The 144,179-nt window shown below is 38.9% G+C and overlaps 1 protein-coding gene and 2 pseudogenes across 1 annotated transcript; all 3 read right to left on the reverse strand.

Annotated features, from left to right (window-relative positions):
• Window positions 1-8,038: 8,038 nt before the first annotated feature.
• LOC116593634 (ankyrin repeat domain-containing protein 26-like) lies at window positions 8,039-103,189 on the reverse strand (the record flags this gene model as incomplete). The annotated part of the gene is made up of 19 exons (XM_032347901.1): window positions 102,742-103,189; window positions 94,820-94,934; window positions 94,495-94,668; window positions 91,824-91,930; window positions 90,002-90,139; window positions 87,842-87,909; window positions 75,291-75,324; window positions 69,481-69,556; window positions 65,880-65,937; window positions 65,575-65,768; window positions 59,942-60,065; window positions 59,575-59,633; window positions 55,975-56,068; window positions 50,798-50,923; window positions 47,226-47,308; window positions 19,165-19,317; window positions 10,210-10,479; window positions 9,344-9,558; window positions 8,039-8,096 (listed from the first exon to the last, which is right to left on the reverse strand). Coding segments are annotated over exons 1-19 (2,391 nt in total), but the record flags the coding sequence as incomplete, so codon positions are not given.
• LOC116592428 lies at window positions 73,955-75,236 on the reverse strand (annotated as a pseudogene).
• Window positions 103,190-137,157: 33,968 nt separating the features above from the next.
• LOC116594397 overlaps window positions 137,158-144,179 on the reverse strand; it is a 1,026,621-nt pseudogene continuing 1,019,599 nt past the window's right edge.

The following is a 144,179-nucleotide window of genomic DNA, read 5'->3' on the forward strand; positions in this document are numbered from 1 at the left end:
ATACCTCAATATCATAAAGCCATCTACAAAAAGCCCACAGCGAGTATCATTTTTCAATGGGGAAAAACTGAGAGCTTCACTCCTAAGGTCAGGAACACGGCAGGGATGGCTACTCTCACCACTGTTGTTCAGCATAGTACTGGAAGCCCTAGCCTCAGCAATCAGACAACAAAAAGAAATAAAGGCATCTGGATCAGCAAGAAGTCAAACTCTCACTCTTCGCAGATGATGTGATACTCTATGTGGAAAACCCCAAAGACTACACCCTAAAATTGTTAGAAGTCCTACAGGAATTCAGCAAAGTGGCAGGATATAAAATTAATGCACAGAAATCAGTTATATTTCTATACACCAACAATGAGATAGAAGAAAGAGAAATTAAGGAGTCAAAGCCATTTACAATTGCACCAAAAACCATTAAGATACCTAGGAATAAACCCAACCAAAGAGGCAAGGGATCGGTACTTGCCTCTTCGATAAACTATCAAACACTCACGAAAGAAACCGAGGAAGACACAAAGAAATGGAAAAACCTTCCATGCTCATGGATTGGAAGAACAAATACTGTTAAAATGTCTATGCTTCCCAGAGCAATCTATACGTTCAACACAATCCCTATCAGAATACCATCAGCATTTTTTTCAGAGCTGGTACAAATTATCCTAAGATTTGTATGGAACCAGGAAACACGTCAAATAGCCAAAGGAATGTCAAAAAAGGAAACCAAAGCTGGTGGCATCACAATTCCGGACTTCAAGCTCTATGACAAAGCTGTCATCATCAAGACAGTATGGTACAGGCACAAAAACAGACACACAGGTCAATGGAACAGAATAGAGAGCCCAGAAATGGACCCTCAACTCTATGGTCAACTAATCTGTGACAAAGCAGGAAAGAATGTCCAATGGAACAAAAGACAGTCATTCCAACAAATGGTGTTGGGAAAACTGGACAGTCACAAGCAGAAGAATGAAACTGGACCATCTTCTTATACCACACACAAAAATAAGATTCAAAATGAATGTAAGACCTACATGTGAGACAGGAGTTGGGGTAAATTGGAAGGGGAGGTGAATCATGAGAGACTATGGACTCTGAAAAACAATCTGAGGGGTTTGAAGTGGCGGGGGTGTGGGAGGTTGGGGTACCAGGTGTTGGGTATTATAGAGGGCACGGATTGCATGGAGCACTGGGTGTGGTGAAAAAATAATGAATACTGTTTTTCTGAAAATAAATAAATTGAAAAAATTAAAAATAAATCCTAAAAGAGAACACAGGTTGTATTCTCTCTGACTCTGGCCAAAGCAACTTCTTGCTACAAACATCTCCAAAGGCAAGGGAAACAAAGACTTCATCAAGATAAAAAGGTTTTGCATAGCAAAGGAAGCACCTGACAACACAAAAAGATGACATACAGAATGGAAAATGATATTTGCAATTGAACATATCAGATAAGGGGCTAGTATCCAAAATCTATAAAGAACTTATCAAACTCAACACCCAAAAAACAAACAATCCAGTCAAGAAATGGGTAGAAGAAATGAACAGACATTTCTCCAAAGAAGACACAGAAATGGGCAACAGACATGAAAAAAAATGCTCAACATCACTTGGCATCAGGGAAATTAATACAAATCAAAAGCACAATGAGATATCATCTCACACCTGTCAGAATGGCTAAAATGAACAAGTCAGGAAACAACAGATGTTGTCAGGCATGCAGAGAAAGCAGAAACTGCTTACACTGTTGGTGGGAATATAAGCTGTTACAGCCACTCTGGAAAACAGTATGGTGGTTCCTCAAAGAGCTGAAAATAGAGATACCCAACGACACAGCAACTGCAGAACTATGGATTGACCTCAAAGATATAAATATATTGATCCAAAGGGGCACCTGAACACCAATGTTTATGCCAGCAATTTTATTTATTTATTTATTTATTTATTTATTTATTTGAGACAAAATGAGAGATAGAGAGCATGAGTGGGGGAAGAGGCAGAGGGGGAGGAAGTAGCAGACTCCCCACTTAGCAGACAGCCTGAAGTGGGGCTCTATCCCAGGACCGAGGAATCATGAGCTAAGCTGAAAGCAGTCACTTAACCAACTAAGCCACCCAGGCACCACTTGGTACCCTACATTAGACCCCATTTTGGGCATTCAGTGAGAGGATACCTTTCATGAGTAAGAAAATTCTAAATGGGAATACTTATAATATACAGCTGACCCTTGTCCAACATGGGTTTGAATGGTGCAGGTCTACTTACACATGGACTTTTTTTGATACTGTATTTTAGTGTATTTTCTCTTGTGTTTTTCTCATTAACATTTTTTCTCTAGCTTTATTATGAGAATATAGTATATAATATATGTAATGTACAAAACCTGTGTTGATGAACTATTTATGTTATAAGTAAGGCTTCCAGTCACCAGTAGGCTATTAGTAGTTTAGTTTTTTAGATTCCATGCAGATGCGAAATCATATGGTATAGGCCTTTCTCTGCATTATTTCACTTAGCATAATACGAGGTCTATCAATGTTGTCACAAATGGCAAGATCCCATTCTTTTTTATAGCTGAATATATATATATATATATATATATATATCTCACATCTTTATTCATCTATTGATGGACACTGAGGTTGCTTCCATAATTTGGTTATTGTAAATAATGTTTCAAAAAACATAGGGGTACATATAACTCTTCAAATTAGTGTTTTCATTTTCTTTGGGTAAATACCCAGTAGTGGAATTACTGAATTGTACTGCATTTCTATTTTTCTTTTTTTTGAGAAATCATAACATTTTTTGAGAATACCATTCTATTACCATTCTCTTCAGGGCTTATAAAATTAATAATCTGACAATATTACTAGACAGCCTTTTAAAACTAATAACTCAATACCACTTGATGGGAAAAACTTTTATTGAAGCAATTTTATAATACCATTAATAAATACTATGTAAAATATAAAATATTTTTATATGACACGACTTAAGGAATTACCAATGTAATGTTACTATCTTTTCCCCCATAATTTCCTAAATATTTACTTCTGTGACCTTTATTTCCAGGAGAGAACTGTGTTTAGATGTAGAAATAGCTTGAAGTCCACTAATAAGGAGAACGCATTTGCAATTTTATTTATACTTTTCCATTTATCAAAAAATTAGGAGGGTAAGAAAATTATACACAGTAAAACAATGTTCAATGTATCAGCAAATTTTAATTCAAAGAATTATTAACTAGAAGGATTTTCTCATAACTGTTAGTTTTCAAACTATGGCTCATAGAAATCTAAGGGTCCAATGGGACATAGCAGGATTGAGGGACAAGGAAGTCTATAGGTGTAGTCTCCTTTTTTCTTTAGCTAAACAGCTCTACTTGTCTCTGTTTTATATAATAAAGTTTAATGCAAAATGGTTCACCTCCCCTTCCAATTTCCCTCAACTCCCTTCTCCTCTCCATCTCCCCTTGTCCTCCATGCTATTTGTTATGCTCCACAACTAAGTGAAACCATATGACAATTGACTCTCTCTGCTTGACTTATTTCACTCAGCATAATCTCTTCCAGTCCCGTCCATGTTGCTACAAAAGTTGGGTATTCATCCTTCTGATGGAGGCATAATACTCCATAGTGTATATGGACCATGTCTTCCTTATCCATTCGTCCATTGAAGGGCATCTTGGTTCTTTCCACAGTTTGGCGACCGTGGCCATTGCTGCTATAAACATTGGGGTGCAGATGGCCCTTCTTTTCACTATATCTGTATCTTTAAGGTAAATACCCAGACTATGGACTCTGAAAATCAATCTGATGGTTCTGAAGGGGCGGGGAGTAGGAGGTTGGGGGAACCAGGTGGTGGGTATTAATTAGAGAGGGCACAGATTTCGTGGAGCACTGGGTGTGGTGCAAAAACAATACTGTTATGCTGAAAGGAAATAAAAAAATTAAAAAAAAAGCTAAGTTCTATTCTTTGAAAAAAAAATTTTCCCCAGGGCACCTGGGTTGCTCAGTGGTTTAAGCCACTGCCTTCGGCTCAGGTCATGATCTCGGGGTCCTGGGATTGAGTTCCGCATTGGGCTCTCTGCTCAGCAGGGGGCATGATCTTCTTCCTCTCTCTCTGCCTGCCTCTCTGCCTACTTGTGATCTCTCTCTGTCAAATAAATAAATAAAATCTTTAAAAAAAAATTTTTCCCCCCAGAGGTATAAAAGTCACTAACTTAGTCAAAGTCCCTAATTTTACATAAGAGACAAAAAGGCTTCAGAAAGATTGTAGTTTGCCTGAGGTCAAAAAACCACCTCATTGCAAGCCAGGCATGTGTTTTAGGTCTTACTGAGCCTAGTGTTTTATGAGAGTTACTTCCTCATATTCAGGAAAAATACATGCATTTTTAACTAGAACTCAAAGAAAATGAATACATAAACCTTTGTCATGTGGATCAATAAAGTTAAGGCATTAGGCAGAAAACAGCTTTCTAACTATAAATTTTACAGTCATGAACAGAAATAAAGGAAGGAAGTTATCTTAACTCCTATTAGTAACAGTCAATATATTCAATTTATAAGCATAAATTTTTTTAAAGATTTTTATTTATTTGACACACAAAGAGAGAAATCACAAGTAGGCAGAGAGGCAGGCAGAGAGAGAGGAGGAAGCAGGCTCCCTGCTGAGCAGCGAGCCCAATGTGGGACTCGATCCCAGGACCCGGGATCATGACCTGAGTCGAAGGCAGAGGATTAACCCACTGAGACACCCAGGTGCCCTATAAGCACAAATTTTTTTAACTTGAAGGGACAGAGAACTTGAAGAAGAAAATTTTTAATTGAACCAAAGAACCTGAAACTGAGGAAATTCTTCCTTGAAAGAGTTATTCATTTCCTTCAAATAAAACTTGGTTTATCAAAATCAATCAACAAATGAGTTACCTATGTTGTGAGTTATTTATAGCAAAATTTAAAACACTGAACAGATTTCTCTTTGCCATCTAGCTTCTCCATTAGTTCATATGTACAAAAGACACGATTAACTTTAATTATAAATTAAATCCACTCAGAAATTATAGGTAAACCTTCATTTCCATGTGAGAACATTTCTCTACCTTCTTCATGACAGGAAAGGAGATTTACCTAGTGGGTGAATTTGGGAGAAGGCACTAAGCAGTGCCTATGTGCTTCCAAATCTCTGTTTTGTAAAACTATGCCTGCCATAGTAACATGAATTGAGGTCTGCTTTCATCTTTGTGGGATGGGCATCAAACATCTGTTCCTTCCGTTTACAACTCTGTGTGGAAGTGCCTAATTTGAAATAAAGTATTAGGAAGTTCACTGTGGCTACATACCTAAGCCACATCCTCCAAGTTGTTAGTATGTATTCATGTCACTAAGCTTATCTCCAGCTGCCTGACTCCTGTGTTCTCAACTCAGAAAAAGAAGAGCAATGTCATCTGCCACCTACTCCACCATAGTTCCAACAAGAAAAATGATCAGACAATACTTAGAAATGGTTTCTTCTTCCTTGACTTTATACCTAACATTCATTATTCAAAGCAACATACTTTAAAGAGGGAAAAAAGCTGAAAAGAACAATTTCAGAAATAAACACAGAAAGTCAGACAAAATGAGGAGATAGAGGAATATGTTCCAAATGAAAGAACAATACAATGCTTCAGAAAAATAGCTAATGAAACAGATATAACTAATCTCCCTGATAAAGAGTTCAAAGAAATGGTCACAAAAATGCTCAGCAAACTTGGGATAAGAACGGATGGATTCAGTGAGAACTTCAACAAAGAGAAAATATAATGAAGAACCAATCAGAGCTGAAAAATACAATAACTGAAAAGAAAAATACACCAGAGGGAATCAACAGCAGATTAAAAGCTTCAGATGAACAGATCAGTGATCTACGGGACAGGGCAGCAGAAGTCATCCAAGCCAAAAAACAAAAAGACAAAAAAATTTAAAATGAGGACAGGTTAAGGGACCTCCTAGGATCAAGCCCCACACCAGGCCCCATGCTCAGGGAGTCTGCTTCTCCCTCTTTCTGTGGCCCTCCCCTCCCATCTGTGTTCTCTCTTGCTTGCTCTCAAAAATAGATTAAAAGAAAGAAAGAAGAAAGACAAGGCCATACCTAGAAATAAGAAAATTATGAAAGAAAGAGTTTTATTAGTAAAAGCAAACATACAATAAAAGTAATAGATCAGTTTTATAAAGTCAGTATGAATGTTAAAAGACAAAAGTAGTAACAACAATTGTATCTACAGTAATTAGTTCAGAGATACACAAAATAAAAAGATGTAAACTAAGACATCAAATACATAAAACAAGGTGGGGTGGAAAAATGTAGTGTTTTTAAAATGTGTTTGAACTTAAGTAACCATGAACTTAAAATAGACTTCTATATGCATGAGATGTTATATATGAACTTCATTGTGATCACAAAAATCTATAATATACAAAAAAGAAAAACAAAGGCAACCAAGCATAACACTAAAGAAAGTCCTCAAATTAGGAGGGAAGAGAGCAAATGAAAGGAAAGGAAAGCAAAGGAAACCAAATGAAAGAACAAGATTGAGGCCTCACTTACCATGAGCCTATGCTACTTTTGTCTACATTAGTAAGACCATGAATATACTTTCAAAACCATAAACCTATGTACATTGATTGAAATGGATATTTTAATAACAATGATACACAATGGAAACCAGCTGCTACTTAAAGACTCCCTATTATTCCCATCTTAGTCATCAATCATTCAAGTGATGGCAAGGTAGATATATGTGAACTTCATTTTAAAAATTCCAGTTGTGGGGCACCTGGGTGGCTCAGTCAGTTAAGGATCTGATCTTGACTTTGGTTCAGGTCATGATCTCGGGATTGTTGAGACTGAGCCCTGCATCAGGCTCTGCACTGAGTATGTAGCCTGCTTACCCTCTGCACCTCACCCCCCACTGCCAGCTTGCACATACGCTCTCTCACCCTCTCACTCTCTCTAAAAAAAAAAAAAGAAGAAGAAGAAGAATCCTGTATCTGTTTGATTTGATTTAGCAATTTAGAAAATGCTCTACCAATTGCTCAGCAGGACATTTTGTAAAAATTGAAATAGAAGTGTTATAAGTTTTAAAAAATGCTCCAAGTAACACAACAATTAAGGATGTACTCTCAGGTGAGAAAATGACAGCAATTACAACTGAAAAAGTAAAATTAATCTCTTTAGAATTACAAGTTTATTTAATTCATAAAAAGGACTTATCATAGGCTCTTTTAAATAATAAATATCCATATGTGATTAGTGTTTGGATTCTTATTGTTCACTTATACATAGGGGTGGGAAAAATGGGTAATAGCGAACTTTAAAATTGTTATGAACCATTGCCAACCAGGAAATTAGTCAAAGCATCTAAGTATACATTTCATTAGTGAGCAATTATAGTTACTTTCTAAAATCGAATTTAGATGTAGGTTTTTAAGAAATTTAAAATGTGTCCATTTTGGGGTGCCTGGGTAACTTTGTCAAGTGTCTGACTCTTGTTTTTGGCTCAGGTTATGATCTTAGGATTGTGAGACTGGGCCCCATGTAGGGTTCCACACTCAGCAGGAAGTCTGCTTGAGAATCTCACACTCTCTCCCCCTCTTGTACACTCTCTCTCTAAAATAAATAAAATCTTGAAAAAATAATAAAATATGTCAGTTTAGTTATATTTATTGATAAAGGTTATAATAGGTATCTCTTGAAAGTAAGAGTTCCAGGATCTAAGAAAAAAAATCAAAATTTCTGTCTCATTTCTTTATTAGCACAAATAATTATGACTTTTACTTAGTGTGTATTAGTTAGCTAAACAACTCAGAATTTTACCAAATTAAAAACAAAAATTATATCAGGAATCTGAAACCCAAGGAAAAAAAGGAAAAATAATATAACTAACCTTGGTGATGTAAGTATCGATGTCATTACTTGAACGCCTTGAGTTTGAGGTACGAATCACCATGTTTTCTCTTTGAGCATCATTTCCATTGAATAGTGAACTATTATTATTGACATTTCTACCATAAGGCAGATCTGGGGATGGCCTCATATTGGCAGCACTAGTCCTGTTCAGATAACAAAACACAATGCTTAGTATTTCATTTCTCCCCAAATCAGTCCTAAATTACTTGCATTTTTTAAGTTTCCATAATAGTAAACAGAATGTGCCATTAAATAGTGTTTTAACATGGTAAATGTGACAGAGAAGACCCACTATGTATAATTATAGGTTTAAAACTGTTCTAAAGAAGTACATATATTTCTAGGGTTCCTAACTAACAAGTAATTCAAATTAAGGAGGGAGAGAAATGGCTATCAGTGATGTCCATGGCCTAACAGGTTATACTTGCTGCCTTCTGGAATGGTTGTACTTAAAAGATTCTTGGGGATGCCATTATACATACTTATATTTAGTAAACCAGTTTAGAGCTGCAAAAATAAACCATCCTGGGGGTCTGGGTGGCTCGGTCAGTTAACCATCTGCCTTCAACTCAGGTCAGGACCCCACAGTCCTGGAACTGAACCCCACACTGGGCTCCCTGCTTGAGGGAAGCCTGCTTCTCCCTCACCCTCTGCCTGTTGCTCCCCTCTGCTTGTGCTCACTTGCTCTCTCTCTCTCTCACTTTGTGTCAAATAAATATGTAAAATCTTTAACGGAAAATAAAAATTTTAAAAATCCCTCAAAGACATTTTTCAAGCATTGGCTTTCACCACTCTTGTACGTTTCACACATTACCTCAGAGAGATTGAGCATTTGGCACTGAGGAAAAATTTAGAGGAACAATTGGTAGAGGACAAGTAGATGGCAGAGTTGTGATCAGAAAGAACTGAAACAGCTCCAGAGGCAATTAGGTTATAACACAGATACCAGGGTACTGGGGGTGGAATCTACCACTTCCATCTTGACATTTTGGGTTAAAGATGTACTCTTCCAAAAATAAACTAACATTAATAAATAAATATTAATAAACTCATTTCTATTTAGGGTAATTCTGACAATTTTATAATAATATGCTGTCTAAATTATAAACCTTCCAACAATTAATTTAAAGACTAGGAGATCAGATTAACTGAAAATATGCAAGGGAAAAAAATAAAATCATTTAAAACAACAACAACAAAAAAAGAGAAATGCAAACTGACTTGGACTAGCATTTTGACAATAAGTTCATTTACAAACATCATTTTTCAAAATTATACTATCTAGTTGGCTTTCACTTACTACTGATCTCATGAACGTGGCTCCATAAAAAATATGGGTTAGAGGCAAATTAATAAGCTAACTCTACTTTCTATGATTGTTTTAACTTACTTGTTCAGTTCATTTGTCAATGACATTCGATGTGTTACTTCTTCTAGGTAGAGGTGCTTGTATCTGTCCAATTCTGTTTTAGTAACATCTTGAGTTTTTTTCATTTTAGATAATTCAAATTCCAGCTCTTTAATTCTGAGTTCCATTTGACTTCTTACTGAAGCATAATTCTTTTCTTTTACCTGTGCTAAGCTGTCTTGAAATGCTACTTGCATCTAAAGCAAATCAAAAGCATAGTTTTAAAATTGTTACAACCTGGGTAATTACAGTATATTTCTTTCTTAAGAATAATTGAGGTACCTGGAGTGCCTGGCTGACTCAGTCATCTGAGTGCCTGACTCTTGGTTTCTGCTCAGATAGTGTTCTCAGGGTGCTGGGATAAAGCCCTGTGTCCTACTCAGCATGAAGTATGCCTAGAATTTTCTCTCTACCTGTCCATCCCCCACTCGTGCTTTCCAAATAAATAAATAAGATATTTAATATTAAAAAAAGGAATAATCCAAGTATGGTACCATTTCTTTTATGTAGGAATGCCCAGAATGGAGCCCAAACAAGCAACTGACTGAGCCACCCATGTACCCCATGATCAAAATTTTTAAAGCACAGTTTTTTCTTTTCCTCTCAATAGCCTTGTTTTATACTAACTGGTCTTAAAAAATAAAATGACTTTCTACTGTGAATCATTCTGAAAGATCAACTAGTGTGAATAATAATGAAAACTGAAATTTTTAAAGGGAAGGAACAAATGCTTCCAGAAATTTACCAAATTGCTATAAAGGAAGTAGAGGAAAACTCTACACTGCATATAACCAAAATGTAATTTGCAGTGAAATGAATTAAAACATTTTATAGACAAATAAATTAACCTCTAAAAATAGATCAACTTCTTTTAATTTTTCTGCTACGTTCAATCTTGTAGTTTCTTCAAAATCCCGTTTATATTGTTCCATTTTACTATATTCTAACATGTTGACTTCTACAGAACTTCTGAGCTTTACTACTTGTTGTTCCAACTTCTTTTTATTCTTCTCTAGCTTTTCACATTTTCTTTGTATTTCTTTCATAGATGATAATTCCTCAATAAGAACCTGGTTTCTTGAAGACACAGTTTCCAGTTTTGCTGTAAGGTCATCAACCTGCATGAATAAAATAATACAGCTTGGAAGTAAAGTGAAAAGAGTCTAATGCAAAACTAAGACCCCAAATTTTTTTCAAAGATTTTAAATCTCTGCACCAAATATGGGGCTTGAACTCACACCCCCAAGATCAAGAGTCACATACATTACTGACTGCTCCGGGCAGGTGCTCAAATCTTAAAATAAGTTCATTTTCAACAAAACGTTATCTATATTGTAGTACAGTCTTGGAATGCAGAACCTCAAATAACTCAGAAAATGAAGAACAAAATTCAAACCACTAAGAGTTGCTAAAATTGATCTCTGCTGTCATCCTCTTTGCCACATATTTGTATTTAATTTTTATACTTTTATTTTTCTGATTGTTTCAGATTTTTCCTCCATAAGATAACTGTAAGTCACGACTTAGTAGAAAGACTCTTAACCCTTCCTCATCTTAACACTCCATAATATTTTTAAAAATTTTATTTCTGTATTTGAGAGGGAGAGAGAGCAAGAGAGCAAGAGCACAAGAGCAGGGAGAGGGAGAAGCAGACTCCCCACTGATCAGGAAGCCAAGCATGGGGCTCAATCCCAGCATCCCAGGATCATGACCTAAGCCAAAGGCACTTAACTGAGCCACCCAGGTGCCCATGTACTCCATAATTTTTAAAGAAGTTTTAGGAATACCATATTGACTTATGTAGGTCTGAGCCAATAAATGCTTACCAAAATAAGACATTGAAAATAAGACTCTAATTAATGAATCTATAAATGCTGATTCTATTACCATAAGCCTTTTTCTGAATTACAAATGTCTTATGCTAATTTGAATTGCAGTCTGAGGAGAAATGATTCACAAGATTAAGAAATCACATCTCTCAGTAAAAAAGAAAAATAGTAGTGGGGAAAAATTTAGTGAGATGATTCATATATTTTTGGATAAAAAAATAATTTAACTCGACAGTGTTACAATCCTTTGTTACTTCCCACAAAATAAGAGAATATACTAAGCAATGAAAACAACCAAAAAACTTGCTGGAGTTTCAGTGATGCTGAGTTGGGAAGAACTCCTTTCGTTTAAATATGACTGGAAAGACAAGTGGATGTGGTGGGTTTATAAACTGACACTTCTCCCATGACAATCCCTCCCCTTCATATGTGCTGGCCTTAGTAACTGGTTCCTAGTGAACAGAATATGGCAGAGCTGCTGTGTGATTTTTAAGGTGAGGTTAGAAAATGTGATATAACTTCCATCTGACTTTCTTCTTCTAGGAAACCTCACCCTTAGAATCCAGCTGTTGTGGGAAAGCCCAGGGTACCTAGAGAGTCTTCATGCAAATATTCCAGCTGAGACTGCCCTAGCTAACATCCTAGCCAAAAGCCAGCCTCAACAGCCAAACATGTGCATGAACAAGGTTTTAGATGATTCTAGTTTCCATCTTCCAGTCATCCCAGGTGATGCCAAATGAAGAAGAAATGAGTTGGTCTTACTCAGCCTTGTCCAAAGATTTGTGAACAAGATAAATGCTGTTTTGAGCCACTAGGTTTTGAGATGGTTTATTATATGGCAATAAATAACTGGCACAGCTACTGACATTAAAATGGGGTGCTGCCATTAAAAAAGAAAACCAAAAAACTGAAACTAAACCTTCTTTGAACCAGGAGGTGGGTGGAACCTAAAAGAAGAGTAAGAGTGAGAAGTAGAGAAGAGTAAGAATGAAAACCAAAAGGGCTTCCAAGAGACTGTGAGTGGAAACCTGATGGCCCTTGAAGGGGCTTACAGCAAAGGCTTCTATACAAGTGAAGAAAATGACAGTAGAGGGAAAAGGAACTCGTGCCACAAACCACATGAAAGTAAAACTGGTAGGAGAGATAAGCTAAAGAAAGACTATTCAATATGAAGGAACCAGGACTTACTGGGTTCATCTATCTGTTCCTCATTTATAGCCTCTCCACATGCTGTATTCTCAAATAATGCTAAAATAAAGAAATGGCTTCTGGGTTAAAAGCAAATCCAGGTAGACATGGCCTATGGATGAAACCAAAACTATAAACCCTTTATTAAGACTTGAGAAGGACTTAAGGTGTGCCTCAAATTTCTTTAAGGATCTTAAGAGTGTGAGAATTTGAAAGGCATTGTCAAATGAGAGCTGCACAGGAAACCTGAGGTGAAAGCTTATTTCAAAAGACCCAGGAGAATGGCTTTTCCAATGGCATGAAATCAAACCGTATTCATGGAAAACTCAAAAACTAAGAGAATTATCATAGCAAAAACACTGTTTGCGAGCTTGGACTAAAAGAGACCAAGATAGTACAAACTAAAAATAGGCCTTTGAGTCTTAGAATTCCCACCAGGAGGAAGCAGGCTGAAAAAGCAGCTACAAATACAGGTCATTCCTTATGAAAAGGACAGAACCAAGAGCTCAAAAAGTAAAGCAAACAACATGGAGAAGCATTCCCATGGTTAGGACTAAGTCCTCACTGAAGAACTGACAGCATGCTTCAGGGTGTGTTTCAAAACTGCTATGGACTAGTGTGCCTCCCATTTTCTTTCAATGGGAGAGTCCTTAGCAGGTTACCAGAGTGTTCCATTTTGAGTGGTAGAGAACTGTCTTCCTTAATTCCCAAGTGTTCAGATGGAGAGGACTTGCACTCAAGGGACTATACTTCAGGCACCTTATCCCTGCTGTACCTGATTAAGATGGTAAGATCTTGGACTCAAGCCCAAACCCAATGGAGAACTGAGATTTGTGGGAGGTATGGGAAGGGGGAGGCGAGTGTATTTTTCATGTGGGAGGAATACAAAAAATTGTGGCCAGTGGGTAAATCATGCTGCTTTTAAAATGTATCCATAGGTTTTTAAATATTCATCCCCTTAAAAAAAAAAAAAAGACCATGGGCCTACCTTTGTGACTTTCTCCTAACAGAATATGGTGAATGTGATGCTCTGTATATTCCAAGGCTAGGTTACAAAAGACAATAGAGCTTCTGCCTTGCTCTGCAGCTCAGGCAGCTTTTTTGGATTGGAATTTAGCCCCCCATCTTGTAAGAAAATTCAGGCCACAAAGTGTCTAGGTGTGCCCGTGTAAGTGTTTTGGCTGCCTGCCCCAACTATAGTCCTAGACAATAGCCAGCATCAACACCACAAGATGTGAGTGAACAAATCTTCAAACAGTTCCAGCCCCAAGCCTTTCAGCTGCCCCACCTGAAGCTAGGGGAAGAAAACAAGCTGTCCTAGCCACACTTTTCCTAACAGTAGATTTGTGAACAAAATAAATGTTATTTATTTAAGCCACTAAACTTTGGGGAGTTTGTTAAGAAAAAACAAACAGATATCAAAATGGATGACAAAAAGAGTTAATAAGATACATAATTTATATATTAGAAATTGGTCTCCATTTATGTGGGAAGTAAAAAAGGTTAAGATTAATTTTTTTAAATTTTAAAATATTTATTCATTTGGGAGAGATACAGAGAGACAGAGAACAAGCAGGGGGAGTGGCAGAGGAGAGGGAGAAGCAGACTCCCTGCTGAGCTGGGAGCCTGAAATGGGACTCGATCCCAGGACCTGGAGATCATGACCTGAGCCGAAGGCAGACACTTAACCATCTTAGTCACCCAGGTGCCCCTAAGATTAATTTAATAATGACAAACAGTGCTAATGAGAAGAAGCCCATAACTAGAAGCAAGACCTAAGAAGTTTTTCTTTCCGTTTTCCCCCATTTAGGATGGCATTACCCGTGCATTTTTTATATATGACCTTTATTATGTTGAAGTATATTCCTTCTAAACCTACTTTTTGAAGGTTTTTTTTAATTAATTTATTTATTTTCAGAAAAACAGTATTCATTATTTTTTCACCACACCCAGTGCTCCATGCAATACGTGCCCTCTATAATACCCACCACCTGGTACCCCAACCTCCTACCCCCCCCACCACTTCAAACCCCTCAGATTCCTTTTCTGTTTTTTGGAATAGTTTGAGAATAGGTACTAACTCTTCCTTTAAAATGCTCAGTAGAATTTGCCTCTGGTCCTGGACTTGTGTTTGTTCATAGTTTTTGGATTAATGATTCCATTTCTTTGCTGGTTGTCAGTCTGTTCAAATTTTCTATTCTTGTTTCAGTTCTGGTAATTTATATGTTTCTAGGAATTTATCCATTTCTTCTACATCATCCAAATTGTTGGCATATAGTCATTCATAATATTCTTTCATAATTGTTTGCATTTCTGTGGTGTTGATTGTTATTTCTCCTCTCTCATCTGTGATTTTACTGGGGTCCTTTTTCTCTTCTTTCTGATAACTCTGGCTAAAGCCTTATCGGTTTTATTAATTTTTTCAAGGAACCAGCTCCTCGTTTCATTGATCTCTCCTATTTTTGTCTTTTTAAGGTTTCTATAGTGTTTACTTCTGCTCTAGTTTTAAAAAAAATGTATTTGAGAGAGAGAGAAAGCGGGGAGAGGGTCAAATGGAGAGGGAGTGATAGAATCCTCAAGTAGACTCCCTGCTGAGCACAGAGCCAAAAGCAGGGTTCAATTCCAGGTCTCTGAGATCGTGACCTGAGCTGAAATCAAGAGTCTGCAGCTTAACCAACTGAGCTACCTACTACTACTACTGCTCTAATTTTTATTATCTCCTTCCTTCTGCTGCCTTTAGGCTTCATTTGTTGTTCTTTTTCTAGCTTCTTTAGGTGATGGTTAGGTTGTTGTAGATTTTTCTTATTTTTTGAGGTAGGCATGCATCGCTATCTATATACTTCCCTCTTAGAACCATATTTACTGTATCTCAAAAGTTTGGGCAATTGTGTTTTCATTTTCATTTGCTTCCATGTATTTTAAAAAATTTATTCTCTTATTTCCTCGTTGGTCCATTCATTGTTTAGTAGAATGTTACTTAACCAACATGTATTTGTGATCTTTCAGATTGTTTCCTATGGCTGACTTCTAATTTAAATAGTATTGTGATCAGAAAAGGTGCATGGTATGACTTCAGTCTTCTTGTATTTATTAAGACCAGTTTTGTGGGTATTATGGAGGGCACGTATTGCATGGAGCGCTGGGTGTGGTGCATAAACAATGAATTTGGGAACACTGAAAAAGAAATTAAATTAAAAAAAAAAAGACTTGTTTTGTTGCCTAACATGTGATCTATTCTACAGAATGTTCCAGAATGTGTATTCTGTTGTTTAAGGATGGAATATTTTGAATATATCTCCTTAGTCCATCTAGTCCAGTGCATCATATAAAGCCACTGTTTCTTTGTTGACTTTCTGATCTGTCCATTGATGTAAGTGGTGAGTTAAAGTACCCAACTATTGATTATTTCTATTCCTTCCTAAAATATCCGAATTGTACATTGTCTTCATGGATACTTTTGCAAGTGGGAATAAAAGAAATGAATTTCATTTAAAACATATATAATAAAATTAAAGGACCCTAGTATTATTGTATTATTATCAATTATGTTAGTCATTAATTGTTTTATGTACATGGGTGATCCCATGTTGGGTGCATAAATATTTACAATAGATAGTTCTTCTTCCTGTCAGATTGTCCTCTTCACTTATGATATAGTGCTCTTGTCTCTTACTGCAGTCGTTCTTTTAGACTCTATTTTGTCCAATGTAAGTATTACTATTCTGGCTTTCTTTTTATATCCATTTGCAGGATACATGTTTTTTTCCATCCCCTGACTTCCAATCTGCAGGTGTCCTTATGACAAAAATAAAACTCTAGCAAGTGGCTTATACCATGGGTCTTGTTTTTTTTTTTTCTTCTTCTTCTTCTTTTTTTTAATCCACTCTGACATCCTATGTAATTTGATTGGAGCACTTACCCCATTTATATCCAAAGTAATTATTGATAGATATGTATTTGTCATTTTACTACTTGCTTTGTGGTTGTTTCTGGAGATTTTCTCTGATCATTTTTGTGTCTTCGATGTTTTACTGGTTTTCTTTAGTGATATATTTGGATTTCTTTCTCCTCTTTGAGTGTTTATCAGTGTGGTTTTTGTTTTGTTTTGTTTTGTTTTGTTTTTTGAGAGGGCATGAGTGGAGTGGGGAGAGGGAAAGAGAATCTTAAGCAGACTCCATGGCCAGAATAGAGTGCAGTGCAGGATTCAATCTCACAATCCTGAGATTATGACCTGAGCGGAAATCAAGTCAGATGTTTAACCAATTAAGCCACACAGGCACCACTATTAGTGGGTTTTGATATATAATTTGTATATAACCTCTTCTGCATATAGCAGTCTATATTAAGCTGCTGGTCTTTAAGTTTGAGCCCATTCTTTTCTCTTCTTCTCCCCATGCTTTAGGTAAAGTATTACATTTTATATCCTTTTTTCCTGAGTTCCTAAACTTATTTTTTATATAAATGTTCATTTTTACTACTTTTGTGTTTCCTGCCTTTATAGTGTCACATTTGGTCTCTTCTTTCCACTCAAAGAGTCCCCTTTAATATTTCTTGTGGGGCTAGTTTAGTAGTCACAAACTCCTTTAGTTTTTATCTGGGAAACTCTATCTCTCCTATTCTGAGTAATAGGCTTGCTGGATAGAGTATTCTTGGCTACAGATTTTTCCCATTCACCACATTGAATAGATAATACCACTCTCTTCTGGCTTGCAAAGTTTCTGCTGAAAAAGTTCCTGCTAGCCTTAAGGGGTTTCCCCTGGAAGTTACTGACTTGCTTTCCTGCTTTTAAGATGTTTTCTTTATCAGTATATTTTGCAAATTCAATTACAATAGGTCTTGGTGTTAGCCCACTATTTTTGATTTTGATAGTTTTCTGTGTCTCCTGGATCTTGATGTCTGTTGCCTTCCCTAGATTAGGGACATTTTCAGCTATATTTCTAGAAACACGTTTTCTTACACCTTTTTTCTCTCTTCTTCTACTGGGACTCCTATAACATGAATGTTATTACATTTGATGGAGTCACTGAGTTCCCTAGGTCTGGTCTCATTTTGCATAATTTTTCTTTCTCCCCCTTCTTTGGCTTCATTGCTTTCCCTTACTTTGACTTCTTAGTTGTTAATTTGTTCCTCTGTTTTTTCCAGCCTGCTGTTCATTGCATTAGGTGTGTTTCTTAACTCATTTATTCCACTCTTCAACTATGATTCTTTTTTAACTCTTACATCTCTGTTGTAAGGGTCTCAATGATGTTGTTGTTCTTTTCTCAAGTCCAGTGAGTGTCCCTATGATCACTGCTTTAAATCCTCCATCAGCCATGATATTTACATCTGTCTCACTTCAATCTCTGGACCCGTGGCTTTATCCTGTTCTTTCATTTGAGATAAATTCCTCTGTTTTCTCATCTTATCTAAGTCTCTACCAGCTTCTCTGTGTTAGAAAAGCCAGTTATGTCATCTTCTCCCCCCCAAAAAAAAGGACTGAGAAATGGTGAAATCAACCCAATTAACTGAGAGGATAAAATGTGATGGCAGGAAAATAAAAAGATATGTCCAGACAATAACTAACGAACGTTCACAGCAGCATTATTAATGGCCAAAAAGTGGAAACAACCCAAAGGGGCATCAAATGATGAATGAACAAGGGTTTTGTCCCATAATGGAGTACCGTTTGATAATAAGGAATGAAGCACTGATATATGCTATGACACAGATGAACCCCAAAAACATTAAGCGAAGGAAGCTAGCCACAAAGGACCACACATTGTGTGATTCCTCATATATGAAATATTCAGAATGGGCAACTCTATAGAGGCAGAAAGTAGACTGGTGGTTGCCTGAGCCTGGGGGCAAGGATTAAGGGTTTCTTTTCAGGGTAATTAAAATGTTCTACTTGATGGCAGTAATGGTTGCCCAACTCTATCAATATACCCAAACATTGAACTACAAATATTAAATGGGTGAATTGTATGGAATGTGCATTCCATCTCAATACAGCTTTTAAAAAAATCCAATGGCAAGGCCAAGATAATTTTCTTAATTCTCTCTTTTGGGTATATATAGTATACATGATCTAAATATTTCTGTGCATTTATTATATATTGAAAAGGAAAAGAAAATGAAGGAAATGCCTAAGTTCAACTGGTTTGTGAAATCACTTTTCTGTACAAGTTATCCTGAAATCAGTACAGATTCTGTATCCATTCAAAAAAATGAAGATGAGAAATAAGACAAGTTTCTGAAACATTCTATTAAACATTATCTTCTGCTTTTACATGGCTTAGCTCATGATGGTAACAGAGAGATCATTAAAAAAACATTATTTAGCACACCTGGGTGGCTCAGTTGGTCAAGCATCCAACTCAGGATTTTATCTCAGGTCATGATCTTATGGGTCATGGAATCAAGCCAGCTTGGGGCTCTCTGCTGGGCAGGGGTCTGCTTGAAATTCTCTCCATCTCCCTCTGCCTCTCCAACCGCCCCCACCATAAATAAATAAATAAGTCTTTAAAAAATTATTTAGTAGGAAAAAAAGTCCCAATTTCTGTGAAGAATGATGTATAAGTTTCAACTTTCCTAAGGGTAACTACCATAAGAAAAAAATGTATAAAACAAATAACAGAATGAAAGTCAAAGTTTAAGAAATAAGTATATTGTGAAGATACTAAAATTATACTAAATTAATTATAATGAAAAAGAGAAGGAAGTGGTCCATGGAAATAAGCATCCTAAAACACTTCATATTATTTAACCAACTACAGATTAACTTGACATGTTACATTTCATACATACCTGATTCCTACTCTGAGCCAGTTTTTCCTTTAAGTCTTTTACCTCATCTTCTAAATTCGTACAACAACGTGATTTCACCTCCAGTGAAGCCTCTGACATAGATAGTGTTTTTAGGGTATTGGCCAGTTCTTCTTGAAGTTGTCTCACAGAAACCTAATAAGACATTTCTGTTACTGGTTTTATAAAATCATCTTACTATTAAGATATGTTAACAATATATAACTTTAACCTATGTACTTGGAAAATTTCACTACAAACATCGATTCATCTCCTTTTCCTAACATGTACACATTATGGCTGTTTAATGAATTTGGTTAAATACACAAAAAGATGTTATCTGCCTAGTCAGTATTATGTTACTTAGTTAATTAATTCAGCCCCACTATCCTTTCCTTGTGGGTGAATTTTCCGAAAGCTTCCCAATCGACTGAAGAGACTTCAAAAAGAAATGGGTATATAGGTGGGTATATAGGTGGGACTAACACTGGTAAATTCTACAGTATGAAATGTTTTCCTTCTTTTTTATTAGAGGCTTCAATTAATGTCAGAGTTCCTCACATGTTCAATCCTCTGCTCAAATCCTTTTAATAGATAACTATCTCAGAACATAAGTGAAGTCATTCTAATGGCCTTCAAGACCCTAGATGACCTGGCTTTCACCACTCTCCCTGACCTCCATTCCTGCTACACAAGAATCCTGCCACCCCTCATTAATCTGAAAATGGAGATCCAATGCCCAATTAATAAATTACAGAGATACAATTCTATTTCTGTTGGATAAACTTAGGCACAAATGATAGTAACTGAGATTTGAAATGAGCAAATTATTTGTAAAATTGCTTAAAAAATTATAAATAGCAGTGGGAAGATTAAATCAAATATAGTTTTGCTAAAGCTCATCATAATTGCCCCAAATTATGATTTAATGAAAAGGAAGGGCCTTCAAAGGATTAAAAGGCCATAAGGATACATGATTTCAGACTAAAAATTCAAATTTATATAAATAAGAATAAAATCATGCCAACCTAAAATGTATATAAAGGTACTATGTATAGTTTGCATAAATGTATACATATATAAAAGTATATATGTATATACATATATACATATATTTATACTTATAAATATATACTTGTATATATGTATAAAAAGTACTGATATACTGTACTTTTTATTCAGTTCACTTGGGAAATCTGGAGCTAACTGTCAAGTTAATCCACTTAATTGAATCTCAATTTCAAAATATGCATGCTTTAAAAATCCTCTATGCTTGCAGTGTTGGCTTTTAAAATATATATACATATATACATGGAGAAAATATAGATATACAAACACATATATATACATATATACATATATAATATATGTATGTATATAATATATATATACATATGAATATATACATGTATATACATATACATATATACATATATAAACACATATATATACATATATTTTATATATATGATATATATATTTTTATTTTATATTTTATAAATATATATAAAAAAAGTAAAAGCTTAAGAGAACTTAAAAAAATGTTCAAAAGAAGTAGCCTTTTTAAATACAAGGATTTTTATCCTACATGAATAACTCAAATTTTAATTTAAATGACAGCTAAATTTGTCATAGATATACAGGTAGATATAGTATGTGAAATAAAATTTCTTTACAAAACACTTAACTAATTCCATCATAGTCTCAAGGTGATTTAGCCTATATTTTAATATAAAAGATCCAAAACTGGGGTGCCTGGGTAGCTCAGTTGGTTAAGTGTCCTACTCTTGGGTTCAGCTCAGGTCATGATCTCAAGGTTTTAAGATCCAACCCTGAGTCAGGCTCTGCACCCAGAGTCTGCTTGAGATTCTTATCCCTCCTTTTCCCTCCCCTTCTACACATCCCCTACTCATGCTCTCTCTCTCTAAAAATAAATAAAATATTTTTTAAAAAATAGCCAACATGCATATTTATTTCAATTTGCCCTCCATCCCTTCATTCAGAAAATATACATAGGGTTTATATGAGAAGCCAAGAATTCCAATAAATTAATGATTTTAGCTATAAATATCATAGTTCCTATTAGTATAAAACTAAATTTTTTATCTATTTTATACCTAAGTAATATACATTAAATCAAAGGGATATTATAAATAATAGTGATGGAAATATGCAATTTTTATCAAAGACTTACCTGATTGAAATTATTTCTTAGAGTCCTCAATTCTATATCTAGTGCTCTAAGATTAAATTCAAGTTCTTGTTTCATTTCAACTTCTTTCTTATACTGCTCTTCTCTTTTTGTTAGCTTCCTCCTGAATCTTTCCATATAAGCTTTCAGCATTTATTCTTTTTTGTTTTTCTTGTTTTAGAGTAAATCTGCAAATAAATGTACTTATTTTAAAATTTGTTTTGTAAACAATAAAAAGCTCATGTTATGATCTGGTGCCACATATGCTGGTTTATTATCCAAATGAAATTTCTATGTTCCCAATTATTTTCCTTTCTAGGGCTCATGTTTGTAATTTCTCACTTCAATCTCTTCCAAAAGATATATATAGTTGAAAAGAAGCAATGAAAAAGGCATTATGCTGCTTAGTACTAGTATCTCTGGGAGACATCTCTGGGAGATACAGTAGGGAAAGGAATTTTGAAATTATTCAAGAAAGAATGGAAAATTATTGTTTTTTCCACATACTCGTAATTACTCCTCCATTAGAAAAGATAATTTAGTTAATATTTAAAAAGAGAAGTTCCTGTCTCGCACGGAGGTCTTTTATCCATTTTGAGTTTATCTTTGTGTATGGTGTAGGAGAATGGTCGAGTTTCATTCTTCTACATGGATAAAAGACCTCAATGTGAGACAGGACTCCATCAGAATACTAGAGGAGAACATAGGCAGTAATCTCTTCGATACAAGCCACAGCAAATTCTTTCAAGATATGTCTCCAAAGGCAAAGGAAACAAAAGTGAAAATGAACTTTTGGGACTTCATCAAAATCAAAAGCTTCTGCACAGCAAAGGAAACAGTCAGGAAAACAAAGAGGCAACCCACAGAATGGGAGAAGATATTTGCAAATGACAGTACAGACAAAAGGTTGATATCCAGGATCTATAAAGAACTCCTCATACTCAACACACACAAAAGAGACAATCATAACAAAAAATGGGCAGAAGATATGAACAGACACTTCTCCAATGAAGACAAACAAAAGGCTATCAGACACATGGAAAAATGTTCATCATCACTAGCCAACAGGGAGATTCAAATTAAAAGCACATTGAGATACCACCTTACACCAGCTAGAATGGCCAAAATTAGCAAGACAGGAAACAACATGTGTTGGAGGGGATGTGGAGAAAGGGGAACTCTCTTCCACTGTTGGTGGGAATGCAAGTTAGTGCAGCCACTTTGGAGAACAGTGTAGAGATTCCTCAAGAAATTAAAAATACAACTTCCCTATGACCCTGCAACTGCACTACTGGGTATTAACCCCAAAAATACAGATGTCGTGAAAAGAAGGGCCATCTGTACCCCAGTGTTTATAGCAGCAATGGCCACGGTCGCCAAACTGTGGAAAGAATCAAGATGCCCTTCAACGGACGAATGGATAAGGAAGATGTGGTCCATATACACTATGGAGTATTATGCCTCCATCAGAAAGGATGAATACCCAACTTTTGTAGCAACATGGACGGGACTAGAAGAGATTATGCTGAGTGAAATAAGTCAAGCAGAGAGAGTTAATTATCATATGGTTTCACTTATTTGTGGAGCATAACAAATAGCATGGAGGACAAGGGGTGTTAGAGAGGAGAAGGGAGTTGGAGTAAATTGGAAGGGGAGGTGCATCACGTGAGTCTATGGACTCTGAAAAATAATCTGAGGGGTTTGAAGGGGCGGGGTATGGGAGGTCAGTGTAGCAGGTGGTGGGTATTATAGAGGGCATGGGTTGCATGGAACACTGGGTGTGGTGCAAAAATAATGAATACTGTTATGCTGAAAATAAATAAAAAATAAATTAAAAAATATAAAAAATTAAAAAAAACAAATTAATTAAAAAAATGTATGTGAAAAGCCTTCTGTTGAAGATTATACATGCAAATTTGGACTGTAGCTCTATAACAGAAACATATGGATTATTTTGGAGAAAATGGTCTATAGCAAATTTTCAGTTTTAGATAACAGAATGCTCAAATATACAGCTTGCCAATTCTCATCACAGGTGACACTCAAATTACACATTTATACATCTTTTTTTTTCTTTTTTAATTTATTTTTTATTTATTTTCAGCATAACAGTATTCATTATTTTTGCACCACACCCAGTGCTCCATGCAATCTGTGCCCTCTATAATACCCACCACCAGGTACCCCGACCTCCCACCCCCCGCCCCTTCAAAACCCTCAGATTGTTTTTCAGAGTCCATAGTCTCCCATGGTTCACCTCCCCTTCCAATTTCCCCCAACTCCCTTCTCCTCTATATCTCCCCATGTCCTCCATGCTATTTGTTATGCTCCACAAATAAGTGAAGCCATATGATAACTGACTCTCTCTGCTTGACTTATTTCACTCAGCATAACATATAATGTATTATTGGTTTCCCCTATTATCCATTTAATAAATCATTTGAAAACTCTTTTTATAACAACACAGGGTCTATATTAAGTAAATAATAAAGAGTAATATGTGCTTGCAGCATAGACTTTTGAATTAATTTCATCAACATATAAGAGAGATGCTGAAAAACTTAGCAGTAATCATTTTGTATTTCACCTTTTAATCACGTATATGTTTAAAACTAGTTTTTAAAATTTTTTCTGTCTTGAGAAAAATGGCCATTTTCTACTCTGTTGATGGGCATATAAATTAATATAAAATTTCCTGAGAACAATTTAAAAATAGGATCAAAGATGTTCTTTAAAAATTTTTATACTTTAACAACACTACATTGAAGAATTTATTCTGAGTAACCAGAAATGTAGAAACAGATTTATATAAAAAACATTCCTTACAGCATTAATTAAAGTATAGAAAAATGGGGGTAAAAAACCCAAAATTCAATTTGGTAAATAATGAGGTTTCCACATGGTGGATTTCTATATGGTCATTAAAATTATGATTTGGAATATTCATTAAATTATTAAAAGTATTCACTGTTAAGAACTTGCTATATTATTTTGAAGAATCTCATACTTTCACAGTACTGAAGAAGTTTTCTTCCCTATAAAATCCAAGGTAAGTTAGCAATTTCAAAACATCTACCCATCTGTAGATAAAAGCAAATAATTCAAGGGGTGCCTCGTTGGCTCAACTGGTAGAGCATGTGACTCTTGATATCACTCTTGACTTCAAGCCCTACATATATTGGGTGTGGAGCCTATTAAAAAAAAATCACACACAAGGTAAATAGTACAAGTATTTCCTTAAAACCAAGATATCATACCTCAAACTGCAGAGTTCATCCTCCCATTTTATTTTTTGAAGCTCCAACTTAGATATCATTTCTTTTGTTTTTGATAGATTCTTTTGTAGTCCCTTAGCCATATTTTCCATTTCTTTATTTTTTCTTTTAAGTTGTTCACATTGATCTTTTTTAAGTTCTATTAGTCTTTCATATGAAAGAACCGCATTCTGGGTTTTCAATAATCTGGCAAAATCTACATCAGAGAAAAAACAAAAACAAATAAAATATATAGGGCACCTGGGTGGCTCAGCTGGTTAAGCATCTGACTCTTGGTTTCAGCTCAGGTCATACATAATCCCAGAGTCGTCAGATCGAGCCCTGCATTGGGCTCCACTCAGCACAGAGTCTGCTTGAGATTCTATCCACCCTTCATCCCTCCTGCTCTGTTCTTTCCCACACCCCCAGTCATGTTCGTTCTCAAATAAATTAATTAAATATAAAAAAAGAAAAAGAAATAAAATATATGAGTACTTTTTGCATATAAAAGACTGTATGCTTTCACATTCACTCATTCATACATTAAACAAATATATATTGAATGATTTCAATATCAAATATATTACTGGGATGCCTGGGTGTCTCAGTTGGTTAAGCATCTGCCTTCAACTCAGGTCATGATCCCAGGGTCCTGGGATCAAGCTCTACATTGGGCTCCCTACTCAGTGGAGAGTCTGCTTCTCCCCCTGTCCCTGCCCCTCCCCCTGTTTATGCACTCTGTCTCTTAAATAAATAAAATTTTTTAAAAAAGCAAAACATATTACACTAAGCTCTGCAGATCTCTGGCTTTTATTTAGCTTAAAGTCTAGGAAAGGAGAACACAATTATAAATTCAGATAGTTCCTCTAATAAAAGAGTTCTATGATCACATAACATAACTTGATCTATGGTAAGAAGGGAAGATTTCCCTGAGGAACTATTCTGAGAAATGAAGGAGGAGCAGGAAGCATGTGAGCAAACGAGGAAGGAGAGCATTAAAGACAGTCTACAGCATGTGCCAAAGTTCTATTGCAATCTGCTTCTGGCCAAGATGGAGTAACAGGTACTGATTTATCTTCCTACCTGAAAAAAGCCAAACAAAAACAGGTAAAATACACTTTACAATCATTTTCAAGGAAAAGGAATTCAGGCAATGAAGACAATGATCCCTGAAAACATAGGAAGTTAGCCTAACACATACCTGAGCTCACTGCCTTGGGACAATTTCCAGGCCATGACACAGGAGAAAAAACTGATAAACTCCACCAGACTCCCTGAGTTGAGGTGATGAAACTGAGTCTGGTGAAACCAAGACAGATGAGATCAGAGGTCAAAGCCCTGGTGAGGAGAAACCAAACCAAGAAAGAACCCTGGAGATCAGAAGAGTAATAACCAATGCATGGCCGTAAGGAAATCTCCTGCGACTGGGGGAAAGATCCATCTAGAAAGAGCAGAGGAAACCCTTCCTGGAGCTCACATGGCACCAGGGGCAGTATCTATCCCCATTAGCCATGCTGGAAAAACTCATAACCCGCAGCACAATGAATAGAGTTAAGTAGGTCGTGCCTCAGCAGTGGGGAATTATGAGCTCTAGGCTGAACACTACTCTGGATTCACCTAACAATTCATAAGAGCAGGATGGGAAAGGATCGAACTGTTTGTCATTAACTGAGATAGAACTCCAAAGAAAGCACAAAAAGGTAAGTGGAGGCGTAGAAGCTAATTTTTGAAAAACCAAATAGCACTTACAGAGATGTAAATTATGTCAGACATGAAAAACATACTGGATTGGAATAAACACATATTAGACAGCTCAAAATAAAAGACTAAAATTTGACATAGGAAAACTGTGAGAAAACTTCAAGTAACTAATATACAGTTCCCCAAAGAGGTAGAGGAAAGGAACAAGAAAAAATATTTGAAGAAAAAACGACGGAGGCATCTGAGTGGATTCGTCAGTGGGTTTCCACCTTCAGCTCAGGTCATGATCTCATGATCTCAGGGTCCTAGGATCAAGCCCGGTGTTAGACTCCCTGATTAGAGGGGAGTCTGATTCTCCCCCTCCTTCTGCCACTCCTCCCTGGCTCGTGCACTCTCTCTCTTTCTCCTTCTCTCTCTCAAAAAATGAATACAATATTTTTTTAAAAAGAAAAGAAAAAATGGCCCAAACCTTTCTAAACTTAATGAAAACTACAAACCCACAGATCCAGAAGGATCTGGCTAGGAGTGAAGAAAAGGAAGTAAACCTTTATAATTTTCTCAAACGACATATTATTTGTTATAACATTACTAGATGGAGGACTATGATACTTAGGTCATATACTTTAGGCTCTAATCACCAAAATAGCAAAACTACAGAGTTACAGCTAGTAAGAAAAATACATACATACACATACACACACACATAAATAAAACTAAATCATAAAAATTACTTGCTCAATCTGAAAGAAATCAGAAAAGAAGAGAATGGAATGAAGATCGGAAAGGACAAATTGAAGTCAAATAACATGATGACAGATTCAAATAGACTACATCAATAATCACATTAAATGAAAATGCTCTAAAAGCCTCAATGAAATGGCAGACATCAAAATGGATAAAAAAGGAAGACCCAGCTATCTGCCACCTATTAAAAAATGCATTTTAAATGTAAAAATTACAAATGTGTTAAGAGGCCAGAAACATGACAGACCACACTAACACTGGGCAAAAGAAAGCTGAGCCTGAGTGGTTACATTAATACCACACAAAATAGATTTCAAAACAAAAAACATTAGCAGCAGTAAATAAGTTCATTTAATAATGATAAAACAGTCAACTAAAGGAAGCATAATAAACCTAAATGTTTATGCATTTATTAACAGGTTCAAAATACATAAAGTAAAATTGACAGAACTTCAGAGGAACAAGCAAATTCACAATTATAGTCTGAGATCTCAGTAGGCAGAAAATCAGCAAGGACATAGTAGACTTGAACACCACTGTTCTTCTCAAGCATCCATGGAACACTTACCGAAAGAGACGATATTCTGGATCATAAAATAAATTATAATAGGAGGAGTAAGTCAAAAGAACTGAAGTCATAAGAGTGTGTTTTATGACCACAAAGAAATCAAATTAGAAATCAAGAATAAAAATATCTCTGGAGAATACTCAAATATTTGCAAACTAATTAACACACATCTAAATAAACCCTGGGTCAGGGCGCCTGGGTGGCTCAGTCAGTTAAGTGTCTGCCTTCAGCTCAGGTCATGATCTCAGGGTCCTGGGATCAAGCCCCACATTGGGCTCCCTGCTTAGAGAGGAGTCTTCTTCCCCCCTCTCAGCTCATGCTCTCCCTTTCTCTCTCTCTCTCTCTCAAATAAATAAAATTTTAAATAACCCCTGGGTCAAAGAAGTAAAGAAAAAAGAAATTAGAAAATATTCTGAACTGAATGGAAATGAACATATAACACATAAGAATTTCTGGAATCCTGCAGTAGCAGCACTCACATGAACATTTATAGCACTGAATGTATGTACTAAAAAAGAAAAAAAGCCTCAAACTGATGACCTTTGGCTCCACCTTAAGAAATTAGTAAAATAGTAGTTAAAGAAAAGTTTGATAAACACTAAAACTAATAAGTAAACTTACTAAGTTCAAGAATAAACCTGGACCCATACACTGTATCATAAATAAAAAAGAATTCAAAATGGGAGCACTTGCATGGCTCAGTCAGTTAAGTAGCTGCCTTCAGCTCAGGTCATGATTCACGGGTCCTGGGATCAAGCCCCATGTCCAGCCCTCTGCTCAGCTGGGAGACTGTTTCTCCATCTCCCTCAGCCTGCCATTCCCCCTGCTCATGCTCTCTTTCTCTGTCAAATAAATAAATAAACAAATAGAATCTAAAAAAAAAAGAATACAAACTAGATCTCATGGATCACAGATCGAAATGTAAGACCTAAAACTATAAAACTTTGTTATTCAACTGCAAAACTTCTAAAAGAAAGCAGAGAGAAAACCTCTGACCTTGTGCTAGGCAAAGATTTCTCATATAGGAACACCAAAAGCAAAAATTCATAAAAGAACAAAGTATAAACTGGACTTCATCAAAAAAGAAAAACTGTTCTTCAAAAGATATTGCTGAGAGAATGAAAAGTCACAGACTGGGAGAAAATCTTTGCAAAAAAAAATACAGGTGATAAAGGAACTATATCTAGAATATACAAAGAATTCTCAAAACTCAACAGGTAAGAAAACCCAATTTTTAAAATGACAAAGGATTTGGACAGTTCAAAGAAGATATACAAATGGCAAATAAGCCCACAAATATATGCTCAACATTATAAGTTCTTAGGGAAATGTATACTAAAACCATAATGATACATATACTACAGTCCCATCAGAACATCTGAGATTTAAAAAACTGACAATACTAAGTGTTCATGAATATACAGGGAGAAATCAGAACTCTCAGACATTGCTGGTGGGAACTGAAAATGGTGCAACTACTTTAGAAAACCATTCGGCAGTTTCATAATGAGGGATTACAGAGACACGAGACTTAAGGGTTATTTACCTGCCTGAATTACAGTTATGGTTTCATATGCATATACATATGTCAAAACTATCAAATTATACACTTTATAGATGTGCAGTTGTCCTAACTTAAGCTGTTGAGGGGAAAAAAGCTCTATTGTAAGGAAAAATATCTAAAACAGTGGCTGAGATATGGACAGAAGGATATGAAACAATCCAAGATGAGGCTGAGAACTGTGGTCTTTCATCCCAGAACGATGAGAAGTAATAGCTAAGCTTTAAGCGAGGGGGTCACGTGATGAAATATAAATTTTTAAAAAATATATGGTAACTATGGTTGCAGAGTAGACCAAGATTCTGGGAGGAGGCATGACAAGGAAAACAGTCCCGAGGTTGTTTCAGTATTCTAGGACAAATATAGTGGTAACCTGACCTTGGGTGAAGGCACAGAAGAGGAGAGTTAACACACATCAGGTGTGCCATTCCCATGATGAAAAGTATAGTGGAAATTATGGCTCTTTGCTAAGAGTATTCAACATTTCTCTATTTTCATATAAAATGTATTTCTGAGATGAGTAGCTCTATAACACATCAGTGTTGTATGGTACAGCACTAGACAAGAAGTGCACATATTACTATAGTAATGTACATACAAAGGCTTCATATTTACACAATTGTCTGACCTTTACAATACATACCATGCTGTTCAATTAGCAACATGCAAGCCATATGATGACAGTCAGGCATGTGGAAATCCTCCGAAATTCTTTCAGATGACAAAGCTAAGTCATTGAAGTCATCCATAGAATCAATTGTTTCTTTGACCTACAAATAAATAATACTACTTCAAAATGTTCCCTGAATATTGATAAAATATACTGAGTGTAGAGAGATGATAAATACACATATCTCTTTATAAGAGCAAAAAAAAGGTACTTTCAAAAGGACTGATTTTTATCAAAACGACCTTTATCAATAGCTAGTGTTTCTGAACAACTTTTTCAAAGTATATGTCTGTACAACAAAGGCAGATTTTCTCTTTTTTCACTATACCTTTCCTAAAGTAATTTTATATCATGGAATAATATTCCTGATAAACATTATTTATCAAAATAACATAATAAAATAAAAATTTAAAAATTAATAAATGAAAAAATTTTCTATATATGTATTTACCTCTTCCTTGTCACTAGATGTTTTCTTTGAAGATCTAAAAAAAAAACAGTTCTTTTCAGGCAAATATTAAATACTTAAAATATAAGGAATATCTAAATCATATCTAAACTATATTATTAATAATGTTAACAAAGCACTAAATTCAGATCAAACTGAGCAAAGGAAAATCATAACATTACTTGCATTATTTGATACGAAGAAATATACCACATTTTTTGTTGTCATTTTCAATAAATAAAGCTTTTACTGGTTCTAAAAACTATTTGGAAACTGCAAGTTAAGTTCTGATATGGAAGAAACCCTTTTTAAATAATCATGATATTAGTATTTTGAGGATCTATTGTGTAAATACTATGCATTTTTATGAAAACTTCATATGTTTTAAAGCTATTTTAAGCCTCACAACAATCTTACAAAACATAGGTAATTATATTAGGTATTTTACACAGGAAGAAAATGAGGCACAGAAAAAAGTAACTTCCCAAAGCTAGTACAGGTGGTCAGGAGTAGACCCAGAATTCAAATCCAGGAAATGTGCCTTCAAAACACGTGTTTTACAGCATATGGTGAAAGTAATATTTAAGTGTTTTTAAGTAATCGGATAGCAAATGAATCTATTAGTATTCCAATTTTAGCTATAATTGTAATAATAATTCATAAATCTTAACCATTTTTTTAAATAAAAAGACTACATATGTAGGCAATATTGAAAATCTACTTTCAAACAACTCAAGATTTGCTTCTTCTACAGAAGCTGATCAATGGGCATTCATTTATTCATTCAACTGTTTATTCCCAAACAGACACTTATTGAGTATACTATATATGTGTCAATGACACTGTTGGTACAGGAATCTTCAGCTTTTGTAATTTAGAACTTTATAAGCCAAAAGTAATAATCTATGATAGATTGATAAATAAAATCTTCCCCCAATCCCCCAGAATCTAAACAAATATTAAGTAAATATAACCAGATAATTCAAAGTCCCTAATAAATCCATAACCATTCATGATACTATCAAAGGCACTGAATATCTAAAATTATCAAGGAATGGGGGTGCCTGGGTGACTCAGTGGGTTAAAGCCTCTGCCTTCAGCTCAGGTCATGACCCCAGGGTCCTGGGATCAGGTCCTGCATTGGGCTCTCTGCTCAGCAGGGAGCCTGCTTCCCTTCCTCTCTCTCTGCCTACTTGTGATCTCTCTCTCTCTCTCTGTGTCAAATAAATAAATAAAATCTTTAAAAAAAACAAAAGCTAATGTTTTTGGGAGCCTGGGTGGCTCAGTTGGTTAAGCCACTGCCTTTGACTCAGTGGCCTTCTCCCCTCTTATGCTGTCTCTTACTCTCTATCCCTCTCTCTTAAATAAATGCTCGACATTTCTCTTATACCATACACAAAGATAAACTCGAAATGGATCAAAGACCTCAATGTGAGGCAGGAATCTATCAAAATCCTAGGGGAGAACATAGGCAGTAATCTCTTCGACATAGGCCACAGCAGCTTCTTTCAAGACATGTCTCCAAAGGCAAAGGAAACAAAAGTGAAAATGAACTTTTTGGGACCTCCTCAAGAAAAAAAAGTTTCAACAAATGAAACAATCAACAAAACAAAGATACAACCCATGGAATAGGAGAAAATATTTGCAAATGACACTACGGACAGAAGGCTGATATCCAAGATCTAATAAAGAACTCCTCAAACTTAACACACAAAAAACAGAAAATCACATCAAAAAATGGGCAGAGACATGAACAGACACTTCTTCAAAGAAGACATACAAATGGCTAATGGACACATGAAAAAATGGTCATCTTCACTAGCCATCAGGGAGATTCAAACCAAAACCACATTGAGATACAACCTTACACCAGTTAGAATGGCCAAAATCAACAAGACAGTAAACAACAAGTGTTGGAGAAGATGTGGAGAAAGGGGAACCCTCTTACACTATTGGTGGGAATGCAAGTTGGTACAGCCACTTTGGAGAACAGTGCAGAGATTCCTTAAGAAATTAAAAATAGAGCTTCCCTATGACCCTGTAATTGCACTACTGGGATTTACCCCAAAGATACAGATGTAGTGAAAAGAAGAGCCATCTGTACCCCAATGTTCATAGCAGCAATGGTCACAATCCCCAAACTGTGGAAAAAGCCAAGATGCCCTTCAACAGACAAATGGATAAAGAAGATATGGTCCATATATACAATGGAATATTATGCCTCCATCAGAAAGGGTGAATACCCAACTTTTGTATCAACATGGACGGGGCTGGATGAGATCATGCTGAGTGAACTAGGTCATGCAGAGAGAGTCAATTATCATATGGTTTCACTTATTTGTGGAGCAAGTAATAACATGGAGCACATTGGGAGATAGAGAGGAAAAGTGAGTTGGAGGGAATCGGAGGGGGAGACAAACCATGAGAGTGGTGGACTCTGAGAAACAAACTGAGGGTTTTGGAGGGGTTGGGGTGGGGGGTTGGTTGAGCCTGGTGGTGGGTATTAAGGAGGGCACAAATTGCATGGAGTGCTGGGTGTGGTCCATAATCAATAAATATTGGAGCACTGAGAAAAAATTAAATTTTAAAAAATCCTTTAAAATATTTTTAAAAGATTTAATAAACTGATGTTTTCTAATAATTTTACTGGTAAAGAATAAAAAACCAGTTTTTTGTAAAATTCTGCTAGCCATCTCAATTCATTTATTAGTTCACAGAACAGTTATGAAGTCCAACCATATATAAGCACATCCCTTGCTTCAAAGATTGATAAATATACAATTACAATACAATGTCTTTGTGGCAACAAAACAGCTGTGGACCTCTTTGTAGGAGCTGTGGAACCAAGCATCATAAACCAAGGGACCTAGGAAAACTCTTGCCTAGCCATGCATCAGATAACAGACACACTCACTAAAGTCCCAGCTATAGAGCCAGCAATAGCCCACAGACTGGCTCCAGCCCCTTCCTCTCAACCACATCTGGGAGCCCTTGGAACACACTTAGATAATCACCCATTGAAGAGAGAGCCTTTTTGGAAAACTAAATTTCTTACAGTAAAGTTCCAGCACACCACTAGAGCAAAAACAAAGCAAAACAGGTTTGGATACACTGGAAAGGTAGTCATTAAAGACTACTTCAAATGCAAAGACAGCAATGTAAAACTTCAAAGAATATAAAAAGTCAAGGAAATATGATACCACAAAATGATCACAATAATCTTCCAATAATTGATCTCAAACACATGAAGATCAGTAGTTTATCCAAGAAAGAATTCAAAATAGCAGTTTTAAGTAAACTCAGTGAGCTACAAGAAAACACAAAAAGCCAGTTCAGGAGTGCCTGGGTGGCTCAGTCTGTTAAGCGCCTGACCTTTGATTCTGTTTCAGGTCATGGTCGCAAGGTCATGAGATCCACCCCTGCATCGGACTTATGCTCAGTGCAGTCTGCATGTCCCTCTCCTTCTCCCACTCACCTGGCTCACACACATGCTCTCTCTAAAATAAATAAATAAACAAACAAATAAAATCTTAAAAAACAAAAAAAGCCAGTTCAATAAGATGAGAAAAATACTAGAAGAACAAAATGAGAAGTTTAATAAAGAGTTGGAAGGGCACCTGGGTGGCTCAGTCAGTTAGGTGTCTGACTCTTGGTTTTAGCTCAGGTCATGACCTCAGGATTGTGGGATTGAGCCCCAGGTCTGCTTGACATTCTCTCTCCCTCTCTCCGTCCCACCCCCAACCTGATCTCTTTCACTTTCTCTCTCAATAAATAAATAAAATATATATTTTTTAAAAGAGCTGGAAATAGTTAAAAAAATAACTAAAAAATTCTGGAGCTGAATAATATAGTGAATGAAATGGAAAAAAGCAATAGAAATCACTGACAAGGGGCGTCTGGGTAGCTCAGATGGTTAAGCGTCTGCCTTCAGCTCCCGTCATGATTTCAGGGTTCTTGTATCCAGCCTGGCATCAGGCTCCCTGCAGGGAGCCTGCTTCCCACTCTCTCTCTGCCTGCTTCTCTGCCTACTTGTGATCTTTCTTTCTCTGTCAAATAAATAAAAATAAAATGTTTTTAAAAAGAGAGAGAGAAAAAAAAATCACTGAGAGGAAAATGGATCAAAAAAAATCTTGTGAATTTAAAGTTTTCAAATTTTAGAACTTTCAAATTATCCAATCAGTGGAGAAGAAAGAAAAAAGAAAGAAAAGAATGAGAAAAGCCTATGTGATTGTGGGATACCACTAAAAGAAACAACATGTGAATTACTGCAGTTCCAGAAGGAGCAAAAGGGAGAAAAAGACATAAAGCTTAAAGAAGTCATGGGTGAGAACTCTCAAACCTGGGGAAACATTTGGAATCCAAGTTTATGAAGCTCAGTCATCAAAAAAACTAATTAAAGAGATTTTCTCCAAAACACATTATAATAAAACCATCGAAAATCAAAATCAAAGAGAGAATCATAAAAGCAGCAAGAGAAAAGAAGCTTGTCACCTACGAGTGAGCCCTCATAAGGCTATTAGCAGTTTCTCAGCAGAAACCTTATATGCCAGGAGAAGAATAGGATTGTATATTCAAAATGCAGAGAGAGGGGCGGGCGCCTGGGTGGCTCAATGGGCTGGGCCTCCGCCTTCAGCTCAGGTCATGATCTCTGGGTCCTGGGATTGAGCCCCATATCAGGCTGTCTGCTTGGGGGGAGCCTGCTTCCCCCTCTCTTCAGCCTGCTGTTCTGCCTACTTGTGATCCCTCTCTCTGTGTCAAATAAATAAAATCTTAAAAAAAATGCTGAGAGAAAAGAACTGCCAACCAAGAATACTTTACTGAGCAAAATTATCCTATAGAAATCAATCAAATCAAATCAGTAAGTTTGATACACATTAACAGAATGAAAAAAATTACATGATCATCTCAATATGTGCAGAAAAAGCATTTGACAAAATTCAACATCTTTTCATGATAAACTCTCTCAATAAACTGGGTACCAAAGTATCATACCTGAACATAATTAAGACCACATAGGAAAAACCCACAGCTAACATCATACTCAGTGGCAAAACACTGAAAGTTTTTCCTCTAAGTTCAAGAATAAGACAAAGGCACCCACCTTACCACTCGTATTCAACATCAGACTAGATAAAGAAATGAAAGGCATCCAGATCAGAAAAGAAGAAATCAAATTGTCTTTGTCTGCAGAGGATATGATCTTACATATAGAAAATCCTGAAGACACCACCAAAAAGCTGTTGGAACTAGCAAAGATGAAGGATGCAATATCCACATATACAAATCCATTACATTTCTATACATTAACCCAAAAAATCTGAAAAAGAAATTTAAAACTACCATTCACAAAAGCATCAAAAAGAACAAAATACTTAGGAATAAACTTAACCAACGAGGTGAAAGATATGTACACTAAAAACTGAGACTTTGATCAAAGAAACATCAGACACACAAATAGGAAGATAACTCATTATTTATAGCTTAGAAAAATCAACATTAAATATGCACATGACTCAAAGCCATCTGTAGATTCAAGGCAATCCTTGTCAAAATTCCAGGGACATTTTTCAGATAAATAGGTAAAAAGAATCCTTAAATTTATATAGAACAAAAAACACCCCAAATAAGCAAATAATTCCTGGGAAAGAACAAAGCTGGAAGCATCACACTTCCTGTTTTCAAACTGTTACAAAGGTATAAAAATCAAAATAGGATGACCGTTCATTAAAAAAAAAAAAGAAAAAAACACAAAACCCAAAGAAAAAGAATCAAGAACTGGACAATAAACCCATGGATGTAGTCAACTAAAATTTGATGAGGGAGCTGAGCACACTCAAGGAAGAAAAGATAATCTCTTCAATAAATGATCCTGAGAAAACTGGATATTCACATGCAGAGAATGAAACCGGACCCCTAACTTACACCACTCATAAAAATTAACCAAAACTGGGTTAAAGACTTAAATATATAACCTTAAACCATAAAACTCCTACAAGAAAACAGGGGGAAATCTCCCTGATATTGCCAACATTGATGTTGGCAATGATTTTAGATGTGATGTCAAAAGTACAACCAACAAAAGCAAAAACAGTGGAACAAGCAATGTTTCTGCACGGCAAAAGAAATGAGCAACACTCTAGTTCCATTTACGTTGAATATATAGGGGAAGGAAAGGAAAAAATAAGATAAAAACAGTGATGGAAGCAAACCGTAAGGGACTCTTAACTAGAGAAAAGAAACAGAGCTGCTGGAGGGGAGGTGGGCAGGAAGATGGTCTAAATGTGTGGTGGGCATTAGAAGATGGTCTAACTGTGTGGTGGGCTCATCACTTGTGAGGAGCACTAGGTGTTACATGCAAGTGATGAATCACTAAAGTCTACCCCTGAAACTAATAATACAATATATGTTAGTTGAATTTAAATAAAATCTAAAAAACAAAGCAGAAACAAGTAACATAATGAACATGCAACCTACAGAATGGATGAAAATATATGTAAACCACACTATCTGAAAAAAGGTTAATATGTAAAGTATATAAAAAATTCATACAATTCAACAGCAAAAAAACAATTCAATTAAAAACTGGGCAAGGCATCTTAATAGACAGCTTTCCTCAGAAGATATTCAAATGGCCAACAGGACCAAAAAATGGGCTCGACATCACTATTCATCAGGAAAATGCATATCAAAACCATAATGATATATCTATCACTTCACACCTGTTAAAATGGCTTACATCAAAAAGGGAAGAGATACCACTGGCAAAGATGTACAGAAAAGGGAATCCTTACACACTGTTACAGGACTGTAAACTGGTACAGCCACTGTGCAAAACAGTGTGGAGGTTCCTCAACAAACGAAAAAATAGAACTATCAGAATATCCAGTAATCCCATTTCTGGGAACATTCTGACAGAAATGAATCAGTATCTCAAAGAGGTATCTGTCCCTCTACATTTACTGCAGCATTATTTATAGCAGCCAAGACACGGAAACGACCTATGTGCCCATCAGTGGATCCACTGATTTAAAAATGTGGTATACACTTACAATGGAATATTTTTAGCCACAAAAAAAGAGGGAAACCCTGCCATCTGCAACAACATGAATGAACCTTGAGGGAATTAAGCTAAGTGAAGGAAGTCACGCAAAAAGATAAATACTCTATGATCTGACTTACTCATGGAACCTTGAAAAAACAAACACACATTTATAGATTTGTGGTTGCCAGGGGTAGGAAGCTGAGGGAAATGGGTAGATATTGGCTAGAGGGTACAAACTTCCTGTTACAAGAAGAGTAAGATCTGAGGATCTAATGTACAGAATGGTGATTACAGTTAATAATACTGTTATATATTTAGAAGTTGCTAAAAGAGTTGCTAAAAAAGAAATGATAATTATGTGAGGTGATAGAGCTATTAACACTATTAGCATTTTACAATATAAAAGTATATTAAAGTAATACAGGTATACCTTACACTTACACAGTTACCTGTCAATTATACCTCAAAAAATCTGGACAAAATTCAACAATACTCAGATGTCAAAAATAGCAATAATGTGCTTAATTTTGTTTGAAAATAAAATTATTTGGGGGTGCCTGGGTGGCTCAGTCGGATAAGGTCTGCCTTCAGCTCAGGTCATGATCTCCAGGTCCTGGGATCGAACCCCAAATCAGGCTCCCCACTGAGCTTCTCCCTCTCCCTTTGCCCCTCCCTCCTGCTCATACTCTCTCTCTCACAAATAATTTCTTTTTAATTTTCTTAAAGAAAATGATTTGGTAACTTTTGTATACTTTTAGCTTACTATTTAATCCTAATATAAAAGCTAGACTTACGAATACAAAATTATAATTACTTTTTCATGGACTAAATGCATGCAAGAGAATATTATTAGCATATAGTTACATAAACTCACAAAAAGACTAAATTTCCCACAAGAGATTATTAATTTAGGAATTGAGCATGAGCCCCTAAGAGCACTGAAAACAAAAAGAAAGCTAGCAATTATTGTTTTAAAACTGTTAAACAGATAACTATAATCCTACTCATGAGTGAAGTAAATACAATAAACAATAAACTACACAGGCAAAATAGCCAGTAGTAGAGGAGAAAAACTAAAGCAGAGAAATCAAATTTTGATGTGCTATAGGATAACTAAGAAATCAGGATATTTCCTGAAATATAGGATAACCAAGAAAGGCCTTAATTTTTTTTTAAATTTTATTTATTTATTTATTTGACAGAGAAAGAGATCACAAGTAGGCAGAGAGACAGGCAGAGAGAGAGGGGGGAAGCAGGCGCCCTGCTGAGCAGAGAGTCCTATGCAGAGCTCCATCCCAGGACCCCTGCATCATGACCTGAGCTGAAGGCAGAGATTCAACCCACTGAGTCACCCAGGCACCCCAAAAGGCCTTAATTTTTAAGCACATCTTAAAAAAATAAATGGAAGGAGCAAGGAGCAAGCAAGCCATAAGAGAGTATTGATGGGAAAAGCACTCCAGAGTCAACAGCAAGTAGAGAGGTATGCTCAAAGTGTTTATAGAGAACAAAAAAGAAAAAAAAAAAGAAAAACATTCAGTGTGCCTCAACAGAGTGAAAAGGACAGAAAATAGGAGTTCAAATCAAGGAGAGGTGGTAAGCAATAGGGAGAGACCCGAGATGAATAGATCATACAAGGCCTTGTAGGTGTTAGAAAAAACTTCGGCACATACTCTGAGTGAAATCGGAGACAATTGGGGTTTGAGCAGAGGAAGACATAATCTGACTTGTGTTTTAAAAGATCCACTGTGTTTAGAATAAATGGAAAAATAAAAGGCAAAAGAACAAACAAACAAGAAGACCAATTAGTTAATTATTACACTTATACAGACAACAGATGACAGTGGCTTGGTCATGGAGGATGTGTTTGGCTCATAAAGATCAGAGCAGAAATCAATGAAATAGAAACCAAAAAAACAATAGAACAAATCAACGAAACTAAAAGCTGGTTCTTTGAAAGAATTAATAAAATTGATAAACCCCTGGCCCGACTTATCAAAAAGAAAAGAGAAAGGACCCAAATAAATAAAATCATGAATGAAAGAGGAGAGATCACAACTAACACCAAAGAAATACAAACTATTATAAGAACATACTATGAGCAACTCTACGCCAATAAATTTGACAATCTGGAAGAAATGGATGCATTCCTAGAAACATATAAACTACCACAACTGAACCAGGAAGAAATAGAAAGCCTTAACAGACCCATAACCAGTAAGGAGATTGAAACAGTCATTAAAAATCTCCAAACAAACAAAAGCCCAGGGCCAGACGGCTTCCCGGGGGAATTCTACCAAACATTTAAAGAAGAACTAATTCCTATTCTCCTGAAACTGTTCCAAAAAATAGAAATGGAAGGAAAACTTCCAAACTCATTTTATGAGGCCAGCATCACCTTGATCCTAAAACCAGACAAGGATCCCACCAAAAAAGAGAGCTATAGACCGATATCCTTGATGAACACAGATGCGAAAATACTCAACAAAATACTAGCCAATAGGATTCAACAGTACATTAAAAAGATTATTCACCACGACCAAGTGGGATTTATTCCAGGGCTTCTGGATATATTTTGAAGGAAGACCTGACAAGATTTGCTGACAGAGTAGATGGGACATGTATGAAAAAGAAAAAGACAGGAGTCAAAGATGATACCAAGTTTTTTGGCAGAGCAACTAGAAGAATTGTCATTAACTTAATTGGGAAAGACAAGAAGGGAAGGTATAAGAAAGAATATCAGTAGTTCAATTTTGGACATGTTAAGTTTGCAATACCCAATAACTATCCCAAAGAAATATCAAATAGGTAGCTTTATATGTAGGTCTGGAATTCCACAGAGAGATGTGGGCTGGAGATACAACCTTGAGGATCATTAGAATATACAAGAATATACAAGATAGTAAAAGTCAAGAGAAGGAAGATCAAGGACTGATTCCTGGAAGACTTCAATGTGGAAGACGTGGAGAATGAAGAGAAGGAAGCAAATCGGGCTGAGATGTACAGACTAGAAAGGCAGGGGGGAAACCAGGTGAGTAAGTGATATTCTGAAAGCTAAATGAAGACAGAATTTTGGAGAAGAGAGTTTTCCAATGGGTCAAAGATTGCTGATAGGTTAAATAAAATAAGATCTAAGAAATTATGTCTAGATTTATAAAAATGAAAATCAGTGGTAACCTTTGAAAAATCAATTCTGGAGTAATGGGAGTGAAAATTACTAGTGATAATTCAATAGTGAATGGGAGGGAAATAAGGATCACTGAGTGTACATGGTTCTTTTAAGGATTTCATAGCTAAGTGGAATGATTATAGATGACTTAATTTTCTTGTTTAGTTCAATCCTTACATAATGATGACATAGTATTTTTTGTAATATCTTGAAGTTTTTTAAATTGCATACATGTAGCACTATTTTTTTTTTTAAGTGCCTGACAAGGGTACGCCTGAGTGGCTTAGTCGGTTAAGTCTCTGATTCTTGGTTTGGCTCAGGCCATGATCTCAGGGTTGTGAGATCAAGCCCTGCACAGGGCTCTGCTCTCAGTGCCAAGCCGGCTTGTCCCTCTCCCCACCACCGCACCTCAAACCCAACTCTCTTTCTAATATAAACAAATAAAATCTTTTAAAAAAGCCAGACCAAGGCATTAAATAATTCATGAAATTATACAAGCAAAAGACTCCTTAAAAATTTTCTAGATATGTAATATTATATAACCTGATTATCATTTTTCTCATGCTTAGAAAGACCACAGAAAAACTCTAAGTTCCAACAGCAGTATTTCATGCTTGATAAAAATCATCTAACTCTAGGATATCTTCTACTATACAAAATCATTAGTCAGATTAAAATTCTCTAAGGAAAGTACAAGGGGTTTAGAATGTAGAAAATATTCCTACTTTGTAAATTGAATTCTCATAAATTCTATAATATGAAGTTACTATTGAAAATTTTGGTGGGGTGCATGTAGAAATAGATTCTCTTTAAAAAGGAAGGATAATAGCATGCATGCATGGTACCTTAAGAAGATTCAACACACTAGCAACATCTTAGTTTATAGCACAGGGATCAAATGAAATGTTTGTATAGAACATGGGACAAGTTGCCATATGAAATCTCTTGGTAATATTCAGATCAATTTGAGGGTCCAACATTTGAGCACTCATGCGCTAGGAACCAAAACCAAAACCTAGTGACTAGCAATTTTGTTGGTAATAAGAGTGCCAGTATAGCAGGTAACTTCCTTTTGCAACACATCAGATTTTAAAAGTATTCTATTTTTCACAAAACTCGACCATTCTCCTACACCATACACAAAGATAAATTCTAAATGGATGAAAGACCTCAATGTGAGACAGGAATCCATCAAAATCCTAGAGCAGCCCATAGGTAGTAACCTCTTCGACATCAGCCACAGCAACTTCTTTCAGAACATGTCTCCAAAAGCAAAGGAAACAAAAGTGAAAATGAACTTTTGGACTTCCTCAAGATAAAAAGCTTCTGCACAGCAAAGGAAACAGTCAACAAAACAAAGAGACAACCAACAGAATGGGAGAAGATATTCACAACTGACACTACAGATAAAGGGCTGGTATCCAAGATCTATAAAGTACTTCCCAAACTCCACACCCAAAAAACAAATAAGCAAGTCAAAAATGTGCAGAACAACAGACTCATGAAAAAGTGCTCCACGTCACTCCATATCAGGGAAATACAAATCAAAACCATAATGAGATACCACCTCACACCAGTCAGAATGGCTAAAATTAACAAGTCAGGAAATGACAAATCCTGGTGAGCATGCGAAGAAAAGGGAACCCTCCTACACTGTTGGTGGGAATGCAAGCTGGTGCAACCACTCTGGAAAATAGCATGGAGATTCTTCAAAAAGTGAAAAATAGAGCTACCCTATGACCCAGCAATCGCACTACGGGGTATTTACCCTAAAGATACAAAAGTAGTGATCGGAGGGGTACAGGCACCTGAATGTTTATAGCAGCAATGTCCACAATAGCCGAACGATGGAAAGAACCTAGATGTTCTTTCAAGATGAATGAATGGATATCAACAGATGAATGGATAAAGAAGATGTGGTACACACACACACACACACACACACACACACATACATACATACAATAGACTACTATGCAGCCATCAAAAGAAATGAAATCTTGCCATTTTTGATGACATGGATAGAACTAGAGGGTATTATGCTGAGCAAAATAAGTCAATCAGAGAAAGACAATGATCGTATGATCTCCCTGAGATGAGAAAGTTGAGAGGCAACATGGGGGACTTGAGGGGTAGGAAAGAAATAAATGAAACAAGATGGAATCAGAAGGGAGACAAACCATAGGAGACTCTTAATATCACAAAACAAACTGAGCTTTGCTGGAGGGGGTAGGGAGAGGGTGGTTGGGTTATGGACATTGGGGAAGGTATATGCTATAGTGAGTGCTGTGAAATGTGTAAACCTGGCGATTCACAGACCTGTACCCCTGGGGCTAATAATACATTATATGTTAATAAAAAAATAAAGGAATAGCTTGGAGGAATTAGAAGGAAGGGGAAAATGAAGGGGGGAAAATCAGAGGGGGAGATGAACCATGAGAGACTATGGACTCTGGGAATCAAACTGAGGATTTTAAAGGGTAATGAGGTGGGAGAGTTGAGTGAGCCCAATGATGGGTATTAAGTAGGGCATGTGTTGCATGGAGCCCTGGGTGTTATACACAAACAACAAATCACAGAACACTACATCAAAAACTAATGATGTATTGTATGGTGACTACCATACCATAATAAAAAAAAAAGAAGAAGAAGAAAGAAAGAAAAAGAAATGCTGGGATAGAAAAATAAATAAGTAAATAAAAGTATTCTAAAATTTGCATAAAACATGACATCAAACCAAAAACTTTAAATATACTTTGTTAAACAATCAGTACCTCGTAGACCTAAACTCATTTTTTCCAACAGTCACATACTACATTGTTGTACAGGGGTAAAAATTTCCTTCCCTATTGACAGATACTTAAGACTATCTCTAACTTTTTAATATGAAAATAATGCTATAATAAATATCCTTAACATGTGTCATATTTTATATATATAAAATGTATAATAAATGTCCTTATAATGTGTGTGTGTGTGTGTGTGTGTGTGTGTGTGTGTTTACACAAGTCACATTTTCCCGTAGGATCTAGTCCTGGCAATTAAGTTCTTGGGATAAGGGGTCAGAATATTTAAAACTTTTATTTTTAATTTTTTCAATTTATTTATTTTCAGAAAAACAGTATTCATTATTTTTTCACCACACCCAGTGCTCCATGCAATCCGTGCCCTCTATAATACCCGCCACCTGGTACCCCAACCTCCCACACCCCCGCCACTTCAAACCCCTCAGATTGTTTTTCAGAGTCCATAGACTCTCGTGATTCACCTCCCCTTCCAATCTACCCAACTCCCTTCTCCTCTCTAACACCCCTTGTCCTCCATGCTATTTGTTATGCTCCACAAATAAGTGAAACCATATGATAATTGACTCTCTCTGCTTGACTTATTTCACTCAGCAGAATCTCTTCCAGTCCCGCCCATGTTGCTACAAAAGTTGGGTATTCATCCTTTCTGATGGAGGCATAATACTCCATAGTGTATATGGACCACATCTTCCTTATCCATTCGTCTGTTGAAGGGCATCTTGGTTCTTTCCATAGTTTGGCGACCGTGGCCATTGCTGCTATAAACATTGGGGTACAGATGGCCCTTCTTTTCACGACATCTGTATCTTTGGGGTAAATACCCAGGAGTGCAATTGCAGGGTCATAGGGAAGCTCTATTTTTAATTTCTTGAGGAATCTCCACACTGTTCTCCAAAGAGGCTGCACCAACTTGCATTCCCAACAACAGTTTAAGAGGGTTCCCCTTTTTCCACATCCTCGCCAACACATGTTGTTTCCTGTTTTGTTAACTTTGGCCATTCTAACTGGTGTAAGGTGATATCTCAATGTGGTTTTAATTTGAATCTCCAATTTTATTTAACAACAGTGTGTAAGAATGCCCTTTTCTTCACATTTGCTGTTAATTTTTTAATAAAATATTTATCATTATGATTGCAAAAAATGGTATCTCATTATTTAAATTTTTCTGATTAGTACCCAAGATGAAATAGCCTTACTAAAAAATATAAAATTTGTTAATCATGAATGTTAGCTCCAACTAGAATTTGTTTTATAGGAAAATAATAATTACCTACTATTTAAATATTGCTATAGGCTTACCCATGAGATTCTTCATTTTCCGTAATAGGACATAGGTTGTTATCAGTTTTTCCACTCCCTATTGGATGCATTAGTCCAGCAGCAGCAGAAGAATATATGCTTTCTGATACTGCCATTTCATCATTTTGGTGCTTCTCCGTTTCTTCAACCTTTAATGGAAGTTTGATACGAAGGATAATTGTTACTAGTTTATTCATTAAAATGAACTTTTTTTATTAATTATACATGTTTTAAAGATTTTATTTATTTATTCATCAGAGTGAGAGAGAGCACAAGGAGGAGGAGGTGCCAGCAGTGGGAGAAGCAGGCTCCCTACTGAGCAGGGAGCCTAATGCAGGACCCCATCCCAGGATCCTGGGATCATGACCCAAGCCAAAAGTAGACTCTTAACTAACTGAGCCACCCAGGCATCCCAGAACTTTTTTCATTAATTATATCATTTGACTCTTAGTTTGTCATAATTTTAATTGATAAAAATATTTTATGTTTATCATTACAAGTAACTGCAATATTTATAAATTCTGCTTCATTTCTGTTTCAATAAAAAGAGAGGAATTGGGACGCATAGGTACCTCGTTGGTTAAGTATCTGCCTTGGGCTCAGGTCATGATACCAGAGTCCTGGGACAGAGTTCAGGACTCCTTCTTCTGCCAGTACTTCCCCTGCTTGTGTGCACATGCTGTCTTGCTCTCTCTATCTCTCAGTCTCTCTCCAACAAATAAATAAAATCTTTAAAATAATTAGTTTGATTTATACTTTTTTGCCATTTGCATGTCAAACTCTTGGTCTTCTTTCACTTCAAACGTAACCCGTGGGTTCCTTACTTTTTTATGTTCTCTGTCACTATCAAAACTCATTTTTGTTAAAAATCTGCTCAAAGTCTGATTTGTTATCATTTTCAGAGTCTGATTTATTTTCACTTAAGGAAAGATCAGAAGATGACCGGCAACTACAATCCAAGGATGAATGAGAAAGAACGACATTTTCGAGTCTAGACTCTTTCTGTTCAGGTAATGCCCGAAGTGTGACAAAGACAGGCACTGCAAATGCATCTTTTTTCTCACAATCAAATCTATCATTTGTCAAATTAGAAGGTTATTCCGTTAAGTCTGCTCCTTCTGTAAAGGGACCATGTAGGGACTCTTCCTTAGGATAAGCAGTAATGTTGTTTTTGTTTTTGTTTTTGTTTTTCACAAATTTCACCAAACTTCTGCTTTAACTCTCTGGTGATGAGTTTTAACTTATTTTTCCACTCTAATTTGTCTTGTTTGGTCCACATGTCCTCACACTTTTGAACAGAGGGATGTTCTGAATATAAAAATATATCATCCTCTCTATCACATTCCTTCTTCATTCCTGGTTCTTGGGCCATTTTTGACAGATACAAAAATGGAAAGTGAAAGTGCTGTATTTGATTTTCAGATGTCCCTTCTGTTAGCCTACATGTTTATAAAATAACTTTATCCTTAAGTAATCGAGTATGGACAAAGGAAAAATTAGAAAATAATTAAAATTTAACTGTTAAATTCCTTAGTCTATGTTAAGATGCTCCCAAGTCACTGGATTGTAACTAAGAAGCGAAAAATAACTTTCCCTAGCCTGAAATAGAAGAAAAACACAAATCCATAAACTTAATTTTGTCAGTTTTTTAAGCTAAACAATTCATCACATGTTACATCTACCAAAAAATGAATTACATGATTTTCAATGTTAGAAACTTAAAAACATTTTATCTTACCATACCTTAAACAGTGAGCCCCAATAGTGCATTTGATGATGTTTTTTAAAGATTAATAACTAGAGAATAGGCAAACTTATTATTAGGAGCCAAAATCAATAAACATCAATCAGAAAAGAAAAATAAATTCCTAAATTTTAATTCAAATTATATACTATGATAGTATTATACATCACTATAAATTATCTGCCTGTATGCAGCTATTGTAATGTCCACTGAGAGTAGGTAAGAAAAAATGTTAATAATATTTACAGATTCCCTATACTGAAATGAAATAACTGAAAATGTGCCTGTTTATTACCCAACTATAAAGGTCCCATCCTGGAAGGTGTGATTCTACAATAGGCAATTGTGTTGATTTTATGACCCTACTCTCTGAAGTCAACTACACAGAGATCACAAGGCAAAATAAATCTTTAATCTTGGCATTAGTGACAGGCAATACAGAACTGCACATTTTGAACCACTGAGAACTGCACATTAAGAACCACCAAGAACCACTCCTTCTACATGAGTCTAAGTCAGTAGTCATCATTGTTATACTGCTCATAATTTCAACTGCTTAAACATACGGTTCAGTATTTGATGTTACCTTTTTAGCATGTAAAAACTTACAAAAATGGAAGAAGCAAACAATATTCAGGATTTTTTTTCGGTCCAATTGCAAGGATAAAGTTTAACTATAAGCTATTATAAATTCTAACAATATTTTAAATTTGGTAACTTGTAAAATTTTACAAAAACTAAATATTAAATTATAATCTATCAACTTCAATACACTCTGTTCAGAAGATAATTTCAATTGAACTATGTTACGTTCTTAAAGCAGGGAAAACAATATAAAATTGGAAATTTAAATTTAAATTTGTATATACCTGCAGGTGTTTATTTTCACTTTCATTACAACTTTCTTCCTCTTTTTCTGTTGTCATTTCTAAGTCTAGTTCTGCTGAAAAATCTATATATTTTAATAAAATGGACAAATTAGAATGGTTAGATAAAAGCTATAACCTTCATAAAGATAGAAAACAATATCTTATCAAGTAAGAGTTTAAATTAAACTTAATCTTTAGATGAAAATTTAATTTAAGAAATGCTTTTAATTCACAAAAATTTCAGCAAACCATTTGGGAAATACTAAATGTCACTAGGTTAAAGGCATACAAACATCTCAAAGGGGCTAGAAGGCGGAAAATGGGGGGAGTATACAAGCCCGTAATAAGACAAGGGAGAGAAGCACACAACAGGGTAAATATCTAAAATACAGGAATCAAAGAGGAAGACATCACCAGCAGTTCAGAATGGCAGAGAAAAGGGCAGACAGTAGAAAGGGTTGGAGAGTTTAGCAGAACTCAAAATTATGAAAGCTTTATATGTAATTTTAAGATACCTGGACACAAACATATTTTCAGCAATGGTTCACAGTCATATTTGCATTTGAGGCAGGTCACTCTCAATGCTGTGGGGAGGGATGAATTTGAGGGGCATTTTAATATAAGATGGGAGATGAATGAGAAGGCACTGATGCAAAATAAAGATGAAGCACACCTGAACTGACAGACTCGTTCTAGAAATATTGAGGATATAAAGTTATCAGGGCCAGTACAGAATAAATCTATACTAAATGAATAAACACACAATCTTGGGTCCTTAGCAACCAACTCTGCTCATTACTTTACAAAAGGCATCAAGTGGGAATTATTCTACATGAACTGTTTTAAGTTGCATGTATTTATTTTATAATTTTTCTGTTCCATATCTTCCTGTGTTACAGGAACCTGTAGGTGCTTTGTTTTAAAAGTCCTGCTTCTTGGATCCACCAAGCTCATGAGGAAGTAACAGGAGCAAATCACTTGTATAGGTAAATAACTTTGAATTTATTGTCTGTATTCACTACTCTAGGAGATTAATTGAAAATCTTTTGAAAATATAGCATTAGTTCTACAAGTAAAGAAAGAACATAAAACTACAGGGGTGAAAAAAGTACTGTACAATTTATTAGTACCAATCTGATCATATGACTGATGAAAGGCCCTGAGTTAACTGGTACATTAAGTAGAGCACAAATTAGAAATGGTTAATCAATAGACTGAGTATCAGGAGAATATTATTTTTAAATGATATAGTACTCCTGAAAACCAATATTCCACCTATTCATCAAAATTAATGAAGGGGGGCGCCTGGGTGGCTCAGTCAGTTAAACGGCTGCTTTCAGCTCAGGTCATGACTGGGTCCTGGGATGGAGTCCTGCATCGGGCTCCCAGGTCAGTGGGGAGTCTGTTTCTCCCTCTGCCCCTCCTCCCACTTTTTCTCTCAATCTCTCTTAAATAAATAAAATCATTAAGTAATAATAACAATAATAATAATGATAATAATAAAGGGGCATCTGGGTGGGTCAGTGAGTTAAGTGTCTGACTCTGGATGTCAGCTCAGTTCATGATCTCATGGTCATGAGATCGAGCCCCACATCAGACCCCATGCTAAGCGTGAAGCCTGCTGCTTAGGGTTCTCTCCCTCCCTCTCCTTCTGCCTTCCCTCCCTCCCTCCCCACTTTCTTGCTCTCTAAAAAAAAATAAAAATAATAAAACAAGGAGATAGACAATGTGTACATAATTGAGAAGACGGTACTATATAGTAAATTCTCAGTGATTCCCATTATGGCTGGGAAAGCCAACGCTAAAATAAAGTCATAGGGAATATAGGAAATATTTTAATATTTGGCTTGGGAAGCTGCTTTTTCTAGTTACATTGAATATAATTTGACCAATACTTGTGAATTTAAAGCTATAAAAATAAGGCTAAGAAACTTTGTTTTCAATAAGCAATCTTTAGACCTCTACCTAGTATTCCCAGCTGGGCACAAGCATCTAAATATAATCCTGCCACCCACTCTAAAGTGAATGCTAAAAAAAGCCTAAAAGAAATTATTTTCTCCTAATTCTTTTTTTAAAAAAGATTCTATTTATTAAAATTTAAAAAAATATGTATTTCAGAATTAGTGTCACACTTACTGATAATAAAAATTTAACATTTAGGGAACCAATACTGTAATTCTATAATTTCCAAAAGGAGTTTGATTTGGTAGATCATATCGGTCTTTTAAGGGTTTTTGGAAACAGCTATCAAATCAAAAAATTAAATATCTTTACCAAAAAAAGCCATAGCTTCCGTATCTCATTTGAATAATAAATACCAATATAACCTGTATCTTTGATGTCCAATACCTGAGGAGGATGAATATGTGGCTATGGTTTACCCCATGTCTAGCACTCCATCTGCTTTCAGTATTCTTTGTGGCGCTGCTGTGATTAAATCTGTTCTAGTGCATATACCCTCAAACCATCTTAAGTGAATTCTCTGGAGTTTCCTGCTCAACTCCAAAATTCTCAGCTAACGAGCCGTTCTTTTTCTCCTTGTTCCCATCACTGTCCCCTTCCTCAAAAGTAATTACTGAAAAAAAGAAAAAAAAAATTAATTTCTGGGGACACATGAACGGAGCCTTGGATTGCACATCCGGCTCTTGATTTCAGCTCCCATCATGATTGAAAGGTCCCTGGATAGAGTCTCACATCTGCCTCCAGGCTTGGAAGCTGGTCTCCTCCAGAGAGGCAGGCAGAGAGAGAGGTGGAAGCAGGCTCCCTGTGGAGCAGAGAGCCAGATGCGGGGCTCAATCCCAGGATCCTGAGATCATGACCTGAGCCCAAGGCAGAGGCTAAACCCACTGAGCCACACACGTGCCCCTCACCATGTGCATTTTTAACAAGGTCTCCAATGATTCAGTAAAATTGGAGAAATTCTGGTCCATACTGAGTTGCTGCCACATTCTGTTACCTTAACTTCACCTTCTAGAGCAAGCCTCACGTTCGTCACTATCAATTCCTCAAAACTGGAAATGTCTTAAAAGTCATTAACTTTCTAAGCTCCCCTGATTCCCGTGAACTGACCCTGCTCTCTTTCTCCTTCCAATTCTCTTACTTTGCACTCAATGATACTACTTAGGAAGTACCACCGTTTTATAAGCCTTTAAGACACACACACACTTACTGCTGACCAGGACATAGCTCTGCATAATCTGCCACGTCAGTCCTTAATGTTTGCCCAACTGTGAGGAAAGCAGGAAGGAGGGGGGGGATTTTGGTACACTACGCTGACAGGTTTTGGTAGTGGAAACTCACTTGATATTATTCCTGCATATCAAATAGTCTGCTCCTCCTTTTAAGAGAATTGACCTAAAGCTTACGTGTTTTAAAAGCTCTTTTTCTTAGGCTTGTAAATTTCTTTTGTTCTAACATGGATATCAAGCAATAACCTCTCCCTTATTTATGTCCAATCCTTTACTTAAACTTGGTCAAAAAAATTAATCATAATTCAGAAGAAGAAGACTGTGAGCATTTTAAATATTGAAATGTACTTCTTTCCATTGTTACATTCCTATTGTAAAATTTACCTGATTTGGATGTTTGTTTTTTCTCCATTTCTCCTCCTTTCTTAGGAACAGAACCTTTCTCCTTGACAGGAGGCTGCAGAGGTATTGAAACAATAGGATTAGTACATAATGTACATTCCATACAATCTGTAGTTAAAAAATCAAAATAAAAATATAGTTTTACCTTCAAGAAAGAATATTTTCCCGGAGACTCTAAAACGCAAAAGGGACATATAGTTAATTATACGTACATATGAAAAACAACTAAATTTTCATGCAGTTCGTACTAAGATGAATCCTCGTGCCTGGCTGTGGTTACATTAGGTTTTCATTTTCTGTTTCTAGAGATAGGAAGGTGGCTTAGGACAGTGACAAGACAGAAATATGAACCCATTATAAGTATTGAACAAAATAACAAAATACATGCTCAACAAAACATGCAGTTAGGAATTCAAAAGTCAGATGATGTTTCAAAGGAGCATACCTAATAGAGAAGACTGCACGTATACCGATGTGAACATGCTGACTGATGGGGAGAAAAGCAACTTTTCATGAGAGGAATAAATAATGACCCTGAGAGGACAAACATGAAAGCCAATGGTAGAATGCTACATCACATCCTTAATGCAGTACAGCAGAATCCTTTTTATCATTATACTACAAGCATTAACCACGTTCTTCCATTTGTCATGTAATTTAAGCAGTCCACGTTTGTAATGATAGCTCAACTGAAGGCATAATTGAGTTTTCATCAGAGAAAGCATTATGAATTGATTGGCTTGGGTATACACTTGTGGGATAAGGGTTACTAAAAGTACTCATTTTGTCCATACCCATGTGGGTTACTGGTTTGCCTACATTTCTTGTATCCTCCAGTTTAGCCATCTTAAAGTTTCTGGGTTTTTTATTTATTAATTTAATTTATTTATTTGACACGCACAGAGAGAGAGAGAGAGAGAGAACAAGTAGGCAAACAGGCAGACAGAGAGGGAGGGGGAAGCAGGCTCCCTGTTGAGCAGAGAGCCCGATGCGGGGCTCGAATCCCAGGACCCCGAGACCATGACCTGAGCTGAAGGCAGAGCCTTTAACCCACTGAGCCACCCAGGTGTCCCCATCTTAAAGTTTCTTGATCCACTCATGCAAGAAGGTATATAAAACACATCTACGAAACAATGTACAATAAGCTTTCAATATGGAAATATGACTATCAAAATGGAAGAATGCTATTTAATTGCCACAGAATACTTAGGCACTGAAAATCTTTTGTATTTCAGAATCAGTGTCATACTTACTGATACTAGCAATTTTAGCATGTAGGGAACCAACCCTATAAGTACTTTTGTTTCCAAAAGTAGTTTGATTTGGTAGACAATGTCAGGGTTTTATTTCTTAAATTTTTATTTCTTTTCAGAGTAACAGTATTCATTGTTTTTGCACCACACCCAGTGCTCCATGCAATCCGTGCCCTCTATAATACCCACCACCTGGTTCCCCCAACCTCCCACCCCTTACCCCTTCAAAACCCTCAGACTGTTTTTCAGATAGTTTGTTTTGCATCGTCTCTCATGGTTCACCTCCCCTTCCAATTTCCCTCATCTCCCTTCTCCACTCCATCTCCCCTTGTCCTCCATGCTATTCGTTATGCTCCACAACTAAGTGAAATCATACGATAATTGACTCTCTCTGCTTGACTTATTTCACTCAGCAGAATCTCTTCCAGGTCCCATACATGTTGCTACAAAAGGTGGGTATTCATCCTTTCTGATGGAGGCATAATGCTCCATCGTGTATATGGACCACATCTTCTTTAACCATTCATCCGTTGAAGGGCAACAGTTTGGTGACCGTGGCCATTGCTTCTATAAACACTGGGGTATAGATGGCCCTTCTTTTCACTACATCTGTATCTTTGGGGTAAATACCCAGGAGTGCAATTGCAAGGTCATAGGAAAGCTCTATTTTTAATTTCTTGAGGAATCTGCACAATGTTCTCCAAAGTGGCTGCACCAACTTGCATTCCCACCAACAGTGTAAGAGGGTTCCCCTTTCTACACATCCTCTCCAACACATGTTGCTTCTAATCTTGCTAATTTTGGCGATTCTAACTGGTGTAAGGTGGTATCTCGATATGGTTTTAATTTGAATCTCCCTGATGGCCTGTGATGATGAACATTGTTTCATGTGTCTGATAACCATTTGTATGTCTTCATTGGAGAAGGGTCTGGTCATATTTTCTGCCCATTTTTCTATATTACAGCATGGTACTGGCATAATAACAGACACATAGACCAGTGGAACAGAGTAGAGAGCCCTGATATGGACCCTCAACTCTATGGTCAAATAATCTTCCACAAAACAGGTAAAAATATTCATTGATAAAAAGACAGTCTCTTCAATAAATGGTGCTGGGAAAACTGGACAGCTATATGTAGAATAATGAAACTTGACCATTCTCTTACACTGTACACAAAGGTAAACTCAAAATGCATAAAAGACCTCAACGTGAGACAGGAATCCATCAGAATCCTAGAGGAGAACATAGACAGTAACCTCTTCGATATCAGCCACAGCAATTTCTTTCAAGATATGTCTCCAAAGGCAAAGGAAACAAAAGTGAAAATGAACTTTTGGTACTTCATCAAGATCAAAAGCTTCTGCACAGCAAAGGAAACAGTCAACAAAACAGAGAGGCAACCCACAGAATGGAAGAAGATATTTGCAAATGACAGTACAGACAAAAGGTTGATATCCAGGATCTATAAAAACTCCTCAAACTCAACACACACAAACAGACAATCATATAAAAAAATGGGCAGAAGATATGAACAGATAATGTCAGTTTTTACAGGGTTTTTCCATCAGCAATAATATCAATAAATTACCTATGTTAAAAAAATAAAAAGCTATAGCTTCCGTATCTCATTTAAATAATGAATATCAATCTAACATATATCTTTGATGTCCAGTAGACCTGAGGAGGATGAATATGTGGCTATGATTTACCCCATGTCTAGCACTCCATCTGCTTTCAGTATTCTCTGTAGAGCTTCTGTGATTTAATCTGTTTAGTGCAAATACCCTCAAGCCATCTCAAGTGAATTCTCTGGAGTTTCCTCCTCAACTCCAAAATTTCCCAGCTAACGTGCCCTTCCTTTTTCCATTATTCCTGTCACTGTCCCTCTTCTCCAAAAGTAATTCTGGGGGCGCCTGGGTGGCAGCGGATTTGCCATCCAACTGTTGATTTCGGCTCAAGTCATGATGGCACCGTCTTGGGATTGAGCCCCCCATCGGGCTCTAGTCTCAGAAGTGAACCTGTTTGAGGCATCTCTCTCCCTCTCCCTTTGCCCATCCCCCTAATCACTCACTGTCTCTCTCATTCTCTCTCCCTAAAATAAATAAAGAAAGAAATCCTTAAAACAGAATTATTTCTGGATCTATGGTCTTGATTGTTCTGCTTTTACACCCATTTTACTAGGGTTCATCTTCACCATTTCTTTCCTCTTTATTTAGCACTAGTATCTCACATCTATAATCTCTCTTTCTGCATCTCCTTGCTCCCCTCTAGCTAAAAACGTGCTCACAAATAAAAACAAAATAATACTTCTCCTTGATCCCATGGTGTCCTGAACTATCCACTGGCCCTTCCAGATCTCTCTACAGAAACCCCTTGCTACAGAGCACATGACACAGGGACCACAGACATTGGCATCACCTGAGAGGTCAGAAGCAGAATCCCAGACCTGCTGCTCACAATCTGCATTTTTAGTAAGGTCTCTGATTACTAAAGTTGGAGAAATTCTAGTCCATACTGTGTCTGCTACCACATTCCTTTACCTTAACTTCACCTTCTAGAAACAAGCCTTATGTGCATCACTATCAATTCTTCGAAAGTGGAAATGTCTTAAAAGCCGTAAGCTATCTAATGGACTTTTTATCATGGCTAAATTTTCCTTGATTTCTCCTGAACTGACCCTCCTCCCTTCTTCCTTCCAATACTCTTACTTTGCACTCAATGATACTATTTATGAAGTACCACAATTTTTATGCCATTAAGATACACACATAGCTCTGCATCATCAACCAGGGAAGTCCTGAATGTCTTCCCAACCATGAGGAAAGAAGTAAGAGCAGGAAAATTTTGGTATCCTACTCTAACAGGTTTTGGTACTGGAAGCTCACCTGATATTATTCTTGCAATTCAAATAGTCTGCTCCTCATTTAAAAGAATTATTTTGGTGGGGTTATGGGCATTGGGGAGGGTATGTGCTATGGTCAATGCTGTGCAGTGTGTAAACCTGGAGATTCACAGACCTGTACCCCTGCAGCTAAGAACACATTATATGTAAATAAAAAAATAAAAAATATTAAAAAGAAAATAAAAAATAAAGAATTGTTTTACTTTACCACCTTCCACTTTAAGAGCTGCTTATTGTCCTTCATTTACTCCCTGTATTCTTGACTTTCTTTTTTAAAAATTTATTTTTTATTTATTTTCAGCATAACAGTATTCATTATTTTTGCACCACACCCAGTGCTCCATGCAATCCATGCCCTCTATAATACCCACCACCTGGTACCCCAACCTCCCACTCCCCGCCCCTTCAAAACCCTCAGATTGTTTTTCAGTGTCCATAGTCTCTCATGGTTCACATCCCCTTCCAATTTCCCCCAACTCCCTTCTCCTCTCTATCTCCCCATGTCCTCCATGCTATTTATTATGCTCCGCAATAAGTGAAACCATGAGATAATTGACTGACTCTGCTTGACTTCACTCAGCATAATCTTTTCCAGTCCCGTCCATGTTGCTACAAAAGTTGGGTATTCGTCCTTTCTGATGGAGACATAATACTCCATAGTGTATATGGACTACATCTTCCTTATCCATTCATCCGTTGAAGGGCATCTTGGTTCTTTCCACATCAGTCACTCTTTTTATCCTTTCCACTTATTTCCTGACGTTCCTTTGGTCTTAGAGTATCTTGAAATGAAACCACTAATTAATCTCCTTTGTGGCACCCTCAATTTCATCTGTTACTGACACTGACACCTGATAAGACTTCAACTTATCTCCTTTTCAATCTTTCTCCTCTTTATCTCTAATTCAATAGGTGATTTTCTTTGGATATTTAAATATATCAGTGTTCCCATTTTACATCAGTATTTTATCAAATGACTTTTTAATAAAATACAATTCTTACCTTCTACTTGTTCATTTAATGTACTTGCCCCTTTCTGATCTGCATTTCCAGGTAAATGAACAACGTATGTTTCTGGAAGACTCTCAGAATTACTCTGTTAAAATGAACAACAAAAATGAGTTGCATAAAGATTCCCTAATCCTTTTCTAAGAAAATATCTGAATTTCCTACTTTAATAGTAATCAGACTCACAAATAAGAAAAGCATATACATTTGAAAATAAGTAATAGTAATCAGACTCACAAATAAGAAAAGCAAAACATTTGAACAACTCATATATGCTTTCTAAATTAAATATAATGTTTAATCTTCATTTGGCCACTGGCTGTAAACTGAACATCAAATGCCAGAGTAAATATTTTCTTGGACAGAACACTGACTTATATGTACATTTCCACAGGAACTAACAAAACACCTAACTCTCCTTTGCATTCCCCACCAAAATAAAAGGATATTAAAAATATGTATTAAATAAATTCTTTAGTAAGTGTATTTGCTACAAATTTAAACTGTTCCTAACAGCAGAACTTTTTTCCATGTTAAAATAGGACACTTGACATAAGAAACCTTGGAGTAGATCATGTTGAGTATAAAGAGTACAGTGTGGTAACTGCTGCTTCATTTGGATAAACAAAGGCTTGGAAACTTTATTGACAGGATAATGGTTAAAGGCAATGGCAAAGTAGGAAGAAAAACTTTTCTTGAAATTATGTTTAAATAATAGCAAAAAGTTTTATATATAGGTATGAAACTCTCCAAAAAGTATAATAAGCTTTCATAAGGGAATAATAAGAACATTTATTTATTAATTACCTAAAAGCTACCAGGCACTTATTTAAGTATACCCATTTTCATTTATACAAACAACAATAATACCAATGGTTATGACAATGGGGTGGATCTTCCTGCTTCCTGGGCATTCCAAGACATTAGAGTGAAATGATGAACAGGTGTGATCCACGGTTCTGTCTGTCTAGAATGTCTAGAAGGTCTCCAAGACCTTCATACAACTGGCCCTTCTCATCCTTTACTTGGCAGTTCTTGCCACACTCAAAGAGATTGTTTCTGACCAACAAAATTCCATACGTGTTCTCATCCCCATTCTAACTGCAAACTCCCCCACTATTCCCTAACCTAACATTTCCATTTTCTTTATATGAACCACTAACAGTGACTTACAGTGGGTTGTTGTTTCCTCATTTTTCTGCTTCAACCACTACAGCCTAACCCCTCAACTTGTACAGGCTGGTACATTGCTGGTATTCAATAATAAATGTATTTAAGGTCAAAACACTTAAAATAATCTCACTGAGGGGGAACCTATATGGATCAGTCAGTCAAGCAACTGACTGTTGATTTCAGTTCAGTTCATGATCTCAGGGTTGGGAGATTAAGCCCCATGTTGGGCTTCATGGTGAGCATGAAGCCTACTTGGGAGTCTTTCTGTCCCTCTTCTTCTGCCCCTCCACATCCCCCTCAGATGCTCTCTCTCTCTCTCTTTCTCTAAAAAACAATAATAACAAGCTCACTGAGAAGGTCTCAAGTACCAAGTCACTATACTAGGTATCGATCCTTGCACAATGCAAGGGTTAAGGGCATTGATAGCCGTGCAGTCCAAACTCCACATAGAACTTTGGATTCCCCCAAAACTTTACTAATCACTTATTGAACTTCCTACTTCAAAAGCAGTTAGACTTAAAAACAGCAAAAGTGTATATTAAAAACCAAAATATTGAAATAGAAGACCTTTTATCTCTAGAGTGAGATCATTAGATCTCTAGATATAATCTACTTCTTAATCCTCATTTGACCATTGATTCTGTAAACTGAGCACAGAAGGTCAAAGTAAATTATAACCTAATGATGAACTTACCAATAACGTAAAGTCAATTAACACATTTTGTATGTCCTATATATTATATACTGTATTCCTACAATATAAACTAAAGAAAAGGTTATTAAGAAAATCATAAGGAAGAGAAGATACATTAACAGTACTGTACTGTATCAAAAAAAAGTCTGAGTGTAAGTGGACAAGCAATTCAAACCCATCTTGTTCAAGGGTCAACTGTATACCTATGCAATGTCACTGAAATTTAACATAGCCCAAATTAGAAATCCACCTGCCCATTCTAACTTTCCCCTTCTTTTCTTGACACTACTGCCATTTATTTTATTGTCCTTCAGAAATCTTCACATTTCAAAAAAGTGTCCTCGATATTTAGTAAATCACTAAATACTGCTGTGATCATTTTTGTCTGGTATTTCTATAGTGCCCTTAACAGTTTACAAAGTGTTTTCACATTTGTTCTTTACACATACCTGAGAGGTAGGTATTAGAACCATTTTTATGAATGAGGTCTGTGACATTCAAACAGGTTAAACAAGTTTTTCTGGGATCCCACAGCTACCAAGTGACAGAACCTGGGTGCCACTGTATCTTTTGACTTCAAACACGGTGCTTGCAGCACTGTGTAGCACCTACCTGTGCTAAGAGATCAGGCCCTTTTTACCTCCTTCCATAGCCTATCACCTTAGAAAAGGTCATCATTACTTTACACTCATGCTTCTACAAGTATGGTTGCCACAAAGATACTCAAGGCATACTATTTTAACTATCCAAAATAGTTTTTACCTATTGAAAACACCACTAGACCAGCGATGCCTGGGCATTTCTGGGATTTAGCCCCACATGACAGCAGGGAGCCTGCTTCTCCCTTGCCCTCTGCCCCTCCCCCCACTCATGATCCCTTTCTCTCTCTCTCTCAAATAAATAAATAAAATCTTCTAAAAAATAAATAAACAAAACACCACTAAACCAATAATACCACTAATACCATTATATTATTGTAATTTTTATTATACTCCCAATGCTCCTTGTAAATTTACTTAGCAATCCAAATAAAATAGTTTCATGGCCCCCCGATGGCTCAGTTGAGCTCTGTGCTCAGACTGGAGTCTGCTTCAGATTCTCCCTCTCCCTCCCAGTCACTCACTCTCTCTCTCAAATACTTAAATAAACTAAATATTTAAAAAAATATACATATACATATGCATAACATACATACATATAGATAGATAGATAGATAGATAGATAGATAGATAGATAGATAGATAGATAGATAGATGATAGATAGATAATAGATAGGTAGATAGACTTTCAAGTCCCAGGCATTATCTTTTCAAGTTCCAAGTTGTAAAAAACTAAAAATCCAAACTCTTTCTAGATCTCATTAGGGGTTTTGCACATCCATATACACCACAGAATCATATATCTGGCCATAAGCTGGCCTGGAGTAATTCTTTGGTTATTTAGATAACTTAATTTCAAAACACAAGCTAATTCCTTATCACGTCTAAGCCTCCATTTTCTGCAATACTACTACACAGCTTTCATTAGGTTAAGTTTGTAAAATAATAGAACTGTATTATACTGGATTATTATATTTAGCACATAAATATTTTATCAATTACAGGTAAAAAGTATAAGGAAATAGTTTTTATGGGCAAATGCAGAGATGAGAGAGTAAAGTCTAAGTATCCCTTTTACATTTTAACATCATTCCATGCTTTTATTTTAAAATAATAATAAAACAGTACCTCAGAATCCCAAGGTGATTCTTCAGTTTGTTCTGTGAATGCTAATGCTGACAGCGTAACTATAAAATACAGTCACAGATACATTAATGAGAACATGTATTATGAATTTTAAATGTGTATACAAGCCTATCCCCCTTCATGATTACTTCAATAAAATAAAAGTAAAAGCAGTAAAGATTTTCAGAGGGTTGAAGTATTTTCAGGAAGAAAAAGCTGGTAGCAGTCGGGATACTTAAAAAGAAAGACAGCAAAAAGAAAAAGAAAAATATCTTAAAGAAATGGGTAACATAACTGGATCTACATACTGTGATATTTTCTATACTAGCATTTAAGCCTAGAAAAAATTTATGGATGTTCACTAACTTACCATGTCTATCATTTTTATCTGCCCTGTCAGCAGAAGTCAAACAGTCATTAACTGTTTGCGCTTGTGGAACACTTTCAGTGATACCATCGTCCTTTGTTCCAGTTGCTGGCCTCTCCTCTCCTTCCTATAAAAACAACAAAAACCAAAAACCCAACTTCAGAAAACATCACATCAATTCACGTGATCACCCACTCACTCAGAAAGACAAATGCTTCTGTCAAGTCATAGGCACTATCTTTGGAGAAACTGGAAATATAAATAAAAGAGACTGCCATATATACTAGTAGGGGTAGAGATGGACAAAAACAAGAACAGAAGAGTATCATTTACTAGTTCTACAGGTGAAGTGAATAAAGCACAGTGAAGGCACAAAGGGGAAAACAGTTGTATATGGGAAGCTCAGGAAATGCTGTGAAGGTAGGGCTGTATTTTGAGAGAGAGACAACACAAAGACGGTGTGAAGGGCATTCTAGAAAAGGTAGAATGAGCAAAAGGATGACATATGGAATAACACAGTAAGTGACGATAGCTACAGAAGGTGGCAAAACTGGAACACGATTTTTGGGTGTGGGATAGAGAGATAGAATTGGAAAATCAGGACTGAAACCAAAAAGGCAAGTGTCATGCAGGAATATGAACTTTCTCCTTCAGGTAATGGGTAGCCACTAAAGAAGCAGAGGAGTTACATCACCACAAATATATTCTAGAAAGGTCACTCTGACAGCAATGTAGAGATGAACATAAAGGAACCCAAAGGACACCTGGGTGGCTCAATGTGTTAAAGCCTCTGCCTTCGGCTCAGGTCATGATCCTGGGGTCCTGAGATCAAGCCCCAATCAGGCTCTCTGCTCATCAGGGAGCCTGCTTCCTCCTCTCTCTCTGTCTGCCTCTCTGCCTACTTGTGATCTGTCTGTCAAAGAAAGAAAGAAAGAAAGAAAGAAAGAAAGAAAGAAAGAAAAAGGAACCCAAGCCAGAAGAGGATTTCAAAATTATAGGTGAGAGAGGGAATTATAGTAAGGTATGAAAAATGGGAAGCAGGTACAAAATAATGAATGCAGAGAGTGACTAAATGTGGTGATTTTATTTAAATATTTTTTAAAGGTTTTATATGTATTTGTCAGAGAGAGAGAGAGCACAAGCAAGAAGAGCGGCAGGCAGAGAAATCAGCAGACTCCTCGCTGAGCAAGGAGCCCAACGAGGGACTCAAGCCCAGAACCCTGGGATCATGTTCTGAGCTGAAGGCAGATGCTTAACCGACTGAGCCACTCAGGTGCCCCTTTTTCTAATTAAATTCAATTAATTAACATATAATGTATTATTTCAGAGGTAGAGATGTGATGATTTTTTTCTAATTTCTTTATTTATATTTAGAAGGAGAGGGTGTGTATGCAGGTGGAGGGGCAGAGGGAGAGGAAGAGAGAGAATCCTCAAGTAGACTCCCTACTCAGTATGGGGCCCGATCAGGGCCTTCATACCGGGACCCTGAGATCATGACCTGAGCAACACCAACAGTCAGATGCTTAACCGAGCAAGCCACCGAAGTGCCCCTGGATGTAGTAATTTCAGGGAAGTTTGGAGTCCAGGATTTTTCTACTTCAGTGTTTCAGTGGTGCTATCTACTAGGATGGGGAAAACAAATGACAGAGCAGATTACAAAAAGTCAGGGAAGAAGAAAGTGTCAGAAACAATGTCTTCAACCTGGGACATACCAAATTTGAAGCACCCAGGAGACTTTTTTTTTAAAGATTTTATTTATTTATTTGTCAGAGACAGAGAGTACAAGTAGAGGGAGGGGCAGGCAGAGGGAGAAGCAGGCTCCCCACTGAACAAGAAGCCCAATGCAGGACTCAATCCCAGCACCCTGGGATCATGACCTGAACCAAAGATAGATGCTTAACTGACTGAGCCACCCAGACATCCTGAAGCACCCAGAAGACTTACGAAGAAAGTTCTAGACAAATACATTTGGAGTAGGAAAAATGACATTACTCATAATGTTAAAAAGATAAATATTGGGTGCCTCGGTGGCTCTGTGGGTTGAGCCTCTGCCTTCAGCTCAGGTCATAATCTCAGGGTCCTGGGATCGAGCTCCACATGGGGCTGTCTGCTCAGCAGGCAGCCTGTTTTCCCCCTCTCTCTCTGCCTGCCTCTCTGCCTCCTGCCTCTCTGTCAAATAAAAGCATAAAAATCTAAAAAAGAAAAGATAAATATATATACTAAATATAGATATACTAAAATATACTAATCTGATATAATTAAATAATGTAAACCTACACAGAACTCTTGAAATTTTCAGAATAAAAATAAAAGCAGGGAGGAAAAAACGCATGGGATTCAATATTTCAATTACATACTTCAACATTAGTTTCAAGGATACAAAATATATTTTTATTAGCATAGGCAAGTTAATGGGTGCCTAGGTGGCTCGGTTGGTTAAGCATCTGACCCTTGATTTTGGCTCAGGTGACGATCTCAGGTTTATGAGACTGAGTCCCACATCACGCTCCTGCTCAGCAGGGAGTCTGCTTCTTTCCCTCTCTCTTCCTCTCCCTCTGTCCCTCCACCCCCAACTCTCTCTCTCCCTTGCTCTGAAATAAATAAATCTTTAGAAAAAAATATATAAGCAAGATTCATTTCTGTAATGAATACAATTTTTAAGATTAATAAAGATTTAATTGCAAAACACCAATTCAAGATTTTTATAAGAATACTCATTTTTAAAAATTAATCTTAAAAGATTTAAATTATATAAGAGAAATATGGGATTTTAGAATTCTGAGGCATTTTTAAGTACTACTATGATGTATGAGAAAAATATAAAACTCTTTTAAAATTCACATGCTTTTCTTATTCCACTGTGAACAGCATATTTTACCAGTAGTTAAGGACCAGAGAAAGAATCTAGTATTAAAAAATAATCATGATCATCCAAGTTGAAGGTTTTTAAGTCTCCAAATACATGTGTCATTATCAAGCAAGACCCAATATTCACATGAGGAAAGAAGAAAGGGACAAAAAAAAAATCAAATCACCAGTATTTCTGAGTTTCAGATATGAAAGAATTCACATGTTAAATTTAACAACTATGGGAACTCCTGGCTGGCTCAGTGGGAAGAATGTGTGATTCTCTTTTTTTTTTTTTCAATTTATTTATTTTCAGAAAAACAGTATTCATTATTTTTTCACCACACCCAGTGCTCCATGAAATCCGTGCCCTCTATAATACCCACTACCTGGTACCCCAACCTCCGACACCCCCGCCACTTCAAACCGCTCAGATTGTTTTTCAGAGTCCATAGTCTCTCATGATTCACCTCCCCTTCCAATTTACCACGACTCCCTTCTCCTCTCTAACACCCCTTGTCCTCCATGATATTTGTTATGCTCCACAAATAAGTGATAATTGACTCTCTCTGCTTGACTTATTTCACTCAGCATAATCTCTTCCAGTCCCGTCCATGTTGCTACAAAAGTTGGGTATTCATCCTTTCTGATGGAGGCATAATACTCCATAGTGTATATGGACCACATCTTCCTTATCCATTTGCCCGTTGAAGGGCATCTTGGTTCTTTCCATACTGTGGTGACCGTGGCCATTGCTGCTATAAACATTGGGGTACAGATGGCCCTTCTTTTCACGACATCTGTATCTTTGGGGTAAATACCCAGGAGTGCAATTGCAGGGTCATAGGGAAGCTCTATTTTTAATTTCTTGAGGAATTTCCACACTGTTCTCCAAAGAGGCTGCACCAACTTACATTCCCACCAACAGTGGAAAGGGTTCCCCTTTCTCCACATCCTCGCCAACACATGTTGTTTCCTGTTTTGTTAATTTTGGCCATTTTAACTGGTGTAAGGTGGTTTTAATTGTGGTTTTAATTTGAATCTCCCTGAGGGCTAATGATGAACATTTTTTCATGTGTCTGATATCCATTTGTATGTCTTGATTGGAGAAGTGAACAGACACTTCTCCAATCAAGAATGTGTGATTCTTGATCTCAGGGTTGTGAGTTCAAGCCCCATGTTGGGTAGAGAGATTACTTAAAATTTTTTAAATCTAAAAAGAACCGCCCCCAAAACTAATAGCTATGAATACTATAGTTTCATGACAATATAAAATGTATCCACTATTGGAGATATTTGAAAAAGTAAAAGTCATCTTCCAGAAATAATTTTGTATACTCTGTTAGCAACCTTTCCTTCCTTATGATTCTATAATGACAAATAGTTCATATTAGGAAAAAACTATAAATTGTGAGTTCATTCATTCATAAAAAATCAATTGTGTGTGTATGTATCTATAATATGCAGATACAATTAAAAATCAATCAGAATCAAGAAACAAGATGTTAGGGGCACCTAGGTGGTTTAGTGGGTTAAAGCCTATGCCTTCAGCTCAGGTCATGATCCCAGGATCCTGGGATCGAGCCCCACATCAGGATCTCTGCTCAGCAGGGAGCCTGACTCCCCCCCAACCCCCTCTACCTGCCTCTCGGCCTACTTGTGATCTCTGTCTCTCAAATAAATAAATAAACTCTTAAAAAAAAGAAACAAAATTTTATATTTTTTCTTTAAGATTGTTTCAGATTAAAATTTATTTCATTTAATGGATAAAGATTAAGAACCTCACTTACATAGTCAGAAATTTCAGTTTTAAGTAATGAAAAGACTACATAAAGTGTTTACTTATCTCCTCTCTTTATTCTCAAAAAGATCTAAAAACTTACCAAGATTATACCACACGGTAAATAAATTAGAAATCACAAGAAAGAGCACCTGGTTGGCTCAGTTGGTTAAGCATCTGCCTTCAACTCAGGTCATGATCCCAGGGATTGAATCCTGCTTCGGGCTCCCTGCTCAGTAGGGAGCCTGCTTCTCCTCTGCCCCTCTCCCACCTCTTATACTCTCTCTCTCTCTTACACATACAGAAAAAATAAAAATAAAATCTTAAAAAAAAAAAACAAGAAAGATAATGGCCAAAACTCAAAGTTCATAATAAATCTGAGTAAGGCCTAAAACAGATTTCACTTTGCATTATCTATAAACACAGGTTTTGCTAAATTAAATATACAATATCACACTTTATGAACTTAAAGGTAAGGATAAAATTTTTTTCCACTTCTTCATAAAAATAAGCTGTAAGTCATTCAGAGGAGTCTGAGCATTTTTTAATTACCTGCCTTCATTTTCTTAATTTGCACTTAAAATAATTTCTACCATATTTTATGATGTAGAGTATCTGCTCTCCCATAGCCCCACAACTGCTATTGTGTTTTTATAATAATCTCTCTCAACTCTGCAAGTTTACATTTATATCGCCCTTCTTTTTTTTTATATCGACCTTCTTAAATGAATTCTTTGTCTTCACTTCCTCCCTCATCTTCACATCCATCTACAGCTGTTCTTTCCAGTTGCTCTGTAATTCTTTCCTTCCATAATGGCATACCTAAGAACTGTTCACTCCCACCAACCTTTATAAATCTCAATCCAATTACCTCTCTACCATTATGACACTGTTTTCTCTTATGATCTTGAGGACTTCCATTTCTTCCTAAGATTCTTTTCATTATAAGGATCAAGAGGATGATATATGAAAAAAAAATGGGGGAAAAGGTAAAATTGAAACAACTTACCTTTGTAAGACCAAGGCCTAACAATGTGAAAGGAGGTTTTAGAATAGAATCAGGTGTTGGCAAAGCCAGAGGAGAAGAGTCACAGGCATCGATGGATGGTATGGAAGGAACGCCAACCGTATGTTCACACTTGTTATCAGAATTATCATTCTCAAATAAAGTTTTATCTCCCGGTGATACAAGGCCAAGTTTTGCTTCCATTTAGTAAAAAACAAAATAAAGAGTACATGAAAATATCTGTAATTTCGAATTACTACAAGAACAGACAAAAATCAGTGAATAACACAAGTCTTCAAACAGCTTACAGTTCTTGAAATGCTGAGAAACATTCATTTGCTTCCTTAAGTTTGGTTTTGAGGTATTCTAGAAAAAAAATTAATAGTTTTAAGGATTACAAGGAACACATTTGGTAACATAATTATAACATTCACCATTATCAAATGAGCACCATTACACAAAGAACATGGGTTTTGGAATCATTCAAATGTAGATTCAAATCTCAGTTCGGTCATTTACTAGCCTACATTTTCTCATGGGGTGAGGATTATGAGAGATTTAATAGCTAGTCCCAAAATGTTATTTTCCTTACTCCTGATTATTACAAATTCTTCCTCAAAAAGTTAACAATAAAGCTATCCTACAACCCAGCAATTACACTACTAGGTATTTATCCAAAGGATACAAATGTAGCATCCTGAAGGCGTACCTGCACCCCAATGTCTATTCCAGCAATGTCCACAATAGTCAAACTATGGAAAGAACCTAGATGTCCATTGACAGATGAATGGATAAAGAAGACCCCCACCATACACACACACACACACACACACACACACACACACACACACACACAATGAAATATTACTCAGCCATCAAAATGAATGAAATCTTCCCACTTGCGATGACATGAATGGAACTAGAGTGTATGATGCTAAGCAAAATTAAGTCAGTCAGAGAAAGACAAATACCATGATTTCACTCATATGTGGAATTTAAGAAACAAAACAGATGAACATACGGGAAGGGAGGGGGAAAAAAGATGAAAACAGAGGAGGAGGCAGATCCTACAAGACTCTTTTTTTTTTTTAAGTTAATCCCCATAAAGGGATTTCTTTTTTTTTTTAATTTTTAATTTAATTTTTTATGAACATATATTTTTATCCCCAGGGGTACAGATCTGTGAATCACCAGGTTTACACACTTCACAGCACTCACCAAAGCACATACCCTCCCCAATGTCCATAACCCCATCCCCCTTGAAGACTCTTAACTATAGAAAAGAACCTGAGGGTTGTTGGAGGGAGGTGGGTTGGGAGTGGGAGGATTACGAGGGAGTGGAATAACTGAGTGATGGACATTAAAGAGGGTACTTGAATTAATGAGCAGTGGGTGTTGTACACAACTGATGAATCACTGAATTCTACTTCTGAAACCAATAATACAGTATATGTAAAATAAATGGAATTGAAATTTCAAAAATGTTTAAATACTTTCTTTACCAAAGTAACCTAAAATAAAATTTATTCCTAGGTAATTAAAAGTATTATTGAAAAAAAAACTAACATTAAGAAATGTTAACTATTTAATTATTTTTAAAATGTATTTGCATGATTTACATTTGCATGTATATCTCTTACAGGAGGAAATATTAAAATTTAGTTTTTAGTAGTATCTTAGTTAGGTAAGTTGGAATTGCAAACAATTTAAGTTGCTTCTGTTTGCCAAAATGCTAAAGACAGGGACACCTGGGTGCCTCATTCGGTTAAGTATCTGCCTTTGGCTCAGGATTCTAGGATAGAGTCCCACATTGGGCTCATTGCTCAGCATGGAGCCTGCTTCTCCCTCTGCCTGCTGCTCCCCGCATGTGCAGTCTCTATCAAATAAATATTTTTTGACAAGTGATTGTTTAAATTTAGTTCCTTCCAGAAAAGAGAAAAAAAAATCATCATATACCTTGTGGGGCATGATTCATGAACAAAAACCACACACACAAAACAGAAAGTCATAACCAAATATGTTGACAGTGGAGACAGAAAGAGATGGACTGAAACAATAGACACTAAAGTTTTCTGCAAGGAAAAATTAGGGTAAGAATAAGTCATTAAAAAAAAAAGCTTTGGGGGGAAAGGAAGAAAAAAGGAAAAATATAAGACATGACCAATCAATCAAGCACGAGTGTAAGACAAGAAAAAAAGGAAAAATGTAAGTTAAAAAATGATATGTAGAAAAAACATACTTTTCAGTATATGTAAGTGTGATTATGGATATACCATAAACAGAAGTCTCTTAAAATTTTTCAATTACATATTATAAATATATATATATATAATAAATACATATAAAACAGAGGGTTTTTTTCAGAGTATATCCCTAATACTACTGACTTTTCTCACTCTACAATTATTTATTTATAAATACTATAGTAAAGAATTTAATTTTTTGGCTATAAAGTAAATTGCTCAATTAGTGGCCATCTATCACTACCTGAAAGCCATAATTATGTCTCAAGAGAAAAAATAGAAAAAGAAATGTTTCTAATACATCAGCTTTCACATGAAGAAAGAATTGGTAATAAGAATTCTAAGGAGAAATATATACATTGAAAGGATATATCTAATGGGACACAAATGGGGTTAAAGAAAAAAAGTTGAGGAAGTTTTATCAAAAAAATTTTTAAATTTAATTTTGTGTGTGTGTGTTCCAAAATTTATTGTTTACGCACCACACCCAGTGCTCCATGGAAAAGATGTCCTCCTTAATACCCACCACCAGGCTCAACCAACGCCCCCCACCCACCTCCCCTCCAAAACCCTCAGTTTGTTTCTCAGAGTCCACAGCACTCATGGTTTGTCTTCCCCTACTATTTCCCCCAACCCACTTATCCTCTCCATCTCCCAATGTCCTTCATGTTATTCCTTGTGCTCCACAAGTAAGTGAAACCATATGATAATTGACTCTCTCTGCTTGACTTATTTCACTCAGCATAATCTTTGCCAGTCCAGTCCATGTTGATACAAAAGTTGGGTATTCATCCTTCCTGATGGAGGCATAATACCCCATTGTATATATGGGCCATATCTTCTTTATCCATTTATCTGTTGAAGGGCATCTTGGTTCTTTCCACAGTTTGTCAACTGTGGCCATTGCTACTATGAACGTTGGGGTACAGATGGCTCTTCTTTTCACTATACTTGTATCTTTGGGGTAAATACCCAGTAGTGCAATTGCAGGGTCATAGGGTAGCACTGTTTTCCAAAGTGGCTGCACCAACTTGCATTCCCACCAACAGTGTAAGAGGGTTCCCCTTTCTCCACATCCTTTCCAACACCTGTTGTTTACTGTCTTGTTGATTTTGGCCATTCTAACTTGTGTAAGGTGGTATCTCAATGTGTTTTTGATTTGAATCTCTCTGATGGCTAATGACGATGAACACATGGAACTGGCACAAAAACAGACACATATCCAAGAAAAAACAATTTGCAATAAATAACTGGTCCACTAAAGATTCATTTAGGCATGAGTATTATAAAAGTCATGTTAGAAGAAAAGAAAGAGAGAAAGAAAAAGGAAAAGAAAAGAAAGAAAAGTCATGATACGATAATTTAAAACTCACAGTAAGAATCCTTATCCTTGACCAAATGTCCTATTTCCTCCATCATGGGAAAGCTTTTTCCAATATAATTTTTTCTGTCATGATACATTTCCAGCCTATTTTTTCCACCTTCGTTATTTAACGGAGTTAAAAAAAATCAACTTGTCATATTTCTATAAAATGGTTTGTTCTGACCAACTTTCCACTTCAAACATAAAATGATGATAGGCAGGCCACTGTTAAATTTTAAGAGTAAATAATACACAAAACTAAATTCAGAGCAGGAAAATTAATTTCACAAGAGAGTACATTACCTTTGTATTCAAACTTAAGTCTTCAACACCTGATGCAGGCCATGAAGCATCATCATCACCAGGTTTAATGGAAATACTTTAGAGCAAAAATACACAACAAAAACAAGTTCATGAAAAAGAAAAACTGAGTTAAAAGTCAGCTATCTTCTTATTGAATGAAGTTTCTTGATGTAATTGAACTTTGACCTCTGTTTTTGTTATTTTTTATTTTAATTCCAGTATCATTAACACACAGTGCTGTATTATTTCATGTAGACAATATAATGATTTGGTAATTCCATCACCCAGTGCTCATCACGACAAGTGCATTCCTTAACCCTTAGCTCCTATTTCACCCGCTCCCCCACCCATCTCCCGTCTGGTAACCATCAACTTGTTCTCTATATTTAAGAGTCAGTTTCTTGGTTGTCTGTCTCTCATTTTTTATTTTTTTCTTTGCTCATTTCTATTGTTTCTTAAATTCTACATGAGTGAAATCTTATAGTATTTGTTTTTCTCTGACAACTCTGCTTAGCACAATATTCTCTAGTTCCCTCCATTTCACTGCAAATGGCAAATTTTGATTCTTTTCTATGGCTGAATATTCCACTGTATATATATATGTCACTTCTTCTTTATCCATTCATCTATCAATGGACTCTTGGGTTGACTATTGTTAACTAATGCTGTAGTAACCACAGGGGTACATGTATCCCTTCGAGTTAGTGTTTTCGTATTTGGGGAGTAAATATCCAATAGTGTGATTACTGCATTGTAGGGTAGTTCAATTTTTAACTTTTGGAGGAAACTCCATACTGTTTCCACAGTGGCTGCATTAGTTTGCATTCCCACCAATAATCAAATAGGATTCCTTTTTCTCCATATACTTGCTGACATTGTTACTTGTTTTTTTTTTTCTTTTAACCGTTCTGACAGGTATGCAGTGGTATCTCATTGTAGTGTTGATTTCCATTTGCCTGATGATGAGTGATGCTGAGTATCTTCTTAGGTGTCTGTAGGTCATCTGTATGTTTTCTTTGGAAAAATATCTGTTCGTGTCTTCTGATAATTTTTTTTACATTTACTTTTTTAATAATTTTTAATATATTTTTAAAAATTATTTTTAATTTGTTTTCAGCATAACAGTATTCATTATTTTTGCACCACACCCAGTGCTCCATGCAATCCATGCCCTCTCTAATACCCACCACCTGGTACCCCAACCTCCAACCCACTCCCGCCACTTCAAACCATTCAGATTGTTTTTCAGAGTCCATAGTCTCTCATGGTTCACCTCCCCTTCAATTTCCCCCAACTCCCTTCTCCTCTCTAACTCCCCATGTCCTCCATGCTATTTGTTATGCTCCACAAATAAGTAAAACCATATGATAATTGATTCTCTCTGCTTGACTGATTTCGCTCAGCATAATCTCTCTCAGTTCCGTCCATGTTGTTACAAAAGTTGGGTATTCATCCTTTCTGATGGAGGCATAATACTCCATAGTGTATATAGACCACATCTTCCTTATCCATTCGTCCATTGAAGGCATTTGGTTCTTTCCACAGTTTGGTGACCGTGGCCATTGTTGCTATAAACATTGGGGTACAGATGGCCCTTCTTTTCACTACATCTGTATCTTTGGGGTAAATACCCAGTTTTTTATTTATTTTCAGCATAACAGTATTCATTATTTTTACACCACACCCAGTGCTCAATTCTGATAATTTTTAAATTGGGTTAAAAAATTTAAAAATTGGGTGTTTTGGGTGCTGAGTTCTATCAATTCTTTATATTTGTATACTAACCCTTTACTGGCTATATCATTTGCAAATATCTGCTCCTATTCCATAGGTTGCCTTTTTGTTGTGTGGATTGATTCCTTAACTGTGCAAAAGCTTTTGATTTTGATGTAGTCCCAACTTGCTCCTGAGGCAAGAGCAGTAAAAGCAAAAGTAAACAGAAACAGACCCAGAAATACAGAGAATTCTGTATCACCAGAAGAGAAGGGGGTGGGAGGATGGACAAAATGGGTAAAGGGGAATGTGAGGTTCAGGATTCCAGTTATAGTAAGTCACAGGGATACAGGTACAGCATAGGGAATACAGACAATGGTATTGTAATAGCATCATGCAGTAAGAGATAGCTATGCTTGTGGTAGGCATGGTGTAACATTCAGAGTTCTTAAATTGTCTGAAACACAACATCACATTATGTGTCAACTATGCTTCAATTTAAATACATAAACAAACAAATATACACATGTTAAAGAACAAATTTATGTTATTAGTGGGAATACTGTTCCCAGAGAGGTTAAAAACTATAAGGTCCAACATTTTCCCTACACAGGTCCTGCCTTATTTAGGTCTACCTGAACCTTCATAAGCACTGAGATACCCAAGAAGAGAGACTGCTATAAAAATAGAGTCCTGGTAGCTGTGCCTCTATTTCCCTATACACCGCCTAATATTTTCTTTCTGTGAGCTCTTAGATCACTCTTTTGCAGGGCTCAGTCGTACCCTCCAACCTTTTAAATCTTTAGCCTATGAAAGCAGATTCCCAAAACAAGCACACCTTCAAATGGCCAAGAGTAGGAGCCATGTCCTGCTCCTGGAGGACAAGCTAAACTGAAAGTCATCCATGTAATCATCTCAATGTAGACATGTTACCAACTACCCAAATGAAGCTCTGTTACTGATCTGACAGCCAGTCCTAGCCCACCAAACCCTACATGTACATGGGAAAGACATCAAAGAATTAGGAAAAGAGGTGGAGTGAGGAGACCCCTACCTTGGGCCATATATCTGTGTGGTTCAGAATCTCCATTCCCCCTTAGATACTCAAGAGGATCTTAGCCAAGATTGGGCTGGAAGTAGATGATATCACATTCCTATATGCTGTAAAAAGCCTTCCTCATGGCTCAAATGATTTTAAAACCTCTCAACAGCGGGGAGTGGGAAGTCGGGGTACAAGGTGGTGGGTATTATAGAGGGCACGGATTGCATGGAGCACTGGATGTGGTACAAAAATAATGAATACTGTTATGCTGAAAAGAAATAATAAATAAATTAAAAATAAATAAATAAATAAGAGAACCAAAAAAAAAAAAAAAACAAAGAAAGAAAGAAAACCTGAAGTATGCTAGTTCATTCAATTAAACAAATCATCAAAAAAATTGCTCGTGATTCTCTTGAACCCTCTATTTTAATATGCTTTTCTAAACAACTCCCAATATCCTGTGTCCTTCGTTCCTTCCCATGTGTGTGTGTCCTTCATTTCTGTAATACATCTTTATCTAACTTATCATATGCCCAAATATTCTGACATCTTTTCTAAAACTCTTATTCCTATCCAACCCAGTGTTGTTATTCTTGAAAGTTGGCCTCTCCTGCCAATTCCTTCCTTACGCACCTTCACTGTGTTCACTAGACCAACTCCCCATCTTTCTATTATTAAAACATTCACCTATTAAGATGAGAAAAAAAAGGGGAAACCTGAATGTAAATCTCATTTCTGTCACTTATATCCAAATAAGTTACTTTAATCTCTTTTGCATTTCAAATTCTCCATTTAAATAATCACTTGGTGAGGATGTTAAACACAGGTTGTAGTACCAGAGAGTATTTTGATTAGTTCATCTCTAAGATGTCCTAAAATCCTGAAATTCTATGTGCTTTTGATTTTGTCTACAGAAAAACAGAGAATACTTAGCTGGCAGAAAGGGAAAAAATGGAATAAAAGAAATGCCAAGAAAAGCAGAGAAGAAAGAAAAAAGAAAAACAACAAGAAAAGATTATAGAAAAATCAACAGAGAAAAGGAAAAAAATCTACAAAAAAAGAAAAACCTTCAAGATCAAGGGAACTAGCCTAAAGGAAAAACTAGACTGGGAAGTCAGTAAACAGAGAATCATTTAGAAATATCCTCTAAAGAGATGATAAAATTAATTAATGTATCAAGGCCTACACCTAAATTACATATACATCACTTCTGGAAAATCATTCATCTCAAGGAGAGCAGACATCTCTATATCTAAGAACTTGCCTGATTAGGTCTTGCTTATATAAAAGCTATGTACTATGGCCATAGGTAATGAGAGCCATCCTAAAATCTTTGACAGTAAAAACAAGAGACTAGTTGCCACTGCACTAATTACCCCTAGTTATCACTAGTTGTCAAATATATTAGGACAAATGCTTGGACTAACCTGGTCTCTTAGGAAAACGCTAAATAAGCAAACACATAACTAAATTTGACTCTCTGAATTGATCTGACTAGGATCTGTACCTTAACCCCAGTGCTGCTGAGGGACAAAAGAATCGATGTGGGAGTCACGCAGGCTGACAGTCAAATCATGGGTCTACTACTCGTTTTTTTTTTTTTTACATTAAAGGATTCCTTTATAGTATGATACCCTCCTTAAATAGAAACACAATTCAAACATAAACACACTTGTAAAACTCTTTTTCTCTTAATCAAACCTTCGCTGACTACCACACTCAGCCACTAGCGGCATTTGGATGCAAAGGTTTCACTTGTGCTAATCTGGACAAGCCAAGGCAGAGACTCTGATTTGGAGACTTAACAGACACCCCTGCCAGTGGGCTCCTGCTGCTGTTGCTGCTGCTGCTGCTTCCAGACAGCGCTGGTGGCATCTACTTAGGTTTTCTGCTTCCAGCTTCAGCTGGAAGGTTTGCATATTTGTAGTGGTTTCCAAATGGCCTCTTCACTGATAAAGCCTTTTTTGGTGAAAGCTGAGATTCTGATTTCAGGGCAGCTGGAGCACAGTCTCTTGAAGTCACTTCCAAAGTATCACGTTTGGATTTAGGTTTCTTCTCCTTTTTTCAACTGGGGATTTTACCTTCACTTCTTTCTTTTTAATTTCTTCCACTTTTTTTTCTCCCAGAGTGAAGTTTGCATCATCATCTTCACTCTCCCTAAAATCAGACTCATCCTCAGACTCTCCACCAGAGGTTCAGAGTCGTCAGCACTACCACCATCACTGCCTTCCAAAAGAATCTTCCTCCGTTGTACCACAGCTTTTGATGCTGCTTTTCTTTTCCCTTGAGCACTGCACACATCATCTTCCTCGGTAAGCTTATCCAAATCTAAATCATCACTGGCTACACTGCAATCGGAGAGATGGGGAGCCTTAGTCATTGTCCCAATTTCGCTGCTGCCACATTTTTTTGGTGCTTGTATCTTGAGCCTCTCCCACATCAATGGGGACCGCTGGAAGTTCCTTCACTGATAAAGCTAGTGCCACTTCTAAGTCTGGCTGGTAAAGTTCATCACCTAAAGCCATCCTTTTTTAGGGGTTTTCTCTTGTAGTGGGATATGTTCTTTCTGGAGATTCTTCAGTTTAGGTTTCCTTGTTTCTAGTATTAACTCTTTTGGTGTTGTTCTGGGCTTCTTATTCAAAGGTGTGGTTGTGGAAACAAAGTCATCATCGCAGCCAGAATTTTCAAACTGTGAGTAACTGACTAGTTTCTTATGCCTCAGGGGGGCACCATGGCCCCCTCCAAGACTGAAAATTCACAGCGTTCAAGCTCTTGTTAGAAGCAGTGGTGGTTTCTGGGTCTGCTACTCTTTAACTATAGAATCATAGGTCAATTAATCAGTGTTCCTGAACCACAGCTGACTAATTAATAAAAAAAATAGGCTGTAACAGCACATCTACTTCGTGATGCTATTGTAATGACTATATAAGTAATAAATGTCAAGCACATAATATAGGGCCTAGCACACAGTAGAACTCTCAACAAATGCTTTTCTCTGCATTCCCTTGTTAACACAGAATTTGTAAAAAAAAAAAAAAATCCACAAAAATCCTACCTGATTATACAGTCTTCTTCAGAAGTCTTATTCGCTGTAAAGAAAAAAGCAAAATACATTTTAAATCAACAACAGAGAAATACAGATATTCAAAGTCTAAGACTGATGTTGTGTTAAAAAGTATTCTTCGGGACCATACCTGGCAACCACACTGGAGTGAATATTAATTATACTATTGGTAGGCAGTTAACTCGCTAAGAAATCTTACTTTCTCCTCTACATTTACCAAATGGAAGAAAAGAATGGTATTTATCAGAATTTGATACCTACAAGTGGATGTTTATAATGACCACAATTTTAATCCAAACCCTTGAGACTGACAGAAAATGGTGTCATTAGCAGAATCATCATCATAGACTGACAATGTCAGGATTCTTCTGGATTCTTCAGGACTTTCACTATGAGGCGCAGTTAAAAGAGACTATACTTATTTCGCTGTAACACAACAGAACTTCTCCAGATCTCCAGCAGGGGCTGTTAAGTTTGGGGTGAAACACCTCATCACAAAGTTTGGTGTACAGCCACTCTACTTTGCAGCATGGCAAAACATAGCAAACAGACTCTCTGTGGCCTTATTTCCAATTGCAAGGTAAGTATGAAAGCTTTTAGTGATTTTAATGATTCTGGTTCTCTTGAGATGACCTATTTTCATTGCTGGAGAGTCTATCTGGATCCACCTCTTAGACCAGAATGGTACCAGTGATTTGGCTAGGTAGCAGGATATGATGTCATTGTTCTCAACATTCCCCACTATGTGACAAACGTCTGTAGAAATCACACTTTTTCAGTCTGTAAGGCATATGTCATCAATCCTACACTGATGAACACAACAAAGGACAAAGATTATCTTGAATCACTATATTCAATTACCTCAGAATTTTAATTTTTAAAAAATTCAAGAAGATATCCACTGTATGATTGCAACTATATGACATTCTGGTAAAAGTAAAACTTTTTAAGTTAGGAGTTAAGGGTTGCAGCAAGGGGAACAGGCACAGCACAGAGAAATTTTAAGGCAGTGAAACTATTCTATGTGATACCACATGATAGATACATGTCATCACACATTTGTTAAAACCCATAGAATGTAAAACACCAAGAATGAACCCTGATGTAAATTATGGACTGTGGACAATAAAGATGAGCTAATATAAATATAAACAATGTACCACTGTTGTTCAGGATGTTGACAACAAGGAAGGCTACGCGTGTAGAGGAACATGCGGTAAATGGAAACTCTCTGTACTTTCTGCTATATTGCGCAATGAACTTGAAAATGCTGAAAAAAATAATATTTACTGTGAAGGAAAAAAACAAAAGGTATCCATTGAGACTGCTAAGTGTTGGTACTAATCCAGGTGATTTATCAAGTACTTATTACTTGATTTCCTTCCGGGAACCAGAATTTTGATATATGCTAGGGAGAAGATGCCTACATGATTATCACTTAAAGAAAATTTCAGGCACTGAGTATCTATAAGATTCTTGTATTGGCAGACAACATCTCACACGAGTTGTCATGATTTGATGCTGGAGGAATTAAGCACACCCATAGGCAGAGGATTCTTAGAAGCCTGCACTTGGCTTCCTCTAGACTTCACTCCAGGCACCTTTTCTCTGCTGATTTTGCTTTGTATCATTTCACCGTAATAAACCACAGGCATGCGTACAAATATGCTGAGACGTGCGAGTTCCTCCAGTGAATAACCAAACCTGGGTGTCATTTTGGGAGCCTCTAATACCGATGCATTATATGCAATTTTTATGATTAAGGTTGATGTTTTAAGACACGATTACAGTTAGAAGGTTAATTCATAGAACACCTTTCCTTGAATCTGTTTTTCTTAGTATTTGCCTGGGAGACTGCTGTATTTCTATATCCATTTGAATAAAGGCATAAAAGGAATAGATGAAATAATGTCAGAAAATAATGTGAAACAAGCAACAATCGTATTTTAATTGGGAAAAAAAAGAGAATTCTGATGATTACCAATATGTCCTACAGTATAAAAGTTCCTATAAAAAAACTAAAAGGTCACATAAATTTTCTGCAACTAAATAGGGCTTAATTCACTTCTATTGTAGTTATGAATTGATAAGGTAACTGGGATAATTATAGAAAAATATATAACTATCATACACAGTATAATAACACACTATTGGTTATAGAGTTTTTTGTTTCCACTCATTTTCTTAATTTCTTATAGAATTAGAAACAGTTCACCTATTAAAGGCAGTTGTTGACAAACTGCTCAAAAACTCAGAAATACTACAGTCAAAATGTAGGATGAGTTATCCACTCCAGCCTGAAAATAGTGGATTTGATCATTAGAGATCAACAGAACTCATTTGGGGGAAAACAAAGTGAGTTATCTTATATACATAGGTGGTTAAAAACTTGTCAATCTAATTGGCCACATATTCTTGTTAAGGCACAGTTTACCAAATTCTGAAAAAATACAAAAGCATGTCACATTAAAATTTCCGATAATCCAGAAAATGCTTTCAATCTTGGCTAAATATCATCACTAACTCTGTCACTGTGGTACAGGTACAAAGAAGTTTACCATAAGAAACAACAAAATATGAAATACATTTTAGATGGGGGTAGCCTGTTACCTTTGAAGGAAATATACATATGGTAGAAATGTGTTCCAATAGTGATAGATCCAAGACAGTTTTCCTTAGTGCTTTCTTTACAGATGAAATTCTTTGGGACTTCATCAAAATCAAAAGCTTCTGCACAGCAAAGGCAACAGTCAAAAAAACAAAGAGGCAACCCATGGAATGGGAGAAGATATTTGCAAATGACAGTACAGACAACAGGTTGTTATCCAGGATCTATAATGAACTCCTCAAACTCAACACACACAAAACAGACAATCATATCAAAAAATGGGCAGAAAATATGAACAGAGACTTCTCCAATGAAGACATACAAATGGCTATCAGATACATGAAAAAATGCTCATCATCACTAGTCATCAGGGAGATTCAAATTAAAACCACATTGAGATATCACCTTACACCAGTTAGAATGGCCAAAATTAACAAGACAGGAAACAACATGTGTTGGAGGGGATGTGGAGAAAGGGGAACCCTCTTCCACTGTTGGTGGGAATGCAAGTTGGTGCAGCCTCTTTGGAGAACAGTGTGGAGATTCCTCAAGAAATTAAAAATAGAACTTCCCTATGACCCTGCAATTGCACTACTGGGTATTTATCCCAAAGATACAGATGTAGTGAAAAGAAGAGCCATCTGTGCCCCAATGTTTATAGCAGCAATGGCCACCACGGTCGCCAAACTGTGGAAAGTACCAAGATGCCCTTCAACGGACGAATAGATAAGGAAGATGTGGTTCACATACACTATGGAGTATTATGCCTCCATCAGAAAGGATGAATACCCAACTTTTGTAGCAACATGGACGGGACTGGAAGAGATTATGCTGAGTGAAATAAGTCAAGCTCAGAGAGTCAATTATCATATGGTTTCACTTATTTGTGGAGCATAACAAATAGCATGTAGGACATGGGGAGTTAGAGAGGAGAAGGGAGTTGGGGGAAATTGGAAGGGGAGATGAACAATGAGAGACTATGGACTCTAAAAAACAATCTGAGGTGTTTGAAGTGGCGGGGGGGTAGAGGTTGGGGTACCAGGTAGTGGGTATTATAGAGGGCACGGGTTGCATGGAGCACTGGGTGTGGTGCAAAAATAATGAATACTGTTTTTCTGAAAATAAATAAAAAATAAATTTTAAAAAATGAGCAGTAAAAGTAGAGATATCAGAAGAAGGCATATGAAAGAGGATGGAGAGAGACAGCACTAACAAAAATAGTCCAGTACTGACATTTTTTACTGACACAGAATCCCTGGCAAGTGAGAACTAGTATAGTCAGCATATCACCTTACATTTCCTCCTTGATATTATACTAATTTTCTGCAATAAAATACTTAGAAGGGGTCAGTTTCTCCCAAACTGCTGGTCTGTGAAAAATATTTCTGATCAAAATTTAAAACTGTCAAAATACAGCTGCATCGTGATTCCATTTCAGAGATAGGGCCTGACAGTGACTTCCTGCCTATTGCTTCCAGATTGTGGCCCTAGTATTCATCCAGGAGAATGTCCCAGGGACTTGAAGAAAAGCTCAAGTACTTCTAAACAAAAAAGGTAAGAAAGACCACACTTTTCCTCACACTTGACCCCTAGGTTTTGACAATTATGGGAAAATGTTGGCCAGTCTACTCACCAGGCTAGACCATTTCCCCTTGACCCTGTCCAGGTAGATACTGCAGTTAGAAAAAGTTAGGGAAGACCTTACTTATGTGTTATTTTTCCATATTTGGACACAGAATGTACCAGTCACATAAATAACAGACCTTACAACTCAAAAATGGTTCTTTTACCATTTTTGGTAAGAACTTTTAAAAGTTAAATCCAACTTTTTTTAGTGATTTTATTTGATACAATTAATACTCCATGAAAATTTTTTTCAAATTTTTCAACAACATTTCCTCTAATTCCTCATCCTAAGTTTCTCCAGCCACTTCTCAGTCTTCTCTACCAAGTCTTACACCTCCATCCACACTTTATATATTGGTATTCCCAGGCTTTGTTCACTGGCCTTCGTCTATTTCTATATGTTTTCCATCATGGACAAGCTCAATCTTTGTCCAAGCTATGACTTTGCCTAATAATTCTAATCAGTTTATTTCAAATAAGCACCTCCAAACTTGATGCTCTATCTCCAGCTAGAAACTCCTAGTATTCAATTATCCAATTACTAAAAATATACTACATGGATATTCCATCAAATTCAACATATACAGAAAATACCTGGTCATCCCTATTCCCACTGCACTCCAATAAAGTCCTACTCATTCTTCATGGCCAGTTTAAATGTTAGTGCACAACCTGGAAATGTATGACTCTTCTAAGATTTCTTCTTCCCCCTCCCCTTTTTTAAGATTTTATTTATTTATTTGACAGAGAGACACAGAGAGAGAGGGAACACAAGCAGGGGGAGTGGGAGAGTGAGAAGCAGGCTTCCCATGGAGCAGGGACCCCAATGTGGGGTTTTATCCCAGGACCTTGGGATCATGACCTGAGCTGAAGGTGGCTACTAAATAACTGAGCCACCCAGGCATCCCCCTCTCTCCTCTTTCTACATTCAATAATCATGAAACTGTATTAACTATACTTCTTTTCTCTCATTGCTTTATATTTCCCCTGCCACTGCCCTACACAAACATGAGCTCCTAACTGATGACTTCCGGAAGAAAAAAAAAAGCCACCAACTAATATTGTTATTTCTTAAATGAATAAAAAGTTTTTAAGCAAAACAAATGAGAAAGGGGGCACCTAGGTGACTCAGCTGAGCATCTGCCTTCACCTCAAGTCATGGTCTCAGGGTCCTGGGATCAAGCCCCATACCAGGCTCCCTGCTCAATGGGGAGTCTGCTTCTCCCTCTCCTTCTGCCCCTCTGCCCCACTTGTGCTCTCTCTCAAATAAATAAAATCTTTTGAAAAGTTTTAAATTTTTAAAAAATCAGAAAGATAAGGCCTAGAAAAAGAACAACATTGTAAATTGAATAAATTGAGCCTCCTGACTTTTTCAGTATAGAGGAGTGAACATTTCAAAATGGACTGATACTAGACTAAGGAAATATAAGCGTCCTTTATCTTCCAGTATCTTTACGTGTTTTTTTTTTTTCCAATCTATCCTCCACATGAGGGGTGACCAAACTATGGCCACAGGCCAAGTCAGACCAGTCACGTGCCTGTGCCCCCATAAAACTTTATTTACAGAACCAGATGGTTGGCTCTTGCTATTCACCTACATATTGCTACAGCTGCTTTCACACTATAGTGGTATTTGTAGTTGAAAAACCACAGGGCCTAAAATATTCACTGTCTGGCCCTTTAGAGAAAAAGCTTGGTGATCACTATTTTGTGCCACAACCAGAAGGCCCTAATTCAAATCTAATCTTGTTACCCTTCTGCTTCACATTCTCCAGTGAGTCTCTGCATCAAGTACTGCTGGCTCCCTCCCCAATAACCATGCCATAGTCTTCATTCTTGCTGGAAAACCACTACTTTATTTGGATATTTATTGTCCCAAACACAAAGAAGGTGCCCTTACCCCAGCTTCAAAAGGAAAAAAGGATTATTCTAAGCTAATCACAGTACTTGGTTTACCAGTGGCTGGTTTAGGAATAAGCATGTGATATAACCAAGCTTATGAGATGTTAGAGGAAAGTTGCTGCAAGCCTCTGAGTTTTCTTCCTATTTAAAAGAAACATATAGGGGTGCCTGGGTGGCTCAGTTGTTAAGCGTCAGCCTTCGGCTCGGGTCATGATTCGAGGGTCCTGGGATCCAGCCCCACATCAGGCTCTCTGCTCAGCAAGAGGCCTGCTTCTCCCTCTGCCGCTTCCCCCTGCTTGTATTCCCTCTCTGTCTGTCTCTCTGTGTCAAATAAATAAAATATTTAAAAAAAAGAAAAGAAACTTATAAAGAAAACCAGTCCTTCCAGTCAATGGATATTGTCATGTGAGAATATGCCTCTAACTGTTGCTAATTAGCCAATCAGGAAAGGGCATAGAAAATATTGCCAACCTCAAAGCTAAAAAGAGACAACTGGGATCCTGGAGACATCACTGATCCATCAAAACGATTCTGCTTCCTACTGTTTTAGTCACTCTTTTGTTTGGTTTGCTTTTTTTAGATTTATTTATTTGAGAGAGAGTGAATGCATACTAGAGAGAGTGCACGAATGGGAGAATGGCAGAGGAAGAGAATCGTCAAGCAGACTCCATGCTGAGCACGGAGCCCTGTGGGATGTTGGGCTTGATCTCATGACCCATGAGACTGTGACCTGAGCTGAAACTAAGAGTCAATGCATAATGAATAAGCCACCCAGGTGGGCCCGTTTTAGTCACTATTATAAGTCACCTGTTATTTGCAGCTAAAAGCATTCGATCTGATAAATTTCCCAAGGTCTACAGGGTAAGATCTACACCTTTCCATGGTACTGAAAAACTTTCATTAGCTTGCCTTAGCTAAGTATTCACTCATTCCAACCATTCCCATAGCACACTTTCTGCACCAGCAAAACTGAACTGCTCCTAAGTGCTCCGAAGTTCACTCATACATCTGAGCGTCCGCACTGCTGTTCCCTCTGCAAAACATGTAATCTTGATGGACGTTCCTCCTGCCAAACATGGCACTTCTGCTTATTTACCTGGCAAACTTACTACTCAGTCTGCATACTATTGACTTACATATTAAATACCAATAAAAACATAACAATGAGAATTATAAACATTAGGGGACTCTGGCACATACTAAGCATGGAATAAACTAAATAATAAAATTAAATAGTAAAAATAGAGTAAATAATAAAAATGACAATGATAATAACAAACTTCTGGAGGGCAAGGATTGTGTTTTTTGAATGTTTGTATTCTACATCAGAGTAACAGTAGCTAAAAGACACTTGATAGTTATTTGCTAAGTGAACAAATGAAAATGAGTAAATTGCAAAACCAAACCAACCTACAGTTTTCTTTGATAAAAGTCTACTAAATTAAATGTTTCTTCATACATTTCAGATTGTACAATGCACTAGGTGCCACATCTAGGAAGCAATGGTAGCATTTTTGTTATTGTGAACCATTTTTGTGCTTTTATTATAATCTGTTGAGCCTCAGTTGCCCCATTTGAATTTTTATTATGATAATCTCTTTACTAATGGCAACAGAGTATCTTGTTCTAACAAAATTACACTATCCTGGGGCGCCTGGGTGGCTCAGTGGGTTAAAGCCTCTGCCTTCGGCTCGGGTCATGATCCCAGGGTCCTGGGATTCGAGCCCTGCATTGGGCTCTCTGCTCAGCAAGGAGCCTGTTTCCCTTCTTCTCTCTGCCTGCCTCTCTGCCTACCTGTGATTTCTCTCTGTCAAATAAATAAATAAAATCTTTTTAAAAAATTACACTATCATGACAATTATGCAACAAACAGAAGAAAACATTGTTCTAATAAAGTCAACATATCTCATTCTCTTTTACTAATGAGAAATTAGTAAATAGTTGTTAATGGTGAGATCTTGTTGGTATAACAATATGTAAAACAACCTATGCTCCTCAAGGCGTTTCTTTTCTGATTTCTGTACCATAGACAGTTACCTTTAAAGAAAAAAAAAAAAAAAACAGTCTCACTGGTATTGCTGCATACTAGCTAAGTTTTCCAGTTCGTATTTTTTGCCATTTCTTTACGGTACCAGGAATGTATTGTAGAGTTCCCAGTTTTAAGGATAGCTCCTTTTTAAATGAGAAAAATCAGTATGTAATAATATTTACTAAATGTAATCCACTTGTAAAAATTAAAAGATCCATTTTCATAACAAGTTCAATTTGTTTTAATATGCTTAAAGAGGAAGTATGAAACATACTAACTTAAAAATCTTTCTCTTATTTACACAAAGATACAAGGGATTTTAGGGGTCATGACTATAATAATGAATTTCTTTTCAGACAATAATGCCTTATATTTTAAATTGCCTACAATTAAATTCCTTTTTTGTTGTTGTTCACACTGAGGTACTTTTTTTTTTTTTAATTATGTTCAGTAGCCAGCATATACTACATCGTAAGTTTCGGATGTAGTGTTCAATGATTAATTAGCTGCGTATAACGCCGAGTGCTCATCACAACACGTGCCCTCCTTAATACTCATCACCCAGTTCCCCCATACCCCAAGCCCCTCCCTTTCATAACCCTCAGTTTATTTCCTGGAGTCCGGTCTCTCTCATGGCTTTGTTCCTATTGTTCATGACAGTATTTAAATTCTTAAATAATTCTGAATACTGGACTATAAAGAAAGATACTAATGCCCTTCAAGGGATGAATGGATAAGGAAGATGTGGTCCATATACACTATGGAGTATTATGCCTCCATCAGAAAGGAAGAATACCCAACTTTTGTAGCAACATGGACGGGACTGGAAGAGATTATGCTAAGTGAAATAAGTCAAGCAGAGTCAGTCAATTATCTCATGGTTTCACTTATTTGTGGAGCATAACAAATAGCATGGAGGACATGGGGAGATAGAGAGGAGAAGGGAGTTGGGGGAAATTGGAAGGGGAGGTGAACCATGAGAGAATATGGAATCTGAAAAACAATCTGAGGGTTTTGAAGGGGCAGGGGGTGGGAGGTCAGGGTACCAGGTAGTGGATATTATAGAGGGCACGGGTTGCATGGAGCACTGGGTGTGGTGCAAAAATAATGAATACTGTTATGCTGAAAATAAATAAAAAATAAATTAAAAAAAAGAGAGAGAGAGAGAGGCTGTCTTTTTTCCAGTGTATTTTTTCCTCCTTTGTCGAAGATTATTTGCCCATAGAGTTGAGGGTCCATATCTGGATTCTCTACTCTGTTCCACTGGTCTATGTGTCTGTTTTTATGTCAGTACCATGCTGTCTTCGTGATCACAGCTTTGTAGTAAAGCTTGAAATCAGGTAATGTGATGCAGCCAGTTTTGTTTTTCTTTTTCAACATTTCCTTAGCAATTTGGGGTCTCTTCTGATTCCATACAAATTTTAGGATTATTTGCTTCAGGTCTTTGAAATATACTGGTGGAATTTTAATCGGAATGTCTTTCTGATTGCTCGAGGCAGTATAGACATTTTAACAATGTTTATTCTTCCTATCCAAGAGCATGGAATGGTCTTCCATCTTTTTATGTCTTCTTCGAGTTCTTTCATGAGTGTTCTGCAGTTCCTTGAGTAGAGATCCTTTACCTCTTTGGTTAGGTTTATTCCCAGGTATCTTATGGTTCTTGGTGTTATAGTAAATGGAATCGATTCTCTAATTTCCCTTTCTGTGTTTTCATTATTAGTGTATAAGAAAGCCACTGATTTCTGTACACTGACTTTGTATCCTGCCACATTACTGAATTGCTGTATGAGTTCTAGTAGTTTGGGGATGGAGTCTTTTGGGTTTTCCATATAAAGTATCATGTCATCTGCGAAGAGAGAGAGTTTGACTTCTTCATTGCCAATGTGGATACCTTTTATTTCTCTTTGTCTGATTGCTGTTGCTAGGACTTCTAATACTATGTTGAACCACTCTTGTTCAACATAGTATTAGAAGTCCTAGCAACAGGTAAGAGTGGGCCTTCTTGTCGTGTTCCTGATCTCAACGGGAAGGCTATGAGCTTTTATTTTATTTTATTGAGCTTTTATTCAATTTTTATATTATTGAGCTTTTATTCTATTTTATTGAGGATGATATTTTCTGTGGGTTTTCCATAGTTAGGTTTTATGAAGTTGAGGAATGTTCCCTCTCTCCCTATACTTTGAAGCGTCTTAATCAGGAATGGATGCTGGATTTTGTCAAATGCTTTTTCCTGCATCAATTGCGAGGACCATGTGGTTCTTCTCTCTTCTATTATTGATTTGCTCTATCACATTGATTGATTTGCGAATGTTGAACCATCCTTGCAACCCAGGGATGAATCCCACCTGGTCATGGTGGATAATCTTTTTAATGTGCTGTTGGATCCTATTTGCTAGGATCTTGTTGAGAATCTTAGCACCCATAATCATCAGTGATATTGGTCTGAAATTCTCCTTTTTGGTGGGGTCTTTGCCAGCTTTGGGGATCAGGTTAATGCTGGCTTAAAGACAGTCTCTTCAATAAATGGTGCTGGGAGGGATGCCTGGGTGGCTCAGTTGGTTAAGCAGCTGCCTTCGGCTCAGGTCATGATCCCAGCATCCTGGGATCGAGTCCCACATCGGGCTCCTTGCTCAACAGGGAGCCTGCTTCTCCCTCTGCCTCTGCCTGCCATTCCGTCTGCCTGTGCTTGCTCTCTCTCCCTCTCTCTCTATCTGATAAATAAATTAAAATCTTTAAAAAAATAAAAAAATAAAAAATAAAATAAATGGTGCTGGGAAAGTTGGACAGCTATATGTAGAAGAATGAAACTCAACCATTCTCTTACATCGTACACAAAGATAACCTCGAAGTGGATAAAAGACTTCAACATGAGACAGGAATCCATCAGAATCCTAGAGGAGAACATAGGCAGTAACCTCTTCAACACTGGCCACAGCAACTTCTTTTAAGATATGTCTCCAAAGGCAAAGGAAACAAAAGTGCAAATGAAATTTTGGGACCTCATCAAAATCAAAAGCTTCTGCACAGCAAAGAAAACAGTCAACAAAACAGAGAGGCAACCCAAGGAATGGGAGAAGATATTTGCAAATGACAGTACCCAGGATCTATAAAGAACTTCTCAAACTCAACACACACAAAACAGATAACCATATCAAAAACTGGGCAGAAGACATGAACAGACACTTCTCCAATGAAGACATACAGATGGCTATCAGACACATGAAAAAGTGTTCATCATCACTAGCCATCAGGGAGATTTAAATTAAAACCACATTGAGATACCACCTTACACCAGTTAGACTGGCCAAAATTACCAAGATAAGAAACAACGTGTGTTGGAGAGCATGTGGAGGAAGGGGAACCTTCTTCCACTGTTGGTGGGAATGCAAGTTGGTGCAGCCACTTTGCAGAACAGTGTGGAGTTTCCTTAAGAAATTAAAAATAGAGCTTCCCTATGACCCTGCAATTGCACTACTGAGTATTTACCCCAAAGATACACATGTAGTGAAAAGAAGGGCCATCTGTACCCCAATGTTCATAGCAGAAATGGCCACGGTCATCAAACTGTGGAAAGAACCAAGATGCCCTTCAATGGATGAATGGATAAAGAAGATGTGGTCCATATTCACTACGGAGTATTATGCCTCCATCAGAAAGGATGAATACCCACCTTTTGTAGCAACATGGATGGGACTAGAAGAGATTATGCCAAGTGAAATCGGTCAAGCATAGAGAGTCAGTTATCATAAGGTTTCACTTATTTGTGGAGCATAACAAATAACATGGAAGACATGGGGAGATGGAGAGGAGAAGGGAGTTGAGGGAAATTGGAGGGGGAGATGTACCATGAGAGACTATGGAATCTGAAAAACAATCTGAGGGTTTTGAAGGTGCAGGGGGTGGGAGGTTGGGGGATCCAGGTGGTGGGTATTATGGAAGACACGTATTGCATGGAGCACTGGGTGGGGTGCTTACACAATGAATTCTGTTACACTGAAAAGAAATTTAAAAAATAATAGAAAGATATTAAGAAAGGAAAAAAAAATAGGGGCCCCTGGGTGGCTCAGTTGGGTAAGCATCTGCCTTCAGCTCAGGTCAAGATCCCTGGACCCTGGGATTGAGTCCCACATTGGGCTCCCTGCTCAGTGAGAAATCAGCTTCTCCCTGTCCCTCTGCCTGTACTCTCTCACTTTTTCTCTATCTGTGTCAAATAAGTAAAATCAAGAGGTGGGAGAAAGAAAGCAAGAAAGTGAACTTAACAATTTACACTTACGGTTTTGGTTTTTTTTTTTCCCACTATTCTTTCATTATCAAAACTTTTTTACTCTGATTTCATCTATGTGACCACGAAAAGTACTTCACTCTGAAAATTCTTACCTGGATTGTTATTTTGCGAAAAATTTTTAAGTCTTTCTTCTGTATGTTTGGCAATTATTTGGTGATTGCTACATATAAGAAGGGTGATAAACAATGTTACTATTTTAATACTGATATGAAAAACATTTACCAAATATATCAAATTCATAAGTGTATTTGAAATAATATCAGAGCTAATATCAAAACTTAAATTACCTTATATACTTCAAAGTAAGGTGAACTAGTCATGAAGTAGTAATTTAGCAATTAGTAGTGTTAGCTTGCCATAATGGAACATGTTTTGAACTCAGTGGTCCTAACTATAATCACAGCTATTTGCTCTTGGAGGAGCCACTTCTCTCTGTCTCCAAGTCTTCCTCTATAAAACAGGCATCTTACTGCCTTATTTCACAATGTTGTTAAGAGGATTTAATGAAATATTATACCCAAACATGGCCTCTCAGGAAAGGTAATGCCCACCACTCTGGGAAGGTCAGTATGAGACCTTTCATCACCTCATAAGAAAAGGCACTCTGCGGGATTTAAATCAGGCTTGAGATACAGGCCTAGTAACAAAGGAGAAAGGAAAGTCCAGGCTCTTCCTGTAGCATTATTTGAACCTCTTTAACATCTTAGAAGGGTCCCAGCTATCATCTGCTAGCAGGATAGACAAGGAAAATCCTCAAGCGGTACTTCATTATGAAGGTCTGCACTAACATATGGGCTTCATGTAAGGCTTTTGAGTGTGAAGGGAAGGGTGTGTGTGGCTAAAGCCAGGGGGCCTGGCGGCCAGAACAGGGTGCTGGTGCCTTGGAATAGCAGCTGAGCATATAAGCATATGTCATAAACTAAAAAATGTTGTAACTTTGAAGTCTCATTGTGGGTCACCATGAAGACCAGAGAATGCGGATCAGCAAGGGCTTCCTGGGAGCAAAGGTCAATCATAACCAGACTACAGGGAAAAAAATTGCCTTCTAGATGATAGGTCTGTATAAAAAGTTATTTGCAGGGGTGCCTGGGTGGCTCAGTCATTTAAGTGTCTGCCTTCAGCTCCGTCATGATCTTGGGGTCCTGGAATTGAGCCCCACGTCTGGCTCCCTACTCAAACCCTCCCTCTGCTCATGCTCATGCTCTTGCTCTCTCTCTCTCTCTCTTTCAAAAAATTAATTCTTTTTTTTCTTTCTTTCTCTTTTAAAGATATTTATTTATTTATTTATTTGAGAGAGAGAATGAGAGAGGGAGAGAGAGAACATGAGAGAGGGGAGGGTCAGAAGCAGAAGCAGACTCCCCTCTGAGCAGGGAGCCCACCTGCGGGACTCAATCCTGGGACCTCAGGATCATGACATGAGCCAAAGACAGTCGCTTAACCAACTGAGTCACCATGGCACCACACAGCAATATTGCAGCAATAGAATCAAAGGAAACAAGGGAATGATAAGAATGTCCTTTTTTCCTTCCAAATGACTTGAGAAAGAGGATGGTCTCTTTGGCTTAGGGAACTCCTTAGGTTCTTGGATAATTCAAAGGGGAAAGAATAGGAGATAACCGTCAAGGGAAAGGATAGGATTTTCTACTAAACTGAGCATCTCAGGACCCAAGTAACTAGTTGGGCGGGGGGGGGAAGGTGATGTTGGGACACCTAGGTGGCTCACTTGGCACTTGGTTAAGCATCTGCATTCAGCTCGGGTCACAGTCTTGGGGTCCTGGGATTGAGCCCCACGTCTGGCTCCCTGCTCAGCAGGGAATCTGCTTCTTCCTCTGTCTCTACTCTGCCCCTCTCTGAAATAATTATAAATGAAATCTACAAAGAAAGGAAGGAGGAGAGGGAGGGAGGAGAGGGAGGAAGGGAGGGAGGCAGGAAGGAATAAACACACAAATGTAACATTCTTTGTACCCCATGCATAACAGTTATCCTTGGAATGAAACAGATACAGTTAGGATCCCTAAAGATAAAGGTCTCGATAGTCCTGAGATTAAAAAAAAAAAAATCCTGCACTCATTTCTAATGCTGACTAGTCTAGCCTTTGTCTTGGTTTCTGGCAAGTGACATGGGCTAACTCACTGCAGCCCCAAAATTGCCAGAATCAAACTACGAACTCTCATCTGTTACATAAGAACTAAGAGTTCAATTATTTTAAACTTCACTTTAGTAATAACTAACATTTTAATGTAAACACTTACCCATCAGACCCACTAAAAAGAGCATAGTCTCCTGCCGTCCATCCACGTTCATCTCGAGAAGAGGTATTAACACCTTGCTGAAGAAGAAGCCTGACTATATCTGGAGATTTAGAAGGTGCAGCAAGCATGAGGGCTGTTCTAAAATAACAGAGACATAACTTCACCCTTAGGAACTTAGGGTTATCTAAACAGCAAATTTCATATACTTTACCAGGTTAATATCTTTCCTGTCAGTACAGAATTGACCATTAACAACTTCAAGTGTTTATTTTTGTAAATTACCTCCATGGCTAAAATTAAAAGACAAAAAAGAATCCTCTTGTCCCACCTGGGTATGATAGTAGAAGTTGCTAGTTTAAAGTCATTTGATGAACAAGAAACTATGCTGAGGTCACTTAACTGAATGAGTGAAGATTTTAAAAAAGAATTCCCCATTTTTTTCCTTAAGCTGATTCAGTGTACTTCCAAGCCTTCTAAAGGACAGGTCTGTATAAAAAGGTACTTGCAGGGGTGCCTGGGTGGCTCAGTGGGTTAAGCCTCTGCCTTCAGCTCAGGTCATGATCTTAGGGTCCTGGGATCGAGCCCCACATTGGTCTCTCTGCTCAGTGTGGAGCCTGCCTTCCCTCCCTCTCTGCCTGCCTCTCTGGCTACTTGTGATCTCTGTCAAATAAATAAATAAAATCTTTTTAAAAAAAGTTATTTGCAGGGGTGCTTGGGTGACTCAGTCATTTAAACGTCTGCCTTCAGCTCAGTCATGAACTTGGGGTCCTAGAAGTGAGCCCCACATCTGGTTCCCTGCTCTAACCCCTTCCCCTGCTCATGCTCCATCCCTCTCTCTCTCTCTCTCTCAAAAAAATAAAATCTTTAAAAATAAAAAAATAAAAAAACAAAAAATCTACTTGCAGGCTTAAAATAACAGCATTCATACTAACAGTAATAAAAGAGTCATAGTTGCAGTTAATGGTACTAAAATAAGCATGGTTAGGCACTAAATTAAATACTATATATATAAGATATTATTTACACACAACAACCCTTGAAGGATATATTATCCTCCTTTGCATATCAGAGAACGTATCTGATGATGATAAGTAATGTTTCCAGAGTCACATACCCAGCAAGTAGGAAAGGAATTAAACCTAGTCTTGTGTCTATCTAAAGTCCATCTCTTTTCTCTTTATCATCAACCTATGATTTGTCCTCACAAAAAGAAAAATTTACTCGATTAAAGTTATATTTCATCCTTCTACCCTTACCAATGGAAACTATATATATATATATATATAATGAAAAAGGATGATAAGCCCACCCTATCTGGTAATAGTAATTAATAATCACTTAGGGATCATCTAACATCAGTATTCTTTACAAAAAAATTTAAAGCAAGGAGTCATCCAAAAGATAAAACAACTCCTATTTATGTTTAATATGCATCTTTTAAAGAAAATGTATATGAAGTAGAAGTTTCTAAAAAATACTATAAAAGGGTTAAGAAGTTTAATATTGTGACATAGAATAAAAGGAGTCCACACTTTATAATAAAACTAATATGAAACCCTTTTAGCTAACATAAAGTCATATGGCAGAAAAAAAAGACTGCAGATCACATCAGTCAATAATATGAAAGAATATAAATTTTGCGTATACTGTTCTTCATGTTGCCCCATCAGAATAATTGATTTCTGCCTAACTGATGACATGTCGACATTTTTCACTATGTAATTATAAATTAATCCTCTTCTTATTAAGTTAATCTTTCTGACTTAATTATTACCACCCTAGAACAATATAAGATTAAAAAAAACAACAACAACTACTGTACCTTTTAAACTTATCAACCACATGTACATCTGCTTTTTCTCTAATTAACAATTCCACCATTTTGTGGTTGTTTTCATTTACAGCAAGTAAAAACGGTGTGAATTCGACCTGTAAAAGTGTAAAACCAATTTATAATTTACAAAATTACATATTTCCATACTGAATTTTAAAACCTATAAAGGATCCTCTAACCTTAAACACATACATAAGTACTCTCAACCCCCCACCTTCCCCAGCCCTCTGTCTTCCCCACCCCCTCCCACCGCCCCTACCCTTACCCCCACCTCCACCCCCACCCCCCTCTTTCACCAGCTGCTCCTTCACTTGGCAATAGCCCTCCTCAGGGGACCTGGGCAGCTCAATCTGAGGGTCTGCCTTCAGCTCAGGTCCCGAGCCCAGGGTTCTGGGATCCAGCCTCACGTCAGGCTCCCTGCTCAGTGGGGAGTCAGCTTCTCCTTCTCCCTCTGCCCCACCCCTCTGCTCACGTCTCTCTCCCACTCTCACTCTCTCAAATAAATAAATATTTTTGAAAAAAATAAAATAAATTAAATTAAGTTAAATAGCCCTCCTCCACCTCTTCAACAGATTAACTGTAGTCATTCTCCAAATCTTACTTCAAACATTGACCGGTTCCAAGAATCTCGGCTTCTATCACAGCATTTACCACTGTATACTCCACTTATTTTATTGCACCCATCGAAATCAAGAGCTTCTTGAGGGAAGGGACTATATTTTATCTCTGTATCTCCAAACTCTAAAACATAGCTGTAAAAGCTTAAAGTATTTTTACTGAGTTAACAGCCTAAATGATTATCTCCGGAGTAGTGTTTCTTAAATTATATTCCAAAGAACATATACTTGCTGGAAGGTGAGGATTGTGCCTCAATAGAAAGATTCAATGATCCTCGATGTTTGAGAAATATTACAGAACTGCACATTATCTCTAGCGCAAAAGAAATCAGTTTAAATTTGCTTATCCCCATTTGACAATACTTTCATGGCAAATATTAACATTTCAGAATTAGAGTTTCAGGGATACAGTGTTGAGAGCTTTCCAGTAAAGGTGAATCTTTTCTCCAGGTTATACCAACATGCTTGATTCTCTTCTATCAATGGTATCAGGATCCCAGATGTCAACATAAAGCACTCTTGCTCCAAATGGGTCACTAAGGAGATGGACTCTGAATTAAAAGAGCAGCTGTGGGGCATCTGGGTGGATCAGTCAGTTAAGTGTCTGCCTTTGGCTCAGGTCCTGTTCTTGGGGTCCTGGGATCTGGCCCTGCATCAGGCTCCCCTACTTTTCCCTCTCCCTATGCCCTTCCTCCCTACTCATGTGTGTTCACTCTCACGTTCTCTCTCAAATACATAAGATCTTTCTTTAAAAAAAGTTCATTAAGGTGAAATCTTAAAACTTCGAATAACTGACTTGGCAGTTTACAGCACTGTTAGCCAAAGCTGGCCTCTTTCAAAACTTGAAGAAAACCAACACTTGGGTCAACAAAAACTTAATAACTATAATCAATTGTAGATAATTGCTGCATTTAAGAATGAAAATGTATCAAAGACTAGTATTAATATCAACTGAATCATAGAAACATAGATCACTTCCCTATCCCTATAACTAGATCATGGTCTTAGAGCAGAATAAGGCATATTCCATGTAAAATTACTCAGAATTACTACTTGGGTTAGAATTCAAGACAGAAAAATTCCTGCTATGTGAAGAACATGCTTCTCTTCTTATAAGTCTGCATATGTGCTTTCTTCCTGCTTTCTTTCTTTACAGTCCCTAAAAAAATGTATTTCCAAAAAGTAAGCTCAAGAAAAAAAAATTAAAAAATAAAAATAAAGTGAAATCTTAGACAATGAAGTTATTTCAAAATATTTTCATTCAGGGAATGCTCGAGATTCTATGTATGAAAAATTGACCCTATCTATGTCAATCAACAGTGCTTCCTTAAGGGCAGTGGTAGGAGGTAAGACATGTCAAAGAAATAACAAGTGGAAGAGTGAGTGCGGTCCCCCTCGACTCCCCATGCACAGCTACTACCCCCTGAGGACCTACACAATGCTGAGCAGGAACTACTCTGTGAAATGGGAGACCCCAGTGCGGGACATGGCAGGCAGAGTGGCTATGAGCACAAGTAGATGCCCCTGGAGGATGTCATGACCCGATCCCCTTGCTCTCATCTTCAGAACCTTGGGGCCTGGAGTGCCCGGGGCCTGCAACCTGCTGCTTTCTCCTCCCACTCGCACTCACCCAAGTTACCCCACTGGGTCATGGTCTCCCACCCCTTCCCAGCAGCACCCGTTTCCTAAGTCCCTGCACAGCACCCAGACTCCATCATCACCTCACTCCCCTCAGGCCTTCAAGCCTTTGTGGGCTCTGAGCCCACCATCCACTCCCAAACACTAATGGGAAGATTCTCCTTCTGGGGTGGAAGAGTGGCTGGGAAACAGAACTCTGCCCTTTCCGTGGGCTTCATCGTTCTCTAGTCCTCCCTGCCCTGGCTTTGGAGTTGTTTCCATGGTATAGGACTTGATGATAGAATTCAGTATTTATTATTTATTACATATATGAATAAATATGTAAATAAATGTTTTGTAGCTAAATATATTATATATATATATATTTTAAAATTTCAAATACTTTATAAATAATGTTGACGTACCTTGTTTCTTGCTTCAATATTTGCATGGTATAAAATCAGCTTCTCTACTATTGATGTGTTCTCACCAGCAACAGCATAGTGGAGGGCAGTATTGCCAAACTTATCCGTAAGATCTGGATTAGCACCATGTTCTAAAAGAGTAGTTACACATGCCTCTTCCTGGTATTGTACAGCCTGTCAGTAGTATCCCAAGAAACAGAGTGTAAATTCTGGGAATTTAAAGCAAGCATGCTACAACCAATTAGTTACATTTAATTGTAATAAATTTTCATTCTAAGTAATTAAATCAAATCCATCTCAGGCAGACACAGCTGCTACCACACACCTTCATTAGAGGAGTCCTATAGTCTCCATCATAGAGGTCAAGCTTGCATTTCCTCTCTACAAGAAAATCTACCATGTCAGCATGGCCGATGGTACAGGCCAGATGGAGAGGCGTCCTATGAAAGTGAAAGAATGTTTTAGGAAATTATAGTGCACGATTTCAAAACATGCAATTAATTTATGAAATTGTAAACATTAAATAGCATCTTATTCCTTTGACTCAAAAACAAAGATTTCATTTTCTTTTGAAGAAAGTACAATAATTATTAGTGATCATTCACCATACTAATAAAAGAGCAGGCTATCTGACTAGGTAGAGCGTGACCTCAGGATTCAGCTCAACCTGGGATAGGATTTAAACTTAATAGTTATGGTTCAGCCTTATCCTCAATTTCCTCATCAAATAATGGAGATAAAAACAGTTAGCTCATGTTCCCTGCCTTGCTCAGTTTGAAGGTCATGTGACTCTTGATCTCAAGGGTCATGAATTCAAGCCTCATGTTGGCTACAGAGATTACTAAAAACTAATAAAAATAAAGTAAAGAATAGGTATCTCACAAGACCTCGTCACCATGCTTAAATGAGGATCTATGCAAAGTTTGTTACATATTATTATTATGACTATTACTATTGCTACTACTGTACAAATCCCATTAGGTAAAGTGATACAATTATGCCTACTTCTCAGATATGTTTTAAATATTCACAAGAATACTACATATCAATGATTCTAGGAGGCTCATTTTGTCACCTTTTAGTATCTCTGACATTGGAATGTGATTTATAATTCAAAATGTCTTACAACTATAACTGGCAGAATTTTTTAAGATTTCTTATTGGTATACAAAATGGTGGGGCATCACACAATCAATGTGCCTTACGTTAAATGTAATAATGTTATATACATACAACAGCTCTACTGCAGTTCTAGTCACATGGTTGGCATTTAAATAAATTTTAGTTCTTGAAAGCATTATGGGAAAAGAGGACTAAAATAATGAAGAATTCTTTTTAAGTAATTCTTCACTCTGATTTTCAAGAAACTTTAAGCCAAAGGAAGCTCAGGATTCAAATAAACAGGAACAGTTTTATTTTTGTACATTATGTATTTTATATATGAAATAATATATATTTTCTATATCTTATACATAAATATATCATATGTTTATATATGATATATTTTCATATACATTATATTAAATAAAAAATGAAATTATTTTTTTCATTTTATTAGATTTATAGATCATATGAAAATCAAAAATTACCAATTATCAATATTAGTATTTAATACCATTATAAATAAATAAATAGCAGGTCTTTCTTCACCACTTATGAATGATTCACCTTTTCCTACTAATATGAAATGTCACCATATTGGGGTGTTTGGCATTTTCTTCTCTGCCCCATTCATTCATCTATCCTTTCAGCCATTAGTAACCGTGTAATTTGTGGAAACTTAAGATACATTTTGATATCTGGAAGGGTATATCTGTCTACTTATAAAAATTTAAGTTTTTATTTTAATTCCAGTTAACATGCAGTGTTATATTACTTTCAGGTGTACACTCTAGTGATTCCAAAAAATTTCTTAATGTCATCACAATGATAAAAGAGAGCAGGTTTAACACAAAATTCTTAAAACCATGATGATTTTATTTGCTTTATGGAATGTGGAAGAGTACACATTTTGAGAAATACGTCTTCCTAATCACAAACAGAACCATCTTCCCAATTCAAAATTTATTTCGACAGCCATTCAGTAAATAACATACATACAAAGTGGACACAGATAAAAATTATATATTGGATTTTATCGAAAGAATTTGTAGCCCAGAAGTTGATCTATTATGGGATTAGACATTTTTTTATAACATTATCGTATAAAAAGATGTCCATTAAAAATAAAATACTGGAGGCGCCTGGGTGGCTCAGTCATTCAGCATCTGCCTTGGGTTCAGGTCCTGATCTCAGGGTCCTAAGATCAAGCCCCACATCGGGCTTTCTGCTGGGGGTGGGGGGCTGCTTCCACCTCTCCCACTCCCTCTGCTGTATTCCCTCCCTCTGTGTCTCTGTCAATAATAAAATCTTTAAAAATAAAGTAAAATACTGTATATACTTCATTTCTTTTCTGTCACTATTGAAATGTGGTTCAGTCATATCAAAGCTGTCTCTTAAGTGGCCTATACGGGGACTTATGAGTGGGTCCAAAGGCAGCTGAGTATTTTGTTTTGTTGCTCAGCCAGCCTGGGCACCAGACCCCTTGCTGCCCAGCCTCAGGAGGGAAGACCGCCAAGTGCCCTCGGTGACAGGAGGGTATTTACCCCAAAGATACAGATGTAGTGAAAAGAAGGGCCATCTGTACCCCAATGTTCATAGCAACAATGGCCACGGCTGCCAAACTGTGGAAAGAACCAAGATGCCATTCAACGGATGAATGGATAAGGAAGATGTGGTCTATATACACTATGGAGTATGATGCCTCCATCAGAAAGGATGAATACCTAACTTTTGTAGCAACATGGCTGGGACTGGAAGAGATTATGCTAAGTGAAATAAGTCAAGCTCAGAGAGTCAATTATCATATGGTTTCACTTATTTGTGGAGCATAACAAATAGCATGGAGGACATGGGGAGATGGAGAGGAGAAGGGAGTTGGGGGAAATTGGAAGGGGAGGTGAACCATGAGAGACTATGGACTCTAAAAAACAATCTGAGGGGTTTGAAGTGGCAGGGGGGTTAGAGGTTGGGGTACCAGGTAGTGGGTGTTATAGAGGGCACAGATTGCATGGAGCACTGGGTGTGGTGCAAAAACAATAAATACTATTATGCTGAAAAGAAATAAAAAAATAAATTTAAAAAATGATAACATTAAAAAAAAAGTCCTGGTTCCTTACCTCTTTCTCTTTTCCCTCTTCCCATTCTAGTTCCTCCTGCATTTACTCCCTGGCATTTAGCACATCCATCAACTACATCCTGAAACATACGCCCTAATTTAGAAACCTGGAACTGCTTGCCTATAAGCTCCTTAAGTTTTCATGTCCTCAAATGAGTACCCTGATTTATCTGGCCTACTAAGTTCTTACCTAGTCTCCAAGAAAGAATTAACTTTCCTGTTTTAGTCTTAGACCAATTCCCCTCATAGTCTAATTTAGGCCATTTTTGTAAATACTTTAAATCTTCTGAATAGTTCAGTTTTTCTGGTAGGGCTGGAGCCAGAAGTGTAACCAGCTCCTGCACTGTTTTTTGGGGGTGCTTGCTTTGCAGGTTGATCTGCTAATTGGTTTCCTTTTGAAATCAGACCAGTCCCCTTTTAGTGTCCTGGGCAGTGCATAACGGCCACCTCTTTTGAGTCCCAAATAGCTTGGAGGAGAGCCAGTACTTCTTCTCTGTTTTTAATTCTTTTTCCTTCTGCTGTTAATAGGCTCCTTTATTTATGAATAGCCCCATGTATATGGAGAGTAGCAAAGGCATACCTGCTGTCCATATAGATGTTGGCAGTTTTACCTTTGGCCATCAGCAGTGCAATCAGCTCCGCTTTTTGCACCGATGTTCCATGTGGCAGGGCTGCTGTCCAGAGTTCCTGCTCAGGGGAAACCACCACAGCCCCTGCATCCCTTTCTCCATTGACCATGTAACTACTCCCATCCGTGAACAGAGTCACCTCTGCATCCAGAAGGTGAATGTCTCTGAGGGCCGGCCTTACTTCTGTGACTCGGGTTAGGACCTCCCCGCAGTCATGTAGGTGGTGAGCCAGCTCTACTGGCAGCAGCGTGGCTGGATTTAGCACCACTGGGGGCCGGAAGCTCACTCTTGTTTCGTTGAGGAGGAGGCCCTGATACCCTGTCACTCGGGCGTTCATCACTCATCGGTCTGGTGGATTCTGGAGAAGGCCTTTGGTAGTGTGGGTGGTGGTGAAGATGAGATTTTGACCCAAAGTCAAATTACTTGCATCCTTGACCAGGAGGGCCATGGCAGCAATTCTGCAGAGGCAAGGGGGAACCCAGCTGCTACTGGATCTAGTTTCTTGCTAAGATAGGCTACTGGCCTTTGCCAAGCCTCCAGAGTCTGAGTCAAAACTCCTTTGGCCACCTCTGCTTTTTCATCCACATACAACTGGAAGGGCTTCTGGGATGGCCAATGCTGGGGCACTCAGTAAGGCTGTTTGTAATTCCCAAGATGCTCCTTCTGCCTCAGCCGTCCACTCTATCATAGCGAGCCCCCCTTTTGCCAGTTCATAGAGAGGTCAGGCAATCTCCGTAGACTGCAGTATCCACAGCCTACAGTATCCCACCATCCCAAGAAACTCCCTCACTTGTTGGGACGTGGTGGGGTGGGGGTATTGGGTGATCACCTGTTTCCTGGACTCAGACAGTGAACGCACTCCCTCGTGGAGATCAAAGCCTAGATAAGTAGCATGGCTCTGACAGAGCTGTGCTTTCTTTGCTGACACCCAATACCCTTTTCCTGCAGAATCTGTAAGAGAGCTCTCATCCCCACGAACATGACTCATAGTCCTCAGTGGCTATTAGCAAGTTATCAACATACTGTAACAGAGTGAATTCCAGGTTAGAGGTTCTATACTCATGCAAATCCTCATGTAGGGCCTCGCTGAAGATAGTGGGTGAATTCTTGAACCCTTGGAGAAGTCCTGTCCAGGTGAGTTGGCCTTGAAATCCTTCCTGTGGATTGGGCCACTCAAAAGCAAAGAAGGGGCTGAGACTCCCTTGCTAAAGATATGCAGAAAAATGCATCTTTGAGATCTAAGATGGTATAAACAGTTCTTTGGGGGCCCAGGAGGGAGAGGAGGGCATAGGGATTAGGCCCCATTGTTTCCTGTAGGGTTTGGAGAAGGCTCCCTTCTCTTGTCCCCTCTGGTTCTGAGACTGGCTCGTAAAGAAGGTATTCATCTACAGCTGCCACAGACATCTGCACAGTTGTACATTTATGTCTTTCTATGCCATTCACCCCTTGTACCAAGACTTCCTCTTCAGATAGTTTTCCCATAGGTTTCAATTGATTTCCCCTCCACTTCAGTTTTTACCTGAGGTTCGGGGAGGGGTTCTGAACCACAGCCCCTTCAGTCTCTGGAGGCCAGCATGGCCATCTTCCTTTCGGGGCACTCCCTGGCCCAATGCCCTTTTTCCTTAGAGTAAGCGCACTGATCTGAATCTACGTCTTCCTGCCTGCCTTCTCTGTGCTTAGACTTTTCCTTCCATTTACCATCCCATACCTGCCTCACTGTAATGCCAAAAACTTCCTCCTGTACATCCCTGTTGTTAAACAACTATTCTGCTTCTCCCACTCACTCAGTCACATTCTTCCCTTCAAATCCTTCAATTTTCTGAAGTTTCCTCCCTATATCTGCGGCTGACTGACTGGCAAAAGCAAGATCATCTAAACAAGCTATCATGCAACTTCCCTGACATTTACCTCAAGTTGTCTAGCTTAGGTAAACAAGCATTTAAAGACAATCAAATGTAGAATTTAACATCCATAAAGGTGTATTATTAAAACATAATTTTTCTCTCTAAAATAACCCTCATTTCCAGAGATAACCAAATCAGGACTAATTTATTTGAAAAACAAGTCCAGCTTTAACAAACTTGGCCTAATTACTTACATAAGCTCTGCAAGAACAGTGAGTGATCATATAAATCTTTTAGAATCTGCTTTGCTGGAACTTCTCATAAGGAATCTCTAGGTTGAACTTATAGTAGCCTCTCCAGTCCAGAAGCCAAGCCACGTACTTGCCATCAGACATGCCTGCAATACCTCTCGATTTGGGCGAATTCCTCTTCCTGAGGTACCCAAAGTATCCTGAGATTCCTGCATCTGCCAGGAAGTTATATCCTTTACTCGCCTGGGGAGGCTGCTGGGAACTCTGTAAGCAAGGTATCAGGCCAACAGTACCAAAGGGCTTTCAGGCTCCAGGTTTTATAAAGTCCACCTTAGTTCCTTTAAGCTGTCTAGTCATAGCTGAATCTTTTCAAATATGACATTCCAGTCAAAGCCTTGGTAAAATAACCAGTGTTTCCAATGGTGTCTTGTTACAAGGAGAACAGATTCTTACTGAACTTATGCAAATGACTGATTGCCATGGAAGAAAGAATACTTGCTGAGACCTTTCGGTTTCAGAGGGTTCAGATAGAGAGAAAGAGTTGAATACCTTGATTTGTTTACAAATGACTACTTTTACATCTCTGTAAGTTACAGATAACTTAAGAAAAAGTTTAACAAGCCTGGAAGAGCAAACACTACAGAACCAGTAATGTTTAAAATGAGACAAAACATCAAGAGATACAACATTACAATCTTTCAGTTTATCTAGTCCCATGTTACTAATTCTGGTTTAGTCTGAATGCAGCTTTTACTTCTGGCAATTCTTACCCATTTTAGTTCCAGGATTTTAACATATCAAAGACCTGTATTTGTCCTGAAAGTCTACCCATATGAATTTCCTTTAAGGCGAAAGTCATTTTACAAGAGAATTCTTAGAAGGAAAATTTATGAATCAGTTAAGTACAAAACATGTTCACCAGCAGATTTCAAAAGCACAAAACAGTTCCAGCAACCAACGTGCTAGCATTTTATCCCATTTGGTTAAGACCTAGATGTACAACAAATTTAATTCCATTTGCCATTCAAGCAAACCTTCAAATTTTCACAGTTTCAGGTTACCAAAGACTTTGAGAGCTACTTTAACAATTACCCATTAAGACCCTGAGACAGACAATTAACCATCAGTTTAGTCACCTCTTTCTTAACATATTTCATGTTCCACCTGGGCCCACTCCACTTCAGATGCCATGCTCTCCTGCCAGCAAGGGGGAGGGGATAGGCAGTCCACATCGGGCCATAGAAGACAGGAACTGCCCCAAACAAAGAGAGTTTCAGCAGCTACTTGGGAATATTCCTTAACGTCTCTGTCTCGATTTAGACTAACCACAGTCGGCTCCAGTTATACCCATTAAAAGTCAGAGTCCCCTCATTCTCTGCTTGCCCCATTTCTTCAAACACCGCAAACAACACAACAGACAACAACAAAAAAAAACAAGACAAAGACAACTGCAGGCCCAGTGGTCCTGCCACAGGTGGGGATTTTCTAGGGGGACTCAAAACCCCTGACAGCCTAGGGGGACTCGAACCCCCTGGCTGCCTAGGGGGACTCGAACACCTGGTGACAGCTTAGGGGGACTCAAACCCCCTGACTGCTTATGGGGACTTGAACCCCCTGGCGACCTACCAGTGGAGGGAAGGGGCGTCCCCGCATCCACTCTAGCCCTGGGGAGCATGGCTGCTCCAGCTCCTCCCGGGTGGGCCACACCCTGGAGCTCCACAACCAGACAGACAGGATCCCGTGATCTTACCTCCAGAGGCTTTTCCCAGAAATCCTGATGCTGGCTCAGTGCTCATTGTTTGTTGCAAGACAATCCCGTAATCAAAGGAATGAGACTGATACAAAGCGAAGGTCAAGCAATGCTTTATTTCGCGCCAAGCATCGAGAATCAAACTGACTGCTCAGGGCTGTCTCTTGCAAAGAGATGAACCCTCCCAGCCTCACAGACTTTTCTAGAGGTCGTTTAGCCGGGCTATACACAGGTGGGCAATGAGATTGTGATACACAGAGAAAACTGCACAATCATGCTAGGTCTGCAACACACAGAGAAAACTGCCCGGGCTTTCTCTGTGTGGCCAATTGAATTTCAATTTACCCTAGTAAATATACGGATGGCCAACTGAATTTCAATTTACCCTAGTAGATATATGCGCATCCCACTGATTGGATGTCTTCACCTGGCCTGACCTGCCCTTGCATCTAGGCTTTGCAAGTAAGTTCCTCTGGGAGGGGCGGGGTCAATCTAAGTTCACTACATAAACACAAAATGACTCCCTCTGGCTAAGCAGGCCCTTAATGCCTATTACCTTTTCCTCTTGTCTCTTTTATTCACGTTCTTCCCACGCAGTAGCAACTGCTCCATATTCCATATGTCGCCCAGGAGAGCAACTTTGTGGATCTTTTTGAGCTCTTTCACGCGGATGTTATACCGGGGCTGGGTATCCGTGACTTCCTCCTTGTGAACGGAAGCCATCAAGTCATTCATCCCCTCGATGTCAATGGTCGAGGATGAACACACCTTCCCAGTCTGGAAACAAAAAAACTTCTTCATTGCAAAGCCTAGAGGCTTTACCACCACTTCACCTTCCGCTTGGCTCTTCGCCGCTTCTAGACACCAACACCAGTGCTAGAGATAAGCCAAACCCACCACGCAACAGTTAGGAATCTTGGAGCACCTAACAACGGTAACTATGACGCCAAGCACAAATGCGCTTGCGCACCTCTGAATCCCGCGTGGCTGCGCCTGCGCATAAAGGGCAGCGACTAATGGTACCCAACGCGCATGTGCCAGGCCCAAGCCTCTCAGATCTCAGTGTGGCAGGGCCTCCGCTCGGCTCCCCTCTCCCGGGCGGTGGGGCGGCGGGGCCGCAGGGCCTCCGCTCGGCTCGCCGCTCCGGGATGGCGCGAGGGCGGGGCCACGGGACCTCTGCTCCGCTCGGTGCTCCGGGGTGGCGGGGCGGCGGGGCGGCAGGGCCTCTGCTCGCCGCTCCGGGGTGGTGGGGCGGCGGGAGGGCAGGGCGGCGGGGCCCCCACTCCACTCGCCGCTCCGGGGCTATAAATCTGGATAATAATATTTTAAAGACTCTGAAGACCTACAACAAACTAAGAAGTGTTTATTCATGAAAATTACTGAAGTTTGATTGGAGTTGTGTGAGTCTGTTCTGTGCTCTCACCTCCCATGCCAGAAACCTGTCACTTAGAGAAGGGACTTGCCTGACCTGAGGCAGAGTAAGTCAAAGAGGTGGCCTCCATGCTAAGCAGACAGGGTTCTCTAGCCTGAGGTTGCAATGCTGTTTGGGGGAAACAAGGTAAGAGTAGCAAGGTACTTAACTGTAAGCTCTGAGAGGTCAGAGAGCCATCTGAATGTGATAAGCACTCCACATAAACTCCAGGTTTACCCAGGGCATGCAGTTGAAACTGAAGCTGGTTCAAGCCACCCACATACCCATGGTTGCCAAGCCATGCACACATACGCAAAGAAGCAAAAAACTTGTTAGCAAAAACCAGGCAGCCTTGAAAATGACCCAAATGTTGAATGGACTTAGAAGCCCACACAGATCCATCAGCAGAGGAGAAAGCATGAATAATGGGGTCTGCACACAACATCTGCCCAATCGTTGGCTAAATGTGAAAGGATGCAGGCACAGCAGCAACATGTAGGAAGCAAGACTTAAAAATTTAAGAAATGAACAGAGACATCAATGGCTGCACACTGCAGGAGAGACAGACTTCATAAATTTACTGGAGGCAAGTTATTAAGCAAAACAAGACAACCCCATGGGGTGGAAATCAGAACCCCTAATTGCTACATTACCTGGAATTCAACAAGATTATAAAACAAAGAGACAAGAAAGGTGACCCTTACTACAAAAAGCATTAAGGAGAAACCATCTAAGTATTTCCAGATGGTAGATTCAGCAAAGATTTAAAAGCAGCTACATGGACATGGTCAAAGACTAATGGAAATAGTGCTGAAAACCATGATGAAAATGACACAACACATGAAGAGTCTCAATAAAAAGATACAGGGGTGCCTGGGTGGCTCAGTGGGTTAAGCCTCTACCTTCAGCTCAGGTCATGATCTCAGGATCCTGGGAACGAGGCCCACATTGGGCCCTTTGCTCAGCAGGGAGCCTGCTTCCCCCTCTCTCTCTGCCTGTCTATATGCCTACTTATGATCTCTCTGTCAAATATAAAAAAACATTTAAAAAATAAAAATTAAAATTAAAAAAAATACAAAGTAAATTAAAGAATTGAATGGGAACTTACAGCTGAAAAATACAGTACCTGCAATGGAAAATTCAACTGATTTGAGATGACAGGAGAGTCAGTGAACTTGAAGAATCAACAGAAATTACTCAATCTCAAGCAGAGAGGTAGAAAAAAAAATGAAGAAAATGAACAAAGCCTGAGACCAGATCAACGATAAGGAGATCCCCAGAAGGAAGACAGAAAAGGATTAATAAATATATTTGAAGAAGTAATTGCCAAAAATTGCTTAAATTTGATGAAAACCTAATCTGCAGATCCATGAAGCCCAGGAAATCCTAACCAGGAAATAGACAAGGACATCCACACCTAAACGTGTCATCATGGGGTCAAACTGCTAAAATCAAGGATAAGCAAACGAACACAAAACCTTGAAATCTGCAAGAGAAAAAAACAAACCTATCACAAAAGGAGACCAAAATTATGATTAACAGCTGACTTCTTACAAAAAATGAATGGAAGCTAGGAGTCTATGGGATAACATAATCTAAATGTTTACAGATTTTAAAAAAGGCAACCATGTATTCTATATCCAGCAAAACTATTCTTAAAAAAACAAAGGCAAAAATAAATGACATTCCCAGAGAAAGACTGTGGAAAGAAGAGTCTATAAAGCACTAGTTATGTCACTGTATTGTTGAGCTGCTGTAACATGCACAGATATAACATATGACACTAGGAGCACAGAGAAGAAAATGAGATCTACTGAAACAAAGTTCCCACATTTGACCAGAATTAGAGTAGACTGACAAGATGCACACAGTCATACCTAGATCAATCACTAAGATGTAACTCAAAAAAGGAGGAACAGAAGGATCTCTTGAGATATGAGAAAACCAGGAAAGGAAAAGCAAAATGGGAAGTGTAGAAACAAGTATATCAAAACTAAATCTGAATTAACTAAACACTCCACTCAACAGAGATTGTCAATTGGATTTTTAAAAAGCAAGATTGATAAAGAACTTGTGTTCAGAATATATGATCTCTTACACCACATAATAAGAAAACCCAAAAGGGATAGTGAGGGTGCTCTGAATGGATGTTTCTCCAAAGAAAATATACACACGGCCAATAAAACAGGAGAGGATATCACTAGTGTAGCTAACCGTATGTTAATCCATGAGGTATTATTTCATTCACACCAGAATGACTCTCTAAGAATGACATTTTTATCAAAAAGACTCTAAGAATATGCTGTAGAAGATATGGAGAATGATGCATTTCATCAGGTCCGTAAAAAGGTAAACAGAAACTTACTACATGACCCAGCAACTTCTACCCCAGAAGTCTGTCTAGGAAAAATAAAAACCTGCATCCACACAAAGACATGTATACACACAGGGAGAAGGAAGGAAGGAGAGAGGGACAGGGAAGGATGAAAGAGGAGAGAAAGGGGAAAGGGAAGTGGCCAATTAAAAAATGGGATAATGGGGGGGAGGAGTCAAGATGGCGGAGAAGTAGCAGGCTGAGACTACTTCAGCTAGCAGGAGATCAGCTAGATAGCTTATCTAAAGATTGCAAACACCTGCAAATCCATCAGCAGATGGAAGAGAAGAAGAACAGCAATTCTGGAAACAGAAAAACAAGCACTTTCTGAAAGGCAGGACTGGCGGAGACGTGAATCCAAAGCAACGGGAAGATAGACCCGGGGGGAGGGGCTGGCTCCCGGCAAGTGGCGGAGCAACGGAGCACAAAATCAGGACTTTTAAAAGTCTGTTCCACTGAGGGACATCGCTCCAGAGGCTAAACCAGGGCGAAGCCCACGTGGGGTCAGCGTGGCCTCAGGTCCCGCAGGGTCACAGAAGGATCGGGGGTGTCTGAGTGTCGCAGAGCTTGTGGGTATTGGAACGGGAAAACCAGCTACAGAGACAGAGCCGACAGTAAGCTCACATCTCGGTGTTACCTTGAACCAGCCACAGGCTCGGTGAGCTCAGAGCGCGGCCGGAGGTCAGGCAGACGGGAGTAACTGGGCGCTGTTCTCTAAGGGCGCACTGAGGAGTGGGGCCCCGGGCTCTCGGCTCCTCCAGGCTGGAGAACAGGAGGCTGCCATTTGTATTCCCGTCCTCCGGAACTCTACGGAAAGCGCTCAGGGAACAAAAGCTCCTGAAAGCAAACCCGAGCAGATTACTCAGCCCGGCCCCTGGTAAGGGCGGTGCAATTCCGCCTGGGGCAAAGACACTTGAGAATCACTACACCAGGCCCCTCCCCCAGAAGATCAACAAGAAATCCAGCCCAGACCAAGTTCACCTACCAAGGAGTGTGGTTTCAATACCAAGGAGAGCAGCAGAATTCCAGAGGAGGAGAAAGCAAAGCACAGAGCTCATGGCTTTCTCCCTGTGATTTTTTTTAGTCTTGCAGTTAATTTAATTTTTTTCTTTTTCATTTTTTTTTCCTCACCTTCTGGTAATTTTTTTTTTAACTTTTACCCTTTTCTTTTTTAACGATTTTTAACTAGTTTATCTAATATATATATTTTTTCTTTTTTATATTTTTCTTTATTCGTTTTCTTTTTCTTAATTATTTTCTTTTCTTTCTTTTTTTTTCTTTTTTCCTTTTTGAACCTCTTTTTATCCCCTTTCTCCCAACTCACGATTTGGGATCTCTTCTGATTTGGTTAAAGCATATTTTCCTGGGGTTTTTGCCACTCTTTTAGTATTTTACTTGCTCCTTCATATACTCTTATCTGGAAAAATGACAAGACGGAAAAATTCACCACAAAAAAAAAGAACAAGGGGTAGTACCTAAGGCTAGGGACCTAATCAATACAGACATTGGTAATATGTCTGTATCTAGAGTTCAGAATGACAATTCTCAAGGTTCTAGCTGGGCTTGAAAAAGACATGGAAAATATTAGAGAAACTCTCTTGGGAGATATAAAAGCCCTTTCTGGAGATAAAAGAACTAACATCTAACCAAGTTGAAATCAAAAAAGCTATTAATGAGGTGCAATCAAAAATGGAGGCTCTCACTGCTAGGATAAATGAGGCAGAAGAAAGAATTAGTGATATAGAAGACCAAATGACAGAGAATAAAGAAGCTGAGCAAAAGAGGGACAAACAGCTACTGGACCACGAGGGGAGAATTCGAGAGATAAGTGACACCATAAGACGAAACAACATTAGAATAATTGGGATTCCAGAAGAAGAAGAAAGAGAGAGAGGAGCAGAAGGTATACTGGAGAGAATTATTGGGGAGAATTTCCCCAATATGGCAAAGGGAACGAGCATCAAAATTCAGGAGGTTCAGGGAATGCCCCTCAAAATCAATAAGAATAGGCCCACACCCCGTCACCTAATAGTAAAATTTACAAGTCTCAGTGACAAAGAGAAAATCCTGAAAGCAGCCCGGGAAAAGAAGTCTGTAACATACAATGGTAAAAATATTAGATTGGCAGCTGACTTATCCACAGAGACCTGACAGGCCAGAAAGAGCTGGCATGATATTTTCAGAGAACTAAAGGAGAAAAACATGCAGCCAAGAATACTATATCCAGCTAGGCTATCATTGAAAATAGAAGGAGAGATTAAAAGCTTCCAGGACAAACAAAAACGGAAAGAATTTGCAAACACCAAACCGGCTCTACAGGAAATATTGAAAGGGGTCCTCTAAGCAAAGAGAGAGCCTACAAGTGGTAGATCAGAAAGGAACAGAGACCATACAGTAACAGTCACCTTACAGGCAATACAATGGCAGCAAATTCATATCTCTCAATAGTTACCCTGAATGTTAATGGGCTAAATGCAACAATCAAAAGACACAGGGTATCAGAATGGATAAAAAAACAAAACCCATCTATATGTTGCCTCCAAGATACTCATTTTAAGCCCGAAGACACCTCCAGATTTAAAGTGAGGGGGTGGAAAAGAATTTACCATGCTAATGGACATCAGAAGAAAGCAGGAGTGGCAATCCTTATATCAGATCAATTAGATTTTAAGCCAAAGACTATAATAAGAGATGAGGAAGGACACTATATCATACTCAAAGGGTCTGTCCAACAAGAAGATCTAACAATTTTAAATATCTATGCCCCCAACGTGGGAGCAGCCAACTATATAAACCAATTAATAACAAAATCAAAGAAACACATCAACAATAATACAATAATAGTAGGGGACTTTAACACTCCCCTCACTGAAATGAACAGATCATGCAAGCAAAAGATCAGCAAGGAAATAAAAGCCTTAAACGACACACTGGACCAGATGGACATCACAGATATATTCAGAACATTTCATCCCAAAGCAACAGAATACACATTCTTCTCTAGTGCACATGGAACATTCTCCAGAATAGATCACATCCTCCATCCTAAATCAGGACTCAACTGGTATCAAAAGATTGGGATAATTCCCTGCATATTTTCAGACCACAATGCTGTAAAGCTAGAACCCAACCACAAGAGGAAGTTTGGAAAGAACCCAAATACATGGAGACTAAACAGCATCCTTCTAAAGAATGAATGGGTCAACCGGGAAATTAAGGAAGAATTGAAAAAAAAATCATGGAAACAAATGATAATGAAAATACAATGGTTCAAAATCTGTGGGACACAACAAAGGCAGTCCTGAGAGGAAAATATATAGCGGTACAAGCCTTTCTCAAGGAACAAGAAAGGTCTCAGGTACACAACCTAACCCTACACCTAAAGGAGCTGGAGAAAGAACAAGAAAGAAACCCTAAGCCCAGCAGGAGAAGAGAAATCATAAAGATCAGAGCAGAAATCAATGAAATAGAAACCAAAAAAAAACAATAGAACAAATCAACGAAACTAGGAGCTGGTTCTTTGAAAGAATTAATACAATTGATAAACCCCTGGCCCAACTTATCAAAAAGAAAAGACAAAGGACCCAAGTAAATAAAATCATGAATGAAAGAGGAGAGATCACAACTAACACCAAAGAAATACAAACAATTATAAGAACATACTATGAACAACTCTACGCCAACAAATTTGACAATCTGGAAGAAATGGATGCATTCCTAGAAACATATAAACTACCACAACTGAAACAGGAAGAAATAGAAAGCCTGAACAGACCCATAACCAGTAAGGAGATTGAAACAGTCATTAAAAATCTCCAAACAAACAAAAGCCCAGGGCCAGACGGCTTCCCGGGGGAATTCTACCAAACATTTAAAGAAGAACTAATTCCTGTTCTCCTGAAACTGTTCCAAAAAATAGAAATGGAAGGAAAACTTCCAAACTCATTTTATGAGGCCAGCATCACCTTGATCCCCAAACCAGACAAGGATCCCATCAAAAAAGAGAGCTATAGACCAATATCCTTGATGAACACAGATGCGAAAATTCTCATCAAAATACTAGCCAAAAGGATTCAACAGTACATTAAAAGGATTATTCACCACGACCAAGTGGGATTTATTCCAGGGCTGCAAGGTTGGTTCAACGTAGGCAGATCAGTCAATGTGATACAACACATCAATAAAAGAAAGAACAAGAACCATATGATACTCTCAATAGATGATGAAAAAGCATTTGACAAAGTACAGCATCCCTTCCTGATCAAAACTCTTCAAAGTGTAGGGATAGAGGGCACACACCTCAATATCATCAAAGCCATCTATGAAAAACCCTCCGCAAATATCATTCTCAATGGAGAAAAACTGAAAGCTTTTCCGCTAAGGTCAGGAACACGGCAGGGATGTCCATTATCACCACTGCTATTCAACATAGTACTAGAGGTCCTAGCCTCAGCAATCAGACAACAAAAGGAAATTAAAGGCATCCAAATGGGCAAAGAAGAAGTCAAATTATCACTCTTCGCAGATAATATGATACTATATGTGGAAAACCCAAAAGACTCCACTCCAAAACTGCTAGAACTTGTACAGGAATTCAGTAAAGTGTCAGGATATAAAATCAATGCACAGAAATCAGTTGCATTTCTCTACACCAACAACAAGACAGAAGAAAGAGAAATTAAGGAGTCAATCCCATTTACAATTGCACCCAAAACCATAAGATACCTAGGAATAAACCTATACAAAGAGACACAGAATCTATACTCAGAAAACTATAAAGTACTCATGAAAGAAATTGAGGAAGACACAAAGAAATGGAAAAATATTCCATGCTTATGGATTGGAAGAATAAATATTGTGAAAATGTGCTACCTTAGCCAATCTACACATTTAATGCAATCCCTATCAAAATCCCATCCATTTTTTTCTAAGAAATAGAACAAATAATCCTAAAATTTATATGGAATCAGAAAAGACCTCGAATAGCCAAAGGAATATTGAAAAAGAAAGCCAAAGTTGGTGGCATCACGATTCCAGACTTCAAGCTCTCTTACAAAGCTGTCATCATCAAGACAGTACGGTACTGACACAAAAACAGACACATAGATCAATGGAACAGAATAGAGAGCCCAGAAATAGACCCTCAACTCTATGGTCAACTAATCTTCAACAAAGCAGGAAAGAATGTCCACTGGAAAAAAGACAGCCTCTTCAACAAACGGTGTTCAGAAAATTGGACAGTCACATGCAGAAAAATGAAATTGGACTATTTCCTTACACCACACATGAAAATAGACTCAAAATGGATGAAGGACCTCAATGTGAGAAAGGAATCCACCAAATTCTTGAGGAGAACACAGGCAGCAACCTCTTTGACCTCAGCCACAGCAACTTCTTCCTAGGCACATCGCCAAAGGCAAGGGAAGCAAGGGCAAAAATGAACTATTGGGATATCATCAAGATCAAAAGCTTTTGCACAGAAAATGAAACAGTCAACAAAACAAAAAAGGCAACTGGCAGAATGGGAGAAAATATTTGCAAACAACATATCAGACAAAGGGCTAGTATCCAAAATTTATAAAGGGCTCAGCAAACTCAACACCCAAAGGACAAATAATCCAATCAAGAAAAGGGCAGAGGACATGAACAGACATTTCTGCAAAGAGACATCCATATGGTCAACAAACACATGAAAAAATGCTCCACATCACTTGGCATCAGGGAAATACAAATCAAAACCACAATGAGATACCACCTCACACCAGTCAGAATGGCTAAAATTAGCAAGTCAGGAAATGACAGATGCTGGCGAGGATGTGGAGAAAGGAACCCTCCTACACTGTTGGGGGGAATGCAAGCTGGTGCAACCACTCTGAAAAACAGCATGGAGGTTCCTTAAAAAGCAGAAAATAGAGCTACCGTATGACCCAGTTATGGCACCACTGGGTATATACCCTAAAGATATAAACGTGGTGCTCCAAAGGGACACGTGCACCCGAATGTTTATAGCAGCAATGTCCACAATAGCCAAACTATGGAAAGAACCTAGATGTCCATCAACAGATGAATGGATAAAGAAGATGTGGCATATATATATATATATATATATATATATATATATATATATATATTGCATCCATCAAAAGAAATGAAATCTTGCCATTTGTGATGACGTGGATGGAACTAGAGGGTATTATGCTTGGCGAAATAAGTCAATGTGAGAAGGACAACTATCATAGATCTCCCTGATATGAGGAAGTGGAGATGCAATGTGGGGGGTTGGGGGATAGGAACAGAATAAATGAAACAAGATGGGATCAGGAGGGAGACAAATCATAAAAGACTCAATCTCACAAAATAGGCTGAGCATTGTTGGGGGTAGGGGGGGTCGGGAGAGGGTGAGGGGGTTATGGACATTAGGGAGGGTATGTGCTATGGTGAGTGCTGTGAAATGTGTAAATCTGACGATTCACATACCTGTACCCCTGGGGATAAAAAGACATTATATGTTTATTTAAAAATCTAAAAATAAATAAATAAATAAATTATAGATTTTTTAACTGAAATTACTAAACTTAATTTATTATTTTTAATTGTTTATTTTATATTTAATCATTTAATTCCTTTATAGTTATAATAATTTACTTATATTTAATTATTTTTATTTATTATTTATTTAATCTGTTAATTAAACTCTTTTTAAAATTTATTTTTAAAATTTCTTTTCAATGTTTCAGGATTCATTGTTTATGCACCACATCCCGTGCTCCATGATATACATGCCCTCCATAATACCCACCACAGGGCTCACCCAACCTCCCACCTCCTCCCCTCCAAAATCTTCAGTTTGTTTCTCAGAGTCCACAGGCTCTCATGGTTCGTCTCCCCCTCCAGTTTCCCCCAACTCCCTTCCCTCCATCTCCCCATGTCCTCCGTGTTACTCCTTATGCTCCACAAATAAGCAAAATCTTATGATAGTTGACTCTCTCTGTTTGACTTATTTCACTTAGCATCATCTCTACCAGTCCCATCCATGTTGATACAAATGTTGCTTATTCATCCTTTCTGATGGAGGCACAATACTCCATAGTGTATATGGATCACATCTTCTTTATCCATTTGTCCATTGAAGGGCATCTTGGTTCTTTCCACAGTTTGGTGACTGTGGCCATTGCTGCTATGAACATTGGGATACAGATGGCCCTTCTTTTCACTACATCTGTATCATTGGGGTAAATACCCAGTAGTGCAATTACATAGTCATTGGGAAGCTCTATTTTTATTTTCTTAAGGAATCTCCACACTGTTCTCCAAAGTGGCTGCACCAACTTGCATTCCCACCAATAGTGTAAGAGGGTTCTCCTTTCTCCACATATCCCCCAACACAAGTTGTTTACTGTCTTGTTAATTTTGGCCATTCTAACTGGTGTAAGGTGTTATCTCAATGTGGTTTTGATTAGAATTTCTGTGATGGCTAGTGATGATGAACATTTTCTCATGTGTCTGTTAGCCATTTGTATGTCTTCTTTGGAGAAGTGTCTGTTAATGTCTTCTGCCCTTTTTTGACCTGATTGTCTGTTTTGTGTGTATTGAGTTTGAGTTTGAGTTTATAGATCTTGGATATCAGCCCTTAGTCTGTACTGTTTTTTTTTTTTGAATATATTATCCTGTTCCATGGGTTGCCTCCTACTTTTGTTGACTGTTTCCTTTGCTGTGACAAAGCTTTTGATTTTGATGAAGTCCTCAAAATTCTTTTTTCTTTTGTTTCCTTTCCCTTTGGAGACATGTCTGAAAGAAGTTGCTGTGGCCGATGTTGAAGGAGTTACTTTAACATGTTCTGATTTAGGATATTGATAGAGTCCTTCCTCATGTTAAGACCTTTCATTCAGTTTGAGTTTATATTTGTGTATGGCATAAGAGTCATCAAGTTTCATTCTTCTGTACATAGATGTCCAGTTTTCCCAGCACCATTTATTGAAGAGACTGTCTTTTTTTCCACTAAATATTTTTTCCTGCTTTGTTGAAGATTATCAAACATGGAGTTGTGGGTCCATATCTGACACTCTGAAGACAAGATGAAAAGATAATGACAATCAGAAGCTGGATGGAGCTTTGTTTTTTGTTTTCCACTTGTTATCTGTTTTATAATTGTTTACATTTTCTTTATTACTTTTTTAAATCACAAAGATATTACATGTTTTCAGTGACAAGTATAACCATAGGGGGACATATAAAAAAAGTTAAGATTCTGAACACACACTTGGATAGCCATGGCTTTGATTTCTCTATGTACAAACATATATCATCTATAGCTATACAGAGCTGTAGATAATACATAAAGTAGGATATGTAATATATATAGATGATAGATAGATAGATAGATAGATAGATAGATAGATAGATTATGGTATTTTTGTAAGAATTGGATCATACTATATCCATTAATTTGAACTTTGCTTTTAAATTTTTACTAAGACTATAGATCTTCCTTTAGTTCAGTATATATACATATATTTAATACTTCTACCAATTTTGTTTTTTAATTTAAATTCAATTAGCCAACATACCAATATATCATTAGCTTCAGATGTAGAGTTCAATCATTCATCAGCTGTGTATAACACCCAGTGCTCATCACATCAAGTGTCCGCCTTAATCCCCATCCCCCAACCACCTCCCTTCAAGAAACCCTAGGTTTGTTTCCTATAGTTAAGATTCTCTCATGGTTTTTAAATTAGTATTATTTTATCTACTGACACTATGAAATTGTAAGTGCCTAATGCTTAAAAATGTGTTTGTCAGAACAAAAATACTTTTGCTTTAAAACACATGAAAAAATGTTCATCATCACTAGCCATCAGGGAGATTCAAATTAAAAACACCTTACACCAGTTAGAAGGGCCAAAATTAACAAGACAGGAAACAACATGTGTTGGGAGGATGTGGAGAAAGGGGAACCCTCTTACACTGTTGGCGGGAATGCAAGTTGGTGCAGCCAATTTGGAGAACAGTGTGGAGATTCCTTAAGAAATTAAAAATAGAGCTTCCCGATGACCCTGCAATTGCATTACTAGGTATTTACCACAAAGATGCAGATATAGTGAAAAGAAAGGCCATCTGTACCCCAATGCTCATAGCAGCAATGGCCACAGTCGCCAAACTGTGGAAAGAAGCAAGATACCCTTCAATGGACGAATGGATAAAGATGTGGTCCATATACACTATGGAGTATTATGCCTCCATCAGAAAGGATGAATACCCAACTTTTGTATCAACATGGATGGGACTGGAAGAGATTATGCTGAGTGAAATAAGTGAAGCAGAGAGAGTCGATTATCATATGGTTTCACTTATTTGTGGAGCATAAAAAATAACACAGGGGACATGGAATATGGAGAGGAGAAGGGAGTTGAGGGAAATTGGAGGGGGAGATGAACCATGAGAGACTATGGACTCTGAAAAACCACCTGACGGTTTTGAAGGGGTGGTGGGTGGGAAGTTGGGCCAGCCTGGTTGTGGGTATCATGTAGGGCATGTATTGCATAGAGCACTGGGTGTGGTGCCTAAACAATGAACTCTAGTACACTGAAAAGTAAATTTAAAAAAATAAATAAATTAAAAATAAATAAAAAATAAAAGTTCTAGTATCATTTGATAGATATTTTCATGTTTGGAAGAGTAAATATGATTAAATGTTGCAAGTTAATGCCTCTCATATCCATTAACATTAAATATTTGAGGATTATTATCTTGGATGGAGTTTTGTTTCTTATTTCAATTCCAGGACAGCCAGTACAGTGATTCGACAATTCCACACGTCACCCACTGCTCATCACAAGTGTGCTCCTTAATCCCCATCACCTATTCCAGCCTAGACTGGCATTCTGAATATAAATATTCATAGAACTCCTTGTAAAACATGGCTCAAGTATCAGGTTCAATAACCAGAAGGCTGAACAAAGGTTGATAGAGATAGATAGCAGGCAATCCACATAAACAAAAACATGCAAGCTAGTCGCTCTAGGAACAATAATTCTACAGCAGTCTATTATGAAAGCTACACTGTGATAGTTTCCTATCACAACTGCTTTAAGTATAGAATGTTAAACCACAGACTTAGGCAAAGATTACAAAAAATTAGTAGATCAAATTAAAATATGAATAACTTCATTGATAAAATTTAAAAATTTAAAACTGCTATAAATTTTATTTTAAAAATGCTCTCCACTACCCCCAGACTTTTGTGATATAAAGTTGTCAGAAGATTCTTTTAACAACTTTACTGAAATTTAATTCACACATCGCAGAATTCAAAGTAGATAATCCAGTGGTTTTTCATATAGTCAGATTTGTGCAATTACCAACAATCTAACTTAAGAATATTTTTATTCCCCCACTCCAAAAGAAATCCCATAGCCACCAACAGTCATTCTTCATTCTTTCCTCCTCCTGGCAGCCACTTATCTACTCTCTGTTGCCCCCGATTTGCTGATTCTGTACATTTCACATAAACAGATCATATGTGATGTTTGGTGATGGGCTTCCTTCTCTTTTAAAGTTCATCCACGTTTCAGTATGTATCAGTACTTGTAAAAAACGGTCTTTTAATACATACTTATCAAATGCTTCTGGGAAGCTTGTGGCTCCTATTATAACTCCTATTATAACTCCTTCACTGGGTTTTTACTTTCCTTCTTCCAAAGAAGGAAAGTAACATTTCACTGAAAATTAAAACAATACACATATAGAAATGCTCTACACGAAACTATCATTAAATTTAGTAACAGTAAATAAAAGGGACTGATTTTTTTTATACCCAAAGTGATAAGACATCCCTATTATTTTTTTAAAAGAACAAATATTACTAGGCCAGTACTCAATAAAACTGCTAACAATAAATCACAAAGTCATCTATGATTACATGCCTTCACAATATTTGTTCTACTTAGGAAGACATGACCTGACAGAAAAGGCTAGGGAACCTAATTTTTGAAAAATTATGCTCAAGCTTACCAATTCAAATTATTTGCTCCTAGACTTCCTGTTTGTTTCCAAAAGGTCATACATGGTTTTAAGAAGTCTTTCCTTCTAGGATGCCCTGGTGGCTCAGTGGGTTAAAGCCTCTGCCTTCGGCTCAGGTCATGGTCTCAGGGTCCTGGGATCGAGCCCCGCATCAGGTTCTCTCTGCTCAGCAGGGAGCCTGCTCCCCCCCACCCCACCTGCCTCTCTACTTGTGATCTCTCTCTGTCAAATAAATAAATAAAATCTTAAAAAAAGAAGTCTTTCCTTCTTCCAAAGCAACCCCACTTCTTGCTCTTTATATTATAAAAACTGATGCAAACTTTTAATCTACCACAACACTAAAAGCGAGTCACGAATTTTGTAGGAACCAGCAAACACTCTTTATGTCTCCAAACAGACTAGTATTCTCAATGGGAATCATCACTTTCCTGTCATGATACAATCAATGAAAAAAGGTATAGAGTCACCAATTAAGAAAGGTTGATACCTCAGTCACCCCACTAGTAATGGAAAGAACACAATACAGAGAATGCAGCTTGTCTTGACTTCATACACAGAGACTACTCTGTTGCCTACATTTTTTCCTCTTTCTTCCTATTTTTTTTAAGATTTTTTTTTTTAAGATTTCATTTTAAAGTAATCTCTATACCCCACATGGGGCTCAAATGTACAACTCCGAGAGGAAGAGCTGCATGCTCCACTGACTTAGCCAGATGCCCCGCGATTTCTCTAATGTTCCCAAATATATTACCATATCCCAAAGAGAGATGAAGATTCAATTACCCATTCATTGCAGCAAGAAGCTGATTTATAGTCTGCCTTGAATATGGATGCATTGGAGACTCAATTCGCTTCCCACCAACAGAATCTAATTCATCAATAAATATAACACAGGGAGCATTTGCTTTTGCTTCCCCTAGGAAAAGAGAAGAGATACAAATAAGCTTAATGAAATCAATGTTTTTTGAACAAAATCATGTAAGTATTAAAAACCTGTAAAACTGTCAAAGGCAACAAAAGACATTCATTAAGGAAAAAGTCCATAAAAATGAGTTCTCTTTCTTTTCTTTAAAACTAATTTAAGAACAATAGCCTCATGAAAAAAAAACTGTATCATACAAAATGATATATAATAAAAACAACCAAGTATTCATTATTCTGACTGTACAAGCCACAGTCAGATCTGAGGCTAACTATTGCTTATTTACATACTAATGAATTAATGAATAAGATAAAAAAGGACAACAACAGAAAATCCAGCTTTTCAACAGACTCCAAGCTCACCTAACACTTCTAGCTCTCTATTTGGGAAAGTACAGTTCTGTTTTAGGTCACACATTAAATTACCTAAAACCAAAACTCCACAATGGTGAGTTCAGCTATCAATCATAATTGAATAACAAATAGGTAAGAATCCCTCTTCCCCTAAAATTAACAAAATTATGTATTGCATGAAAGGTACATTAAAATGTACTAAATAAACTTCTGATATGGCTGGCTCCCACACTCACAAACATTTCATCAAATTCTGATCCAGAATTTGGAAGCATCATTCCTGTCCCTGGTGGTCCAACTAAAAGTATTCCTAAAAGAGAAAACAAATACACTAATTCAACTTAAAAAATAAAAATAAAACCTGATGTCAACCTATGAAACAAATAGTTATTAATTAATGCATACATAGTTTTGAGGTTGAAAGCACATGACTATTATTTTGAAGCAAAGTATGTCTCTAGTAATGATTCTCTTCAGGAACTTCTTTAAAACTAATTTCCCTCTACCATTTAAGTCTTGAGAGAATGGAACATAATAAACTTATCTGTCATTAAACAAGTAAGATAAAATTCACATAAACACAGATTAAAAGATTAAGCAACCAAATGTGACACATGAACCCTTGACTTAATGTTCTTCCATAAAACACATATTTCAGAAACTCTGATGAAAATTTGATGTGGACATCTGAGGAAATTTTGAAAGAATTCCGGAGTACAAGATACTAAGGAAATAGTATTCAATTTTATTTGGTAGGATAAATTATTCTCTTCAGGATAATGTCCTTAGTCTTAGGTGACACATAACAAAGTATGGAGAGGTAAAGAAGTTCACTTCTGCAGCTTTGTAACTTTTCCTATGTTCGAAAATTTTCATGACAGCAGTACTTTTTCATAAGTTGGAATAACAGATTTCTCTGGTTTCCACAACTTTTCATTTTTCATTTAAAAAGGTAAAAAACCCTTTATTAATTAATGCTATATTTTAACATAAAAAATATCTTTAAAGGAAAGTTGTTGAAAAATACCCCTAAGACTACCCCTTGTATTGCCATGTTATTGTCATTCTTAACTGGTTTAAATGGTAGAATGTATTTTTGTAACTGATAATTTTCCCATAATTTTGTAAAAGATCTCTTGTGATTAGAAAGAAAAGTGTTGAACTATTCTATGACTTTAAACTTTAAACTTTCTGATGTTATAGTACTGATTCGAATAAATGAATCCTAAATTTTCAGAGATTCATACCAACACTTTTATACACTGCTGAACACTGTCAGTAGAGATAGTGGGCAGTATAGAAACAAACCTTAAATATGAGTGCCCCATTTAACTTACCAATTCTGTTTCTAGAATTAGAATCCAGAATAATCAATAAATAAATGAGTAAATCTATAATTTGTTCTAAAGAGATAAATAAGGATGTAGGCAAAGCCTTGAGATAATAAGATGACCATCACAAGTGCTGATTTTACTATTTTAGTTAAAAATGTCTGAGTATAGTTGACACACAGTTACATTAGTTTCAGGTGTACAACATAGTGATTTGACAAGTTTAAACATTATGCTGCTCACAAGTGTAGCTACCCTCTGTCACCATACAACACTATCACAGTATCACTGACTGTATTTCCTATGCCTTTTACTCCTCTGACTCACTCATTTGACAACTGAAAGCATGTTTCTCTCTTTCCTCTTCATACATTTTGCCCAGCCCTCACACTGCTAATTTTAATCACAAAACACTGGAAACCATAAAAGCTTAATGTAAGTGATTACAGCATAGCATGATCATTTGGTCCAGGGACACCACAAAGTCATTACAATCTTGGACCCAATTCTAGCATATGGTTTTCCGTCACACCAAGAAACAATTCTCCAACACCAGTCGGGCACCCTAACATTCCAGTCAATTCGGATGCTACCCACCTGGAGATAGCATCAAACTTCGTCCCAAAAGACAGCAGAATACATACTAACTTGTGGAAAGTTCTGGCCCTCTTATCACATGGTTGATTCTCCCGGCAACCAGCTGCTAACCTTAGGTGTGTCCTAAAAGTTGACTCATTAACAGAAGACAAATCTATTCCTGTCATCACTGTAAAACTACAAGAAATGGGACTAAGACATATATATTTCTTTTTTATTAAAGATTTTTTTTAATTTATTTGACGGAAATCACAAGTAGGCAGAGAGGCAGGCAGAGAGAGAGGAGGAAGCAGGCTCCCTGCTGAGCAGAAAACCCAATGCCAGTCTCAATCCCAGGACCCCAGGATCATGACCTCAGCTGAAGGCAGAGGCTTTAACCCACTGAGCCACCCAGCAACCCCTAAATATATATTTCTAATTATAAATCACAACAGTCATTAAAAGAGAAAACATCAAAGACAAATGAGACTATTTCACAAATTAGTATGTTTTAAGGTCATGAAAGATCCACACCCACTCCCATAATAATGGAGTGAGGAGGGAAGCCTGGGTGGCTAAATCAGTTAAACATGAGACTTCAGCTCATCTCATGATAGGGTTGTGAGAGTGATCCCAGCATGGGGCTCTACACTGAGTGCACAGTTTGATTCAGAGTCTCTCCCTCTGCCCTCCCCCTGACCGGCTCCTGTACTTGCACGTGTGCTCACTCACTCTCTCTCAAATAAATAAATAAGTAAATAAATGAATAGGCTAAACAACTTTTTCAGATTGAAGAAAAATCAAGGGGTGCCTGGGTGGCTCAGGCAGTTAGGCAGCAACTCTTGATTCTAGTTCAGGTCATGATCTGCCTGACTGAAGATTCTCATTCTCTCTCCCTCTGCCCCTCCCCACTGCCTGCTCTCCCTTTCTCTCCCTCTTTCTCTAAAATAATTTTTTAAAAAAGATTAAAGAAAAATCTAAATGTGTAAACCTGGATTGAGTCTTAAACCTGGATTTCGGGTGGGGGTTGGGAGGACCTCACTACAAAATGTATTAATAAGAGAAATGCAGAAATTTGAATATAACTAAATTTCATAATTAGTTCTGGAGCCGTGTGAAATTTCCTGACTTTAATAACTATACTGGTGTTATATAATAGAATATTCTTATACTTTAGGATATACATAACAATGTGTTTGGGTTAAAAGAGCATGATATCTATGATTTACTCTTAAACAGTTTAAAAAATACATTTATGTAAAGCAAGTAAGCAAATGGGGCAAAGTGCTAAAAAAACTACTGAGTTTGGTTAAGAGTACAGAGGGTTCTCTGAACTATGCTCACAATTTAAAATCTGAAATTGTAATAAAATTCAAAATCCCTTTCCTCCCAAAAAAAGGTTATAAATGGTATGTTCAGAATGAAGACTTATTTGTACAATAGCCATTAAGAACTAAACCTTAAGCTTTTAAATCAGTAAAAATTAAATCAGCAATGGATTTTTTTTTTTAATGTCATGTCATAGTAAAGGGAAGGTACCTTACCTTTTGGAAGTTTACCTCCAAGCACAGTAAATTTTTGTGGCTTTGTCAAGAATTCAAAAGACATCATTAAAAATGTTAGCTATGAACTTAAATTAAAAGCACATTTATGAGTGTACTTTTATGTATTTTTTTTTAAATTACACTGGTTTAATAATACATTTGCAGCCAATTTGCAATCCTGTATTAGACAAATTTAAAGAGTTCTCAGTGGGGAAAAAAAGAGTTCAAGTACATTGGTCAGGGTTAAAAAGAAACAACCTGTTAAGAAGTATACCAAAACATGAAACATCTCTGGGATGAAGGGCATTATGAAAATCTAGAATTAAACTCATGACTCTCTTAGATTCCTAGATCGTTTTCTAGGACTTTCTCTAGGAAGTATATAATTGTTCCAGAGTAAATGAGTGTTTTTTGTTAGGTTATGGATGGTCTTCGAAATTTACTGATGAAATTATTAAAACTTAATAAAATGTTTGTAAAGTTAACAGTCGTAAGTAAATCTCTGTCCACCCCTAAGGAGAAATACATACATATGTTCACCAAGAAACATAAGAGATATTCACAAGAACACTCTTTAGGCCAAAACTAGAAACAACCCAATGTCTACCTAATGGAGAACACAAACTATTGTGATTCATAGAATAATCTGCAATGGGGATGAATGAAGTAAACCTTCATGTAAAAACATGGATGGATCTCATAAACATCATGTTGAATGAAAGAAGTCATGTACGCTACATGTATTATGTTTATGCAAAGTTCAAATGCAGGCCAATTAATATATGTTATGAGACAGAACAATGATACGCTTGCAATAGGAAGAAAGGGACACTAGGAAGTTTCTGGTAACATTTCACTTCTTGAGCTGGATGCCAATAATATACTGAGTTCACTGTGTGAAAACTTACTGAGGTACAGATTTGTGATTTGTACAGTTTTGTGTGAATGCTAAGCTTCAAAATTTATCTTTATAAAGAGATCTGGGGGGCTCAGTCAGTAAAGCAGCTACCTTTGGCTCAGGTCATGATCTCAGGATCCTGGGATCAAACCCTACATCAGGCTCTCTGCTCAGCAGGGAGCCTGCTCCTCCCTCTCCCTCTGCCACTCCCTCTGCTTGTGCTCTCTGGTACACACTCTCTCTTGAATAAATAAATAAAATCTTTAAAAAAATAGCATCCCCCCAAAAAATAAAAAAAATATATGTATATAAAAAGAGATCTAGCCCTTTATCCATTAAAATACATTTTTTAAATATTCAAAGATATCCATATACTGAAAGAAGGCCAAAAGACATTTGGTCAAGGTAATCAATAACTTTAAACTTTTAAACAGATTAGATGTCATCTACTACTAAAGCTACATTTTCTCTGCCCAAACTTTCTGTCAAGAAAATTCCCAACTGAGGTATATAAAATCTATATAGAATGGAGTTTAGGGATCAAGACAATGAATGGAGTTATAAAAGCCCTTATTAGTATTTTTATGGCAACTATATGTAAAATTATTCTTACAGAACCAGAAATTCTAGGCAAGGAAATGAAATTCCTATACTAGCTCTTTAAGGGTTGGTAAAACTGATCACAGGTACCACCTACTGACCCACCTATTTTGGTAAATGTTGTAAATTACATTGGTCTATATAAATTTAGATTCTATAGCGATGGTGGCAATATAAAATTGTAACATTAATTATAGTATTTGTTTAGAATAGCACAGAAAACTTCGTGATAATCTACAAACTTTGGGATGAGCCCTTTCTAATATTATCCATATGTCTTCTTTAGCTTCATAATCAGAATTGGATTCATTCCAAAAGTATAGTCTATTGAGCACTGAAGTAAATACACTGCAGGGAGAAAGGAAGAACGCCTCGCTGACCATAATCTCAGCACAAGTTCAATGGAGAGCAGGCTGACTGCGCATCTTAAAATGGGCAGGGCCCTCTGCACCTATCAGTTTTCAAATACTCACCACACCAACCTCTTCCTCAATTATTCTCTTTCCGCATTCCGACAGAGTTCACAGCTGTTTAAATTGGCAAGGGAGGGGAGCCTGGGTGGCTCAGTGGGTTAAAGCCTCTGACTTTGGCTCAGGTCATGATCCCAGGGTCCTGGGATTGAGCCCCGCATCCGGCTCTCTGCTCAGCGAGGAGCCTTCTTCCCCCACTCTCTCTGCCTGCCTCTCTGCCTACTGTGATCTCTCTCTCTCTCCCTCTGTCAAATAAATAAATAATATATTTTTTAAAAATTGCCAAAGTAAGGGAAGGAGTACTTGGTATAAAATTATCATAGTGACTCCTGATACTTTATTCCCTAATAGTCGAGGTTGTGAAAAGTATTTATGCATAGATAGGGAACAGAGTGTGGAAAGAGAAGGGGCTTTCATTCTACTCCATATTAATGTGGACTTTTGACTGGTCAAACAAGTCAGGCACATTAATTCTCAAGATCTTTGCTCTCTCTCTTCCTCTGGCTAGAAGTGTCTTTTTCTCAAATACATACATGGTTTAGGTACACCTAGCTGGCTCAGTCTATTGAGCATGTGATTCTTGATCTCAGGGTTGCACGTCTGAGCCCCATGTTGGGTGTAGCGATCACTTAAAAATAAAACCTTAAAAAAAACCACATGCATAGTTTACTCCGTCATCTTCAAATCTTCACTCAATGTCACCTTCTCAGTCAATCAGAAACTGAATATCCCCATTTAAAATTGTGATCTTTAGGGGCGCCTGGGTGGCTCAGTGGGTTAAGCCTCTGCCTTTGGCTCAGGTCATGATCTCAGGGTCCTGGGATCGAGCCCCGCATCAGGCTCTCTGCTCAGCAGGGAACCTACATCCCCCTATTTCTCTCTCTGCATGCCTCTCTGCCTACTTGTGATCTTATCTGTCAAATAAATAAATAAAATCTTTAAAAATAAATAAATAAAAATTAAAATTGTGTTCTTTCTCTCAAAACTCCCAGTCTTCTTCATGCCGCTCCATATTTTTCCTATAATGCTTCATCACATTTGAGCATAATCTATTATTTCCTTATATGCAATATCATGGTTTAGTTTCTGTTAGAAATGACAGCAGAGATTTATTTCTTCTTTCCCAAAACCTAAAAGAGGGATGGAGAATACGCAGTGAAGCTAAAACTTCCAAGGTTCTAATCACGGCTCATTTTTTCTAGTGTCCAGCCCCACCCAGGAGCCCACCAGAGTTGCCTCGTACAAATGACAGCGCCATCACCCAGGAAATTCCTAGGGATTTAGAAGCCCTGTGTCAGATATCAGCATCAAAGACCAAGCTGCAGAAGCAAAGATGCACTTAGTACTCTTGTCATTTAGGGAATTACAAGTGTTTTAGTGCCTCGACCTGGAGGTACATACCAATATATATATTTTCTATTTTATACCTTTAAAATGAAATATTGGCCTTATATAATTAGATAATATTTGAAGAGTGCAGGGTAAACTTTAATTTAAATTTATTTTTTGTTTATTTTCAGCAAAACAGTATTCATTATTTTTGCACCACACCCAGTGTTCCATGCAATCCGTGCCCTCTATAATACCCACCACCTCGTACGCCGACCTCCCATGCCCCACCCCTTCAAAACCCTCAGATTGTTTTTCAGAGTCCATAGTCTCTCATGGTTCACCTCCCCTTCCAATTTTCCCCAACTCCCTTCTCCTCTCTTATCTCCCCGTGTCCTCCATGCTATTTGTTATACTCCACAAATAAGTGAAACCATATGATAATTGACTCTCTCTGCTTGACTTATTTCACTCAGCATAATCTCTTCCACTCCCGTCCATATTGCTACAAAAGTTGGGTATTCGTCCTTTCTGATGGAGGCATAATACTCCATAGTGTATATGGACCACATCTTCCTTATCCATTCGTCCGTTGAAGGGCATCTTGGTTCTTTCCATAGTTTGGGGACCGTGGCCATTGCTTCTATAAACATTGGGGTACAGATTGCCCTTCTTTTCAGTACATCTGTATCTTTGGGGTAAATACCCAGGAGTGCAATTGCAGGGTCATAGGGAAGCTCTATTTTTAATTTCCTGAGGAATATCCACCCTGTTCTCCAAATTGGCTGCACCAACTTGCATTCCCACCAACAGTGGAAGAGGGTTCCCCTTTCTCCACATCCCCTCCAACACATGATGTTTCCTGTCTTGCTAATATTGGCCATTCTAACTGGTGTAAGGTGATATCTCAATGTGGTTTTAATTTGAATCTCCCTGAGAGCTAGTGATGATGAACATTTTTTCATGTGTCTGATAGCCATTTGTATGTCTTCATTGGAAAAGTGTCTGTTCATATCTTCTGCCCATTTTTTTATATGATTGTCTATTTTGTGTATGTTGAGTTTGAAATTTCTTTATAGATCCTGGATATCAACCTTTTGTCTGTACTGTCATTTGCAAATATCTACTCCCATTCCATGGGCTGCCTCTTTGTTTTCTTGACTGTTTCCTTTGCTGTGCAGAAGCTTTTGATTTTGATGAAGTCCCAAAAGTTCATTTTCGCTTTTGTTTCCTTTGCTTTTGGAGACATATCTTGAAAGAATTGCTGCGGCTGATATCGAAGAGATTACTGCCTATGTTCTCCTCTAGGTTTCTGATGGATTCCTGTCTCACATTGAGGTCTTTTATCCATTCTGAGTTTATCTTTATGTATGGTGTAAGAGAATGGTCTAGTTTCACTCTTCTACATATAGCTGCCTAGTTTTCCCAGCACCATTTATTGAAGAGACTGTCTTTTTTCCACTGTATATTTTTTTCCTGTTTTGTCGAAGATGATTTTACCATAGAGTTGAGGGTCCATAGCTGGGCTATCTACTCTGTTCCACTGGTCTATGTGTCTGTTTTTATGCCAGTACCATGCTGTCTTGGTGATCACAGCTTTGTAGTAAAGCTTGAAATCAGGTAACGTGATGCACCCCATTTTATTTTTGTTTTTCATTATTTCCTTAGTTATTCGGGGTCTCTTCTGATTCCATACAAATTTTTGGATTATTTGCTCCAGCTCTTTGAAGAATGCCAGTGGAATTTTGATCGGAATGGCATTAAAAGTATAGATTGATCAAGGCAGCATAGACATTTTAACAATGTTTATCCTTCCGATCCAAGAGCATGGAATGGTCTTCCATCTTTTTGTGTCTTCTTCGATTTCTTTCATGAGTTTTCTGTAGTTCTTCGAGTACAGGTCCTTTACCTCTTTGGTTAGGTTTATTCCCAGGCATCTTATGGTTCTTGGTGCTATAGTAAATGGAATCGATTCTCTAATTTCCCTTTCTGTATTTTCATTATTAGTGTATAAGAGAGCCACTGATTTCTGTACGTTGACTTTGTATCCTGCCACGTTGCTGAATTGTTGTATGAGTTCTAGTAGTTTGGGGTGGAGTCTTTTGGGTTTTCCATATAAAGAATCATGTCATCTGCGAAGAGAGAGAGTTTGACTTCTTCATTACCAATTTGGATACCTTTTATTTCTCTTTGTTGTCTGATTGCTATTACTAGGACTTCTAATACTATGTTGAACAAGAGTGGTGAGAGTGAGCATCCTTGTCGTGTTTCTGATCTCAACAGGAAGGCTGCAAGCTTTTTCCCATTGAGGATGATATTTGCTGTGGGTCTTTCATAGATAGATTTGTTGAAGTTCAGGAATATTCCCTCTATCCATATACTTTGAAGCATTTTAATCAGGAACGGATGCTGGATTATGTCAAATGCTTTTTCTGCATCAATTGAGAGGACCATGTGGTTCTTCTCTCTTCTCTTATTAATTTGTTCTATCACATTGATTGATTTGCAAATGTTGAACCATCTTTGTAGCCCAGGGATGAATCCCACCTGGTCATGGTGGATAATCTTTTTAATGTGCTGTTCGATCCTGTTGGCTAGGATTTTGTTGAGAATCTTAGCATCCATATTCATCAGTGATATTGGTCTGAAATTCTCCTTTTTGGTAGGGTCTTTGCCTGGTTTGGGGATCAAGGTAATGCTGGCTTCATAGAAAGAGTCTGGAAGTGTTCCTTCTGCTTCAATTTTTTGAAACAGCTTCAGGAGAATAGGTGCTATGTCTTCTTTGAAAGTTTGGTAGAATTCCCCAGGGAATCCATCAGGCCCTGGGCTCTTGTTTTTTGGGAGGTTTTTGATCACTGCTTCAATCTCGTTACTAGATATTGGTCTCTTCAGGTTGCCAATTTCTTCCTGGTTCAATTTTGGGAGTTTATAGCTTTCCAGGAATGCATCCATTTCATCTAGGTTGCTTAGCTTATTGGCATATGACTGTTGATAATAACTTCTGATGATTGTTTCTACTTTCTTGGTGTTCATTGTGATCTCTCCCTTTTCATTCATAATTTTATGAATTTGAGCTTTCTCTCTTTTCTTTTGGATTAGTGTGGCCAGTGGTTTATCGATCTTATTGACTCTTTCAAAAAAACAGCTTCTAGTTTCATTGATACGTTCTACTGCATCTCTGGTTTCTACCTCATTGATTTCAGCTCTAATCTTGATGATTTCCCTTCTTATGTGTGGAGTTGATTTGATTTGTTGTTGATTCTCCTGTTCTTTGAGGTGTAGAGACAGCTGCTGTGTTCTGGATTTTTCAATTTTTTTGAGGGAGGCTTGGATGGCTATGTATTTCCCCCTTAGGACCTCCTTTGCTGTATCCTGTAGGTTTTGGAGTGAAGTGTCTTCATTCTCATTGGTTTCCATGAATTGTTTCAGTTCTTCTTTGATCTCCTGGTTGATCCAAGCATTCTTAAGCAAGGTGGTCTTTAGCTTCCAGGTGTTTGAGTTCCTTCTGAACTTTTCCTTGTGATTGAGCTCCAGTTTCAAAGCATTGTGATCTGAGAATGTGCAGGGAATAATCTCAGTCTTTTGGTATCGTTTGAGTCCTGATTGGTGACCCAGAATGTGGTCTATTGTGGAGAAGGTTCCATGTGCACTTGAGAAGAATGAGTATTCTATTTTTTTAGGGTGAAATGTTCTGTATATATCTATGAGGTCCATCTGGTCCAATGTGTCATTCAATGCTCTTGTTTCTTTATTGATTTTCTGCTTTGATGATCTGTCTATTTCTGAGCCAGGCATGTTAAGATCTCCTACGATTAGTGTATTCATATCAATATGACTCTTTACCTTAATTAAGTTTTCTTATGTAATTGGCTTCTCCGATATTGGGGGTATAGATATTTACAATTGTTAGATCATCTTGGTTGATAGTCCCTTTAAGGATTATGTAGTGTCCTTCTGTATCTCTGACTACAGTCTTTAGTTTAAAATCTAATATGTCTTATATGAGAATCTCTACCCTGGCTTTCTTTTGAGGCCCACTGGCATGAAAGATGCTTCTCCATCCCTTCACTTTCAGTCTGGGTGTATCTTTAGGTTCAAAATGGGTATCCTGTAGACAACATATGGATAGGTCCTGTCATTTTATCCAATCTGCAACCCTGTGCCGTTTTATGGGCGCATTTAGACCATTCACATTGAGAAGGATTATTGATATATACGTTTTTATTGACATCGTGTTACCTTTGAAGTCTTTCATTTTGTAGATTGTCTCTATATTTCTGTTCAATGTTATTCTTTTATAGAACCCCTCTTAATATTTCCTGCAGTATCGGCGTGGTGAATGCATAGACTTTTTTTTTTTTTTTGGTGTATGTGTTTTGTTTTTGTTTTGTTTTGTTTTGTTTTTTTGAAGTGGCATTTTATTTTAATTTTTTCAATTTATTTATTTTCAGAAAAACAGTATTCATTATTTTTTCACCACACCCAGTGCTCATTGCAATCCCTGCCCTCTATAATACCCACCACCTGGTACCCCAACCTCCCACCCCCCCCCGCCACTTCAATCCCCTCAGATTGTTTTTCAGAGTCCATAGTCTCTCGTGATTCACCTCCTCTTCCAATTTACCCCAACTCCCTTCTCCTCTCTAACACCCCTTGTCCTCCATGCTATTTGTTATGCTTCACATATAAGTGAAATCATATGATAATTGACTCTCTCTGCTTGACTTATTCACTCAGCATAATCTCTTCCAGTCCCGCCCATGTTGCTACAAAAGTTGGGTATTCATCCTTTCTGATGGAGGCATAATACTCCATAGTGTATATGGACCACATCTTCCTTATCCATTCGTCCGTTGAAGGGCATCTTGGTTCTTTCCATAGTTTGGGGACCGTGGCCATTGCTGCTATAAACATTGGGGTACAGATGGCCCTTCTTTTCACGACATCTGTATCCTTGGGGTAAATACCCAGGAGTGCAATTGCAGGGTCATAGGGAAGCTCTATTTTTAATTTTTTGAGGAATCTCCACACTGTTCTCCAAAGAGGCTGCACCAACTTGCATTCCCACCAACAGTGTAAGACGGTTCCCCATTCTCCACATCCTCTCCAACACATGTTGTTTCCTGTTTTGTTAATTTTGGCCATTCTATCTGGTGTAAGGTGATATCTCAATGTGGTTTTAATTTGAATCTCCCTGAGGACTAATGATGATGAACATTTTTTCATGTGTCTGATAGCCATTTGTATGTCTTGGTTGGAGAAGTGTCTGTTCATATCTTCTTCCCATTTTTTGATATGTTTGCCTGTTTCGTGAGTGTTGAGTTTGAGGAGTTCATTATAGATCCTGAATATCAACTTTTTGTTTGTACTGTCACTTGCAAATATCTTCTCCCATTCCGTGGGTTGCCTCTTTGTTTTTTTGACTGTTTCCTTTGCTATGCAGAAGCTTTTGATTTTGATGAAGTCCCAAAAGTTCATTTTTGCTTTTGAATACAGGCTTCCCACTGCCTTCAGCCGCATGCGCAAGCAAGTGAGTGACAAGAAGCTGGGCAAACTGGTGACCATTAAGTCGCTTCTAGCAGAGTCTGCCTGCACATGCCCAGGGTGGGGCCTCCGATCAGCGAGTGAGTGGATCATGAGAGTTGGAGCTTCTGCTCAGGCCTCCCTTTCTCTCTTTCCTGTGCCAGCCCCTTCCAGAGGCTGTGGGGAGCAGAAGCACAGATGTTCCCTGCATCTGTATAAATAGGTACAGCCTTGCAGAAAATGGTTTGTTGATACTGATCTGTGCGTGGAAGTGGTTTGTGTTGCAAGGAGGTGAAGCATCATACACGACTGTGAGCAAAATGAATTTCATCATCTCAACTTTTTTTTTTTTTTTTTTTACGATAGCAAGACTGTGTCTGGCAGACAAAGGAACTGACTGGGAGCTGAAAATAGGTAATGATAGCAGCAGGGATTTTTAATTGGCCAGAAGAGACAGCAGAGATCTGGAAGGTGAGGCTCGGGCTGAGCTCAGAAGAGGTGCAAGAGTGCAGCGCCTGCCGACAGCAGGGGTGGCCCTGGTGCTCGTGGCGGGGACTGAGTCCAGGCTCCAGTATTAGGATGGAAGATGAAACCACCCATTGCCACGGGATGTAGGAACCTTGGTTTTATTTCTGCAGGTCTTGGCTCATACAATTCAATTAAAAATATCCCCATCTGCCAGAGAGTTATTTTTGTGAGGCAGAACTCATAACATGCCCAACAAAGGTGAAGGCTTTTTGGAAAAGTGTGATGTGGCTCAGAAAATAGAACAGAGGGAAGCTGATGAAGGAGGACCTGCCAGCATCCCTGGTGACGACATGGGGACAAAGAGAGTCTCATCTGGGAGGTCCTCAAAAGGGATGGCTGCCAATCACACGTTGGGGACTCAGGAACCAAAAGAACGAAGTTGAAACTGCCCGAATGAACTCAAAGCCAGTGTGGATGCCTGGAGGGGATTCTTCCTTCACTGGGCCAGCCAGCATCCCCGCTTGCCAGGGATTCTCCAACTTGAGTGTGCCTCCGAACCACTCGGCTGGCTTGTGAACCCACTGTTGCTGCCCCTGGAGTTCTGACTCCGTGGGTCTGGGGTGGAGTCTGAGAATTGATATCTCTAACAGTTTTCCAGGGGCTGTTGCTGCTGCTGCTGCTGTTCCGGGGACCCCACTTTGAGAACCACTGCTCCAGGGAATTAAGAATGGGCAGCATGGGAAGTCAGGCCTTTGGTGTCAGACACCCTCAAGGCTGAATCTTGCTTACATCATTGAGCCTCTCAGTTCAGGTCACCTAGACTCTCCATGCCTCATTTTTCTCCACCTATAGAAGGGAGCTGACTCCTAGGAACTCTAGTGGATGGGTGGTTCTGAGTTTTAAAAGAAACCGTGTATGTAAAGCTACATAACAAAGCTTCAGAGATGACGGTTTTCATTATGTACCTGGACACCCAATCTGAATTGACATATGAAGTGAGTCAGTGAATTTGAAGTCCCTTCTAGCATAGGGATTGAGACCTTTTCCATCATCAGCAGTTAACTCTGCCTGAAATTTCACCTCTAGATGTTCATTCACTAACTCTTGAAAATATCCACCTATCGGGGAGAGAGGAAACTTGATCCAGCTCAGACCCGAGATGTATGGATCCATTTCTCAGTTTTGCTTTCTTCTCGAATGAGCAGAGCCAACAAGTGTGGGTCAAGAGATGTAGGAGTACCTGATTTTGTTCAATTTGCCACTGGCTAGGGGACTAGTCATTTCTTCTCTCTGGTCCTCTCTTCTGGCTTGGGTGAAATGAGAGGGCTGGACAAGCAGGCCATGTAAGGCGCCTTCCTGCACCGCATTTCACAACTGAGGTCATCTGCCTTGAGATGAGGCAGAGAGGAAGGATGGTGTCGGGCTATGGGTTCAGGTTGTAGACCCATTCTGCCTGCCTTCAGATCTCAGCCATTGTTTAGCTCTGTGACTGTGGGCAAGTTACCTACCCTCTCTGTTCCTCGGTTCCTTCATTTGGCACAGATTAATAGCACTCACCTAACAGAGCTGCTGAGAAGATTGGATGAGATTTTGCACGTATGGGTCTTGGCCCAGTGCCAGCTGGCACACAGTGAATGCATGATATATGTGAGCTGTCACTGTTACATCTCACAGCCTACTCACTCACAGCTGACCCTCCTACAAGCCCCAGAGTACTGTAATCCTAGGAAGCCCCTTCCCTAGAATCCTACTCCCTAGAAATCCCACTTAAAAGAGTGGCCAGGTGAAGGCACACCTGCATGTCACACAGGGACTGAGAGAACATTCCAGAGCTAGGGCCCAAAATATCATGAAGGGACTGGGTGGTAGATCTTTGTGTGAAAGTCCAACTTATACGCTAATGTGACCAAGCCAAAGGGAATCTCAACATTGGACTTGTTTGCCCCACACTTAAAGTCCAGAGATCTCTACACACAGGAGCAAGTGGGTCTAAAATGTTCATTACTCTTTATTGTTAAGGAAAATCTCTTGTCTGTGTGTGTACGTGTGTAATGGTGGGGGAGAGATCAGGGGAAAGGGCACTGGAGTGGTGAGGGGTCAAGGCCATAAACCTAAAGCCTTCTCTTTTAGAAGAGACCCTCTTACACAGAGCTGGAACAAATAATCCTAAAATTTATGGAACCAGAAAAGATCCCAAATAGCCAAAAGAATGTTGAAAAAGAAAACCAAAGCTGGGGGCATCACAATGCCAGACTTCAAGCTCTATTACCAAGCTGTTATCATCAAGACAGTATGGTACTGGCACAAAAACAGACAATACATCAGTGGAACAGAACAGAGAGCCCAGAAATGGACCCTCAACTCTATGGTCAACTAATATTTGAGAAAGTGGGAAAGAATATCCAATGGAAAAAAGACAGTCTCTTTGACACAGGGTGTTGGGAAAATTGGACAGCCACATGCAGAAGAATGAAACTGGACCATTTCCTTACACCACACAGAAAAATAGACTAAAAATGGATGAAAGACCTAAACGTGAGTCAAGAATCCATCAAAATCCTAGAGGAGAACACAAGCAGCAACAGCTTTGACCTCAGCCACAGCAACTTCTTGATAGACCTATCTCCAAAGGCAAGGGAAAGAAAAGCAAAAATGAACTATTGGGACTTCATCAAGGTAAAATCCTTTTCCACAGCAAAGGAAACAGTCAACAAAACCAAAAGATAACCGAAAGAATGGGAGAAGATATTCGCAAATGTCTTAACAGATAAAGGGATAGCATCCAAAATCTATAAAGAACTTAGCAAACTCAACACCCAAAGAAAAATAATCCAATCAAGAAATGGGCAGAGGACATGAACAGACATTTCTCCAAAGAAGACATACAAATGGCCAACAGACACATGAAAAAATGCTCAACATCATGTGACATCAGGGAAATAGAAATCAAAACCACAATGAGATGTCACCTCACACCGGTCAGAATGGTTCATGTTAACAAGTCAGGAAATGACAGATGTTGGCGAGATTGTGGAGAAAGGGGAACCCTCCTACACTATTGGCGGGAATGCAAGCTGGTGCAGCTGCTCTGGAAAACAGTGTGGAGGTTCCTCTAAAAGTTAAAAATAGAGCTACCCTATGACCCAGCAATTGTACTACTACCCAAAGATACAAATGTAGTGACCCAAAGAGGCACCTGCACCCCAATGTTTATAGCAGCAATGTCCACAACAGCCAAAGTGTGTAAAGAGCTCAGATGTTCACCGACAGATGAACAGATAAAGATGTGGTATAAATAAATAAATACACACACACACACACACACATACACACACACACACACAATGGAATATTACTCATCTATCAAAAAAATGAAATCTCGTCATTTGCAATGATGTGGATGGAACTAGAGGGTATTATGCTAAGTGAAATAAGTCAATCAGAGAAAGACAATAATATGATTTCATTCATATGTGGAATCTAAGAAACAAAACAGTTCACGGAGGAAAGGAAGAAAAAATAAAACGAGGAAATCAGAAGAGAGAAAAACCATAAGAGACTCTTAATCTCAGGCAACAAACTGAGGGCTGCTGGAGGGGTGCTGGGTGGGGGGATGGGGTAATTGGGTGATGGGCAGTAAGGAGGGCACATGATGTAGTGAGCACTGGGTGTCATATGTGACTGATGAATCACTGAGCTCTATCTCCAAAACAAATAATACACCATATGTTAATTAACTTAATTTAAATAAAATACAATTAAGTTAAAAGAAAAAAGAAGAGACCCTGTCCTTCTAACCTGCTGGGTGGTAGCAGTGTCGAGTTTTTAAAGCAGTGGAAATAAACACAGAGTCTATCCCGGCCTGCCCCGGGCCTCTTTCCACCCTCCTGCAGACTCATAAGGGCCAGCCTGGGCCCCAGCCTGCTCTCTCCTTCCTGGTGAAATTCCCCAGAAACAAAGTAACCATTCTGAGGTTACCCATGGCAGAGTGGGCAAGACATTCTCAAATAATTTCTTCCTAACCACGAAAGGCTAGCACCTCCCAGCCTGTTGAGTTGGACAGGCAATCTGTCTTCATTTCTGAATGTCCCCTCAGAAGAACAAATCTGTTACACTCTGGCCAACACATTTCCAAGGAAATGAAATAATGCGATCTGACTAAAATGTCAAATTCTAATATTGAACAAGAAATGGAGTAGATGCAGCGAGAGAAGGAACATCCAGGAAAGCGTTCTGGCAATTCAGCCCAAAAGCTGCCCTCCGTGCACTTCCACGGAAATGACAGATACCCACACCCGCCCTGCGTCTGTGATTCCCCTCAGAAAAGATCACCCAGCCCACCCCCCCTTCACCGGCCTTCAAACTGCCGAGGCGAACATTTCAGAAGGGAAATAGAGCAGAGCCAGATTTCCCAGCCATGTGAAAACTGAGAGGGAGAAGCTTCCAGCGCCCCAGGATCCTAACCCCAGCTGATGTCTGGCTCCTCAGGCCAGGCCGCCAGGGCCCCTCTCATCTCAGCACCAGAGAAGATTTCCTCAGAGTGCAGGATGGCCCCCAAATGAGCTCCCCTCCCTCCCTAGCAAGCCCCAGCAAGTTCTTGCTGTCTGGGGAGTGGACCTGATCTCCACCAGACCTGAGGCATCTGATGGATTCCCCCCACCGGGCCAGGGCCAGGCTGGGGAGGCATCTACCGACCTGTGCTTTCAAGTGAGAAAGATAATAATGGAAATAGCTAATATTCGTAAAGAACTGACTTAGCCTCAGTCACTGACATAAGCACTTTACACGCATTTTAAAACTGTAATTTGCATGACGTGGGTCCTATTGTCCCCATTTGACAAGCGAGGCAACAGGCCCTTTTCTCCTTTATAAAAACCAAACACTTCCCAGGTAAACAGTGGAATGGACATGGCCTCTGGAGCTCAGGATGCCTCCTACTAATTCAATACACCCTGATTAAATACATTTCTTCTTGGAACGGATCTGCTACGGAGTCAGGGCATTAAGAGACCGAAGAGATCAGCTTCCTAGAGCAGCAAGGGCCCGATTCCGGAGGCGAAGTCATGGAATCCATGGCGCTCAGACGTAGGCCAGCAGCTGAGGTGGATTCTGCTTGGCCCCTTCTATCTTCCTTTTCTCCACAGGCCTGTAGATGGTAGGGGTCAGGGTCTCGCCCCATCCCCTCCTAGAAGCTTCCACCCTCTCCCCTTCTTGCCCAGCTACATCTCGGAGAGTGCAGTGGCCGGGACTGTCTCAGTCTCCAACGGGATGGGTGATTTATGTCCTTTTATTCAGCAAGCAGCTTTGTACAGAATGGATGAGACATGCTAAATGTCACCAGGCGGGGGCAGGGACGCTGTGCAGAATCCCAATGAAGCCTTTTCGGCCTGGACAAAATGGCACCGGTGACTTTGTTATTGTGTGTGTTCTCTGGTGGGCGTAAGGAAGAGGCAGCAGATGCCCAGAGGTGGTGGGAGAGCTGGCTTGAGTGGCAGGGAACCCCCCCGAACCCCAGCATCTGGCTCCCCTGTGAGTGCCTGCCCCATTCCTGCCTCCCATCTCCCACGGACACCCTACAGGAGACAAGCCAGGCAGGCGGCAACTCGGACGTGGGTGAAGAGGTTCCCTTCGGTGCTGTTTCTGCACAGAGGCTGGGTGTGCCAGTGAATAAAGCACAAGGGTCCGAGGCACCCACTGTGGCGGAGGGGGCTCAGCTCTACACTCCACTCTCCTGACACCCCTAGGCCTGCGGGAGGTTCCCTGTCTCCCTGTCCACCCTCCTCTGCTCATCTCTCCCACTGACACCAGGGTCTGTAAGTTCCCCTGAGGCCACGGCCACGCCTGCTCCTCCCTGCCCCCATCCTGTACTCGCAGGGATGCCCAGCACAGCCTCATTCCCAGCCCGGAGCAGGCACTGCGTGTTTGTGGCAGGAACTGTGAGCTCCTGGCTCTGGAGCCTGCGGGCTGCTCTGGGATGGCCTGGTGGCCTGACAAAGCATGGCCTTGACCTTTAGGGCGAACGATTCTGCAACCATCCCAGTGTGAGACAGTGACACGGAGGAATACATAAGATCTCACAGTCACCGGAGTTGAAGGGACCTTGGAGATCGCACAGCCCGACCCTATTGCTCGCTTTCCTGGTAAGGAAACCGAGGCCCAGAGGAGGCCTCCCAGCACGAGAGGAGCAGAGCCAGGCTTCAGAGCAGGCCCTGTCAGGAGCAGCTCTCTCTTGCCACCACACTGCCCCCTCATCCCTAGCCTGCTCCCCACCTCAGCTGCCAGCCTGGTCCCAGGCTCCCAGCGGCGCCTCTCACCACGGGGGCTGCCTGTCTCCAGCCCACACACTCGGTCTCCCAGGGAGGATGGCAATTAGTTAGCATCGTGCTGCCGGGCGCCCGCACCACCGGGGCTGCCGGAAAACTGCGCGATCCCAGTGTGCCAGGTCACCGTGGACCTCGCAGGTGAGAATTTCAGGGCCAGGCCACAGGGCGACTGGGGAGGGCAGAGGAGACACAGTCAGTCAGGGCTGGGAGTGAAGCAGGAAGCCCCAGAGCAGAGAGACAAAGCAGGGTCCCCCAGGGGCACGGGGAGCCAGGAGAATGAAGCACTGAGGAGAGCACACCCCCACTCACCCTCCCACAGAAACAGGGCAGTGGGGGCGGGAGTGGAATGGGGACAAAAGCAGATGAAAAGGCCGGAGAGATGAGCTAGATGGAGGGAAAGCCTGTGCGAAAGGAGACAGAGAAAACTTGATCTTTCTCCTCTTTCTATCATTTCCTCAGGGTCTCCCTTCAGGGCACCCTACCCAGCAGGGCTGATGCTGAGGAGAAAGGGGGGGGTGGCGAGGGAGAGGGAGAAGAAAGGAGGAGGAAGGAAGCACACTTATCCTTTCATTTTCCTCTGCAAGACCCTCCCTCAGAGCATCTCAAGCACTAGTGGGGGAGGGTCTGGTTGTCCAAATGGAGGGGGGGACTGAGTTCCGTCAACTAAGGGGCATCCTGGGATTTCAAGGTCCCTCAGATATGTCCAAGCCCCTGCTCTTCGGACTGTACTCAGTTAGACTGAGTGGATTCAGGAACGTGACAGGGATTCCAGAGGACAACGGGATGACCCCTCATAATCCAGCCCCCTCCAGTCCACGGGCAGAGAACCGCAGGCCCCCAGGGCAGGGACTTGTCCAAAGACACAGCACCAAGACTACTGCGTAAACAGAAGCCAGGTCTCCGAGCTCCCGCTCCGGGCACAGTGACAATCTTGCCAGTCAGGCTACTCCCAAACCCTCGGGCAGGAGACCCCTGTCCCTCCTACAGCAGCCCCTTACTGCTCCAAGAGCAAGACGAAAGGGAGAGATTGTTTCAGAACCCCCGAGAAACACGTCTGCTGACTTCCCAGGGAGAGGCTTCCAACAGCATGGTGACCTTCAAGAAGGGGGTCTGGAGCAGACTTTATGGGGCCTCACCCTCTCTCTCTGCCAGGGGCAAGGTGGCTTCGAGGCCCCAAGGATGCCACCCCAGACCTGGGGGCTCTCACCTGCCCACGCCTCCACGTGAACAGAGCCAAGAGCACTAGTGAAGCCAAGCCCACATCCTGCCCACATCTGTTGATCTTGGTGGTAAACGTATGTTTGTGGAATCACTGTATTTTCTTGCTCTAAAACCCTTCCATCTAACTCCCTTTTCCTGACTTGTGTTTGCCTCCACCAATATGAAACTGAACCCACATGGGGAGCAAGACAGCTAGTGGGGGATCAGGGGCTGGGCAGACGGCAGCAAGGTGGTGGGCTGAGGGTCTGTTCACCAGGCAGAGATAGTCCCCGTGTAGACCCAGTCCTCCTCTCTGGCCCCACAGGGTAGCAGGGAGGGTGGCCTTTTCGTCTCCTTCGACCATTTCTATACCCCTGGTGCCTTCAGTGGGACCCAGCCTGGAGCCCGCTCAGTAAATGCAGGACCCCAGGAGGGGGAAACAGAGGCTGGTCAAGATACAGCAAGGGGCCCAGACTTCAGGGTTCCTGTTCCCTCCCCTGTGTCCTGTGGGACCCTGGGCCATGCGTGGGGAGAGGGGCACTCACTCCAGCACATCGTGGTTGAACTGCTTCTTGCTGTTGCCTAGGAACTCCCCGATCATCTGCCGGCTGAGGCCCTTGAGCTGGAGCAGGAAGTGGGCCACTCCGATGGGGGTGTCGGGGATGAAGCCTCAGGAGATCAGGAACTGGATGCCTTTGTCTGGGTTTCTGGGGGTGGGAGTGGAGGTGGGAAGAAGAAGTAGAGAGTGAGCCAAGGCTATCCACGACTTCCTTCCTCCCTTTCTTCCAACCCAGGGAAGCTACAGAAGTGCCTGGAAGTTTCTGGGAAGAATTCCATCTAAAAGCCAGGATTCCTTCTGCTGCAGACGGGCTCCTTGTCCCAGGGACTTCACCTAGGAACCTTGTCTTCCTGAACACCCCCACCCCCCACCCTAATACACACACAGGAGTGAAGATAGCATGGGGAGAGAAGGAGTTAGGTCTGGCAGACGAAGAGAATTCCAGAGCAAGTGGAGAGGTTTCTTTTTGTCTTCCCTGAAAGGCCCGGAGGCTTGTCACGAAGGCCCTTCCACCCTGTCTGTGTTCTGTCGTCTGTATGCAGTACTCGCCCCAGAAGCAGGGCTCTGGGGAGCAGAGGGGAGCTCTCCTACCGCACTGGCCACAGGGACACAAGAATCCTGCTCTCCATCATTCACTTTCTCAAGCTCTAGTCTCTACGTGTGGATGTAGGTACTGTGTTTTTAGGCAAATGTGCTCACAGTATGGCCTGCAAATCCATGCTGTTCCCTGAACTGTATCTGACTGGTTCAGGAGAAGCTAAGTACAGAAACAGAGAGCAAGCGTTTAGAACCTTTTATAGCACTCTGACATTTTTGGGATAACCAAGCATGTGATTGTTTTTCTAGCAACTCATTTTTATTGCATTTCACAAAAGTATCAGCCACCACTTAGTGGGTGAAAACCCAGACTGGTCCTTTACTACAGAGAGTTTGAGAACCACTGTCTTGAGGGATCCCAGGGTCTGCGTGAGTGTGAGCTCACAACTCGCCTTACTTGTGTGAGCCTGCTTCTTTTCTGTAAAACGGCATAACAAGGCCATCTCTAGATATTGTTAGGAAGTTTGCAGATGTTTTATGTAAGGTGAGCCGGGAACAGTAGCTGTTCCTCCCTGGAATAGAAGTTTCTGGAGACCAGGGCATGTGTCCTCCTCATCTCCATGGTCAACGCGCCCGGCATTCAATAAGTGACAGTTGAGTGAATAAGTGAACGGACACGTGGCTGGGAGAGATGTTCAATCTCCTGTCTCGGGGCTCTGAAGGAAGGGGTGAACAGAGGGTGGAGATGGGATTTCCACGGGAGGGGTGCGTGTACACTGCTGGCCCCCGGCTCTCTACATTCTAGTTGCAAGGACAGTTCTGGCTGGGGCTCTGGCTGGGGACTCTGAACCAAAACCCTTGTTCATTTTCCTGCTTTCCTTCTCCTGTTCACTTCTGTGCCACCTCTGTGTCCTTGTCGCCGCCCCCTTTTATCCCCGCCCCTCTCCTGCCTTTTACCTGGATTCCTTGTGCTCCTTCTCTTCTTTCTCACCCACCCAGACCCTCCCTTGCCTTTCCTCGTTTTCCTCCTTGCTCCCTCCTTGACGTCATCCCCCTGAGACGATGCTGTTTCCTTGGCTTCGGGTCTGCCTGAAGGATTTCGTCTCAATCCTCATACGACCTGGACTATTACTTAATACTGCATTTTCTTTTCAATTCCCTCACTTTTCAAGCCCTAGTAAGCAGGAATAGTGCTGAAAGCATGGGCTTGATGTGTTGTTTTGTCCCTAATCCTGAACATAAATTTGTGAACCATTAAAAAGAAAACGTGCATCCCTACCCAGCACCTCCAGGAGCAGGTGCGGCACAAATGTCACCAGGCAGGGCGCTGGGATGATGCCATTGTAGCCCCTGCCCCTTCCCCGCCGACCAAGAGCTTCCCGGGTCTCCCCAGAGCTCCCGAGTTGGTGCTCACTCACATGTTGGAAAGGTTGAGGCCGATGCGGTAGAGCCATTTGCGCAGGATGTCCGTTGAGAGCGTGGGCGACTTGCAGCTGGCGGGGTTCTCTCAGTGGTAGCGCGGCAGGCTCAGAATCATGGCTTGCAGGGCCTCCTTGGAGGCTGAGGCTGACGCTTCCGAGCCTGACTTGGCCGACTTGGTGGACGTGCTGCTGCTGCTCAGCGGCTCCGAGTTGTCGCCAGCCTAAGCCTCAGACCCTTTCCCCACCTCCCCAGTCCCCTACTCCGCCACCTCTGCCTCCGCCGCCACCGTGGCCCCCTCCACCAGCGCCTCCACAGCAGCCCCAGGAGGGTGGGTGCTCGGGGACCCGCTGGCTCCGGCCTCTGAGCGGGTGTTTTCGGCGGGCACGTCCCCCTTAGCCGCGGTTGTGGCCACCGAGGCCTCCTGCCCCGGGGCCTCTCCCTGCTCGGCTTTGCCCACCGCGGGCTCCGCCGGGCCTGGGCGGTCTGTGTGCCCAGACAGTTGGCCACCGTCAGAGCCGTGGCGGAGAAGACAGAGATGTTCTGGTTGGCGATCTGCACGGTGATGTCCCGGAAAGCCATCATGAAGGTACTGCCGTGGCCCTGGGGCAGGACGGCGGCCTCGGCGGTCTCTTACCCCGGCGCGGGTGCGGGCGCGGGCGCGGGGCGGGCACTATTGAGCTCCCGCATCTAGGCCTCTAGGCCCAGCGGCCCTGCGCCCGCGTGCAGGGCCTGGTGGAGCTGGTAGGCGCCGCTCTCCTGCGGGGAGCACATGGTCTTGAGGCTCCAAGTGCTGAGCGCGTCGTGTATGGACTTGGCCAGGGACTGCACCTGCTCAGTGAAGGAGTCCTCCAGCTCGGTGAGCGTGCCCGCGAAGGTGGGCGGCAGGGAGGGCGAGCGCACCAGTGGCAGCCCCATGAGGCCGTAGCCCTCCATGAGCGCCTTCTCGGCCGCCAGGCTCTCAGCAGTGGGCGCGCGGACTTTGCGCAGGGAGATCCGTCGCGGCAGGCGGCTCTCCAGGAGCGAGTTGCGGATCTTCTTGAAGTTCTTGTTGAGCTGGTACTGGCGGAAGGCGGTTTGGATGGTGCAAGCGGCGCGCCAGGACACGAGGTGGCCCCCGTACTTGTGTTCTAGCATTTCAATCTGTGGCAAGAACAGGTAGGAGGAAGAGCGCGGTGAGGCCTGGGGCGGGGGAAGGGAGGGGGTGCAGGGGGACTAAAGGGCCAAAGTCTGAAACTCCTGCATGTCATGGCCTGGGATACCAGATCCTTGTCAAGACTCCTAGATGTGTAGGATATAGGACTGGCTTCCCAGCGGTTGGCGATTTCCGGGGGGCGGGGGGTGGAGCGGGCAGAGGTCAGGGTGTTGCACTTGGGGATCAGATAGCTGTTTGTTTCAAAGCGTTCATATCAGAGATCTGTATGTAAGTCCTTATGGGGGAAATACACGGGATCTTGAGTTTGTATTAAAATACTCCATCAAAAAAACTGGAACCATTAGAGGAAACAATATTAACGAAAATTGTTGGAACTGGGGGGTGGTTATCTGAAAGTTTACTACACTATTCTTTCTACTTGTGTGCACATTTAAAACAATAACAAATTAAAAATTAAACAGGAATGCTTAAAAAATAATGCTGCTCCTCCCGTTCACCTTTCTTCCTCATCACTGCATTGCGGAAATTCCCAACCCTGGGATCATCATAAGGGGATGACTGGGGATTGATCAACGTGTTCCTGATACCCAGCCCAAGGGCTGGCACATAGTAGATGCTCAATAAATGTGAATGTAATAGATGGAGGACAGAGGAGTGGGTGGACGGACATTTTAAGAGTGGGAGTCCCTCCAGGCTACCATAATTTGGGCGCCCCATATTATGGGTGCCCCATAATTTGGGCCACCTCTGTTCCCAACAACAGGAGCTGTACAATCAGGGCAGTGCTGGGTGGAGCTGGTGGGCACATGCTACCTCACGTGGGCAGTGTGAACCCAGGAAAACTTGGGGCAAGGGACCGGTGTTTCTTCAAGGCCCTTACTCGCCCCCTTCCAGCTCTGTCCTCCTGCTGTGGCCATTTCTCCCCGTCATGTGGCAATGCTCTCACTCTTTCTCCCTTATGGAAACCTCTTAGAAAAGAACCAGAGAGACTTTCCCCCTGTGGCCAATAACCTTTAGCCACATTGGCTCACCAGCCACTGCAGGTGGAGTGACTGCCTCTCACAACCTTAGCGATCCGCTGGGTTCCCTCCCCATGGGTGCCCCCCTACCCCCGGACCAACAGAGGCATCCTTCTAGCCCAGGAAAACTGACAGGCACAACCCCAACCCCCACGACGATCCCGGGTAAAATGTCATGACATCAATCCTATCTTCAGTTCTTCTGTCTCACCATTCAGGGCCCTTCCCCATCCCCAGACCTAGTGGCCTTATGCTTTCTATCTTCCTCAGTCTGGCTATCCTCTCTGAAAATAGTGGGGGGGGAAGCTGAATCTCACTAAGATTAGAGTGGCCAGTAGGTATCCTAAGTTCAGCTGCTTGACATTCCAAGCTGAGGCCCTTAGTCACAGCTACCTAATGTTCTCTGCCACATGGTAGTTTGGCCCTTTGAGGCCAACAGGAGAGTGACTCTGATACTTCACCTTCTTTTAAAGGGTTCACCTGATTAGGTCAAGCTGCCTGGGGTGATTTTCCTTTGATTCACTTAAGGTCAACTGAGTGGTAACGTAATCACAGGACGGATACCTTATTATGCCCTCTAGTCCCACGGCACTTCCCATGGAAGGGAATTATACGGATGTGCGCACTAGGGGGTCGGGAATCTCGGGCTGTCTGAGTTCTGCCTCCTGGAACGTTCGGACTGTTGCCTACAGGGTTTCATCATGTACCCAGGATCTCCAGAGAAAGAGAAACTCCTGATATCTCAAAGGCATTTCGTTGTTGCTTTCTCAGAAATCACATCAGAGGGGAGAGATCACTGTGGCTCAGCTCAGTGTCCCCGCAGAACTCTGGCAGGTTCCCTGAGGTCTGGAATGGCCAATTGGCCTTAACGAGGCAGGAGAGCCCTCCAAGGTGCAAACTGAGGGGAGGTGACCACTTAATTGCCTCTTTCTGTCAATTTCTGTCTGGAGGACCAGGAGA

The sequence above is a fragment of the Mustela erminea genome, chromosome 6, assembly GCF_009829155.1.
Source record: "Mustela erminea isolate mMusErm1 chromosome 6, mMusErm1.Pri, whole genome shotgun sequence".
Taxonomy (NCBI): Eukaryota; Metazoa; Chordata; class Mammalia; order Carnivora; family Mustelidae; genus Mustela; species Mustela erminea.